The sequence below is a fragment of the Venturia canescens genome, chromosome 2, assembly GCF_019457755.1.
Source record: "Venturia canescens isolate UGA chromosome 2, ASM1945775v1, whole genome shotgun sequence".
Classification (NCBI taxonomy): Eukaryota; Metazoa; Arthropoda; class Insecta; order Hymenoptera; family Ichneumonidae; genus Venturia; species Venturia canescens.
Genome location: NC_057422.1, coordinates 11,350,643 through 11,483,415, shown reverse-complemented (window position 1 = coordinate 11,483,415; position 132,773 = coordinate 11,350,643). Strand labels below are relative to the sequence as shown.

Genomic DNA, 132,773 nt, shown 5'->3' with positions numbered 1-132,773 from the left:
GAGAGCGCAGAGGCAAAACGCAACAAGAAACGCATCAAGAAAAAACGTATTAACGAATAAACAGAAGGCTGTGACAGGAATGGCCCGAGCCAAGAAGAAAGGAAATGCCGAAATAAGCAAATGTGAGGTTACTAGTGCTCATTCTACCAATTTCGTTAAATCTTTAAGGTAACCTTTATTACTAGTAAGACAATCGTCTCGAATTTTTTCCCAGACCTTCGTGATATACTTCATTGTAATTGTGTACGTTTTTCATAAACTTCGTAATAAGCGTTCATTCGTTGTATGGAAAGATGAGCGATTTTTTAAGCACAGTCCTTGTGTATTTTTCTTCATATTTAAGCACATTTATCTCAATAACCAATAAGACGAGCCCTTTAAAATTTGATGTGCGTGTCAGTCGACTGCCCATTTGAACTCTGTAAATTTCAAGACTTTCTTAAGAGAATCATTTCGTGCATGAACTGCCTCAATGCATCGAGCGAGAATTTCCGTCTCGAATGATCAATTCCGTACATTCGAAGATAATTGGACTTCGATTTGCGTTGTTTACAAATATATTTTTGAGGTAGAAATATTTTAATTGTGACGTAATATTGGGAGAGCGCCGTGCATCAGGCGTGGTTATGGCGAACAGCGTGACGAGACACGTGGAAGAAAAAAAATAAAATAATGGGAAAGGTTAATTGAGAGAACGGAGAACTGGTTGAGCCGCTCGATTGGCCGGGAGAAGAAAGTCTCGGTGGGGATAACCGCTTGATTGGTAGACCGATTTACTACAACGTCGTGTTGCCCCGCAGGGTATATTCGCGATCTCTCGCAGGTATCGAGCAATGGCCAAAAAACCATACACTGACTTCGATCCAAAAGAAAAAGGCGCTTCGTTATTTGAAAAATTTTCTAAAATAATTCATTTTATTTTCAATATGAATTTCATTTTTAATGAGAAGAAAACAAATTCATAATGTTCCGAAAAGTATACGTAGTTGCGAATGAGATTTCAACGAATCGCTGATAAAACGACAAATGAAAACGAAACGATTCCATCGTAATTGATTGAAACGAACAATTTCGAAAGATTCGCGTCAGAAATTCTTGCAATTCGAACAATCGAATAATCGCTATCGTTACCGACCTCTGTACGAGAAAACTTGTTCGTTAATTCGTAGAAGCCATTATTTCAACGATAAAAATCACACATTCGTTACACTAATTAGGTCAATTACAGGGGCAAAGAAATATACGAAATGTAAAAATAACACATCGAGATTCGTATGCAGTGCGGAGAGAGGCGTAGTGATTTTACATTGGAGAATGTATTTTGTTATTTTTGACATATATCCGTTCGATAACGATTCTTTAATGCGCTTTCAAATGGCTCTCTTTTCGCCGTTTCCTTCGTCCACCAATTATCTTTGTAATATGAAAATAATTCGTATTTTTTTCCCTCCTGCATGCCCCTCGTGTCATGGCATATACACCAAAAATAGTATTTGGAAATTGAATATTTTAACAGAGAACCGTGGAAATATTCACTATTCCGAACGGTCGGCACACTTTTTTTTAATGTCGCTATTAAGTCGCGCCCGTAGGATCGTATTTTATGGGTGTCCAAATTAGGTCGATTTTTACTTCCTAATTCAAGCTGTTATCACTCCGATCTAAATTAATCAAAGTCACAGTAATTTATTCAAAATTGTAAATACATTTTTTCAACTTATCTTTTGGCGAATGAAACTACAGGCCATTAATTAATCTGAGATCCATCACTGACTCAACCCAAAAATTTCATTCGCCCTTACCTAAAATACTATGGTTTTTATGTTGAAAATCGGTTTAGAGAGCGCAGAGGGAAAACAGCACAACAAGAAATGCATCAAGAAAAAACGTATTAACGAATAAACAGAAGGCTGTGACAGGATGGCCCGAGCCAAGAAGAAAGAAAATGCCGAAATAAGCAAATGTGAGGTTACGAGTGCTCATTCTACCAATTTCGTTCAATCTTTAAGGTAATCTTTATTACTGGTAAGACAATCGTCTCGAATTTTTTCCCAGACCTTCGTAGTATAGTTCATTGTAATTGTGTACTTTTTCATAAACTTCGTAATAAGCGTTCATTCGTTGTATGGAAAGATGAGCGATTTTTTAAGGACAGTCCTTGTGTACTTTTCTTCATATTTAAACACGTTTATGTAAATAAACAATGAGACGAGCTCTTTAAAATTTGATGTGGGTGTCGATCGACTACCCATTTAAACTCTGCAAATTCAAGACTTTCTTAATAAAATTGTTTCGTGCATAAATTAGCTTAATTCTAGGGGATAATTAACAAAATTGTTGATCATTCGAGGCTGTTTATCGTGTGAATAAAACCAAGCGGAAACGGAGCTCGTAAACGATGAGACTGAAGCAGTTTCAACGCTCGAAAAAACATGCGACTTTTCTTTCCGTTTCATCAGATAAATACGCCAGTATTTTTTATCTTTTTACGAGACGCCGATTGATACGGAACGTTGTCTAGAGAAAAGCTTGCGAAATCAAATATTTCAGGCCACAAGACATAAGTGTATCGACGGATCTTGGTCGTACGTGTCAAACCTCAATCCGGACTATTTTTCTATACAACAGGTAGCCCCCTCCAGTCAGGTTCCTCAACAGAAATGCGATAATAACCGACGAGCGATGAGTTCGAGTAAAAATACGATTTGAGAAACGAATCTTTATTGACCGGCTCGAATGCACGCTCGAGAGCTGAACTTTCGGGATTACTTTTCATCCTCAAGCTCTTGTTCGAGACAAAAAAAGAGGGGAACTCAAGAAATTTTTCAATTTTAAATTCACACCGCGTTGAGATAACTCCTGTACTGCATGCTAGTCAAATGAGTGCTAAATTTTCAAAACGCTTTTAGACCAAGTTCAACGTACCGATTAAACTCATTGTCAGTAGATATGTATTCAAGCATATTTTATTAACGTGAAAAGATATTTAAAATGATAGTTTTGCAAAACTATCAACTGATAGATGCAAATTTCCATGATGACACATTTTTACAGTTATTTTTCAAAGAATCATCTGTATTTTTTGTACCAGGTCTCATTTTGTTCCTCAACTGATCCTCTACGAATTCACCATGTAGATTTTCCTTTAAACTCATTCCTTCAGAAATTGTGAGTGAGCAAGTTTTTTCACTCAATGAACAATTAGCCGCAACAGTGAAACGATCGAGTTAAAAAAACAACTACGTGGTGGATTCATAGAGGACCAGTTGACGAACAAAAAACGCAGATAATTCTTTGAAAGATACCAGTGAAAATGTGTCAGCGTGGAAATTTGTATTCATCAGTTGATGCTTTTGCAAAACTAGCGTTTTTTATATTTTTACACCATAATAAAATATGCTGTAATACAAATTCACTAACAATACATTTAATCGGTACGTTAAACCTGGTCTAAAAGCGTTTTGAAAATTTACCACTCGTTTGACTAGCATGCAGTACAGAAGTTACCTTAATCTGCAAAATCGAATCTGCCTCAATAAAAAATGTTTTTTCGAGTACTCAGTAAATGAACGCGAGCCCATTTTAATTAGAGATAAAAACAAAAACAAAAACAAATGTCTCTTTGCCATTTCTGATAACGTACTCCAGTAACAAGTGCACAAAATCAGATCTCGTTGAAAAATAAAGAACTTTGGGCACCCGATATTTTAACGGAAAGCGAAAAATCAAATATTTACATTTAAATACCGTATTGATAGGCTACCTTGAAACATTATCTATATTGAGCATCAATTAATACGTGCTATTTTGTAACGAGCTGAAAAATATGAGGTAAATTTTGACAAAATGTGAAAAAATGTGCTCTCTTTATTTGTTAAAGCGTACGTACCCCCCCCCCCCCCCCTCCCCTCCTCGCGCCCCTTCCCTTCCCTTCCCGATCGAGCTAGTCTCGCGATGGATTTACGTCAGTAAATACAAAACACATTTTTTTTATCTATTCGCGCGTTCAAACTTTAGTTCAAAATACCTTAGGAAAAACCTACAATAATGTAACTTATGTAAGAAGTTTGGGGAATTCATGGTCGTTTTTCGCGAGTCGATATCGTCACTATTTATACGATAAATAATGTACCTTCACATGTAATATTGACATTACAATACTCTGTTTACCCATTCGCAGACGTGCCAGAAATACAAGAAAATAAGGCATTTTTATGGGCTCATATTTATCGTTATTATGAAGTTTTACTTATTTTCGAAGAGTGAATTCCAACTTGGAATATTCATTTTTATAAGAAAAGTTTTCTTTTTCTATTATTCGTGTTATACAATTTCATTTAAAAAAAAAGATGTTATAAAAAAAAATCATTTTTATGAAAAAACTTGTTTTCCTATAAATCAAATGTTATCGTCGACGGGATAAATTTTCGAAAATTGAGAGTGACGCATTGGATTGCAATTTCGTTTGCACTTTTTCGTGGTTCTGCTTCGTCCGTTGTAACACGCCGCACGTATCGCAGTGCAGTACAGCTGACAAACATCGGCACGAGTCAAATTTGTTTTTGACGGGTCGCGAACAGAAAAACAAACAATACCGGACGAGAATTCTCCTCGAATCATTTTTGAACCAATTTGCTTAAGAGTATGGTTCAGTGGATAAGCTCACTTGAAATATTCGAAATCGAAATTCTTCGGCACAGTTTGACAGAGCCTTGAAACATTCGTCCTCATCCATCCTCTTAAAATTCGAGTAAGTAAAGGGCGAATAATAATCGTTTCTGCAAAAATTATTTCGTCAAATTCATTTAAGGTGCGTTCATCCACGAAACGATTTTCTTTAGAAAGTCTTGAAATTTACAGAGTTTAAATGCGTAGTCGACTTACACGAATATCAAATTTTAAAGGGCTCTCGTCTTATCGGTTATTGAGATAAACGTCCTTAAATATGAAGAAAAGTACACAATTACAATGAAGTATATCACGAAGGTCTGGGAAAAAATTCGAGACGATTGTCTTACCAGTAATAAAGGTTACCTTAAAGATTGAACGAAATTGGTAGAATGAGCACTCGTAACCTCACACTTGCTTATTTCGGCATTTTCTTTCTTCTTGGCTCGGGCCATTCCTGCCACAGCTTTCTGTTTATTCGTTAATACGTTTTTTCTTGATCCATTTCTTGTTGCGTTTTGCCTCTGCGCTCTCTGGAGCGATTTTTTTACATAAAAAACGATAACATTTTAGGTAAGGGCGAAAGAAATTTTTGGGTTGAGTCAGTGATGGATCCCAGATTAATAAATGGCTTGTAGTTTCATTCGCCAAAAGATAAGTTGAATAAATGTATTTACAACTTCGAATAAATAACTCTGACATTAATTTAGAGTGATAATATTTCGAATAAGGGAGTAAAAATCGTCATAACGCAGAGATTGAATTTTCTTCTCCGAAAAAACGTTGAGCACGAAGTGAGCGCTCTCAAAGAGCGCATTCGAGTCGCTCGCCATTGAATCGCTGCGTCTTTCTCCATTCCCGCAACTCGGTGTTAAGTCCGCGATCGTAGCAACGTAAAAGTGATGTTGTAACCATATTCGGGGACGCTGGAGAAGGCCACAGTTGCGTATCTCGCGATAGCGCTCGACGATCGCCTGTCTATGCAGTTTTAAAAAAGTAGGAAAAGAAGAAAAGAGAAGGAGGATCTGCGCACGTGTGATGCATGCGTGTGACAACGCGGAGAGTTTGTTCAGCATTCCACATGATCGAAGGGACCGGTTTGCGGGTTGGATCATTCGAAACTAGCGTTGCGGTTGTGTAGCCTGCGAGATAAGCCCACGCCCTTTCGTGTGAGCAGGGTTGCCGGTGTCGACGTTTCGCTTTTTTTTATTTTTTCTCTTCTATTCCACACTCGATTCCTCTCGCTTTTTTTCCCCTCGAGTTTCCCTCAGGCCCCCTCCACCCGCACTTTTCCCCTCTTTATTGCAACCGGTTCGCGCGCGCGGACAACGAAAAACCGCACCGCACGACGACGGGAAATTTTTCTCGACTCGCCGAACGTGCGTGCTGCGTTTCCCTCTTGCCCCGGCCTCCATCTGCTCGCTTCTATCTTTCGAAAACTCGCGTATGCATACGTTGCTAGGCCGAGGAACGAATTAGTCGCTGGAGCGTTTTTTAGGCCGCAATATTTCATCGATCGATCTTAGGCCTTAAAAATTTACTCGATTTTAATAACACTCTCGCGTTCTCAATTTTCCAACTGAAGATAATAAACGCCGCGGGCTTTTTCTCATCGAATCACGAACCGCCTGCGCTCCATTAATAAAAGAACGTTCAACAACGTCAAATTATTATAACCAATCCCGCCTGATAACGATATTTTATCGAGAATTCTTGCTTTTATTTTTTTATCGCGTGAATCACGCGACGCGAGAGTCGCGAATTATAAAATTCTTTCTCACGAATGCGGCTCGGATTAGTAAGAGCTTGGAGAGCATTTTTTGCTCGCATCGGAGCGCAGCGCACCGAGATTCTCCTCCGTTTTCAGCTTTTATCTTACAATATAAGATTTATTAAAAAACTTAGTGTGCACACCTTGACAGCGAGACATTTCGTGCACACGGGGTCACTTTGAGCCCAGGTCATTTTTCGCATCGAATATCTCGGCAACTATGCGCTTTTCGGAATAAAAGGTTTAGTCACTTTTTGCAGTGAATTGATCCAACTTTATCGCTGCGAAGTAGGATTTCCAAAAAATCTTTATTCATTGTTAAAAAACGTGCTCAAAGTCGATAGTCCGCGTAAAAAGCACTTTTCCGGTTAAATCTCTCGTTGAAAATTGAATTTTGAGCTTTGAAAAAAATCCTTACAGAGTTTTACAGACGAGGGTCCATGCTTTAAGGAAGTTGACGCGATATATATAGGACATGATACGAAAAATACATTAGATTTTATTATTCCAAAATAATGAATTGAAAATTTACGTGAATCTTCTTGAATAGCGCTTAATTATGTGTGAAAAATTTGAAGAGGTTTCACCGCCTAGTAATCGAGATATTCATTGTCGAAAATGACAAGGTTAAACATGGGCTCTTATGGAAGCTTTCAAAAAATTGCTAACTTCAACAATAAATATCTCAATTTCACGACAGTGAATCATCGGCATATCCCGCCAGAAGTTTAATACTGTCTTAAGCTTTCTGTTTAAAAAATTTTTATGTGCAAAGTTGAAAAATAGTTTTAACATACGATACGCTTCAACCTCCTTAAGGGAAAAATAGTCCACTTTGCAACCCTTCCAAAAAGTCTATTTATTTTGGAGCATGAAGTTGGCTACTTTCAGAGAGGGGATAACGATCTCTTAATATCGGGGATTTTACTTGTGAGATGCTCATCCGTAAACGCGATTAATGTGAGAAAAAAATTTTGGGGTCAACCTGACCCCAGACGCACCCCAAGGGTCAAGACTTTTTAGCCCAACACTTTTTATCTCCACACTTATAATTTACTCCTCTCAAAAAAGTCGTCAAGTCTTTTTTGCTCGTCTAATTAGAGTGGACCCCTTAAATGAGAGAGGGCCGCGGGAGCCAGAGAAAAGCCCCCCTTAAGGACGAAGAGAAAAAATAATGTTTCCCGGAGGCGACGCCCCGCAAGAATCCTTAATCGGGTCGACGCTCTCTTTCGCGACGCTCTCATCTCCCGATGCGCACCATCTATTTTCCGGATTACGCGCCTTTCCGTGTGCCCGGCCCGTCCAACGGAGCGAGCAATCTCTAAAAATGTAGTCGCGCATTATGCGACAGGATGCTCCGGACGACGGTGCACGGCACGGAGGGAGAAGCTCGACGGAGCGAAATGCAATGTATCGGCAGGTAGCCCCGAACGTCGATCAATCTAAATCCGTGCGCGAGTGTCTGCCTGCGTGTACGCGAAGGCGCACGGCTACGTAAAAATGATGTGTGAATAGAGTAGAAGAGAAGCGGAGCTGACACCGACCGGTCAATGGCCTTTGCGTGCAGTCAATTTCGGGCGAATGCTCCTTCGTTTTTCATTATATATCGCTCTCCCCATCTTTCTCTCATTCTCGTCTCATCTCTTTTCAGGCTCCGCAGTCCAAGTGCTTGCGTTATGCGCCCTCGAGAAGTAAGCGATCTTCCGAGCTCCGGGCCGCCCGGCGGGGGGGGGGGGGGGGGGGGGGGGAGAAATTTTGATGGTGGCGAGAAAATTTTCTTCGAGATCCTCTCTCTCTCTCTTTCACTCTCAGGAAGCCGAGACCGCGTCAGGGGGCCAACAAACGCCCTGAAACGGACCACGGTGCATCGCTCTTTCGAGCTGATTCGTAATCTTCTCTGATCAGTAGCGTCGAGCAAAGATTCGGTTATGCCGAAGAGCGCCTCGCCCAATCGAGGCCTGTGGATTTCCCTCTTGCTCTTTTTCCAGTTTTTTATCGCCCTCTTCGTCTCACTCCGGCTCAGAGCCCTTCACTGGAAATCCTCTCAGGGATTAGGAACCTGTTTTCCCCCTTTATCACAAGATTTCCTCTGCCTTGTGCGCCCGCGGTTTCGGGCACGGGCACCACAAACTCGCTCCTATCTCTCTCTCGATGACTTCGTGCACTCTTTGTATCGCGCGTTCCCGTCGCGGCCTCAAACAAATTTTATGAATATTTATTCGCCGAAGCGTTTAAAAATCGATGCGGAAATTCGTCCCACTTCTCTACCGATAAAAATAACTGTTTCAGCGGATTCCTCGTTACGATTAACAGACAAAAGTCCCATTGGCGATTTAGTCGTTGCGATAATAAATCGAACGCCTCGTCTCGTTTCATTTTCAATGTTTTTCTAGTTTTTTTTTTTTCTTTTTTTTCTCTTTTCGTTTTATCTCATCGAAGGGACGCTCGATCAGATTGCGAGATAGACGAGAAAACAGAGTTGAAAAATTGGCCGTCGAGATCAACGCTTTGGAAATTTTTTTTCCAAACTCCTGCGAAATTTCAGTTGAAATAAATTTTTTTTATGGAATAATTGCGGGGAGCTCAACTACGGAGACGAATGTTTTATGAGGGGCCGTTGCTCGTGGAAAAAATGTGCACGTAAATATTTTTCGAGATTAGAAGAGGCGCCGGATCGTCCGTGAAGCAGCGGCTGCAAAAGAGCCTATTCCGAAGGAGAGACTCGGCGATCTGTGACGAATCTACGTCGCTAAAACTGGCGTGTAAACTGGAAGAAAATTTGAAACGATACGATGAGAAATGAATTTGTTTTTGTATGTTTTATCTTCAAGGTTTATTTAGTCAATTGCAAATTCCTCAAAACAACCGATAAATTCCATTCCTCACTAATATGACGATACACTGGTGCCCAAAACCAATAAAAACGACGTAAAAATTGAGGGAAACTTGTCTATTATAACGCGATAAAATTCAAGGCCAGTCATGTATAAATGATTAAATGAATTTTCTTCGTGCGAAGATTATTATCGATACGCAAACAGGGCAACAAAGTTTCAACAAAACGACACAGTGGGAAGGAGCTCCCGTACACAAAACGCGTTTCAGTCATGTGAAAATTCGAGTTCAGTTTATTAATAAACCGAGGAAAAACGAGGCTCGGCAGCGATAATTTTCACGCCAATAATTTCCAGCCATCATTCGAGTATATGGTCGAACGCCTCGATACAGCACACCCGTATTTTGGTAATGGCGTCGACTCTCCTCGCGCAACAACAAAAACAGCACGGTGCGTGTGCGTGCAGCGAGAAAATCAACTCGCACGGTTCCCCATAGGCTCCCGTCGTCTCAACGTTGTTTCACGAGGCCGACGAACGCGTTACACAAACGCACACAACGCGGCCTAGAAAATGATGGCCTCTCTCCTTTTCTCTCTCTCTCTCTCTCTCTCTCTCTCTCTCTCTCTCTCTCTCTCTCTCTCTCTCTCTCTCTCCGCGACAACCAAACGCACGAATAATAATAATGATTGTCGTAGAAAATACTCGCTATCGGGTCTCAGTGCGCCTGTTATATCGGACGTTCGGCGATGAGCAAACACTTCCCATTATATGTACCATCCTCCATCGGCACTCGTTTAACACATAAAAGCGTATGAATTCGATGCTTTCCCACTTTTTATTCTCGCGACACGTTGCCGCGATATTTGCTGCCCGGAATTCGACACTCTCGTGCTTTTCTTCGCTTTTTATTTTTTCCACGTGCACGGGCACGCGTGTGTTGGTGTATAAACAAACGATAGTCGCGATGGCTGAGGAACCCGAGATAGTGCAGAACGTCGTCGCGCTGTTTACTCACAGCGAGACTGCGCGGGAGATATTTTTTAGGTGACTTTATGTGCGTACGATTGCATTCGTAAAGCCGAAGACGAGCAGGAAAAAATTGAGGGGACGTTCGCAGCTCTCGATCGAATTTAGGAGCCGATTCGGACGAGATACGAGAGCCTCATTTGCCTTGGATCTTTATCGAGGCTCGCGTTCGCCTCGACGATTTCTTTCCAGGTCTGGAAGAGCGGAGGAGACAAAAATACGAAGAATCGCGAGCTCTCGCGTTCTTGTCGTCATTACAATCGCCGAATAAGAAGAGAAATTATGCTGCTTTGTGACACGCAGAAAAACAAGGGTTTCGAACTTTCGAGCGCATTTTCACGTTGTCCCCGGCGTGGAAATATTGCAATCGAAATTCTCGAGGTTCGAGGATCCCCCGTCAGCAGAAAGGAGAATGGGAAAAATTCTTCTGCGAGTCATTAGAGAACATTGTTCCCGGCAACGCTCGAGCCTCGCATTTTCTCGAGCTAATTTTTTCCTCCCGCGCTAATCGTATTCACGAAAAATTCTACAAAATTTCAAGTCAACGGAACAAAAGCAGAAGAAAAAAAGTTTTCGAAGGCATTTATGCAAGCCGCACGAATTATCGCATCGCTCCGGAACGGAGGACGCGAGAATAGGAATGATTTTATTTTTTCCACTCGGTGGCGTTGACCCGACTCCGCGGGATGATTTATATATCGTGTATTTTCATTCGTTCCTTCCCATTGGATCTCCGTTGCGTTTGAAAAACATTTGTTTTTTTTTTTTCCTTTTTTTCCTTTCCATTCTTTTTTCATAGTGGGGCACACCAAAGTTTGGCTCCATGTGTCAAAAGTGTACACGTATAGACGCAGATGGATCAGGTGACTGCGAGTCGCGCGAGGGTGAAAAGAAAAAGATTCACCTTGTAGCATTACCTCGTCGCATTCCTACTGCGCCCGGCCGCCTCTCCCTTCCCGGTCTCCGCGCGACTAGTGTGCAGTCTATCGCCTCGCCTCTATCGCCCCACGAGGGATTCGTGCGGCGAAGGAGCGGGAGGAAACGACGGAGGGGAGGGCAGGGAAAGAGAGGGAACATTTTCTTCGGGCACTCGTACGTTCGGTGTGCCTCGCGTCGTGCACACGATGCCGAAAAACTTTTCTCGAAGGTATCGACTTCGGAAGAGCAGTCGCGGCGCAACGAAAAGCTGAAAAGACCTCGTCTTCGGCGCTGGAAAAATGCGTTTTCTCGTCTTTCCACAGACCGCGGAGAAATTGGAATGCGTCATCAGCGAGGGAGGAACATTCGAATGTTTGTAAAGCGATCGATAAAAAGTCACGGAATCAATGTTTTGGGAAATCCTCGCCGCTGCTGGGGTGGGAGCAAAATACATTCGCGACGAAAACAACGGATGTTCGGACGGCCACGAAGCTCCCTTCATTTTACTGTTGTTTTCAGAATTCTCTTCGCCACGGGGAGGTACGTAACGAGCAATAAATACGAAGCCCGAAAAGGCCTGCGAGGAGAAATGGAAAAATAATAGGAAAGGACGAAAAACAGGTGCGGGGTTCGGATTTCGTTCTCCGCGAGCTCCCTAACCGCGCCGAATTATTGCCCTCTCGGTTGCCCGGAAGCACTAATTGATTATTTTTTCCAGGCATCCTCTCGGCGGCTGCTTCGATGTATAAACGTGCTGCGCGAATGAGCGTAGGGCGAATGGAAGCTTTGGGGCGTCACTGGTTCGCACGCACATGCAACGAAACTTTAGCGCTGCTTTGGGCTCGGAAAACATCGAGGGAGAGGGGGGGGCAGGACGGAGCGAGAAAGAGCAGGAAGAAGACGGTGAATGCGCGCATCTCGGTGACGCGTATAGAGACTATGCCGTGGCGATTTTTCTAGGCGATAAGGAGTGCCTCGGGCAGACTTCGTACTACGCGAACGTACACACTACTACATTTATATACAGGGAGTCCGCTGAGTTGCGCGCCGCAGCGGATCGCCTGTCACTTTTTTCGTCGTTCAAACTGCCTTTTTGTTTCGAAGCTTGCCGGCGTCGCAGGTTCGAAGGGCGCGAAAAATTGAAGCGAAAGGTGCTTAAGGAAGTTGAGGCATTAGAATGAAAATGATGTCACCGCTTTTAAACCGATTGCATCTTATAAAGTGAAGTGTAAAAAAAAAATCAGTTAAATTTTCAGACAGTTTAGGAGCGTCGTTGCTGAGAAAAATCAATAACAATTTGGGCCAAATAACATGTAATCTTATGGAAGTCAAGACACATTCGGTGATATCTCCGTTAAAAGTGATGCTAAAAATATGAAATTTTTTGGGCAACATGAGCAAGGCTTGCCGAATAATGTCAATTTTTTTCAGATTTATTAGGAGATTTGCTGAGATTATATTAATAATAATCTGTTTTCCGTGCAGTTTTTTGAGGCTAGGATCGTCACCGTTCGTGTTTTCGACTGAGCTTTCACCAGTTTTTCGTCTTTTTTTCCCCAACTTTTCTTTAAAGTGTATGCAACATTGCCAAACTGTAAACTGGCCTAACTTTTGAAAGCTATAGGTCATCACTTTTGGGTAAAAAAAATGTCTGTACAGCCTCAACTTCCTTAAACGTGGCGGTTTGGAAAAACTGAGGAGCGTTTGCCAACTGTGCAAAGGTCGATAGGAACTTTTTGCTGAAAAATCGCAATCCTTGAAATCGTTGTACAGGGATTGTGGAACACGATTTCTGGGACGCCCTTTACATCACACATTTTTCTCCGTGTGTATGCTCCACTCCAGCAGCACGATAGAAAGATTTTCTTTCCTCCGCTCTTTTTTGCCGCCTCCTCTCACTCTTCCAGTCCGTCGGCGTTTTTTTTTTTTTTTTTTTTTCCCCTCGACCCTCGGAGATCAGACTAAATCCAGTAACTTTTCGCCCTCGTCCAAAGATCGACTCGCGACCGGCTTTCAACTCGAACAAAGCGAGCGTCTCATTAAGGGAGTCTCGGTCAACGATCGGTTAGCCAAGAATGTTTTGTAATCCTCCGCATTTATACGATTCTCGTTGAGGTTTTTAACCTACTTTTTTTTCCTACACTAGCTTCAGACACTTTTCTCGATCGGAGCGAAAAATCAGGATGCCGACGGTGTCCTTTCTCTCCCACACGGAAGCACATCCACTCCCATTTTTGTGGCATTCCGCCCGAATTTTTTAGCTCGATGATTTAAGCCCCGATTTTGAGTCTTTAGACATTTTTGGGAAATTTTTCTCTCCTTGGCAGGCGAACGAAGGACAATTGTAATTTCGTTCACATCCAACCGAACGAAATGCTCTTTTGCAAAAGTGAGAAAAACCAACGAGCCTCGGTTCGATGCAAAATTCTGAGTTCTAAAACTCATTGACTCACATCGATTCGAGCGAGCAGCTCCGAGCTCAGGACAAATAAACTCATCTTCGTCGGCGCGTGGGCAAAATCCACGCTCGTCGTCGCAACGTATACGCGAGTCCGTGCAGAAAATATAGTTCCCATGGGCGACAAAAGTGAAAATGGGCAACCTTGAGCGCTCCTTTATATCTGCGTCGTGCGAGCACGCACGACGCGAATATTTCCAACGGCGGAAAACACCTTTCATATCGCACGTGTGTACGAAAACACGAGGCGTTACCGCGCGTAGCTCTTCATTGGCTGGGTTCTCTCTGAATACAAAACGCGCATTTACGCGAATCTTACGCGTAAATACAAAGACGATGAAAGGGCCTGAGATTCGTCCGACAGGATAAAAAATATCTCGTTGAATAAACGGCAATGGCGACGGGATAACCCGTCGACGAGTTTTCGCTCGAAAATTGGGCGTCGAACGAAGAGGAAGTTTCCAAACGATTAAATGCTTTTGAATTATAGTTTTTCCAGAGTGCAGTGAACCCTCTGCAGGGAAAGAGAATCTTGAGACGTCAAATATTCCATTCCAAGCGAGCTCTCGAAGGGCTTTTCAGTTTTTAGGAAATTGGGCGTGCTGGGACCGACCTCGGTGGTGTGTTCCTCAGAGGACGAGACGCGGGGGCGCGCGGGGACTCGAAAGAGGGGCACAGGGCCAAGTGCAGCGAAGAGAGGAGACGAAATAAAAGGAAATTCGTTTGAGCGCTCGGAGCGACTCGGGGTGGGGCTCAATATGTCGAATAACCGAATTGCAGAGCGCTCGATATTTCGAAATTCTTAAACCTGTCATATCAGTTTGGAGAAAAATAAGTAATTCGAAATTCTTATTCCCTATCGACTATTCAGCAGATTGCGCGTTTTATCAAAAATTCCTTCTTTGGGCTGCTCGTATTTACCCGAAAATATGTACTTCAATAGTTTTCATTTCGAATGGAATTTTAACAGACCATCCGAATGTCAAAAGTTCATATTTCACAATTCAAAATTGAGAGTAATTGTTTTACAGACAGACCAGAATATAGAGTAGGAAAAAATCGAAAGTGAATTTTCCGAGCCTATAAAACTTGGATATGCGGAATAGCGATGGCTCGAAAAGGCGAAAGTCAAAATGGCGATGTTTAAAATTGGAGATCACCGGCCTGAGTAAGCGAGTGAGTGAGACGCGTGTGTTTGGAGCTCCGCTGCATTTGTTTGATTTGATCGATCGACTTTCTAGCGTTTCGCTATTTTGACTCTTCGACTCTTAGGTGTTTCAGTATTTCAACCTCATTTCCTCTTTCGTTATTATATTTTGAAAATTGTTAATTTTCACGCAGTATCGCTGACTGTAGTAATTTATGAATCGAAATCGTGATAGTCGAATTCTCGAAAAATCCCCATATTTTAGTAATCGTCCTGTGGGCGATTGTTACATTCCATTTTCGACGTAACCGTGCTTCGAACCTTGCACTTTGTGCTTTATTTATTTTCGGCATTCAAATAGCGCTCCAGTCGAATCCCAGGGTGTCTAATTTTGACCAGAACAGAAATTTCATGACTTTTAAGGCTTTTTAAGTCAAGGAACAGAAATTTTTCATGACTTTTCTTATGGTTCTGATACTTTTTATTCATCTTTTAATTTAAAAAAAATTCAATAAAAATAACAAATAAATGATATTTTATTTTGAAATAAAGAATCTTTTTTTTCTTACAAACTATTCATTCGATATTCGTTTTTATATCGATGATGAGTATTGACGAACCAGACATTGTCGCCGCCCCGCGAATTTTGAAATCATGTTGAAGAAAACCAAAAAATCGACAATGACAATGAGCGTTGCAGAGATCTTAAAAAATCAGGTTGTTTGGTAATTTTTCATGACATTTAATGATTTTTTCAGGTCCGAGTGTAATTTCATGGCATTTAAGAATTTTCATGACTTTTCAGGTCGTTAGACACCCTGAATCCACCTGTCTCCAATTATCACTCGAAGTTTATAAACTCGAGATTTTAGCTCTTCGAAATTTTAGTCATTCCAACATTTGACTCGTCTTGGCTTCTTTACGAAGTCGAAAGGCCGGTGTCTCACTGCGAGATCCTGCCCGCTCTCGCCCCGCTCATATTCCCCTCCCTTCGGGCCGAGTTTGCCTTTCCTCCGTTCGCTTTTCTCTCGGCGATGCGGCCCAGCATCCAGCGTTCCAGGCGACCCGGTCTCGTAGCGGGAGAGTCCGAATGCATGCGGGCGTGTGCGTGTGTAGGAAAAGGGAAAAGCGTCGGACGGTTCGTAGATTTAACGCGGACACACTCGCGCCACGAAGTCGTCGACTCGCGGGCCTCTTTCCTCGCTTCTCAAATTTTTGTTTCGAGCACTTTGCGCAGTCTTGAAGAGAAAAGCCTACGACAATTACACATATCTTTCGATCTGTGTCCCCGAGGCAAATTTTCTAGCGTTTCTTCACACTCTCGATCGAGACAGTGGCAAAATGCTCCCGTCATCGAAAGCGAAAATTCTGTGGTTATTTCCCCCCGACGAGTCGCGGGGGGAAGAAAAAAAAACAACAACAACAACAACAACAACTTTGGCCGCAGGAAACGAATCGAGTTTATGTTTCTCCCGAAAAATAACGCCGTCCTCGCGCTTTCGTGCTTCCTCCATCGCGCCAGTCGGCCATAACATTTGGGAGTTGGCGTAGCGTAACAACATGCATGCGTTTCAAAAGGGAAGGGGAGGGAGGGAGGGAGGGGGGGGGGGGGCCTGGGGAATATTGGCTAGAATTGACACGCAACGGGATTGGTCGTTCGAGCCGCGTAATTCCTTCTCCCCTGACGCGTGTATCTGTATTTCAATAAAATATGTACGAGCTTAGAGTTCCGAAGGGCGATGCGAGACGCAGCGGTGGTGCTGGTGAAAAAAGGCCATTAGCGGGACTGTGCGGCGAGTGTGTTCCAGCGGCGTTGCAGGGACTTGAAATTTCGTGTAATTTCGTCAGCGAAAGAAGAGAGAGAGAAGATAAAAGGCGAAAAGGCATTAGACCGGCGGGGGGGGAAGATGGAAAAAATTCGGAGGAATTGAGACTCTTCTGGAAAAGTTTTGGCTCCTTCCGTCTCTTTCTCGTCTTCCCTCGCTCTCGATTAGGCTCCACCCTCCGATTTTTTTCCTTCTACTTTGCCGAGTTGCTCTCTCTCTCTCGCTCGCCCATTTTTCGGCGAGTGCAAGCGGCCTCGCGAGCGCCCCCTACCACGGAGCGCTCGCTCCGCAGCACGCACTTTATGCACGGGCCGTAAGCCGTAAGCGAAAAAAAAAAGGAGAAGAGAAAAGGCCTGGAGGGGGCTGACGGACGAGGCAAGTTGGAGAGAGATCGCCGCGGAAGAGTGCATCGTCGAGGAGCCGTGCTGGTGCGTATTAAAACATCCTAGAAAACGAATATTCTTTTTCTATCGCGATCTCTTTCTCTCGAATGCTCGCGCTGTGTCTTGGTTTAGTCAGCGAGGGAGAAGTGGGAGGCGAGGAGGGGGGAGCTACGCGAGGAAGAGAATCAAGGCTCGGATAGGCGGAGAAAAAAAGTGGGGACGCGCTCCTCTTGTAACTTCTTTGAAAATTGGTGCGGGTGTTTTTTACGCGTAAACACGTGAATACACACGCACGGGAGCGCGCGCGTGTGCGCGCGCGCTTAGGCTTAGGCACAAAGAGGCTTGGACGTAGATGTGTGCAGGGCCCTAACTGACTGTGCGTGGAAAAAATGCGCGAGGGAACGTGCAAGCGAAAGCGAGAGCGCGAAAGGGGGAGCGAGGGAGAGGGAGAGGATACGCGTCGTGCGTAGCGCCGAAAACGAATCGGCATCCCCGAGAACCCCCGGAAAAGCGAAGCCCTCAGTCAGTCTTCTAAATGTGGCATTTAAGCGTTAGTCGCATTCGCGCTTCTCTTGGCTAAAGTGCGTATCGAGGAGCGGGAAAGAAAGAGAAAGAGGGGAGAGAGGAAGAGAAAAAATTGAAAGGGACGGAACGACCTCTCGCGAGGCTCGTGTGCGGCGAGCAAACATCGCGATCGACGGATTCGGACGGGCCCCGTCTCGGCAGTAGTACAGCCGCGCATTCGGGATGACAGTCGCCTCGTGAATTTAGTCCTTCCACTTGCGCCCGAACAGTGTTATTATTTGTGCGCGATCGTTCTTTGCCATCCCTCGCAGGCTGTTCCTTCGAATGCTAAACGTTAACAAACTAAAGAAATCAAGAGGTTTCAAGCTTCGTCCTCGCTCGACGCTCCTCACGCCGACACGTTGTTGTTGTTGTTGTTGTTTATCTCGCCTTCGTCGCTCGGTTTTCCCGCGCACGGACACAACTCCTCGCGCGCAACGCGCCCGGTCAAGAGGACAGTGCGTAAGACATTCCTGCTCTGAGAGAAGCGAGTTTTGCATTTTTTCACACGTAAGTCTTCAAGGTCATTATCGTTCCTCACTCTATTACTCTCCTCCTACTTTCCTCACGTTCACGCTTCTTCTTACCGCTCGATTCGGCAGAGCTGATAATTCTGAATTTTTATTTCACCTCCTCTCGCCCCTCGAACTAAAAAATCGTCGAAATTTGCGCTTACGTCGCGTCCAATCCGAGCAGTCTTCGCGCTCAATTTATTACGTATTTTCCTTGTTTTTCTTCGACCGATACGACCTCGCTCGTGCGGATATCACGCGAGTCTCTTCGCCACTTAACTACGCAGCTAACCGAGGTCGCACACGCGCAAAACTTTGCTCGTACACAAATATAGATGACGATTACGAATTCTGCTATGGTGGCGGCTTCTCCGCGCTTTTTTTTCGCTCCTCCTCTCCACTCGTGTTTACGAACTCGTCGCATGGCCCTGCGGATGACGTATTCGGCGCAAAAATTCAGTCATTATCTTCCCGTCGTCTGTTCGCTGTGTCTCTCCGCACCTATACATTCGTAGGCACGCGTGTACATTCCCGACAGATATTGTGTAAAAACGACGCGTGATCCGAATATTCAGAGGCTCATAATAACACGGAATATTTATTAAATTTACTAATTATTATTTCCGACGACAACAGCCATTTTGAACGAGAAAAAATCTACACGATTTTCTCATTTTTTATAAAACACTTTCGCCAAACAATGCGAAGAGAATAATCCGAAAGATTTGGCACCTCGAAGTGAAGCGCCATTTTATCGCCAGTTGGTAAAAGCGCCGTAACGACTGTGCTAGCGGAAAAAGATCGAAAGTTCGTATCTCCGTGCTCGTCGCGTCCACGAATGTGTGTATTTGTACAGCCGATTTCGTCGTGTCGTTTCGAATTTCGGAAGAAAGCCACGTGACGCCCAAGTGCAGTCGCTGCAAAGTATCTTTTCTAATCGCTAATGTTGGAACATCCGAGGCGGCGGCGGGGGTTGGAGGGGGAAGCGAGAGGGAGCCACGAAGCATCGAGGCGGCTCGTCCTTATCGCTCACGGCTTAGCTTTTCTGCTTCTTATTATATATTTCCCCATAGAGAAGAAGAAGAAGAAAAAGAGCGTCGCGAACAAACGAGTGCTCGCTATTTTTGGACGTTAGAACCGCGATAGGGGCCCGGAAATGAGTTCTTTCCCCGAAACCCCCAAAGTGCAACGTTCTCGTGATCCTAGCAGCGGGAAAGAGAGAGAGAGAGGAAAATGAAACCACGAGGAAACACGCGGACAATAAATGTTGGGGAGAAAACACGCGCGGCCTATTACTCATTAGCGATTATCGCCATTAGTGCTTCGTATAGAAAACGAAAATACATTTGGACGGTTACTCATGCGCGGGCTGTATCGCAGAAACTTATCATTTTAAGTGGCCAGTGACGAAACGAGATCGAAAATCACCAACATTTTCGCGCAGATCTCGCGGCAAGATCGTCTCAGTTTTATGGGTTTTATCTTGCGAGGAAACGGAAAAAAATAAGAAAAAGAGTTGGTTTCTCGTAAATATGCGCGAGAGGAAAGCAGAAGGCGGTCGCTTCTCGTAACGATCTTTCGGATTTGAAGAAAAGTGAAGTAATTAGTATATCGTGAATGGAATCGTTAGCGCTTCGATAATAAACGCATCGTATTTTAATGATTTTTTAACAATCCTCGTTGTTTTTAGCAAGAAAACGTTTCGTTGATCCGCATTTTACGATGTCCGAATAGACGAGTCAAAAATGACGTGATTATGTTCGATTTTCAGAGGGCGCTTTTGGAGGGAGCGGGTCGTAAAAAGGATCCTTGGAAAAATGAGCTTCGCACCGGATCAGCTGTTTTGCTTACGATGGAACAATCACCAGGCGAACATAGTCGAAGTGTTCGACAAATTGTTGGAGAACGAGACGTTTACGGACGTGACGTTGGCGGTCGACAACGGGGTGTTCGTGAAATGTCACAAAATGGTACTGGCAGCTTGTTCGACTTATTTTCAAAGTTTGTTCACCGAGCTGCCGTGCACACATCCGATCGTCGTTCTCAAGGACATAAAGTACGCGGAGATCAAAGAAATCCTCGAGTACATGTACACCGGGGAGGTCAAAGTCGCCAAGGAGCATCTGACCCAATTCGTGAGAATCGCCAACATCCTCCAGGTCAAAGGCCTCATGGCTGACAGCACGTCGCTGACCATCTCGGAGCTCGTAACCCGCAACGACGAGGTCATAAGCGCCAGCACTCTCAACAACGCTGCACAAATATTCGAGGGCAACGCTCCCAACGCCCCGCAATCTTCGCCCCCGCATTCCACCAGCTCGCCTTATTACGGATACAACGGATCGCCGACGCGACGAAATCAACGCTCGAATCTTCCCCTCCCGATGTGGCCGCTCGTCCCACCCGGACACAATTCCTCTCTCGACCTGGCGGCCGCCTTCCAATCCTCCCTCCCCATGAGACACTCGCTCTTCTCTTCCGACTACGAGAACACCCGGGAAGCCACGCCGTCGAGCTCGCGAAGGACAAAATCTTCCGGCGGTAGCAACGGCGGCCCCCCAAGGAATCACGACACGCCGATACTGCGCACCGTCCTCGGTCAAGGTCACGTCGACAGCTCGATATCGCACAGCAACTCCGATCCTCACGAGTACCGAAGCCACAGCAACGATTCAGCCAACAACGACAATGACGCCAGACGCACCAGTGCCGACGCACCCAATCGACCACCTTCTCACAGCCCGTACACGACCGATGCATCCATCATGGAAGACCCCGATCGACAGACCTCCCCTCCCTCGCGCTCCGATGACGGAAGAAACGGTAATTCATCCTCGCACATTATTTCTCTACGAATTACCGCTTGTACCGTTTATCGGGTCTTTATCAAACCTGATAAAGATCTTCGAGAAGCCGGTCGAACGGGCGCGCGAACCTCTCCGGGGAAAAATAGTCTCGGTTGCGCGCCACGTGCTCTGAGCCAATCCCATTTTTGCGTCGGGAGATTCGTAGATTTCACGGGAAACCATGAATTTTTTAAATATTATTACGACACGCTTGCGATTAATAGTTTCGAACGGTATATACAAAGTCTGTTTTGGAGATAAACTATTGTACGAGAAGGGACGCGATGGTCTGGTCGAAAATATGAATCGCTCGAATATTTCATTGATACTACGAATCTAGAGTGGCTGCGGCAGCGTTCTCGACTCTACACTCGATACGAATAATTAAATATTTGATAACGTATCGATCGATGCAGACGAGCAAATTTGAAAGGTCTTTCTTATAAATAAACGTCGGATAATTGAATCCAAAATAGCGCTTTTAGGAGGACAGTGAGAAGTAGAACAAATGAAACTATTTTCGGTTCACCCGCGGTTATATTTTGAGATTCGTCGATAAATTTGCTTCCGTTGATTATTAAAAAGTGATTCATTACCATGCTGAAATTCGTATCGCGAGCGGAGCCGGATTTGTACAATATTCGTTTTATTTTTGTTCACAAAATTTCATTGCCATCCGATTTGATACGATTTTAATTGGAAAATCCATTAGCGCGTGATTGAAGGAAATGATAAAGTTGAGCATTGTAACGTTGCAGCGTTGTCATAAATTCGAACATGTAAATGAAGCTTGAGGAGAAAATTGTTCGAAGGCTCCTTCGAACGGAGTCATTTGACAAATGATGTTTATTTTAATGAGAAAAATCTCATCGAGCCAACGAGACATTTCCGAGAGTCGAAAAGTCATTGATTTTATAAATTCAAAGAAAAAAATTCATGATCGTTTTGGAAAAAATAATAATTCGGATAATTGGGATTCGCATAGATGAAAAAAAATAAAAACAGTATTTACGATCATTTTCTAAGACATAAAACTTGTAACTCGCAGCAATATTTCATGCGGAATTGGCCCCTCCGGCGGCACCCTTAAAACGTTCGAATCTATAGCACGCTCGGTGGAAGGACGAGGGGGAATCTGCGTGGGTGCTATCCTCGACTGGAACCTTCGTACTTATTTCCATGAATGTAAAAAATATTAAAAAAAAGAGGGTTGTTTCCCAATGGGGATAGAACGACGCAGAATAATCTTCTAAATCGTCATGTGGCATAGAAAACCGTGTCTTGGAAATGAAACATTGTTGATTCATCGACCATCGAAAGCCCTTGATTTATTAATCTTGTAGCAAAAAATCGCTTCTTCTTTTTTCTCCTTTGATTTGCAAACTCTCAGAGTCCCCTTTATCGAGTTTTCACGAGCGACTCATTAATAATTAACTACTGAAAAAAAGTGATATCGATCGCCCTCCGATTGCAGTCTCCCTGCAAAGTTTTCTCATTCAAAGAATTGAGAAGGTCGTTTTCGATCACCCGTTGATTAGCATTAAATCGCTATAAAGTTATAAAAGCTCTTGAAAGTTTTGTTTATTTTGTTTTTTTCGATTATTCGTGGCAGGCATAGCGAACTACGTGGCAACGGCTCAGAGACCGGAATGGAAGCGTTACAAGCAGTACACGAGGGCCGACATATCCAACGCAATTGAGGCTGTAAGACATGGCATGAGCGCACTCCAGGCTGCCCGAAAGTTCGGCGTTCCCTCGAGGACCCTTTACGACAAAGTTAAGAAACTTGGTATAACGACGTCAAGACCCTTCAGACGCAGTTCAAACAGCAGTGGCGCTTGTTTCCCGTACGGCCTCGGTGGCAACGTTAACGGAAGTATTTACGGCACTGTTTCCGAGAGCGAGAACGACAACAGCAACGTATTGATGGACAATCCGGCTGCATTGCTCGAAACCGCTTTTGCCGAATCCCGCGAAGAATCGTCGAGAGATCGCGAATCGATGATGGAAGTGTCGCGAGCCAGTCCGAGTCCGCCGCGACCCCCGCCGCTCTATGCGCATCGACCAATGTCGACAGAAGATATCTCTCATCAAGAAACGAGCGACGAGGTCGAACCTCAAGTCGAAGACTTGTCAATCAATCGAAGATCCGACGTACGCGTCATAATGTCACCGAAAGTCACGGTCAAAGAGGAAAACTAGAGAGAGAGAGAGAGAGAGAGGGGCTTGTGAGCATGAGATTACGCGAAAAATAATGGCTCCCATAATTTTCACCATTTTTCTTCCAATATCGAAGAAATTACGAATTTTTTCATTTGAATAATTCAAAAAATGGCAGCACTTATTGTTCCCTCACGATCGAATTCAATGTAATTATTAACGAGACGAATGAACACGGTCCGTGCGTTTTTCCTTGGAAAAACGGCTTCGAAAGCTTTCGTATATAACGTGAATGAAACACAAAAATGGTGAAAATAGGTCGATTTTGAAGAAAAAAAAAAAAACACTGACGTATAAGCAGGTAGAAGAATTGTGATTCGACTCGAGAATGCAATTCGTACAGGCGCAATCGTACTTTATATAAATGAACAAAAGGTTTATGGATACGATAAAATCGAAAGTAAAAAGAAAAAAAAACAAATGTTTTTGAAAAGAATATTAAAAAAAGATACTCCAAGTGTCCTTCGCTAGAGCGTGAGTCGAATGTGCAAAAAAAAGGAAACGGAGAAAAGACGAAACTTCGTTTTTCCGGTAACACGTGGCGGCGCCCGTGAGAAAATATCGCGCCTCAAATAACTCTTCGACGAGAAAAAGAGATTAACATTATTGATTTGGCCTTACATAGATGTATAAAAATTATATGTTATATCAAAGTAAGTCTATATATATCTACATATATTCGTATAGGATACGATAAAAATAGGATATTTTATTAGATTAAATAAGAATTATTTGGCCTTATTCAATATCGAGTATCGATATATTCTCGTTGGAAAACTAGCTTAGAGAGAAAGCACACAAATGAAATCTGAATAATTAAAAATAATCTCGAAAAAAAAGGATGAAAATGAAAAATCGAGAATTACGGGTTGACAATCACGTGAGCGTTAGCAAAAAGAAAAATCACGAAAGCATGTACATTATTATTATTATTATTATTATTTACTATTATCAGACTCTTATATGGTTTATGGCATTTAAAATGCTGTATCACGAGAGAAAAGCGAAGGAAAAAAAAGAAAAATGACGAATTACGCGACGCTTGATTCTCAAAATTATAGTAGCATTATTATTATCGAATGAATGTTACGCGAAACGTTTCGAGGATGTTTTTTTTTTCTTTTTTTTTCGTCAACGACTGAGATATAGATGTTAATTTTTTTTTGTTCATTACTCGTAAACTATTCCGGGTTATATGTTGATTGATAACATTATATATAGAAGCGAGAAAAAAAAGCAAGATAAATTAAGCTGCAGAAAATTGGTGAAGAGAAAAAAAAGGGAATTTTAAAATTTGGCTCTGGGATACAGCTGCAATATTGCTCAAGTACATATCATTATTCATGGAGATATATGCTTTGGGACCAATTCTACCTCATCATAAATGTAAGACTGATCACATTACCCACCGGAAAAGTAAAACTACATTATTATTCATCGTACGTTTGACATCATTTAAACAACGAGTTTTATGTAATTAATCATCTGCAAACGACTGATCGGTGACTCCCAATTACATAAATTTACGTATAAATACATAGATGCATAAATATCGATATTTACGTACATAAAAATATATAGATGAATACACATATACGAATGTATATAGCCTTGCTATATACTATATATTATTGACATTATAAACGTTGGTATAAATGTTATACGCAAAAGGCTAAGAATTATCATTGTAATCGGTATTTCACACTTGCACATTTCATGTAAACATAAGTGCATGTTATCATAAGCTGAATTTTTCCTCGTGTCCTGCAAAAACAGGAGTTCCCTCCGAAGGAACAAACGACGCATTTCGAGTGTTTCCGTTCCGAAAAATTTGGCAGAACGATTGAATTAGAATTTCTATGTCGCTGAACTCTAGCGATTTTGAGTACACTCGTGTTTTGATTTATTATTGTTGGGATTTTTTTACGTACTGAGCAAAACAGATAAACATGGAGAAAAAGTTTGATCGTCGCGGTAATCGATTAGTCTTCTTGGGGATGCACGAATGGAAAAAAAATTCTTTCTCCCCACGCTGCACGGTGGTGGTCCGGTGAACCCGAGGTTTTGAACACGCTCGCATTATCATGCTCCACGAGACGAATAATTGTTTTAATGAAATAAGCGTTAAGTACGATGTGAAAGTAAACTGTTGTAGAAAAACTTGCACTGCGTGGTCTCGACCACAGCACTGTGGGAGGGACACTGTGCAAACATGTCACACGAGATGGTTACCAATTTGACAAATTTACTGAGACGCACTTTTGTAATAGTCTGTTAAAGTTACAAGTACCTGGATCACGATTTATGATCAATTGTTAACGAAACCGAATGTACAGCGACGAAAAGGCATTTTAATAGTGAAACTTAAGCTCGAAGAACAGAGAGGGACTCTTGCGAAAGCAACTCGTTTCAAACTCTCATGGCTTCAACATTTTCGGATGGAACTTTTTGTCGTTTATTTTTTATAAAAAATCATGCGAGGCGTAAAAGAGTGAAACCCCATGCTCGGAAAAATTTGTTTTCACTACGTATTCCGAGCACATTCAGCAGTTAAATACGACACGATGTTTTTATTATTCTCATAATACGATTATTACACTATTATCGATAAGTAAATCACGTTGCCTTAACAACTAAACGTTGTATTACAAGTAAGACTGATTTTTTTTACTACGCTACACATTTATAAATGACAGGAAACGCCATATTTTTCATTAGCAAGAGAAATAAACAAGGAACGCGCAAGTGTACAAAAATATGTAGAATCGATGGAGTAGTGGAGATTAGAAAACGTTTGCACTACGGCCGGTCGAAATATCGATGAATAGTGCGACGATTGGATACAGGAAACACGGTTCCGTTGGTCAATATGATTTTATAGAAAATCTCGTCAATTCCCCAGAACCCAAAGTACAAAAAATCAGAAATCTTTTCCTCAAAGGATTCGAACAACGCTAGAAATATTTTAAAAATATTATTTCATTATATTTTTCACTGTTTTTAAATATTATTATTTTTTTTTCATATTCAATTTAATGGTAAACAAATGATGTAGGAGTTAGAGAAGAATTGCAACATGCAAAAAATGCAATGTAGCATTATTTTACGTAACGTTAATGTGAAGTCGTTGAAGCACGTTCCTTCGACGTGTCCCGAACTCTCGATTCACCAACCTCAACATTGCCTACCTCATAATCATTGTAAGAAATTCATAAAATGTGATGTTTTATGCAAACCTCATTTACGAGTTGTTATTCCGACGAATCCTTACCCTTGCACACTTCAAGACCAAAATTTCCTCGGCAACAATAATTGATTAGTCACTTTTTCAGTCGACAACAATAATTAAATAATTCGAGTCTAAAAATATGAATGTTGAACATCAAATATTAAAATAGACGAAGAAACATATAAAACCTGGAATTCCAACTACTTTTTCTTCACGCTCAAATTTTTTACTTCATTACGAAAAACAGGATAAAACAGACGTACCTCCGCGGTCACGTCACGATCTTGGTTAAAACAAACGATAAATAAAAACGCGTTTTTGGTCTGGACAAAAATCATCGTTTTTTTGGCAACACAAATACAGTCGTATTTTATCCGTTAGTAAAAAATGGTGTCAGTATTTTTCAAAATTCATTACAAATCGTATTATCAGAAGAAAAGAACGAAATTGCGTCATTTTGACACGAGTGTGCGGGCTCTTCCATCGCAAAAACCGGTGTGATGTCACAATTTTATTAAAGACCCTCAAACCAAGCATTAAAACGTCTGAAGCAAGCAGCGATGCCCCAGAATGAAACAATAAATAATAAATCTCGTAATAATCGTTCCATTTAATACGGGAGCTTCTAATATTCATCAGTCAGCGAAAGATAACCTATAAATGGCGCGTCAATATACGTATTCACTGATCGATACTTTTAATTAATTCCGGTCGAATGTGCCAGTCCCTTTGTTTCGAATTCCTCCGGCATATGTGCGATTTCAATAGTTGAAGTAACGAGGTAAAGTTCCTTTCTCGAACTGCTGGCTCGCGCAGACAATTTCAGTGATTCGACCTGTCGCAATGGATCGCTATTCATTTCGTAACGAGCGGAATTCGGCACACGTCACAAGTATTTTAAGCCTATGGATTAACTCAATTTATAATACTAAATGAGTTTTCATTTAATTGACGAAATTGATTCTCTTTAAAATTAAATTTTTCGATGATCTTGATCGATTGAATAATCGGAGCCATAAATTTCTTAAATTCATTGCAAAATTTGTTTTCGATCGATTACCGATGTTCTCGAATTGTAGTGAAATTCCCTGTGGCAAACCGTGAAAATGAAAAAAGTTGAAAATTTTACGAGGGATGTCAACATCGATTTGTTTTATATTTGGGTATTCGGATAAAAGTAAGAAGCGAAGAGATGAAAAAATTGATGATAAAACTGAGAACTCGCATTCGCGAAAAAGATGCCCTAACCTAACTTATCTCTTCTTCATTTTCGTTCGGCTTGTCAGCGTCGCACTTAAAATGCTGGGTATTCATGGAATAACTTGGTAATGAAGTGAAGACCTCGAGCATTACGAAGGGTCTTTATTTGCGCTGTTTCACAAATAACCACAGCCAAATGAATATAATTCATTAAAGCTTCGAGGAGAAAAAAAAACGAAAAAAAGGGAAAGAGGGTTTTCGTGTCTGTGGACTCTCGTACGGCGGAGTTAACGAGTAGAACATATATTTTCGACGTTGCACATATAACAACGTTTCAAGAAGCTTCGTGTGCTGACTTTTGCTCAGCTTGTAACTCTCGGGGTAGAATCAGAGAGATTTTTACTACTACGTGTGGGAATTTCGAGCTCGGTCCTGTCTTTTCTGTACCGTGATCTTCTCTCCCGCGCGCGCGCGGTCTCCTTTTTTTCTGCTCGCACGTTCTGACGGGTCGTGTCGCATAGGGTGTACGTTGGGTGCCAACGGGATGTGGAAAATAGTAACGAGAAAGGTAGATGAACTACGTGGAGTCCTATCGAGGGTAGAGGTGAAGAGGAAAACAGCGAGAGAGCAAGCGAGAGGAAAATATTGCACGGAGACATCGGAGGATGCGTGGGAAATAAATCTATATAGTGAGCTTTTCATGTATCGGGTGTACAAAACGTGGCTGTCGTTAAATTTCAAATTGATTCCAACGACATTGGAATCGAACATGACGAGGCAGTCTGAGGCTAACGAAAACGGGAGGGATCGAAATGGTTTAGAGGTTAGTTTTTAAGAGGTTAAGTGCCACTCGGTATAAGAAATATTTGCGATGCTTTTTTGAACACTCATTTGCAGCTTACGAATCGCAGCGGCTCAATCATCAGGTTTTTTAGTGTAAACTTCCAAAATCGATGTTTCATGAATTCTTTTAATCAAATTTATTTCGAAATGCAAGCTACTAGCGTGCCAATAAGACTCGACAGTTTCAATGGTTGTCAGAAGTTCGTTGGGTTCGATTGATCGAAATCTCTTGAATGATACGCTCCAGTCAACGATCCCGATTACCTCAAAGGCTCCGAGGAACTTCTGAGGAAAACAGTCCCGAAGTATTTTCTCCTTCGATGCGTGGTTGATTGAGTGCGTCTGTAAGAAAACCGCTAAGTGGGGGGAGCGTACCAAAACCATTCGGCCGTGGTAAATTCTGCTCAACGCTGGCCTTTCTACTTTTCTTATCCGTTTACAGAAATCAATATAACTAATTGGGAACTTACAGAGCGAAAATAAAAGGGTACGCAAAGGAGTGAATTCAATTTCGTAAAAGCAATAAAATTCAATTTGGCAAAAGGAAATGAATTAAAATCAAAGATTTCACGTGTCGGGTGATTGAATTAATTTTTTTGCATTTTCTGGTCGTACTTGGAACACCATTGCTGCGTGCTGAAAATCCCAAAAAATTCTCGCCATCTTCGAGGTATTGGAAATCGAAGATTACATCATTTTTCACGTGTACTCATGGACGAGCGAGCAATAAAAAATTCGTATAAAGAAGTTACCCAACTCCATTTCAGATAGACGATAAAAGTATATTTACCCTTCGACGAGACACAGGTACGAATTTTCATCCACGAATACTGCAGACATTTTCCGGATATTGAGCAAACCTCAGCTTCGTTCTCTAACGATGAATGATCGTTCGAGGACATTCGAGCTTTCGAAATGTCCGTTTGTGAATTTCGACGATTCAATGAAGATTTAAACGTTTATAAATAAACGAAAATCGACGTCCTCCCGAAGGAGAAAATAACATTTATCCAAAAGTTCACGTATTCATAGAAATTTTAGCATCGTTTCTAGAAGTAGCGACTCGCGAAAGAGAGGTTAGGATTAGCGAGGTTGTCAATCTCACAAGTGGAATATAAAAAAGCGAGTATAAACCCGATGCTATAATCGGACAGTGACTATCCCAACTTGAAATTCACTCCCTGCAATCTACGAACGAGTCTCGATGCCCCGGAATAAGCTTTTATTAATATTTCATCGACTTTCCATCGCGCACAACAAAATATCCGAATGACGCGACAATAAGACGATTCGAGGATTGTCAACCGCGTTCGAAGTTTCGAAGCTCGACTCTTCGGACACCCTTTGTGCACGGAAGTGTGTGTCCATGTGGATTCATGGACGAGGAGGCGTATGTGCTGATATAGGAGACAGAGAGAGGGGAGAGAAAGGGAGGGAGAGGAGCGAGATTCGATACGCGATCCACCTTCCATCCGAGCTCGTCTCGCGTACGTGCCTCGGGAAAGCCCGGCAGTAAGCATAGAGGAGGTAGCGGACAAGCAAGTAAGCAAGCAAGCACGCGAGCAATACACACACGAGGAAGAAGAGCATGCACACCGGAGGAAGTGGAGGAGGCAATGTGCGGCGGTGGCACGCGAACAGGGAGAATAATTATGAGCTTGCGCACAAGCTTGCGCCCTCTATCTTTCTCTAGCTCGTTCGTTCGGATGTACGAGATGGTATAGCAAGCGGAGATAGGGATGGGAGGGCAGAGCAACGGGTAAGGGGGTAATAGAGCCGGGCCCGGGGTTGTATAGCAGCCGAATGGAAGGCGCAGTTGGAATCGTTCGTGGCCCGTTAAAATCGCACCGGAATATTCGCTCTTGGTCGTTCCGATCGCGCGTATCGCAGCAGTGTCCGAGGAGAGGAAAAAATAAGGTTGAGTGTTGGGCGAGGATCGAGCGGGTAAATAACTCGTGACGAATAACAATAAATATATACGAGGACAATTAATAAGGCGGGAAATATGAGACGATTATTGGCAAACGTATCGAAAAAAAGTTCGTAAAAAAAAGAATATTCGTAAGCCCGGAATAATCGAGTGCGTACAGTTGCTGCGAGGAGACGAAAAGAGCCGTGTTTCGTGGCACGAAAAAGGGTGCCGGATTACCGAGCCTGCTTCAGCCTCGGAGAAAATGTAAAGGAGAAACGTGACACGGACGGAATATTAAACTGTGAATTCCATCGTGTGCCTCCCTCCAACCTCAGTGTAACAACTTTCTTCCGACGTTTTTTTCTCTTTCGATACTCTCCTCAAACCCCCTTTTCTTTCACTGGATATCTTTGATCTCAAAAGCTCTTGGTTAAGTGCGGAGTGAGCGGCGTTAAACCGAGTGACACACTACCACAGAGAGAACCTCTCTCTCGATTCTCACACTCGCGAGGAAAAACAGAAGGAATAGCTGTCGACGCCTATCCGGATGCTGAGGCATGCGCCGTAAACATAACGAGATTGATGTATCGCGGAGCGCAGGTACGCCGAATATTCACCATACGCATTACTCTTCGTAATACATTCATAGATGCTTCTATTGACACTCTTGATATTCCATCGACGATACGCGGAGATTCCCCATTTTTTATGACATCACGCGCGCTAGCTCCCACAATCTTCCCATCCTCAGTGAATTCCTCATAAAAAATTCGCTCCTTTCGCATCTTCCTGCGTCTCGGAATTTTGCGTTTATCGTACCGAATCAGCAAAGTCCAAGTGGACTCGGAATAAATATTAGCTGAGTGGAACGATCGGCTTCGCCAAATCGCTCGAGCGGAATATTCGATTGTTTCAAGTATTTATTATTATGGATGAAACTTTTAATCGATATTGCAACGGATTTGAGAGTCGATTAAAATCTTATAATTGCCAAATGAACATTCATTAATTATGTATTTCGCAAGAAAAAGAATTTTCGATCCGTTGATACGAGAAACTATAATTTTCCGACGTTTTTATTGCCAACAGAAGTCGATCGTCGTCCATCTCGTTAATTATTACATTATTCCAGAAAACGACGAACGAATATCGCCAAATTTCAGAGCAATCCACCGCACTGGCCAGACGCAATTCTTGGCTGTTTTTATTAACGTCAAAATTACGATTGAGCCGATAATCGATCGATGAATAAATTAAAAAAAACAACATTTTCCCTTCCGTTTATTTCGATATCGCTTATAATCGTGGGAATTACGAATCGCACGTCGATCTTATTTTGCCAACAGATTTCGAGCATCTTCCTGTTGACATGCTTGACAGGGGTGAGCGTCTCGCTCACCTCCGGACAAGAGGCAAATTCCACTTCAGCTGAGAGCGTCATTCCATGCCCTGCACAATGCATTTGCCTTTCATCCAAACAGGTAAAAACCGTTCGGGATTAAAAAAAAAAAAAAAAAATGGAAGCAAAGTGAATCTTTTGCTCGATAATTTTATATTTGGCATTCTCGAAACGAGCACACGGATTAGAAGCGTTCATTCGATTCGAAAAAAAAGACTCTGTAAATCAATTTTAATCCAACATAAATCGGCAATTTTGAAAAACAGTATTTCAAATTGAGGAATTTGAACGTTCGGTAGTGATAGCAGAAAATGTTCACATCATGAATTTGGACACTGACTAAAAATTTAGTTCAACCGACTGACAGTCCGCTTCGTCAATAGTTACGACAGAAATCGTGAAAACGAAGGGAAATAATTATTGACGAGCTGAATACGAATTTTAATGAAAGAAAAAAATCACCAGTCGAACATGAATGTCGAAAGGAATGACATTCACCGTGCAACGCGATGTTTTTCATTTGGAAAAAAAACACCACGAATCGCTTTAAAGGCTCGAGGCGAGCCTCGAGCCAGCAGTCGAGAGAGCTGGCAATGTACTTGTGTCGCGAGACTACCGAGTCCCTTGATTTCGAGTGAGTTATACGCGTGGGGAATTAGAATGTGAAAATTAGCGACTATTATTTCCGGTAATATTCGAGGGAGTCACGAAACTGTTCTTCGCACTAGAAAAAAATGTCAAAGATTCAAGATCGCCTCGTTTTAAATGACTGTAACGGTAATTTTCACTGTTTAATTCTCTCGGTATGAAAAAAGTATTAAAATATTTATATAAAAAAAAAGCATTCTCACGATTTTTTTTTTAATTCAAAATAACGGTGAAATTGCTTGTCACGTTTTAGCGATTCGTGGTCACTTGACTTTAACTTCGTAAACCATGCCAAAAAACGAAAAAAAAAACAAAGTAACGTACGATTTTCAACTAACACAAACAATTTTCCGAACGATGTGGCGTCGAAAAAAATGACGGAAACTAGGCGCTCTGCAACACGGGAGGACTGCGAGAAATTCCAACGTCGCAATTCACATCGGCGGTGGAGGAATTGTCCCTGACGAAGAACAACATAACGATAATAAAATCGGACGCGTTCGTCGGTCTTCGTAATCTTCGTAAGTTGAGTTTGGACGGTAATAACATAACGATGATAAAGTCGTTTGCGTTCCGGGGTCTGAACAAGCTGACGGACATATCGATACAGAACACACCGTTGCGTTACGTGGGCCAGTATTCGTTCGCGACGTTGCAAAACGTGACGTCATTGTTGTTGGCGTACAATCGCATAAGTTACATCGAGTCGAGTTCGTTCGCGGGCACGAGTTACGTGAAGCTGATATTATTGTCGAATAATCCGTTAATAACGATCCACAGTAAAGCGTTTTCGGGTTTGACGAACGTGGAGCACCTTATATTTCCGTCGGGATTGCAAGTGATCGAACCGGACGCTTTCAACGGTTTGCAAAACGTAGGTCAAATAAAATTGACGTTTATGGACCTGAGCAGTCTGCAGCCCTTTACGTTTCGGGGCCTGAGTAACATAGCGCGGTTGAACATACAAGAGAGCGATTTGGGCGCGGTGCGAGTGGATGCGTTCACGGGCTTGAGTCACGTGGACAGTCTCAACATAATGAACAACAAAATAGACGTGATCGAAGAACTACGTTTGACCAATGAGAACGCGGTTGGAGTGTTTCGTTTCACCGGCAACCACGTACTGTCGGCGCCACGTGCCAAAGACACGAATTTCAATGTGAACACGATTCTCGCGGTGAACAACCACTTTCCGTGCGACTGTCAAATTCACGATGTTCTCGAGAGCGACCTCATTAACGCAAGCGTCGAAGAATTCCGTATGAAAAATTTTTGCATCTCTCCGATCGAGTACAACGGTCGATCTATGAGTCTCGTCGATTTCGACGGAATCGCCCGGTGTCACGATAAGGTTATGCAGGACAATCTTGGCTCGGGCGGCCAGCGACCCCCCCCTCGTTCCCTGCTCTTCGTTCCCTTTGTTCTCGTTTTTTCTTTCACGTCCTTCCAACCGTTCGATCATCTTTGAATCTTCGTTAAAAATTATCACGCGAGAATAACCGAACGCAGAAAAATTCGGGGCAATGTTGCCATATCAAAAAATACATACAAATATACACGCGACCCGAGAATTCGTTCGTTACGGATCGAATCGTCGACGAAATTTCATTTTATTACTTACATACCTCGGTAGTTTTCACTACTGCTGAATAAATCGATATACCCACATATCTATAAATATACATATATACGTATGTACTCGAAAATATGTGCGTATATACGTATATTTATTTATATAATAAAATAGCTACGAAGCGCTTGCAACTCTAAACTTTTTCCGACCTCGTCTCCGCCTAGCAGAACTGCCATATCCAGCGGAATTACGAGCGATCATATGGCTGTAAAAAAAAACGAGACGCGATTCTTTGTGAATAAACGTCTATTACCTCAAAGTACATCTCATTCGTATACGCTTCGCTGTTGTTGTCGAGGAACAACGAGAGAGGAGACAAAGCAAACAAAGAAAAGTACGTGGTAGAGGGGGCAAAAGCATGGACGACGTAAAGTTGCGAGAATAACCTCAAAAATTATTCACGAATATTGTATATCATGGAATCGTCGAGAGCGTATCGAGATAGGTTGATTCTACACGAGATGTTATGATATTTGCTGTGAAATCATGCGAACCAAAGCTTGGTAAACGATTTTCGAAGGGAGGAATGAAAAAAAAACAATAAAAATACGCAAACGAGTATTGAAAGATAAAAATTACGATGTAAAATCGAATATGCCTGCGTAACTTGTGCATCGATCGTCGATATATCATCGATAAATAATAATAATAATGTAATTATCGTTATATAGATTACTGACTCGGCCTTTGTGTCGACGATGAAGAAAAAAACAACCGAGGACCATACTTTTTACAAACGCCCACACACACATATGTAATCACAGAAACACGAAAACACGAAGAGGAATAAAAAACAATGATTATTTGAAAAAAATGACGCTCTCTCGTCATTGCGGACGATCGTTAGATCTGATTTATGTAAAATGTTGAAATACCAGTGGATATCATTGTGCGAACGCTCGAATATGTTGCGCGATCCATTTTATTGTTACATAGCTCGTTAATTAATGATGAGCAGCCGTGCAGTTAACACGGTGAATAAATTACACGAAATTTCACAACCTTGTGTAGTACGAACAACGGACGGAGAGGAGGGTGATTGTGATGCTTTTTTTGTGCACCAACTACTTTCGAATAAATTGATTCTGTTGATTTAATTCTACAAGAGTTTCGGGCTCACTGAACCTATCATTTTTCCGTTAATTTAAAACAACCATTCTGCTTTTCGTATATTGTCATTTTGGCTTTGTTAGGTTATGTAACAGTCACTTCTTCGCTGACGCTTTGAATCATTATTTTTTTCAACCACCCACCAGTGTTTTCCTCATTTTATTTGTAAACACTTCAAACACGTTCGAATAAAGTTACCATTTGCCGACTATACTTTTTTCTCGTCAGTATATATACGTGAAACACCAACATTATGTTTTCGTCAAAAAAGAAAAAAAATAATCGTTTTTACAACATTTAATTACCGGAACAATTAACGCGTTTGCCTACTGTAATTAATTCGGTTTGAAGTATAAATTGGTAATTAGTCAATTCGGTATATTATTTCGAATTTACCAGTTTGAATAATTACAGCGACGAGAAATGAGGCAGGAGCAGGTTAGTTCTTTCCGAAGCTTTGTATTAAGAGTCGACGTAATTAGAGAAAAAAAAACTAGAAAACCGTTTTTATTTTTCGCGGTGTGCAGTCATTATTTTATGGTTCTACTACAGCTGCACTTTAATGCGTGTCGAATTAGATCTGAATTCTGAATGTTCTGAAAATCTGCAAATTGCATTGGTAAAGGTCGTAGCCCTTCGTGAGAACTGACGAATGAGCCAAACTAAATGACAGTGTATCCAGACACCGCATCCTTCGGTCGGTAAATCAAATTTTCCGTTATTAAAAAACCCTCGAGATTGCTCCATTGACATGCTAAATCCGTAATTTCAAATTTCCTTCATCCCTCCTGCGAATGCCCTCTAAAAAACCACCTAGACGTCAAATAAAGAGAAACGGGAGACGACAAAAACGAATGCGGGCGGGCTAAATATTATTCCAATGCCCAGAGCAAAAGATGGCGATCTTGACTATTGTGGTTACTTAGGTCCTAATCTCTACCGGAAATACGGGAGAAGAAATAGAGAGGCCTTTTTAACACTAATTAATATTTATTTTATCTCTTGCAAAAACACACCAATTCGGCTTCACGCTCTCGCACCGACTAACTCCACAGCTGAGGCGGTAACCATCTACCCATTTCTCGTTCTCTTCTTTACCGGCTAATCTCGCTGCTTCTGTGCTCGAGAGGGCCTGTGCTGCCACACTATAGAGACGGGCGAGACATTTCAGATGGACGAGTTGCCATCAGCGGATGTGCATCCTCATGGTTTGGGAACCAACGGTCGGTAAAGTAAATATAAGCACCGAAAATAATTTGTAGCTCGGGAAATAGCAAGAGCCGCCGTAGATGAGCAGAGTTCATCTACGGCTTCTATTTTTTCCACTGTTGTACGTAGTCACAGGACGTGTTCCAATTAACCTATCACCAGTACTGCGAGTACATGTTTGGCGGCTTACAACGGTGGCAGCAGGTTTTGGAATACGAATTTATTACATGGGTAAGTTGGTAGTTTCGTAAAAGTAACGGAGTGGGGGTAATTGCGCTGCATTTATAGTGGGCACATGCGTACAGGTGTACTTGGCTCGGAACCATCGGAACAACTCCTCCGCGTGGGTTGTGGGTTGACAGATTACCAGATGAACGTAGATGGCAATAGATGATTGAGTCGGTAGTTAACTCAATTAAAGTTTGGAATTTTTAGCGCTGAATGTTTTTTAATTTTTTCATCATTGTCCAAATTTGAATGCCATCCTAATTCAATACGATAAAATTTTATTATCATTTTTATATTGCGATGGTAAGGGTATTTGATCGCTTCAAAAAGTGCCGGGTGGAAAGAACCACCGGAAAAAAATTGTCTTCGCAACACTCAGCTGTGGGGCTATGGCGGCAAAAAACAATCGGTGGCGTTGATCACAAACAATAATTTTGATGAAAACATTTCGCTCTGCGAAGTTGGTAGTACAATCGTCATATCGTCATATGTTGGTTTGCAGTTTCCGTTCCGTTTGTTTATATCGCTTGAAAAGAGAAAGAGAGCGTGAGGGAGGGCAAGAGAGAGAGAGAGTGAGACTGTTGCGTTGGCTGGCAATGATTGAGGCTATTTTTTGACAAGTTTGTTGGGAGATTGGTTACCGAAGTAGAATTGTGCGTTGTAAGAAAGCCGTATCTCTTTATGGCGGGGACTTTTACAATTTAATCGAAGTGTCCGAGGAAAGAGGATGGCGAAAGTGATGAAGATTTCGCAATGTAAGCGATCGACGAGAAGCATATAGAGATTAAATTCGAGAATAAACACAGTTTTGTTTTTTTTTTTTTTTATTGCAAAATCCATTTGTTGTGACCGTTATTTCACGATTGATATACCATCGTATATATTTAAGGTTAATGTTTCGATTTATTACGATAGCGGACTGAGAGCTCTGACAGATTGAAAAGTAGTAACTCGAGCAGGGGAAAGAAAACAAGTTTACAATTTAACGAGTTAATATGCCACATCCGGGTGTAGCGTTGATGGTTTTGGTCAGTCTTGGCCTTGGAGCATGTCTATATTATATGTTTGCTGATAGTAATACTCACCATGAACGTCAATATCAATACGGGGGTGGTGGATACCGTTCACGTCGGTCAGAATCTCCTGAACCCCTGTCCACCAATCAAGAAGAACGGTAAATAATACCTGGATGTTGAATTGATATAAAATTACCTCTCTCAACCAATGTTGAATTTTCTTCAAACAGATTCACAAGAAAGCGAGGATCTACGGCTAGCAATGGTCAATCGGACTGTACAATATGCCTTGGCCACATTGGTCAACGTGAATCCATAAGGCTGTTTCTTTGCAGACACGTATTCCACACAACGTGCATTACTAGATGGCGTGAAGAAGGTCCTTCGGTAAATATCACAATTATTGTAATGTTATGATCAGGGCCTGTCGCTGTTGATTATTTTGAATTTATTTTTTTGAATATTTCTCAATCTAAAATGGTTAGCGAATTAACAAAAACTGTGCTGATAGCTCGATATGGAATATTTGGAAAATTTACTAAAGTATGGCAAATAAAAATTTGGGAAAAAAAGAATTTCGTTAGTGCTGCTACACTCTTTCAAGCTCCTACAAATTGTGTTCCTAAATTCAACCATTGCCTTGATACTTGCGTTTTTATTTTGAGTAAAAAAACACAATATGCTGCATTTTCAATGCTTACCGTTCAGAAATTTTGATCAACGTTAAAAACCTTTTTAAATAGGAAATATTCAATACCACGAAATGTAATTTTGTCTTGAATGTGATTTTAATACAGTTTTATTGTAAGAATGGCAGCTCATGTGGTTATCAAAAGTAGAGATTTTTTAAATGATTTTAACGAATTGAGATTTTTCATTTGAAAAATAAAAACATGGATAATATTCATTTTTTTTATTTTCAGGAAACTCGAGACACGTGTCCCAATTGTCGCGCCAAACCAAAGGAGTGGTAGAATGACATCGAATTAGCTTTACAAAAACTCATAATAGAATAGAAAGCAGCGGAGACCTGAACAGCTTGACCCTTGTTCGACAAAAATGTTTTTTTATTAATGAGCGATGGTCAAGTTGATATGTAGGTTAACGTGAAAAAGTGCGAAGAAACGAATGTTCAGAAATTTCTTCAAATTGAAAAATCAACGATATAACGTTTGTAACGTTTTGGAAGATTTTTTTTTTCCGTTCGTACAGAAATAGTCTTTCAGAGGGCTAAGTAACAATCATCCGTTGGTTATTCTCTAACGATTAGAATTCAAATTTTACCAGTTCTTCCAATTATGGATTTGTTCTTACTATTATTGAAGTTTTCTGTTCAATTTGAATGATCAGTTATTGAATTGGCCAATATTCATTTGATTAACGAATGTTGCAAATAAATCGAATATCAATGATATTGTCGATAAGCTAAATATTGAAAATATTTAATTAGAGCTTTGTAATATTAATATTATTTTAAATACCTACCAAGCTGCTGAAGTACGAGAGAGATGACCATTCTCGCATTACCAAGTTTTCTCTCGAATGAAAAATATTTACAGGGGAAGAGAAAAGCCACTTTTCATTTAGTTGGGAAACAGAGTAGTTCTTGTTACTTCCTCAAAATATAATCTGTAGGTGGGAAAATTTGGATGCTTTATTTTTATCGACTGAACGTCTTTCACTCGGCGATATCAATCTCACGATTGGTATGAATCCTGCACGTTTTTTCTCAAAGAGAGGTTGAAGATTTCAAAAGAAAAAAAGAGCAAAGAGTACTGCGTTCAACTTTTTTTCTTTCTCAAAAAATCAAAGGTGTTCGTACTTTTAAGTTATCTCTCTCGTACTGACAGAAAACGACGGAGACTGTAATACCAAGTCGATTTGGTTTGAACTTGTGACGGCTTTAAAATCGATTTAGTTGCAAAACTGACAATTAGTAAGAATTACGAAAGGAGATTAAGAGTCAGTAGTTTTGTTGATCGTGAGAATTCTCATGGATTATTGATACAATTAATGCGACTAAAATTATTTATATAATTAACCTCTTAGTGATATTAGGATAAGGTTTTTTGGGTTATTTATTCTCTGGAATGTCAATATAGAATAACTTGTTCAACATTAATTTCATGAATTTTGTCGAATTGTAATAACATTTACAGATGGTCCATTGGCGACCGAGAGTTTGTGTTGACGAGTTCAAAACTCCTCAATGAAGAGAACATGAAATAATTTGTTGGTGAGAAAGCTCTTGCGGAGTATGAAACAAAATCAACTAAAAGAAGAGACTAAATTGATGTAAATTTTCTAGACCGAAGTGATATTTAAGGTTAACGTATGCGGAATCAGAAGTAAATGTTTTCTTTCGTCGACACCCCAATCGTTATGAATCTTTTGTTTAAATTTATAAAATTCCGAGATTTTTTTAATGACAAAAATTAATAATTGCAATTATTAGTTTTTGCAATTATTTGCAATTATTAGTTTTTGCAATTCTCATCAGTCTCAATTTGTGTGTACGGATCATGCAAGCAGATCCAAAGTTTTTGGGAATGGAATTATGTATTTGTAATGTTATTACGAATTCTCAATTGTTTTTCGGTATTTATTTTTGGCAATTATCTACTCTTTACAATTCATCAGATAAACTGTTTATCATGTGATAAGCGAATTATTATTTGTCATGGAAGACTAATGTCTCTATGAAATAAAGATTGACAAGTACGAATCATTTTTCCTAATACAAATTGTTTTTTTGTCTTTATTAAAACTCCAGTCCACAGAATTATTCTCACTTTAAGCATAATGACAATTTTTGGAAAAATCCGGCATGAAGAAAGTTGAGATTCCAGTTAAAAAACTGTCAAAATTCTTTTCGAAAATGAATTTTGACAAAATGGGATTTTCCTTAGAGAAAGTAGGATTGGAAACTTGTCTCAATTCTTTTTGAGAATTTCAATGACTTTTTTCCATCTTTAACATATAATTTGTTAAACTTTCGTTCACGAACGATGAAATTTCCGAGTTTATCGCAACTTGATCACGTGACTCGTAACGCTGTAGCCTCTTTAAGGACGCCGATCGCGTGCCGCTCGAAAGACCGGAAGTTCCGCAAAATACTTTCCTTTACACTTTCAGCTAATGGTGTAGTCCATTTTTGTTCTTGTTCATCGTATTTACCCAATGACACGTATCAACACTGCTCAAACGAAGGTGAGAATATCGTAAGTATGTCAATCTACACATTCATTAGAAAATACAGTTTCATTTAATCGTTCGGCCGGACGTTGACGTCTATAACGAGTTGACGCCATCTTTCGGTGCTTTAATTTCAACATTATACTGCGACTGTAAGACGCGCTAATTATTTTCAATGGGAAAGACAATTGTCGAGGAAAACTCTGTGAAAAACATCCAACTCAATGCTGGCAAAGTTTTATTTACAAAAATCATGACACACATTTAAATTTCGTAATGTGCGTTACTCACGGGACTGGATATAATGCTCTTGTCAAATCACTATTTTTTGTCCCAAAACGCGTGATCACTTTTCCCAATTTGTGAATTGTTGAATCATGAAGATACCCACTCAATGTGGCACAATTATAATATTAAATCTATTCAGGATCACATTCTCCAACACAGATGTTTGACCACGCGAATAATCCGTTACCGGCGTTACCGCAAACTCAAGATTACCGAGTCAAAGTGGTAACTACACAAAGTTGGTCAAACGCATTCTTGATGAACGATTTAATTATTCACGTTTGCGAATCTACTCACGCGGACGAGCTCGTTAGAAATCGAAACTGCACAAGGCTAAAATAAAAAAGCAAGATATTTCGGGTACCGAATTTTGCTTCCATTAGCAAATCAAGAAAAGATGTCGTTTTCGCTAACGAGGTTTGAATTTTTATTGTTGTTGGAAAAAGCGAGTTAAAAGGGATCAGAGATTCCTTCGGAATGCAGGTTTTATTCGAACGACTTGGAGGATCGAACTACTTCAGGCAAGAAAGTGCAAGCCACGTCCTGTTACAGGATGTCTCATAGAAGTGCTTAAATTCCTCGACTTTCATAATATTATTGAGAACGCTGATGAGCTGTGCGACGCGGAATTCTCGTCCGGAGCTAAATTTACGATACAGAACTTAAAAAAAAAATCGAAAAAAAATTGGAGATCAATTCTCACGATAAAATCACCGAATTGTTACGATTATCCAGCTTTTCGTCACCGGCGTAAACAGTTCCGCGTTAAAAAACCGATTTGTCTCGAAATGAGTTTCAGTTGGTAACTTTTTTGAATTAACCAATTTCTTGGGTAGTATGAGCGTATCGTTTCATCGTTTCAAGCGAATGCTACACTCGTGTCCGTTTTTGTGGCTGTGTGCTACACGTCGTACAGTTGTGTTCCTCTCGGATTGTGACTACCGCGACCTTAATGCGTGCGTGGTGAACGGCGCGGGAATGTTCGGAACACATACGAGATGTATACCGGTCAGTAACTCCGCGAACGTTCAACCTCGAGGCACCGAGACGTCCAACGAAAAATACATTCATTTTCCCCGCATATTTTGTTTCAAAAATCGAAAAATTCTATTTTTTCCGCGGAATTGCTGCTAAAACTGTGTTTTGTTTTGACAACTTTTGGTCACCGTGTTCTTTTTTTTCCCTCGATCGGTCAACGTGAACATTGAAAAAAAAAAAACAAGCACTAATAACCACGTGTCAACGGAAAGCCGACGAAACGATGTTAAAAATTTCGTGAAAGAGGGACATCCACGATGGATCATAATTTGAAATAATTCACGAGCCATTTCATCGGTTGGTGTCATTTCGCTGTCAAAATGTCTCTCATCAATAATGTTACGATTCGTACTCATGATTCTACTGTTGTCACTGCGCGGCACGAGTTCGAGAATCATCGTCGAAAAAAGAGGTGAATTATATGACTAATTTTTCTATTGGTTAAAGTATTTTTTAAGTCCGTTTTCCAATTTCGTTTGAAAGGGCCTTCGAATAACGGTTTTCATCGCCTCTTTCCGGTGGCAGTGGTTTTAGCGAGTAGTTAATAACGAAACGTTCGTTGTTCTTGTTTACGATCTAATTATCACGACATCCACGAGATGTGAATTACAACAATCGCGAGTGTTAAGTGTCCGTTGTTTACACCTAATTACCGAACCGTTACACGGTGTCACGGTGTTGACTATGAACTCGAAAAAGTTCACGGAATCTTCGGTTACGGTCATGTTTACAAGCTGTCGATGCGTTCACGATCAGGGTGAAGAACTGCGTGAGTTACGAAATTGTATCGTAAAGTCTCGAATAGAAAAAGTGGGGGGGAGGAGTGGAAGGCAGTAGCCAGTAGCGCGCCGCTATAACACGAATAGCACGCCTCGGGAATATTCGAATATTTTCAATTTTTTCTGAATTGAGTTTTGACGGTTGATTCGTAATATATACGACAAAACCTCGTCCTTTAACGGACGAAAACGAGAGTCAATTGTCACAAAACTTGAATCGTTTTTTATGCCTGAGGGTTGGTGTTGATAAATTTTTTGCAAACGAATTGTTACTCTCAGCGTAGTACGTGAATCGTGAAAGCTCATCAGCGACGTGAAAGAGAGTATAGAAACAAAGGGAGGCGAAATGGCGTGATTCTTCGAAAAAACAGTAAATATATACCTCGAGCTGAAAACTGTCGTTAGTCGTTGGTGAATCAGATGTAGAGATGCGAAGGAACACGCGATATTGTTGCGGGTTCTGTGATCAGGCTCGTTGGAACATTACGTAAAATCAAATATGATTCGTAATTGAAGAAAGCGAGGAAGTGTACGCAATCGTCGTTGTTCGTGCTTTTTGTGTGTATGCATGCTCTGGACCTTTCACGTATATGTACAGTACGTTACGGTTTTATATTTACGTACGGAAATACACGCGCTTTGTTTACACGTGAGCCCGTACCTCGGTCTCATAAAGTGCATGGAAACTTCCTAGTTATTTTCTCAATTACTCTCAGAGACGAGATTAGCTCGTAAATCTATTATTATGGTCATCAAATCCCAAGAGAATGATTTATCTTTACTTTACCTCTACTTTGCGTGTACATCGCTTTTTCCACTATTTTTCAGTGAGGGAATTGGTGCGGGCATGGGCACCTCTTGTTTGGCTCGCTCCAGGCGAGAAATTCTTGCCCCTCGGTGTGCCGGAGTTTCTCGATAACGTTAAAGCGGGAAATAATCATCTGCACACGCGTATTGACGTGGGTCAGTACATTTGAAAGCTAACCTCTATTTCTGTGGATTCAAGTGTGTTTATCGGATACGTAAAGTCTCGTAGTGCAATTGGACATTTCCATTCGACTTGGCTTGACCGAATTTTGATTTTTTGACAGTTTTTTGTACCTCTATTTATTTCAACGTTCGTAACTGTCTCTAAGGCGTTTTTTTTTATCGTTTAAGATTTTGATCGACTCAGTTAATCATTTTTATTAATTGATGCATTATTTTCAGAGCTGCTTTTACGAAATGAATCGTCGTTCATCTACGGCAAAGAGCCAGCGGAAAATGTACCAATTTACGCGTTAGTGAAGGACTGCACGACGGTGGATAAGATGAAAAAAGTGTCTCCGTCCTCGTTCGGTGGAACGAACGAGATTCTGGAACGCGAGGACGGCGGAAGGAGGCGACGGAGAATAATCAGAAGCAAAAGGATCATCGATCCGAGGCGGCCGGATCCACGGCGAAGATTCTTCGCCGTTGGACAGGATAAAAATAAATTAAGGTTGAACGATGACCTCGCGATCCTTCCCTATGAGAACACGGTGAGGAATGATCTTTCGGGAAACGAGGTCGTCACGATGAGAGCTGACACGATTCGGGACGGGAATTCGATCCCCGTCACGGATAACAGGTTCAGGAAACTGCACTTTCACGTGACCTATTGGATGTTCTATCCATTCAGCGAGGGAAAGGCGGTTTGCGTTCTGGATCTTGGATTTTTCGGTAGCTGGCCAATACCGAGGGTGGGGGGTGTTTGCTTCGGAAGTCTCAAGGAATACGGCAATCACGTGGGCGATTGGGAACACATGAGCCTTTACTTTCAGGTTGCGAAGCTTATCTTCTTCCTCTGCATTTCCGATCGATGCTGTTCGACCTCTGTCCTCGATCCCTTTTCTCCACGTTCTTCAATATTTTTTTTTCATTTTCATTTTACACATACAACTCGGCTCTCGTCAGCATTGACGTTTCATCGCGCTTTCGAAAATTTTAATTGGACTCGCTCTCCTTGAAACGTTACTTCGTACATTTTCTACCCTCGTGTTTTGATTCGAGTTAATTGTAAATTCGGTCGTTTGCGTAGAGCGATCGGTGCTTACGATTTTTCGATTCATTCCCGTTGAATTTTGACAGTTGTGTGAAAAAAAAAAACTTTGCAAAATTAATGTCGTTCTGAAATAAAAGCTCTGTGGCTCGGAAAATGATGCAAGACGAAAAAGGGCGCAAGGAAAATGCTGAATGGGTACAAACGCGAACATTGTTGACCATTGAAAGCTAATAAATAAGTTTTTCTTGTAGAATTACGAATAAAACTTTCGTAATTCGTTGAAAATGTTCGTTTGAAGGGGAACGACGTTAGGACGTGGGTTTGGCAAATCTTCGTTGTGAAATTGAGATTCCAACGAACTTTTAAATTGCCGTTGCACGGAGTAATGAATATTTGATGAATTTCAGGGTGACGATTATCCATCCTCGATGTACGTTTCCGCACACGACGCAGGCGCATTTTATCGTTACGAAAAGCGAAGCGGTACTTTCGTGTACGAGCGTCAAGAAACGAGGGAAGGAATATTCCAGAAGCCAATATTTCCAGAGCGAGTGTTCACGTCGATGGGGAAACATCCGGTTCTGTTCAGCGCTCGTGGATCCCACGGCTTATGGACAGCACCGGGAAAACACAAATTTGTACGACTGCCACGCTTGTACGACGAGAGTGGTTTTGGTATCGCTTGGCAAACTTGGAAGAGAATCGAACTGCTGCCAGCTGAGCTCGATGAAACGTCGCCAGGGTGGATGAGCTTTCGTGGCAAGTGGGGCAACCCGAGAAGCAATTGCCATCCTTTGGTCAAACTTGGCTTCAATATTTGTGAGTTTGTCGATGGCCCTACCGGAATTCCAACGAAAAAGGGACGATTTCAATGTTGACGTTGAAAATTTGTTCATTTTACGGTGCCTAAAATTCTCGCTTTTTTAAATCAATCCCAACGACTCTGTAGCAAAACTTATTCGACATTGAGATCTGCTTCATCCGCTTCTCGCTCGTTTTCTCATAGAGAAAAAACATGACGAATTTTCGAGAAACTGTTCTGCTTCGCGAAATGCTCGTTCGAAGGAATTTTAGTCAAATTATTGTCGCGATTGTTGAGCTGCGAGACGAATATCTCTTATCGTTATTTATGTAACAATAAAATTTCAAGGACCGAGTGATAAGACTCGGTCGAATATTTATGAGTAACAGAATCCAGTGTTTTTTCTCTTCTTCATAGTAAGTTTTGCACTTGCGTTAACGGAATGGCAAATGCAGAAATGTATCTGTGCTGATCGGTGTATCACAGGAAAGGTTCGCGACGAATGACAAAGCTTTTCAACTATCTCGTCGTCTTATAATATTAATGTTTTATTCAACGAGATTCAATAAAACGTTCTCACTGTGTTTTAATCACTGATACGTGACGATCCAGAGCCGCTCAACGTGAGCTTGCTTCAATGCACTTCGTTGTAGAAACAATATTAAAATATACGCTCTTAAGATATATCGATCGTTTTCAATGGGGCGTTCACAACGAACGAGATAAATCGTCTTAACTCTGTCGCAAAGCTCGCACGTGTCAAACACGCGTAGTGAGTGAAGGCAAAGAGGTTCTTTCGAGCGAAATATTGTAGGCTTTGCTTTCCTCTCTGTAAACTCTTTACAGTCGGAATTTTAACTAGGCAAAAATTATCTTCGTATCGACTGTTAACTTAAGGCGTTATTGCATGTTTTCTTGAGGCGAAGTTGACTTTCTGCCTGTTCTTAATTTCGTTTACTCCGAAGTATTACAAAATGTCTCGTTATTCCATTTGGTTGATTATTTTTATCTTGATTGGCTGATTTTTACGACTCTTAACGCTCGTGAGACATTTTTTCTCGCGATTCGTTAGACTAATTCCCGTGAAACTTCTTGTCACTGATTCACTTGGATTTCCGATTCAGTTCATCTCGAAATTTCACTGAGCAAACTATTAGAAATTTCTTTTCGTTAATTATAACAATTAGTTTCTTGTTAGCTCGTAAAAAATTGATTTTCTTCGCGAAATCTCTCACGATTCCGTGAATTCAGATAGAGCAATAAAAATGCGTTGTTCAGTGATGATAAAATCGTCGTTAATGTTCTTTTTGTTATTTCTCTCGGAGGTTCCTCCAAGTTCGATAGAAAGATTATTTTTTTCAAAATTCATCCGAGACCTCCTAAATGCAAATGGAGCTTTAAAAACGCTGCTTTGATTCGAGATCGTGGTGTCCCGTTAAAAAATGTTCTATTCAGAAACGTCGTCGTCGTCCTCGTCCTCGTCGTCCTCGTTGGCTACGATCGCAACGCTTTTTATCCCATTTCGCAATAATGGAGTCCCCTTGTCCTTTCCAAGGACACGAGCATGGATGAGGATGTTCAAAGGTGATCCTGACTTGCAGCACATGAGCTGAACTTCCTCTTTTATTATCTTTTCCTTGTAGGCCAAAAGATCGACTTTTAATCTGAAGGAAACAAAATAACAGTCGATCAGTGTTTTTGAATGTTCGAATTGTCAAATTTCATTCAAACGTCATTTTTACGATGTAGTCATTTAAAAATGACGAAATAAAATCTAAAAATTTTAATTTTACGATTATTTTTGCTTTTTATTCGATGCAAATTGTTTTTTATGCTGGAACTAACTTCTGATTTCTTACGTTTATCATCGGACGAACTAAAACAATTTCCAATTTCTCAATTGATTGGATTCTCTAATAAAATTTCATCATTCTACTGAGTCGGTCGAACTTAATCGTCCGGTTAATCGTCTCACTCACCTTAGACCGTCCTTGTCCTGAGCGAAATCAATTACAGAGCAATTGGGATTCGAGTTGCCTACGACCACAGCGGGAGCCATACTTTGACCTTCCCCGTGTATACACACGTTCCACGGCACCGAAAATTCGATGTGATATCTGGCATGAAATTGAACAAAAGAAATTCAAAATTCTGCAATTGTCAATTAAAAAATGAAGAAAAAATTTGCGTTCAGCGGTTTCGTCTCAAAGTTACATCAAATGGGTTGAAATTTCCAAGTTTTTCCCTCCAGAATTCACTGGAACTACGTTTGAATGAATTTTTTTTTATTTCAATTTCGAATGTACGCGAAACCGACCAATTTTTTCCTGTTAAAGTCCTAAGTTTTTTCTAGGTATTGAGAGTTGAACAAATCTAATTGATTTTTTTCTTTAAATTATAGGTAACAGCTTTCAGTGATTCGAAATAGCAAACATAAGTTTGTCGTTGTTTCCCAACAGAATGCAATTTGGCTCGATAATTTTTTTCATATTTTCACACGAAATGTTTTCCGCGCCCTCAAAGAAATGGTTTTATTGCATGTTACCCATAATAATCAATATCGATTCTTAAAGTACACTCGGAGGCGACGAAGTTCGGACTACTGCAGCGACTTCGAACTGCTGTCAACGCGAAAACGAGGCAGCAAGTTCGAGTTCAAAAACTTGAGTCAAAGACTCAAATATTTGTTTTTAGAAAAATACATTTGGACTCACGAGTAGTACAGAAATGATTGGTTTTTAGTTAAAAATCTAATTCTTCAATTTTCCTCGAGTATTCCGGAGAGCCTGAGTATACTCTGAGAATCAATTGCACGAAATGTGCATACTTATGAACGTCCAGGCATCTTCATCGACAGTGTACTCATCAAAATGCTCAAAACGTTAATTTGAGTTCGAGTCAGTTTATAAATTACGTTTGTCGAATTTTTTTTCAAGACTTTGAAATTCGCTGTCACAACTAAAGAATGGAAGATAAAAAAATATTTTAGGACGTTTTTTCGGCGAATTTGATGTTCCACAAAAATGAATTATTCAGCTTTCAGTTTTATTTCATCATTATTTTGTTCATTTTTATTTAACTATTTAATTATTTAATTTTGCTCCATTTATCTTTCATGATCGTTAATTAAGCGAATGGCTCAAGATTTTATCGAAAAGACCTTCTGACGCGATATTCGGTCTAGAGCCTGAGTTAGCGTCACCGAGTATGAGACCTGGGACACTCGGTATGCGCCACGTGAAACAAAATAATTATGTGCGCTTATATTCTAATCCCATAAATTAATTGCCTGTGATGAAGCTGCAGGAAACCGAGATGTGCATCAATGTGACCGTGACGTTGAGGTTGTATCATTATATTATTATCTTTGCCCATTCCACTACCGCCGCTGAAGTGCACGTGATGTTCTGTAATCCGAAATATTTTCACGAAATTAGAATGAGCAGTTAAAAATTCAATTTTACACAAAACATAAATTTTTTGACGAACTTCCAAATTTTCCATTGTTTTCTCGATAAAGTATGAATCCACTGTAATATACCGCCTGCTGGAGTTATTTTTTCATTGGATTTTTAGAAAATAAAATCGAATAAAGGGAAACGGAAAAAAATACGATTTTCGTTGCGCCATCTTCAGTGTTTTGTGACAATTTATTACGAGATGATGGAAAAATTGAAAAATACAAGTTATCGGTTCATGTTATATTAGTGTATGCGGAACTGCACTTGATCAAACTGATAATTGGTTAAAAAATCGACAAAATGTACTTTTTTTTCTACAAAGAAGTTTCAATTCATATTTGAATTAACAATAAGTATTTGCAAAGTCAAGAGTATTCCGATTCAGTCGAACAGATGCGTGTGAATTTCATTGTTTATCGGCAGTTCGATCGATCGAAAGAGTTTGTCAAAGAAATTTTCTTCCGCGACGGTTAAGCAGTGATGCAAAAGCACGAATAGAATTGTAGGAAGTCGCGAAAAAATTCTGATGAACGCTTTACGTGACAGTGAAAACTGAATATCATTCGAACGGAGCATAATGAAATATTTGACTTCAAATTATTTTTCAGTATTTTTTAGCCTTTTCAAACGGTTACCGATGCGTTGAATTGAAAAAAAAAAAATAGAAACAGCCACACAGTTAAAAATGGAAATCGAAGCTTCGCGAGGAAAATTCTTCCAGTGATTTTCGTGTTATCGAAATATTTCTATAAATACGTCAGCATAGAATCGAATTAAAATTGTTGTAGCCAAGTTTGTTTTATGTTCCCCTGGAATTTCAATTTAAGTTACTAGAGCACCCCTACACTTCCGGTAGAAGGGGGTGAAAAGACTGAAAACACGTGAGGTTTGTAGGTCACGTTCGTATTTGGAACGTGTCGCATTGTGTACGTTAAGCTCGCGTCTGCACGTATCGACTTGGTTCGTAAAATATATTATGGTTTTACGTCATATATATATTTTGCTTATGCAAGTTTGATATTAATAATGTGTGTTTTAAGAAAATTAACAAATTAAACTTACCTTTGTCCCCCATATCGCGCCAATATTTTGTATTTTTTTTTCAAAACAAACTTCTTGATCTACGTTACGAATTACAGTGTACACCCTTACAGTGCTTTGATTCTATGCACCGATGCACCATGCTGCAAGCTGCAACGAGCATTGGTTACTGCTTACTGTTTTGAGAATTGAGAAACAACAAACCCTGAGATGGGTTAGATTTTCGATGACAAGAAGGTGTCCGGTGGTTGGTCGGTCCTTAGCGTGGCGCTTTTACATAGCGGTCAATATTCGAAGTAAGCAAATTGCTTCTTCACCGTGCTCAGTCAATCTTGCAGGTATCAAGGAATATCGTTGCATCACCGCAAACTTTTCATTCGATTGCCAATTATTTCGAATCACGTGAAATAGAATTTTAGATTATATAAAGCTGTTGTTCGACTCATTATTTATTAGACAGTACCAAAAACATGTTCATCGTCAAAAGGCTCTCATTTGTATGTGACCGAAAAACTAGAAAAAATACACCGCCGTGAACTTGGCCGACTAATGTTGGGTTTCTGTTTTTTTTTTTTTCGTGCAAATCGTAAAAAGTACTTGGAAAAGAAATAAAATGAATTTTTTTTTAATGATTCATATTGAGGGGTAGAATTCTATGGCTATGACGTATGTGAAATAGAATTTGTCGAAGCGAGCTACGATATAGCGTAGATAAGAACTTGTAGTTCGATAATCACAAAAGATTGAGTGGAAAAGTAATGGAAAAAAGTTCATTGAATTTGGCACGATTTCCTGATATAATTAAAATAAAACTTTTAAAAGCAATCCGAATTAGTTGGCCGAGTTCTCGAAAGCGAAAATACAAATCTATCAGTAGCGCCTCTATCTGAGATTCATACAACTTTTTACTGGTCCACGAAATCTCGTAATCTAGGATCTAGATACTCGTGGCATGGCCGCGCATGGCTCGTACTCGACTGTTGTCATAAACATGCTTTCGCGTATTTAAAGTTTTTCAATTATGGATACGAATAAGTCGAAAAATAATAAAAAAGGCGAAAGCCATGAAGCCAGGAATAACAAAAATAACTCAACAGCTCAAAAAAAACCTTTCGACAAGAAAAAATATAGATTACAAAAATATAGTAACAAGTACAAAGGTAATCATTCTTTTCGTTTTTAGGTTAAAGTGGTGAATGTGTCAGTTTCGTGAGAGAAAATAATTGTTTTTTCTTATTAGTTGATCAGTGGGAGGATCGACGGAAAAAAGCTGTTTTACGTAATTTTTACAAGGATCTCCGGAAAGAACAGGGCACCATACCTGACACATTGAAACTTCTGAAAAAGCCAGAGGATGGTTCAGTTGAAAACAGGTGATGAGTAAACATGAAAAAAACAAGAACAACAAACATTTAAAGACATGTTTTCATGTCTTATTGTTAATACTTCATCGATGGGTAACAGTATTCTAATTTCGATTTCATCGTATATTTTATTTCACCTTTTCCCACAGAAGCAGCGTCAAGAAAAAGAGTCCGTTTTTTGCTGCGAAAGAAGAATTTAGAAAGAAGAAAGCCGAAAAACAGGCAAAGAAAGAACTTTTGCTCAAGTCAAAAGAAGAACGAGCTGAAGCATTGAATAAATATAAGGAAAAAAAAAAGGAAACCTACAAAAAATTATCAAAAAAAACAAAAAAAGGTCAGCCTGTAATGAAGGACAGATTAGAAATGTTGCTGGAAAAAATTAAACAATCGACCAGCACAGAATGATGAGGTTTTATTAAACATTGTGTACAGTTTGTTCAGTTACAAAAAAAAGAAAAGAGCAATAAAACATAAGACTTTATTTGCACATTTATAAGAGTTTTTGGTCCATTTCCGCTGAAACTTCACTCGATAATTTGAAACTGCAGAAGCCATTTTTGCTATCGTCAAATTAATTCATCGCATTGTGAAATACTATTGAATATTTTGACATTAAGATATTTTCATTCTTTGTAGTATCAAATTGTACTCACGATTTTTCAAAACTGAAAGTGTTTGAAAAAAATTTATGTGAATTGTTAAACTTTATACCTACTTCTGAGAATTCGCTGGTACATTTGGAAGTATGCTGTCAATGGCACGTCAATCATTTTTACAGTCCAACTGTCGTTTACAGTAATTTTTAATTTATTATTATTATTGAAAAGTTTTCATTATTCCAATAAAAATCGAAATTAAATTTTAAGCTAGACGCGCGATTGCTAACGAAGCAATTCGGCGCATGCGTGTGTCGTGAAAAATGCATGAGTGGAGGCGCGCGAGAAAATCGTCGCGCGGCATCGACGCAAAGACGGTGCTGCCGCACAATCATCGTTTCTCTCGTCTCGCGTGTTTTGTAGCAAGGACTGAAAGGCGGAAGAGGAGGGAGGCAGTAAAGCCGATTATACGTGCGTGTGGGGTGGATATCTAGCCGTCATTGAGAGACACAGCTAGTCAGCGGTTGCAAATGGCGACAGCCACGAAATCTGTGGCACCGAGTCGCGAATAAAAAGTTTACGTCTCCTCGTAGATTCGGTGATCGAGTTGTATCGCGATATAGAGCGTTACTTATCCCTCTTTCTCTTTCTCTCTCTCTTTTTTCTCTAAAATTCCCTCTCTCCGTCTCAGAACGGTACGTAACAAATGTTTGTCGTAAATAACGCATTATTATCCCAATTACTCTTTTCTGTTAATCATTTGAAAAAACGGTTCGTCGTGATGAAAAGAGGGAGAATTACGGTGAATTATCACAGAACAGTGATTTGAATAATACACTTGTAGATTCACCAGTAATCAAATGACATGACTGACAAAAATTTATTTCTTTTTTCCTTCGATCGAACGTGTTAATACATTCTGAGTGCTCTTCACTAAAATATTCTCTAAAAATTATCGATAATTTTACATGTTAATCGTAGAAATTTCAAACGAAATTGTATATGTGAACTGTAATTCGGAATACATTTAAAGTTTCATGTGTCCGTACAGCATATTCGTGCTCAATGATTTTCTCGTGAAAGAAAATCCTCTGCGTCTGATACGTGACGATACCGTCAAATTCCGATCCGTCAAATTACCATAGATTGTATGATTTTTCATTTTTTTCTTTTTTGTGAAATCATACTCGGAAATGTTTGGATGAAGTGTTTAGTTCAAGTACAGATAATTTCATACTTGTAATAAATACGAGACACGGTTACAGAACGATTGTTCGGTATAGCTGCTTTAGTATTCCTAAATCGGTAATATTATCAACTTTTCGACAAAAGTTCATCACAGTTGATGATGAGAAATGAAAATTGGATTTTTGAAGTCTGGTTCAACGGTGCGACTGTTTGATCGAACTACTTGCACAATACTTCGTTACTGTCAAAACACCTCCTAATTTTTAAATGTCACCTCCATACTTCACATTGCTGCAAGAACAATTTTAAAAATGGCGGGAAACAATATGGTCTTTTTAGGATTTTTCAAACTTTCAGGATCTCTAAGTTATTGTAAAATATTTTGATTTCACACGGATAATTTTGAGGGGCGTTACCGGCCTATGTGATGAGAAACTCAATAAACAATGTGCTGATTCTCTGAGATCATGATTCAAATATGTAGAGCCAGAAAGTATAATTGCCTGTCTAGGCAAAAATAATTATTTGCGAAATTGTAATAAAAAATCAAACTTCGATCGAAAATTTTACATTCAAAATAACAGCTTTTGAAAACTAACCTCCAAACTCATTCTGTTAATCAAAAGATTACGGGATGCCTTTTGATCGAAAATCCAATTCTTTGTGACACAAACCGATTGAAATGATTGTTTTTCTAAGTGTTATAATGGTTTCTTGAGTACAGTAAAATAAAAAGCCATTTTAGATAATAACGTCAGTGATAATCGTTACGGTAAAATAACCGAAAAATGACCGACACATCTCCACTCGCCTTTCCCTCGATCTTTGACTTTTGACGGTGTCGTCTCGTTATACGTTGGGACGAGTATTGCCTGTGTGAGTGTATATGTGTGTGTGTGCGCGCGCGCGAGGCGGCGACAATCACAGGCGGCTGCTGTCAAAATCGGTTCTTCGTTATCAAAATTGGGTCGAGAAATCCCGACGTCTCACTTTAAGACCCGGCGATCGTGTTTAGTCTCGCCGCCAATTAATTGTTTCTTTATTCTTCACAATTCACGTACGGATTATTATTTTTTTATTCCTTATTCTTCGTTATACAATCTCAATCGAAAGTATAACCGCAAGGGACGTTTTATCCGTTCTGAAGCAAGGTGGTCGAATTTATTTGCAGAAGTGTATATAATTTGTGCTTGAACTAACAAAACTCTTGCATTTATGAACGTATTTAGCACATATTTTTAAAAAAATATATGGTTTCTTATCTTAGCTTCGAAACTGATCGTGAATTAATTTGCCTGAAAAAATCCTTCTCTTTATATCTGTTTGTCTGGTTAATCATTGTGGAATTGCACAGTTTGTACATATGGATATATCTCAATTCCAGGTTGTTGTAAACCAATTGGAGCAACATGCCGGCTGTACGAGGGGATGGCATGCGAGGATTAGCCGTATTCATTTCGGACATAAGGAACTGTGAGTTTTCAGTGGTTTCGAATGTGTTGTATTGTAGTTTCAAAACAGGACTTTATTCCCAGGGAATCTGAGTATGAGATCAGAAAAACAAATTTTAAGGGGCAAATGGTTATTTTGTTATTGAAAATTATACTTGGGCAAATAGAAGTTTTAACTCTATAAAATTCCTATGAGGTTTTCTCATAGCAGGAAAGATACTGAGAAAATAAAAGATTTCTTACAACTAGACTTTCGAAGACATAGAAATTGAGAAAAATAAGAAAAAATAATGGATGGAGAGTTAAAGACGAAAATAGCTTGACAATCTTTGCTTAACTGCAATGCTATAGAAACTTTTTTATCAGCTTTAAACATCGAGGATTGAATTCTTGTTACAAAAGAAAGGAATAAAGTTTAATAAAAGGCTATGCATTCAATTGACTCTATTGATCGATTATATATCTCTTTATTTCAAACGCCAATTCGTTTACTACTGTTTGATGATTGCTCCATGAATAGCCAGAGATAAATGACTATTGAAGGCGTGGGGAGAGACACGGTAAGCGAGGACCTTGGGGGGCGGAACTGTGATATGGACCTATCTTTTACTCTCTGTCTCGCTTACTCCTTCATGCGAGCAGCCATTGCTGTACTTGTGTCTAATACACGTGATTTTCTTTCAAATTTATTTATCTCTCGGTATTCAGAAAATTCAGTGGGACGTTCCGTTATCCAAAGTATTTATGGTCATGGTCGGAATTAATTGAACATCGGCTGAAATTGCACTTTTTCTACCAACTTCTGTACTGAGATTTTTTGAATGATAAAGTCGGACGTCTCAACCAATTGTTTTGAATGAGGCAATGGCAAAATTTTTTTTTCTAGGAAATGTAAAGCACAATTATGATTCCGCTGTTTTTTAAATAAATTTGATACGCAGTTCGATCAGGGATTCCAATTGATTTTTCAAGCAAAGACCCGTACATAGTGTAGTAAATAAATAAATCAATACATGTGGTAGGAGTCATGTGGCCAGGTGGCATTTTGCCATATTAGACTCCCTGCGATTGCACAATTCTCAAATGTCCTTGGTGCCATGATTATGATGATTTACAAAAAAACACTACTGCATATCCCTATTGAATTTTGAAATGTAGTGACTGGGAAGAGTTTCATAATTGATTTAATAAGAGAAGACTTGTAGGACAATATGCGCGTGGATGTTCCTGAATTTTACTTTTTTAATTATCAGGTAAAAGCAAGGAAGCAGAAATCAAGAGGATAAACAAAGAATTGGCAAATATCCGAAGCAAATTCAAAGGTGACAAAACCCTCGATGGATATCAGAAGAAGAAGTACGTGTGCAAACTTCTTTTCATTTTTCTTCTTGGCCATGACATTGACTTTGGGCATATGGAGGCTGTGAATCTTCTGTCGTCGAACAAATACTCGGAAAAACAAATCGTACGTATTGTATCGTAGATACTTGTAATGCAAAGAATTAATAAAGTCATGGAGGTTTAAAGTTGAAAGAAATGATGAAATGTATCACTCTCTAATTTTTTGTTTCAGGGATATCTCTTCATATCAGTCTTAGTTAACACGAACAGTGATCTTATAAAACTCATTATACAAAGTATCAAGAATGACCTTGGTTCTCGCAATCCGATTCATGTTAATCTTGCTCTTCAATGTATTGCAAACATCGGCAGCAAAGAAATGGCCGAAGCTTTTGGCAACGAGATACCAAAATTGCTTGTATCAGGGTAAGTAAAATCGAACCAAAATCAAATTATAGACAACATGAAAGAAAAATCGACTATACATTCGTACTATCACTCTGTACACAATCACTTTACACTTACGCTCATTGATTACATCTGTGCTCTTCATTTACTCATCACTTATTGGATCTAGGCGGCTGGATATTAGGTAAATTTTTCAGCAATTGCTGAATTTTCAATGCTTCACAACATTTTATGAATATTTCACTGGGTCCAGGGTACACGAACATCGTTAAATACTCATACACTTAGCAATAAAATACGGTAGTTATTGATAAATGTTCAAAAGAGAGGGAAAATCGCCTAATTTCGGGTACTGTTAAGCTGCACGTTATGCCTTGGCCGTTTAAAAATTATCTTGTTAATACTTCACGTCAAGAAGCTGTGTTTACATATGATATTGAAGTTTGGATCTCTGGAATGCATGAAAAGTCCTTTTCCATATTCTTATTTGTTTTTCAATAGTTGTCTTTTTATTGGAAAAAATGTTCACCCTGCAATAACTCGCTGCAGCCATAAAGAGAATTAACCAATTTCCCGGATCATTTGGAAAAAAGAAATTTCTGTGCATTCCAACGATCCAAAAAACAGTCTCCCCTGTTATTTATTTACTTGGTGTACAATTTTCACAGGGATACCATGGACGTAGTGAAACAAAGTGCTGCTTTATGTCTACTGAGATTATTGCGTACAGCTCCTGACGTCGTTCCCGGTGGAGAGTGGACTTCTCGTATAGTTCATCTTCTTAACGACCAACACCTCGGCGTTGTAACAGCAGCTGCGTCCTTGATCGACGCCCTTGTCAAAAGAAATCCCGATGAATACAAGGGATGTGTTAGCCTAGCAGTGTCACGACTGAGTCGAGTGAGTTTTTGATTACTTTTTTCGTCGTGGCAAGTTCACTTAAAAAAGTGAATAAAATGTAGAGGCAAGCAGGAATATTAAAATCATATTAATTGGCCAGCTCAATAGAAACTTTACTGCTAAAAAAACTTGAAAGAGTTTACATTAGAGAATTTCTTGTATATCGTTTCTTTTCTTTTAAGATTGTTACTTCAAGTTACACGGATCTCCAGGATTACACTTATTATTTCGTCCCAGCCCCATGGTTGTCCGTAAAATTACTTCGGCTGCTCCAAAATTACACGCCTCCAGGTATGCCGAATTATTTGAAATTTCAGAGCTCCCGGCCCTCCTCGAAAACGAGTAATAATGTTTGAATTTTCACATTTTTTCAATGCAGCCGAAGATCCAGGTGTACGTGGAAGATTGAACGAGTGTCTCGAGACAATATTGAATAAAGCGCAAGAACCACCAAAGTCGAAAAAAGTTCAACACTCGAACGCGAAAAACGCGGTGTTATTCGAAGCGATAAGTCTCATAATACACAACGACAGCGAACCAAATTTATTGGTACGAGCGTGCAATCAACTCGGCCAGTTCCTCTCGAATCGTGAAACGAATTTGCGCTATTTGGCACTTGAGTCGATGTGTCATCTCGCTACATCGGAATTTTCTCACGAGGCTGTTAAAAAGCATCAGGAAGTTGTAATACTCTCGATGAAAATGGAAAAAGATGTTTCAGTCAGACAGCAAGCGGTTGACTTGCTTTATGCTATGTGTGACAAGAGCAACGCCGAAGAAATCGTTCAAGAAATGTTGAATTATCTTGAAACTGCTGATTATTCGATCCGGGAAGAAATGGTTTTGAAAGTTGCTATTCTTGCGGAAAAATATGCTACGGACTACACTTGGTACGTCGACGTTATATTGAATCTTATAAGGATAGCTGGTGATTACGTTTCCGAAGAAGTTTGGTACAGGGTCATTCAAATAGTCATCAATCGTGATGACGTGCAAGGTTATGCAGCGAAAACAGTCTTTGAGGTAAGGTATTACGATTCTAAAAGAAATTAATCAAATATTTCGCTGCTTTTTTTGTGCAGAATCAACTAAACAATCGTGATATTTTTATCTTTAAGGCGTTGCAAGCACCTGCGTGCCACGAAAATATGGTCAAAGTCGGTGGATACATTCTCGGTGAATTTGGCAATCTCATCGCAGGTGATCAGCGATCTTCGCCTTCCGTGCAGTTCCAATTATTACATTCCAAAGTGAGTTCTAAAAGAGCTGGAAACTGTCCACTGCTTTTCTGCCGCTTTGTAACCTATTTGTGCACATTTTTCTTTACAGTATCACTTGTGCTCTCCCATGACACGAGCGCTATTGCTCTCAACGTACATCAAATTCGTGAATCTCTTTCCGGAAATACGGGGTCAGATTCAAGACGTTTTCAGGCAACACAGCAATCTTCGTAGTGCTGATGCTGAATTGCAACAGAGAGCATCGGAATATCTTCAACTTAGCATAATCGCGTCTACCGATGTTTTGGTATGTTTTTCAATTAACTTTTGTCTTATCTAAATTAAAGCACTGCTACTATTGATTCAATGAAAAAAATCGATTGCTAATTTTTCTGTTTTCATTCGAAAAATAACTAATTCGACAAATGCTTTACTTTTGATTCCTCTCTACGATTATAATATTTTGAAGTCAATTCTTGCAATACGATTAGCAAAAGACTTCCGCGATCATGTGAACCAGAATTTTTAGTAGATCAATATTCTACCAAGATTATTAGTATCGATTCGAACGATTTGCATTGGACATTGAAATTATTTTGACAGGCTACGGTTTTGGAAGAAATGCCAGCTTTCCCGGAAAGAGAATCATCTATTTTGGCTGTTCTGAAGAAAAAGAAGCCTGGTCGCGTGCCTGAAAATGAAATACGAGAGAGCAAAAGCCCAGCCCCGAACACGAATCACCACTCTGAAGCTCCCTCGGCCGTTACTATAGCAGCAATAAACAATTCGTCTGCAGATTTACTCGGTCTATCGACACCACCTTCCTCGCAGCCTACGAGCAATACCGGCGTGTTACTCGATGTTCTCGGTGATATTTACAATACACCAAACAAAGTCGGTGCTACGAACGGTGCTCAAAATACCTACAATCCTAAGAAGTAAGAAATCATAACATAAACTGCTTGCTGTACGATTCATGAATGTGATGAGCCTAAGATAAGAGTGTACGTTGTTGTGGCTCATACATTTTTAACGAACATTTTTTTATGCAAAAGAAAAATTGGTTCAGACATTATTGACAAGTATAAAGCCGGATTATTTATTTGAACGAATCAAACTTTACAGATTTGTGTGCAAAAACAACGGTGTTCTGTTTGAAAACGACCTCATCCAGATCGGTGTAAAATCGGAATTTCGACAGAATCTCGGTCGCATAGGTCTGTTCTACGGTAACAAGACACAATACGCTTTGCACGGTTTTCAACCCCAGTTGTCCTGGTCGGAAGAAAATCAAGCGAAGTTGGCGGTCCAGGTGAAATCTGTGGATCCGGTTTTAGAAGCTGGTGCACAAATACAGCAGATGATTAATGCGGAATGCATCGATGACTACAACGGTTAGCCAAGTCTTTATTTTTATGCTACCAGTCGTTGACTACTCATTATTCATTGTTGTTTTGACGAACCCTTGCAGATACGCCTAGTATGGTAATTTCATTTATATACAACAACGTACCGCAAAAAATAACCATGAAACTTCCATTGACGATTAACAAGTTCTTCGAGCCAACGGAAATGAATGGCGAGTCCTTCTTTGCTAGATGGAAAAATCTTGGCGGGTGAGCATTTTGTTTACACATTTTTATCAGTTTTACAATCAATTATTTGATACAGTTTACTGTTTTTGGAAACATTATTGAATAGATTCTACCAATTCTTTCTTCCCCCTTGAAATGTCGTATGGTTTCTGTAATTTTTTCATGCTCGAATTTTCACGAATTTCATAGATTTTTATCGTCATTCCCGTATTAAGCTTTACCAGTTAGGAATTATCATTAGGTATTGTTAATTCGACCTCTATTTCTCGAATCGGTTTTGGATTTCAGAGCTAATCAGCAACGTTCTCAAAAGATCTTTAAAGCCCAAGCACCGATGGATCTGGTACAGGTTCGCACAAAGTTGCAAGGCTTCGGAATGCAGCTTCTTGACGGCATCGATCCGAATCCCGATAATTTCGTTTGCGCTGGAATTGTACACATGAGAGCTCAGCAAGTTGGATGTTTGTTACGTCTTGAACCCAACAAACAAGCACAGGTGAGCATAATTTCGTGCCGCTTCATAACGACAATTTTTGATAAAATTATTCATTTAATAAATTATAAATTATTCAACTCTCCATTTTTTATTACTTTCCTAAACGATTCGATTTTCTTAATTTATGCGACGAAGAATAATTGTATTTTCCGATTTCACAGATGTTCCGGTTAACAGTACGTTCGAGTAAAGAATCTATGTCTATCGAAGTTTGCGATCTTCTGGTAGATCAGTTTTAAGGAGTTTTTAGATTCTGAGTAATCTATATTTATCATCGTTTCATCGTCGTGTCGTTTTACTTCGGGAGAAAAACATATTGTTGGACGAAACGCGTGACGTCGATTCACAATGTTGAATGCCGACAATGCTAATGATGCGTTGACGAACCGAGCCTGTTGTATCCAAGCTGCTACTCGAGAAGAACCGACCAACAAATCGGCCATCTCATCGAAATGGAGGAAGAGAATGAGAAAGAGTCAGAATGTAGAGAATAGAGTGACCCTGTCAAGATAATAGGGCATTGAGCGGGATTTCCAATTTAAATATCGAAAGCTGCGAATGCGAGTCAGTTGAAACAAAATTCTAGAGATTATATCTTCATCGGTTAAAAATATACGCAGTACTTTTAGAATGCACAATCCATTTGAAATGAGAAGAAAAACAAAATCTGTTCATTTTAAAGCGAACAAAAGTCTTTTTTTGTTTGTTTTAAATGAATTCGCTATGATACTAGCTTTTTATTATGATTTCGTAAAGTAGCGGATCGAGCCAACATTGTTTTCCTTTTATTTTTATCATTCGTCACGAGCACCACCTCAATCATGTAAACATTTGTGACTCGAGCCGCACTGGACTAAGAAATGCTAAAAAGCAATTGATAGGATGAAAGGAAAAGCAAAGTTTACTCTCGAGAATATGACAGTTGGCGTACGATAATTAATGTCAGCGTATGCCTACGAAAATTGCTCGTAACCAAAAGAATTTTCCCCGATCATCGCGCTCCACGAATAAGTTGATGGATAATTGTATTACGTTCATTCATTATTTCGGCACGCATCTCATTTTGTGTTTCGACGGGACAGAAAAAGAGATTAGTTAGCTCGGATGAAACGGCCCGATATTGTAGCTGTATGATATTAATTATTAATTATTTACATTAGAAGAGAAAAAAAATCCTCGTATTTAAAGAAGCTCAAATATAAACGACATGAATAACAACAACAGAAGGATCATTTTCTGAAATATTGTAGATTCCGCTTAGAATTTTTTTGATGCATCGTCTGTTATTTATTTGGTTTTCAAAAAAATTCTTTTAACTCGAGTTAACCGATCGATCCATGACTGGTTGCGACTGTCTCTATACATTATATAAAAATGTTTAAACGATACAAAAATAATGGAAATGATATTTAAAAATTTCACGTTGAAACGATTTTCGAAACTATTCGTTCAAACAGAAGCTCGTACTCGTACGTAATTTGTCTGAGAATTGTATAATCCTGTCTTTTCGCATGTTTCGCTTCTTATTTTGTTCTTCTAAGTTAAAAATACCGAATAGATCAGCTTACAAATTGTAAACATGTTGAAATGTAAATAAGCGAGCTTCAACGATTGTAGGGCTAAATCATAAAAATTGCAATCTTTGAAGCTTTCGTTTCCTTTCTTTTTAATCAGTATATTTCTTATGCTACGGAATCTCGATTCCATGTGGATTTTTTTTTCTCATTCATTCGTTTTTCTCGAGATGCACATTTTTTTCTTTCCGACATCTTTTTCATGATGTTTATAGTATGTAATGATTTATCCCGCATGTGATCGACGTATTTGGCTTTACCTCTCGTGGATGGATGAATTTAATCGATTGGAAACGAACATTTAAGCATTAAAATAGCGGATAATATAATTGTAAAGTATATTTTTTGTCTTCTGACCGTTTGGATGCTGTCTCGAGAGTTTTAAGATTATTGGGATCGATTGTGAGACATAAAAGGGAAAGCCAACCATGAATTAACTTTGCACACCTCCTCTTTCCTCAATTAGACTAGCGTCATTCGAATCTCACTGTGTGTTGTTGAAAATAGCACGTTATTAATGTCGCGATTAATTGAAAGATGAAAAATCATATTTTCGAATGTAAAATCATATTTTTTTCTCCAAATATCAAATTTTTATGTCCTTACGAAGTATGCATCACAAAACCAAAGGAGGTCGTAACCAGTCACGGATACAAAGCGAATCGATCGTGCGCGAAGACTTCTGTCTGTCCCCTAAATAATCCAGAAATCATTTAGGTGATCCGTGCGTTGTAAAAAAAAAAAAACAAAAAACAAAAAACAAAAAACAAATGTAGCCAGTCTTAAAACATTTGGACCCGCGAATGCAGAAATCCACGTAAATATATACGAGATATTTCACACCAATCCAGCGAACTTTTTTACCTGAACCTTGCCAATTCGTTCATTTTTTTCTTATAATTGCATCACCTCTGAGAGAAACCCTGAAATTTTTACAGATTTCTTACAGTCTTTATCGAAATATACTGCCTGTTTGCCGAAATCTCAAAATATTTCAGAGCGTTCTTCAGAGTATTAAATCATATTTGAAAAGTGGATCAACATGGCAAGGGTCAGGGAACAAGCCTCGGAGGATTGACGTGAAGTGCCTAGTATGTGTCTATGAATCTACGAAGAAAAATATATGATCTTATATATAAATGGTATAATTATTAAAATTCGTATAGATATATATATATTATATATATATGAATATATACACATCCCAGAATATTACGAGCGTGAATGCAGCACGATTGTTATGGGTCATATTGGAGATAAAATAAGAAGAAAAGAGAGAGAGAGAGAGAGAGAGAAAACAAATGGAAATCGATTATTAATATATGTGAAAAGCTGTAGTGCGTTTACCGCGATTGCCATAGAGTTTATTTCCAAAGCACTTTATAGCTCTTCGAGGATGTTTGCGCCCAAGTCTCATTATTTCGCCCCTCCCCCTCGATGTATACGTCATTATTATATATGTATATCTGCCCCTTATATTCTCATTCCCTCTCACGTTTCCCCTGCCTGATTGAGTTTATTACTTGAAACAATAATTTAAAAAAAGGAATAATGTCTCGTTTAATGAAAAAATGCAAGTTCGAGGACTACCACTTTTTGTTTTATATACTTTTTTCCTCCCTGTAATAATCAATTGTTTTGTATCGTTGAGCCCTCTATGTACATGTATGTTTGTAAGATCATTATTGATTTATATTATTAAACGATATAATATCTCTCGTACAAACCCCACGTCTTTGCAGTGTTCACCATTATTTTACGTCTCTTTTCATTTTTGTCCTTTCCAATCATCGTAGAAAATCCACCTCAGGGATGAATGACGAAGCAACGTTTGGCCTTTTTTTCTTGTTATTTTTCGAACGTATTTATCAGAGCTTGTGATCACCACGCATCGACGAAAAATTATTCGTTGATTCGAAGCTTTATTGTAAGACGATCGTACAACTCGAAAGTGAAACAAGACTGCCAGTCGTGTAAATCATTCAGCATCGCTCTCGTTTACACACGTATTCGCATGCATGTACAGACCGATCATAATGTCGAGTTTAGAAATAGAATGATGGTTTTCAATGTTTTTTTTTGTTCGAACTGTTTTCTGATGGATCCGAAAAGCGAATTGGAGTTCGGTCAATCATTCGACAGGTTTTGAAAAAATACTTGAATCGCTTACAAAGTTTGAGTAAAATCATGTCCCTGGCATTCCATGGTCGCGTTCTTTTGGTCGAGATTGATTTTTCTGATCGTGTTAAAAGCACAGAAATTAAACGGAGGGGAACGCAGGAAAAAATTCTTGATGAGAGAATTTGCTCAACCGTGCTCATTCGCATTTATCGTGCAAATCAATTTCACATTTTCCTTTGCCACCTGCCAATCGTCTCTTGTGCCATATCATCGAATGCCATCGACTCATACGGGAAGATCTCGAGGCGTGCGTTTTTCGCGTACCTCCTCGCATGTACAAAACACACATTTACACGACGAAAAAAACTGTGCGAATGTATCGAAACGTCGAGTCTGAGCGTATACGTAAAAGGGCTTGAATCCGCGAGTGTGTCGAGTGGAAATCATGCTTTATTTTTCTCTCATGTTTCACATAATATTTAGTTTAGGTTGCAACTGTACAATGAACCCGTTGTCTCCGGGACTGAACCAAAATCATCGTACCTACGAGTTAATCGTAAACTTCTTTAACAATATTTAAAATATACACGATAACACGTAATCTTAAAATGATAAATAAATTACAGAATAAGTGTTGCTGGGACGAGTGTGTCTCTCGATGAGCGTCAATAATCCCAAGCTTGAGTATAACTACGAAGAAAAAATATTCACGCTCCCTATCAAGTCCAAAAGAGATCGAACGAATGCTACGATTTGGCGTTCCCGCAATTCGATAAATAATCGCCAACTTTTCAAGTCTCATTCTTCCTCCCCAAAAATTCAAAGGTTTCCCGAAACAAATATTTCCCCTCCATTTTCCTCAGTGTGAAATTCCCCTCGTGAACGAAGCACATGCTCCTCGTAGAATAATCCTCTTGACAGGAAGTTAAAGCCAAGTTCAAACTTCATACTTTTCCGCCTCTTTATTCCCCAATATGCGAGGATCCTCGTTGGCACAAAAACCGTCGTCTTAAGTGAAAATGGCTCGAGGAACAATAAATAAACATCTCGATTTCTCAATCCCCTTGAAAATACCTTAAAGCCATACAAATTCAACGTTTCAACGACTGTTTTCCAATCCCTGAAACTTTGACAAATAATATTCGATAAAAACGATGACGTGATTGTACGAGCTTTACAAGAGTCAAGGAGTAGGTGCCCGAAACACACGCGATCGTTTGCACTCGTTAATCGCTACACGCAAGACGAAACTGCTTTATTGTTATCATAGGATATAACGACGATTTGCGTTTATATAGTCGGATCGAGAAACCCTCGCAATATCACTATCGCGAAAGCATTTTCCCTGAAGAATAGACATTCGAATGTTCCTCGTCTCGAAAAATATCTTCATTGTAACATTACACTACGAATAGTAGTACATACAGTAGGTACACAGAAATCTATTCGAGGATGAGTAAAGATCTTTGGTTGTATACAAAAAAAAAAAAAAGAAAAAAAAAACCGTTGTATATGTCATCGATTATATTTACATAGTCCAAAAGAGAGACGAATGCTAACATTGATAATAAAGTGGATAATAATATTAATATTCAAATGAATAGTTTATAATTATCGATATAATATATAATGATAAACGAGAGTGCGAAGCTGATCGTTTCTGTACACGTTGTTCGCTGAATAGATGAATTATTATATAAATAGTGTAGGAATAATAACCAACGACGACTAACTATATATAGTGATGAAATAATGGGGAAACTCGATCGGGAGGATACGCGACGACCTCAAGATCCAAACATTTTGTTCGCTGATGTTGGATTTACGAGGTTGGAGAATCAATGATTATAGTTACGAAGCTGTGTAATTCCCGATCGATGTTGAAAATAAATACAATATGTACACTGCTGTTTTAATTGTTTTTACGACGTGGTTTGCTCTTCTCTTTTATTCCTTGTAGAATTTGGGCATCGTGCAACGCCACGTCGAGCTTTTGACTAGGCTTGTTGACGATCAACCACTGCGAATCGTCTTCGCTTGATTTTTTCGCACGTGGATCGTCGTCAGGATGAAAATATTGGTGGAAATGGGTGCACCGGTTTGGTTAAAGGTGGAGATTTTCTGGGTGTTTTACGAAAAACGGGTTTTGGGGTGTTCGCTATTCTGATTTTGCGGAGGGGTCGATTAGATGGATTTTTTAGTTTGGTTGTGAGATATTTTCAGGCGAATTCAGAGCTGCTGCTGCATTGAGTTTTTGGAGGAATCGAATAACTGGGATTCGGCGTCTTCCTCGAGAACGTGCTCCCGCTGCGCTTCGTTCATGCCGGAAAACTCGGGCTCGTTGACCAGCGGGCTTTCCTCCCCTGTGTTACTCGCGTCCTCCGGCGCCAGGAAAACTTCCTTCGCGTAATCTTTGCATTTTCTTCGATAATCAGGGTTCTCCGGAGCCGAACGGTGACAAGAGTCGCAAACGGTGTCCGTGTGCCCGCTCGAGCAAGGCTCAGCCTCGTACAATCCTGGCCCACACCGCGAACATATCCAGCACGGCTGGATGTTGTGGTGCGGACTGTACGTGCCTCGAGGACATTTGCCACATTTGGTGTCACGCTCACTCGTACAACGATTGATCACCCCCCAACCAGGAGCGCATCTGCTGCAGCTCGAATCATCCCGATGATGCCGCATCCGTGGCCTTGACTCTGTCACCTGAAACGAAGAGAGAAATACTCAAGTACTCCGCGAAAGAAATTCCTTGGGATCGCTCCCCAATTCGACGCACGGCTCATTACTTTTTCGTCAACTCAACCTTCGACGGGAATAATTGAGAACTGAGAATAATAAAATTTAGTTGAAACACTCGAAAAATGTTCAATTTTACTCAAATATTTAATCGATATAATATTTATTATATTCCACTAAATACTTTGTTTATCATTCAAATTGATAGCCATTTGGATTAACGAAATTGAGGGTTACGTGACGATGTTACTCTAATTTCATATTTCGTTAGTTAGTGCATCCGAAAACTAGAAATACATACAAACAAAGTTTTTCGTGCCAACAATTGAAATAAAAAGAAAATCAACTATTTGATCAGGCGGAAATTTAGTTGGTTAGTTGAAGAAATAAGCAAACCAGTTTAACTAAATTATACATAAAAATAGTTAAGATTTATAAAATAGATAAAATTTAGTTAAGCTGCATGAAGAATAAATCTATCAAAATTATTTGTTACTTTTCACAAATCGTGTTTTCACAAATTTTGCGTTATGTTGAATTGACCAGTATGATTCGATTTACAAACCATTTATCATTCTCGGCAAAACCGTTTAGATACTTCAGTACTTGATATTCGAATAAATACATGATAAAAGTGTAAGTGAATTAAGTAGAAATGAACAAATGTTTCGAGTCCTTCGAACCAAAGATTTGGTTTCACTCGTTTGGTTAATTCACACAAACAAAAACATGTTAGTTAGGTAAAGCAACAAAAATATCGACTAGAGGCATTTAGTTGTAACAGCGATTTTTTTCTGTGTGAAAAAAAAGAGGATTCCCATGCAGCTCTCGAAAAATGTGTTTATTGGTAAACAGTCGCAGACGATCACTCGAGATGAATAAATGCACGCGAGCGGATCTCGGGCGAAAAGGATTTTCGACTTTTGTGTCCCCCAGATTTCTCGAGACGGATAGTCTTCCGCAGATTTATTGAAAAATTGAAGTCCCGCGGAGATTGAAAAATCAGAAATTCTCCACACCGCAATTAGCGGATGATATTCACGAAAAAATAAAGGAGCAATGGAAGGTTTCGAGGAAGAAGATGGAAAAGGGTTGTTCTTCGTAACTTTGTTCTCATGATTTCTATTCAGCGGGTATATAGAGTATTGTGCTGCGCGCTGTGCTGTATAATGATCAGAGCTCTTTGGATCGCCGTTGGCGAACAGGTGCACGTGAAAGACGGGGGCCAGCTGACTTTGAAAACACCTTGCGCCCGCCCGGTCCCAAGTCGTTTCACCTGAGCTACAGCGGTGCGACTGCAATATCACTATAAGTTGAGCCTGCTCCTTTATTTCGCTGGCACTCGCCCACCCTCGGGGGAGGGATAGACTCGATAAGAATCCTCTTCTTGCTTCGGGAAGAAGTACGCGCGCGGTAAGCCAGCGGCTTTTGCTCTCGTCGCGTCCAAGTTTTTTATCCTTTATAGAAACTGTGCCAAAGGTCGATTTGAAAAGTCAAAGAAGTATAAAATGACTCTGAAGTCGAACGAAGCTCGTTCGTCAGCGCGTGTATTTGGATTTTTCCGAAAACTGCGCTTCGCACCGTTCGTTTTCGAGCAACTTTTCGCAGCGAGCGCACCTGACCTGGCGATGATTGCCGGGGGCGTAATTACTGGGATTTTTTTGACGTTTCCGTGACGCAGTCCCAATTAACAAAACCGAACAAAACATTCTTGCGTTGCGCAGAGTCGGATTTGAACGGCGGGCGGGCACAGTCGTTTTGAGGAGCCGGGGAAGGTTGAGCGCGGCTTTTGGGCCCATCTGTACGCACATGAATCTTCAATCGTGCAAAAATTTCTATTCGCATCGTGAAAAAAAAGGCGTCTCGTTAAGGCCCAGAAGGGCTTTCGAAGCCCATCTGCCACTATCGCGTATTATGATTCTCACGGTACGACCATCGCGAGTCCTCTCTCTCGAGCAGGCTCTCGGAGGATAAATATCGCCTCTCGTAATGAATTATTACAAGCCCGGAGCACCGCGTCTCAATGTCCTGTTCCGTTTCCTGATGCGAAAGAATCTCCTCGTACCTTCCCTTTTTTTTCGTTTTTTTTTCGGTCTCCGCGCTTTGTTTCTCACAACGAGAAACGCTCCATTTCAACTTGAACCTCTTCCAAACTAATATGAAGCGGAGAGTATCCCCTCGAGGGTCTCCTCTCGAGCCTCTGCCCGTCGATGAACTTTAGTTGCGGGCGGACGCAAATCGCTCGACAGGAAAATCGTTTAACAGCCTGCCGGTATCGAGTTGTGAGGAAAGTTCTTACAACACTGCGAATATCCCATTAATGGGCAAAACGACGGTTTTGGATACGCAATTTCAAGTCCACCGAATCTGGCGTTCACTTTGTTAAATTCAATGAAATTCTTCATTATTTTTACGGTTTGAGTTAGAAGTCAAGAATTTTTGACGTTTCTCTTTTCTTTCAAATCGATTTTCGTATCGTTGCTGCACTTGAATAACTATATTATCGCCAATAAAGGTGTCCTCAATGTCTCAGCTTTCCAGAACACTGGCTATGAGCTCTTTTTTCCCTCTCAGTTTTTCCAAGATGGCGGTTTTTGCAAAACAGCATGATGAAAATTTTCATGATTTTTTACCTCAAAAAGTATCAAATCGACAAAAGAAATGTATAGAACGGAAAGTGTTTAGAATCATTCAAAAAGCACGTGTGATTTTTAAAAAAAATTTCTAGCTATTTTCGAATTTTTCAATTTTGACGATTTGAAAAATTTCATAAATTGTGAAAAAAATCACACCTACTTTTCGGAGGATTCTAAACACTTTTTCTTTCATACATTTTTTCTTAAAGTTGAGACTTTTCGTCGCGTTAATTATGCGGGCCAAATGAAAATGTCGATATTATTGAATCCAGACAAATTTTTTGTCTCTCGTTATAAATAACGAAATGAGAATATCCCGTTTCAAATTTAGTCAGTGGGTGCAAATAAATTTGAATTTAATTTCAACATTTTTTCCATCCGCATGAAAAAGGCTGAGAATTTATCCGAAAAATCTTGAGGCATTTGACGGCGAGTAAATATTTTCCAGAAGGATTGATGAATGGAATGACGATGGAATAAAAATATCTTAGCGAGTCGATGGGGAGTGAAGAGAGTTCGTAAGGACACAGCTGTGTGGCGATTTTATGGAGCAGCTGCGTCGCAAGATCGGCACGCGTCAGCGGTCTCCAAAATTTCGAAGGCGAATCGTGCAAGCACCCGGCCCTCCCGCTGGCTTGTAAAAAATTGTTATTTCCTTCTGCCGCGATGAATATTGAGTTTTATCGAGGCGAGGAAAAAAATACAGCGCCGTTTGGTCGCACGAGTGCTGGGGACCCGAACCTCCTTCGACACATTCAATCGTCCTACTTTTACTTTGCCACCGATATTCTGACACTCTGCGCATCTCGATGTGCAACGAGGTGACACTATTTTAGGCTGATCTCACTCCTCTGTGCCGTTAATTTCTCAAGTGCTTATGAATCCAAAATTTATTCAAATCAACGCCGGACGGTCGGGGAAGTTGGCGCAGGGCAGAAAAACGTGACGCGTGCTTGCGGGGGGACGAAAAAATGGAAGAAGTAGCTCGAACAGAGGAAAAATGCAGAATTTATTGATGCAAGTATTTCCATTAAAAATTCAACGTGAAAAATCGAGCGTGAGGCTTTTTCTCTGGTAAATGGAGCGAAAAGTATTTCAGCGTGCAATAAAATGAGAGCGTTTTAACCATTTTTATAATATGCAGGCATCAGAGACGCGAGCTCTGTACCGCTGGGCCGAAATTTTCTGAATTTTATCCAGGAGCTGAATGCAGAGCAATAGAAGAATATTTTTGTGGGTCAAATTGAAGAGTTTTCCATAAAAAATCGTCCCATAATTATTTTTTTTGAATACTTTGCAAATAAATTCCCGTTATTCATACTGAACATAATTTTTAAGTGCACAGCAATCTACGTACATTTATGGGCGCTCATTTCGCCTCATTTTTCTGAAGAAGCTACCGTGGATTTTGTGTGAAGGGGTTGAGACTCGACGCGCTCGCTCTAATTGGACAGGTCATACGTGTGTAGCACGCACTTTTTAATTCAAGTACTTTGCACACGTATATACGTGTGCACGCGAAAGGGGACGTTTTCAGGGTTGAAGGGTGCCGCGGAGACACTTCCGATAGACCTCTTCACTTTTTTACTGCTTCACAGAGCAAGGGCTCGAACCTTCGACCTTCGAAATCGAGGCGCTTTGGCTACGCGTAGCGAAAGCAATTAGCGAATAATTCACGTTCCAGTGCAAATTTCATCGAAACAGAATCGAGGGGATTTTATCCGTTTTCCGTACAACTCAAAGCGCTCCGGAAATTCCACATGAGTTTTGAGGTCTCGATAAAATTTCATGATAAAAAATGTATCACTGACCGCAGTGGTGAAAACTAAAAAATTGTATTCCTCGTTACGAAAGAGAAAACTTCGCGTTCGAAAGAGTGACGAAAAGCAACTTCCGTTTTCCTCTGGCTTGCAGCAGCCATAAATTACCACGTGCCTCTCGTTGGCAAAAGAGGGTGGCCAAGTACGATTGTTATGCTCTGACAAAAGCAGCAGGTACGCGAGTGGGTGCCCGGAGACGCTTCCGGTGTAGCGCTAACAATCAGTAGCGAAAAATAGTATAAAGTGGGCCAAGCAGAATTTTGTTGTAGTGGCTGGGCGATGCGGTTGTGCTGGAAAAGTCTGGATTTTATTGCTCCAGATATTCTGCTATCCTACGCTCTTTTTTCCCCCGCACACTGTGGAGCTTGCAAGAAAATTTAGAAAATCGAGTTCGTCCCTGTAAAAAAGCGACGAACGCAGGCAACACACGTGCGAGTTTTTAATATTCCTCGCAATCCCGGTCACGGTCGAAGAATACAGGAAAACGCAGGGTGCACTCCCGAGCCACCTTGTACAAGACAAATTCTGCGCAAGAACCACGTGAAAAAGGGGACTGACTTTTTCCTGTTTGCTCCTCGCGAAGACTGCTGTAGGCTCAGAAGCACAGCGGTGCATGGGTAGTACAATGGGATCATGCAACCTGGGACAGGGGGCCCACTTGTTAGCGCACGTGTAACGTCTCAAGGGGTGCATTAATTTCGGAGAATTCTTAAGGGTGTCTGCCACTACATAAAGGTAAAAAGAACGATGGAAATTTCACGAGCTCTAAGTTCGTAAATGAATGTTCACAAGTTTCTTCAGCAGGGATGTTTTCAGAAATTCGGTTTAAGCGAATCGTAGTCTCCGGGGAAATGCGTAAGCTCTATAAATTATTTATCATCCTCATACGCGAATACGTTATTTTGTGTATATACGCGGAGCTCCGTGTGTATTTAGGAAAAAAGAAATGTCAGGGTCGGCGGTGCCTCGATGAAAATTTGAGAAAAAACAACGCTCTCGAGCCTTCTACATACGGAAGTACCAATCGAAAATGATTTTAAAGTAGTCCGGCCGTTCGATAAAGTACAATGGTCTACTTTTTTGCGGTAAACGATAATTTAAGGTCCCCTCATACGATAAGCACAGTCCCGGGGCCTCTTACGTGGCTAAATTTGGAATTATTTCATTTACAATTTTGAGTTTTTAACACGGTTTCTTATGGCAGCAATTGCAATAGTATTAATCGTGAAAAAATTTTACGGTGTTGGAGCTTCGGAAAAGTTTATATCGTGAAGAAAATTTATCACAGATTCCGTTTGTTTTAAAAAAAAAGAATATTATCTTACGGGGCTTTTGAGAAAGAAAAGTCGAAAAATTCGAGAATCACGGAAATTTCCATCAAATTTATTTTTGAGGCTGACTCACGTGTTTTCATTCGTCTAGCAGCTTCGCTCTTTTCAAATGAATTGACCATTCCTTTTTCTCGGTGCCATTACACCGATATAAACTTTCTATTGCGCAGTAAAAATGTTCCCAAGGTTGTGTGTATTTCAGATGTCAGACCCGATAATTAACTAGTCAAATTGAATTATAAATTTTATCTTTCATGCTAATTTTAAAGCGTTTTATTACATTCTCATGATAAAAATATTCTCAATGTAAGTGTTTGATAATTTTATTAATAACTCAGACTTCAAATTAGTCAAGACGAAGTAGTTGCAAATTTGACTAGTCATAGAACGGCCGAACTACTCTAATCAGAGATCCCCTCAGAACCGTATCGCTTGCCCAGGCAAATTTCGAGGCTCTTTCGACTCGATCGAGTCTCAAATGTTTCGTTGATCGAATTCGATTTTTTTGACAGCATTTTCCCGACGATCGTGCAAGAATGGAGTGAAAACACTTGGTACCTCAACAAGAGGATACACAAACTTAGCTCGTGCAAAAGTCAGTTTCGTCGTTGTACAGCTGCGGAAAGTTCCATTTATTCATCGGAAACATCTGCACATTTGCATTGCCAAGAGTTATTCGCAACGTTCCGAAATATACATATGTAAGAATTGCTGTGTGCATTTGTACCCGGACATAAATATACGACAGGAGCAGGGGACTTTACATGGACGTCTAGTCGCAAGTGTCCCAAGTAACTTTACGGGGCGTCAGAGCCAATTACGTCTCGGTCTCACGGAAGGTGCTCTGCGAGGACGAAGAAAAGTTGCTAACCGGGAAAGTGTCGTGTCAATGTGTATATATGCATGAGTAATATGTATAAGCAAACATTGGTGCACACGAGGGAAATACGTGACTCGAACTGGATGACTTTCTTTTGCTGCTGCGTTTCCACAATTCTTACGATTATTTTAATCTTTCATTTGTATCCAAGGTGCATATTCATGGATGCTAAATTTCAAGAGTACACTCAATTAGGCCAGTTTACCGACAGCGAAATAGCGCGGTATTAAATGCGCGTTATGGAAAAGCTAACGACCGATGGGGGTCTGATCTCACCTGGCTTTTTTGGCTCAGAAATAACGGATGACGACAGTCCATGAATCTTTCTAATGGAATTTCGTTATTTTGTTGTTGTTTTTTTCGTAAAATCACTAGAATTGGGAAACCTTTTGAGTAAGCTCGAGTGGCAAAGAGCTCGGTTCATGGCAGGTATCGCGTGAGATCAGAATCTGTTACTGGATAAAATATAGTTTAATCGACGAATAGACTACAATAGGAGGAGCCGTGGAAGCGTGATCATCGCGGAGATAAAGAAGCGCTGTACGAAACTGATGGACTCGTCCATTTTGTAGTTGAACAGACGACAAGTTTATGGGGCAAAAAAGAACACTTGTGGAAAGCTGGACATCGTACAGTTTTTTCCTGGCTAAAGGGGGTGAAGGGCAGTCAAGAGTGGGGGAGATCGTCCGTCGGCGGACGTGAGGTCGGTTATTCGTTCACGGAGTCCGGAAGGAGTACATTTCCGTGGTCTCTGGACGACTGTAGGTCACGCCACAACGACGTTTACATCCGGTTTTTCGTGTACGTACAACTCGTGAATTTTCAACGTCGACTAAACGCCCAAGCGCACACATTCCCTCAGTTTTTTCCGACTGATGACAAACCTAGAAAATTCGTGGCAACATTCCGTTCGTGAATAAATAAATTTGACTTTGCGCTATGAACGCCCGCGAGGGAAGCCAGCACGCTCGGATGCAGGCGCTCGACGTTTCAACATCCTTCGACGAAACATCGACGGAGAATTCACCTCCCTCGGGCCATTTCCATGTGCAATAATTTCGTTAGGTACGCCTCGTAGCTGTTGCGGGGCAGCTCACGAAAGCGTGAAAAGTCGGGGGCAACAAGGGGACCGGAGCCGCACAGTGTCTTTAATTTTTAATTGCGTACATCGAGACCGGAATTTGTCGTTCTCCTTGAAAAACGATTTACGGACGAGGCTTCTCGCGCGTCGCGGCGTTTTCTGCACGCGGAGCGACGCTTCCCTGCCATTTTCAAGAGCTCCACTTTCCGTTGATTCCCATCCGGGGACGTTGAAATGAAGAAATTTATGCGCGGATTTATTTGACAGCGGAATTTTCGTTAGCGCACTTTTACAGCTCCCTGTCGACGTTTTTTTGCACACGATTCTCTTCTCAATACACTTATTTTGCAGAATATCAAGCTTGAAGGCACCGCCGCGGAAAGTGAAAATCACGAGTCTCGCAGGATCCTCGTGGGAGGCACTTTTTTCAAACAAAAGTTCCTGCTCAATTGTTTTCCTACTGAATCGGAAACGCTATTCCAGCCTGTAATGTATGCACGTGCGTGCAGCAGAAGCTTTTGCTCGAGTTAGCACACACTGTGAATGCCCTCCGGGGGCGCGCGCTACGTTCCCATGCCATACTAATGAGAAAATCGTGGCAAAGTACGACATTTCGCAATAAACTCTCCAGTTATTTCCGACTTGGAATCGCTGCAGCCGATTCGACAATTATTCGTTTCGCGGGGCGCGGGAACAGTTTCACGAATTTCTCTAAACACGAACGCAAAGAGCATTTTGCAATGGTCCAAAGTTCAGAGAGACTATGAATAACTCAATTTTCCAAATTTCGATTGAAGTTCTGCAATTTCGTTATTCGTTACACCGCTAATGAGGCATTAGCCGAGCGATGTCCGCGGGCTTTTGGTGCCCGGGAAAAAATTGACGTCCTCGTCACGTATTTTCACAGCGAGCCGAACACACTCGGCCTCGCGCAGATGCCGATTTCTCGCTGCTTCCCTTCCATCGCTGATGTTTTCAATTGACTTTTTTTCAAAACAGCACAGCACTGGGAATCAATCGAGAGCGAGACAAAAATGTAATTTGTTCGCAGCTCTTAACGAGCACGAACAATTTAACAACAAAAAGACTTTTTCTCTCCCATGAATACGTGCCACGGGGCGAGTTACATTTTTTCAACACGCACCCGATCGCTATCAGTATGGTAATTCCATCAGCGCCAACCTCATGCAATGCGATGGAAAGAGAATGCTCGCGGAGTGATTAAAACGCGCTCTGATTTCCTAGTTTCGGTGCAAACGGACTCAAGTTACGGGGCTGTTACTGTGTCACCGCCTTTTTCCTGTTGGCGCACAAGATTGGCTGTCGTCGAAGAATTAAATCCCGATATCAACGATCGAATGGAAATGAATTTACAAAAAAACCAAATACGCTTATCCCCGAGTGCCGAACAACGGGCTACTCGAAATACTTGAGAAGGAAACTTGCACTTGTATCGAAGACTGATAATTGCACGGATGGAAAATCCCATTCAGAAGTATTGCTGGACCGGTTATTTTGGCCGAATAAAAAGTTTTTTTCTCGCTCATTCATTCCCGTAGATCGCTGGCCGGAGCTTTTGAGACGGTCTGTACAGTGATTACATTGCGCTCTCACTTCGATTATTTACGACGTTCAGACGACCGCAAGTGACACTTGAAAGTAGCGGTTGCACGTACAGAGAGTCTATGTGTTATGACGGTGGTTGCAGAAGCAGTATGCAAGCAGTTGAAAAACCTCAGTGGCCTTGACCCGAGCACCGAGGCCACCGATATACGAGCAATAAGATTTGCAGGCACAGCCAGCCCGAGCGCGACGCGTTTCCGTTTTGTCTCTCCCCCATCAATTGTTTTATCTTTTATCCTGCCCATTTAATCGACGCTAATAACACATGCTCGCGGTATTAGATTTGCGATAAAATGAGCCTTGTCACTGCATTCGTGGCGTCCATGATAACCTACGAGCGAGCGATCCTGCGCGTATATCATCGCAGAACCGATGATAAGCTCCGGAAATTATACGCTTTGGATTATCCTTGTCGTACGTTCCTGCGGGAGCAGATAAAATGTCGAAGACCGAGTATATGTTTCGGGCATTCCGGACCAAATCGACGACTTTTGAACCCGAGCATCTTTTTTGAAATTTCTTCTCACGACTCTCGAGTAGTTATGAATCTTTTTAAAAAGTGGAGTTATTCTTGTTCAAAGTGACGCAACGCTTTGGAAAATTGACTTATTGGGAGGTTTCCATTGTTAAGTATTGTCTTCGAATGTACTTTTCAGAAAAAAATATCAAAATGTCATACGGATCCATGTTCAACGTTTTTTTTTGAGAATTTAGATAAATAACGAAAATTTTGGGATTATCGACATTTTTTATTTGTTTTTTCATTCCTCCATAAGAAACTTTGGCATTCTTTACAAGTTCTCTGAAATTTTCAAAGTCGGCTCTTTTCGTTTTTTATTCTTTTTTTTTTCCACGAGGAAAAAAGTTTTTTTTTCTTCAATTCAGCTTATTTCTGATGACACACCACTTCGGAAAATCTTCTAAGATGTACCGAGAATCTTAAAAGTTGAAAAACAATGATAATTGTAAAAATTAAAATCGTAATTATTGGAAAAATATCAATTTATTCCGAGGCAATCGGAAAAAGTTAAAGACAGCTCTGAATATTTTTTGATTATTTTTATTTTATAAAAAAAAAAATTTTTTTAATTCTGAAAAACTTCTTCGGTACGGTAGAAAAAGTTGAAAAAGTTTCCGCCAAATCGAAAACAGTCGGATTCAAAAGTCGTCGATTTGGCCTGGAATGCCCGCAATTTACATTTGAATCGAGACAGAAAAACAGGAAAAGAAGATGATGAAACGCAGCAGCGATAATACATCAGTATTATGATATCAGGAATGAACGAAATAATTGAAATTCGGTAAAAAGTACCTAAAAGAGAAATTTGATGCAATTAGAAATATTCAAATCCGCGTATCATTGTCAAACGGCTCGACGAAGATGATACACGAGTTACGAAGTTGGATCGAATGCCACGCGAAACGTGAATTTCGCTATATATCTATTCATTCGAGAAGTGAACTATGCATGCGCGTACTTTATTATGCAACGGGGAATAATGAAGGGAATAACAAAGGCAGAGAGAATTGTCTTGAGACTCTCGCTCCCACGGGATCTACCACAAAAGAGAGCCCTTGCTTGAGACTTTTAACAAGTCCTGGTACTCCGAGTTAGCCCTCTCAAACCATAATTCTTCGCGAGCTTCTCGATGTACATTTACGTAAAAGGTTTAGCGCGTTGAAAAAAGACGTAAGTTGGGATATCGAGGATGCGAAAATTCGTGAGTTGAGCCCTTCCAGATGGCGATGTATATTTAATGCAGGTCGTAAGGCGATGGGATCGGCTCCCTTGTATGTGAACCGATCTTATCGTTCGTCTATAGCTATAGTTATCTATTTATACACGTTTATGTTGCGAGGCTTTTTATGCAGCGCTGTGAGATCGCGCTCGATCTAAACTGCAGCTTCCTGCGTCTGCTTCAGCTGCGCATGCATTTTTTCGTTTTTCGTATCTTCGCATATAAAACAGCATCGCTTGAAATTTTACTCTTTTGGGGGCGCTTAATTCATTGATAACTTTATAAAATATTCGAGTCTGTTTTTAGAGACGAATTTATTTAAAAAAAAGCTCCTCTCGTAAAAGAGTTGATGGGGAAAAATATCGTTCTTCGTATCATGAGCGAATGTCGCGTGCATTAGAACTAAATTACGTCCCAAGCGTGTGCTACAGCAAAATCTAATTTCTCTAATGACTCTCTCCCTCTGCGGAGCGCAACATACGAAACATTCTAATTAAAAGCACGTTGCTCATTTTCCAGATACAGCCGTAATTTGAGACGAAAATTTACTCAAAGATTCCTATTTTCAGAGGATTATGCGATCCGATGGTGGAATCAAATGAGCAACACACCGATTCTGATTGTATTTTCATTCAGTTATCTCCTTCGCTCCGCAATCCTTCTGATTGCGTTAATCCCTCCAATCCAAATGCCTCGCGGATAAGAATACTCGAAACTCTAAATTACTATTTCCGCGGTATTCTATAAAAATGCAGAGATTCCATTGAACAGAGTAGAATCAAAAGCAATGGAACGGGATTAGAAAATTCTATTAAGGTCACTTCCTAATTCAAGATACTATCATCCTAAATTAATGTCAGAGTTATTAATTCAAAATTGTAAATACATTTTATCAACTTATCTTTTTGGCGAATTAAATTACAAGCCCTCAATTAGTCTGGAATCCATCACTGACTGAACCCAAAATTTCATTCATCCCTGGCTAAAATACCATACTTTTCTGTGTAGAAAATCGCTTTAGAGAGCGCCAAGGGAAATGGATCAAGAAAAAAGTGTTAATAAAAAGACCGAAGGCTATGCCAGGAATGGCCCGAGCCAAGAAGAAACAAAATTCCGAAATAAGCAAATGTGAGGTTGTACGAGTGCTCATTTTACCAATTTCGTTCAATCTTTAACGCAATATACAACCTTTATTACTGGTAAGACAAATCGTTTCGATTTTTTCCCAGACCTTCATTATATACTTCATTGTTATTGCGTACGTCTTCCATAAGCTTCGTAAGAAGCGTTCATTCGTTGTATGGAAAGATAAACGACTTTTTAAGCACAGTCCCCTGTGTATTTTTCCTCATATTTAAATACCTTTATCTAAATAACCAATAAGACGAAGCCTTTAAAATTTGATATGCGTGTCAGTCGACTAGCCATAAACTCTGTCCAAATTTCAAGACTTTCTTAAGAAAATCGTTTCGTGCATGAACTACCTTAAAACTGGCATCCCTTTCTCATTACTCCGTCATACGATTGCTCCCGTCTTCACGAATCTTTGACAGCCTTTTCAACAAGAATTTCATTAATTTATAAAAATTGATGTTTCTTCCGCGCCACCGATGAAACAGTAATTTTTTCATACTCCATATCGCAGGCAGAACTTTGTTTTTATCGCGCAGACAGCAACGTTTCGGATGAATAATCGCGACGCCGGAAGAGACGATCCAGGCTTTGTCCAACGGTTTGTTTACCCAGGGCGTTTCGTTCGATTTCATCGAACAATCGAGGAATCTCGAGCGTGCGAACGGAACCGAGAAAAGAGCTTTTTCATCTTTCCCCTCCCCAGTATCCTCCGCCCCTCCATTCTCCGTTGTACATTCATTTGTACACGATCATTATCACGGACGGAAATGGTGTCGCGCGCGATGAGACTCCCCGAAGCCAACAATTTCCGTCTACTTTTCAGTCCCCCATGCATACCCAAACGTATATGTGCGTGCGCACATATATTCATATGCACTCGCTCGAATGGATAATAAATATATACGAGCGCGGCTATAACGCATTATATGAATTTCTATCACACATACGACATATCGCTCCGGCAGGAGAGACAACTTGTTTACGCTGGACTAGCGAAGCGCATCGACATTGACCGGTCGAGAGTAAAATGTCCAATTAAGGCACAGTCACTTTTCAGCATTCGATTGCAATTAGTAGTTCGATAATATTCCCTTTTTTTCTCATTTACGTTTCATACCGCGATCGAGGAATACGACGAAGCTTGCATTATTGGGGACTGCAAACTGCTCATATAACTATTTCTGTCTTCATTATTTCCTGAGATCGCTCTGTAGACATTGGAATTGTATTTTCTATTCGTAACGCGAGCAGCAATGTTCCGTGTCCTCCCGGGACCCTTGAAACTCATTTTTTATACAGGCGGACATCCGGTTCAATGATAACACTCAGTTTTCACTAGGTTACGATGAACATTCAAATTTTGGGTAAATGGGTCAAGGAATTTAGAAAAAAATGCTGGCTGGCGGTCGCGGTTACTTGGAACTTGGATTGGGGAATTTTTTGTATGTTGAAAATTCGTTTACACTGAGAAGGGAATTCAATTTTGTTGAACATTGGATTTCGTTGAAACTCGATTAAGCCAGCGAATGCTGAATGGGAAGTTTTGTTTGTTTAACAATCATCAGATCGTAGTAGCTCGAATTCGTTTCGGTATGTTGGTGAAATATAATTTTAAAAATAGTGTTTTATGCGAGTGATAATGCCGATAAAACTCACCTGGATAAAAGCGACGACGATTGAGATTGCAAGTAAAATCGTCGATAATTTTTTCTCGGTAAACATGTCGCCGTTCGATTCACGATTTTCCCGCGAATCCTCAATTTCTTGAGATGAGCACTGACCACTCGTGAGATTAAATCGACGATGGATATGAAGCTCCGTTAAGTTTATAGACCCGTTAAGATATTGGTCGAATCTTCGGTTAAATCCGATGTTTTTTTAAATGTCGAAACGAATACTCGGAGAAATGTGTAACGATGTTACTTCGTGCCCGGTCCTGTGCGGAATGAAGCGAACGAGAGAGTTGCACGAAGCAGCTGCTCCGCCACAGACGCCGGACACGCGGTCTCTCTTCTGCTCTCGCCACCTTTTACCTTCCTGCGCTCGTTACTCTATAATATTCCGAATCCCCACCCCACCGGTGCACCCAAAACGTCCTCATCATTGTCAGCTCGTATTCGCATCGGGTCATTAATATTGCACACTTTTTAATTACCTAATTAACACTTCGACACGATTATTTCGCCTCGTACACAGAAACTTGGATTTTCAACAAAAATTATCGAGATTTCGTAGCGCCCTTGCAAAAATCGTGATCATTTGAGGGCTGAACGTCGTAATGAGACCTCCGTGCAAAATATCTTCACTGTGTCACTGATCTATCAATTTGCATAAATCTCTAAACACGAGATTCTGTTTTCCACCACTTTTCCTCGAGTGAGACGAACAATAATGTTCCTTGGTTGTTGCGGGACCTTGGATACGTTCCCCAACATTTTCGTTGCAGATATTCGATAGAAAGTTTATTTTTAGATGGTCATACAAATATGATTGGGTTAAGAAATATGGAAAACGGAACCTTTGTAGGTTTGCTCGTTAAGGAGAGGGCGATAGAGTCGGAGCGTATCGTTATCACAATTTGGTGATGTTAAATAAAAATAACTACGATATCTAATAAAACCTGCAGTTACAAGTGATTCCTGGGGTCGAACTTTTGTTATTGTTAACCCGATTGGAATTTGATATTCATTAAAAATCCTGCACATATACATCGTATTCCAAATAATGAAAACGCTCATTTTACGGGTTCGCGAATGTTATCGACAAAAATGTGGATACTTGTAATCGCCGGCTTGATTCGTTGGGCTACATTAGCATCGGGTAATGAGTAATTTCCAATAGCACGATATCACGTTGTATAATTGGTCATTGGTAAAATTAAAAAGTTCCAGGGCTTTTCCGATGAATATTAAAGCAAGATTGTTAAGGAAGAGCACGCGAGCGCAATGGAAATGGAAAATAGCAATTTTAAGAGTTGAAATTTGGAAATATGCTAGAAATATAGAGCGTGCATATCCATTTCCGGAATTATTGTAGGATCTACCGTCTAGTTGTCGAGTAAGCAATTGACGAAAGCCGCATTTTTTGAAGGTTTGTACACAGGCTCTTGTGGCTTCATTAGAATCCTCCCAACTTAAAAAGCCAAAGACGACGATAAGAAAATATAATGTTTTGGAATGGAAGAAGAAAAACACTTGTTCGAGGTTGACGAGTACTGACGACATAAACGGTGGAAGGTTCGACAACACCACGAGCCAGTAAAAAATGGCTGTTGTCACATTTAGCTTGACGATTTATCTACGAAAGTATTTTATCCGCTGTCATTACATTAAAAATGTATCAATCTCAACAAACAAGTTACACCTAATTTTAACAATTGCGAGAATAAATTTGAATCGTTTCTTTCATCATGAAAAGAGCAAAACGTTCAGTTGTTTTTTTGAATCACAAGCGCAACGCGTGTTCTGCCTGTCTAAATGTGTCGAGGCAAATGAGTGATACGAAAAAGTAAATTTCTCAAAATGAATGTGTTTTGAGTAAAGTACCCCAGTAACTGTTTCCTTTTCTTTTTCGTTTCGTTTTTTCTTTTTGAAATTTGAGCAGGCCTCGGCCTCTCGGGATCTTTTATACGCACGCACGTCATTTTCCCCTTCAGCTGCGCCAGCAGCTGACAGACCCACGAGCTCTCGGACTCCTCGGCCTTATGTTACCTTCGGGGTCCGACTTGTTCGCGTTAGGTATACCTTTCGATCACTATACACACTCTGCGAGGAGAGTAAGAGACAGGTGTATTCGCGGCACGCGACAGCCGGCACTCGCGCTTTGTACTACCTGTGGGCACGTAACGAGTCAACTGCTCCCCTCCGCCCCTTTGCTCGTCCCTGCCGGCTTCGTATGTTCTACTTTTATTCATCGTTCGAATCAGAAATTCGTTTAAATAGTGACAAGAATTTCAATGACGAACTCATTAACGGTACTGAATTGCACGAAATTTAACGTCGTTTCTTCTGATTATCGGAGGAATGCGGATAATCGTAATGTTTCAATTGCGTTCAAACAGTCTCGAGTGGCTAATTATTGGGGATTTTATCGTCGGTTGATTCGAGACGATAAACGTGCGATCGTTGCCGAATCACTTTAAAAAAAAGTATCGGGACGCGCGCCATTTGCGCCCAGAGCTTTATCGAAATATCTTTGCTTTCAGGGGCGTTTTCTTTTCAATTTTTCTACCCTCGCGAGCGAGCAGGAACGTTTGATTGCCCGGGACGCATTTCCACGCGCTCAATAACTCGGACAAAATCTTGCGATGGGGGATAAAAAAAAAATGCATGAAAACTTCGGTTTTACTAAGTTTTTGATGGGTGTATTTTTCCTCTGGACACAAAGTGAACCTTTTTTTTTAGTATCGAATTGCTTTTTCCAGTGAATTTCGTCGAATTGAATAACTGCGAGCCTTCGCTGTTTTGTATTTCGATGATTTTCAAAGATATTTTTTCACTCGATCGTTTTTCGTGAATCCCCTCATGTTGTCTTTTAATCTTCAAGGCAAATCTCCGGAGTCACACGAAACGTCAGTAAAAATTGGAGTCCCTGACGATTGCGCCTGACACGATCAGTCTGCGAACGATGAAGCTTCAATCCTCAAACTCATGCAGCCTCCAACTTTGTCTTGTTAGTAATGCTATTATTTTTAATATCCATTTTGTATTAATAGACGAACTACGTGAAGGTATTTGCAGAGTGACGTGTGCGAAGCCCCATCGAAGGAGCAGTGGCCGCAGGGTGCCAATGCCTTCCCTCGTCCGGGGTCGCAATTAACCCGCCGGCCACCGAGCATGAATTAAGACCACCAGTCCCCGCGGTCCTCTCGCTCTCTCTCTCGCTTCGAAGCATCATCAGAATGCTGATTTATGCGCACACTGCTCACGGAACCATGAGCAAACCGCCGAAAGGGTCTCGACCCCGGGGCACTCACTTCCGTTCTCCGAAACTCTCCCGTACACCGCACCTACGCCCTTCTCTTCACGTGCATTATTTCGATCCTACTTTTCGTATATTGCTTATTATTTCTCCGCGGCGCATCATAATTTTCAGTCTCTTTAAGGCATTCCTCTGGCATGAGCGTATTTTTTGCTGGCGCTAATTGGGGCGCTCGAAATTTGGACTGGGCCTTAGCCTTTGAGAAGTCGCGGTTATATAGGAAAGCTTCTCATTCTGCCATTCCAACTTCTGTTTATTTAGTAAATGAATTATTCAATAGAAAGTTGACGATTTTTCAAGTTTTTATTCTTTATTAAATGTTCGATGGCCTGACCTGAAATTTCGCCGATCTATTCGCAACGACACTGAAGTTTCCAACGTTGGAGTCCAACGAAATGAACGAAAAAAACGTTTGAAATTCACCAATTTTTTATTTCACGAATCGTTGGTGCAGCTTGAAAAACAACGAATCGCAAATTTGGCAGGGAACAAAATAAGAGAATTACTGGAATTATTGGAGAGTTTTTTTCAATTATTTCGTTGGACTCCAACGTTGGAAACTTCAGCATCATCTATTCGCATGCACTTTTACTTTACTGTTATTTAAAATCATGCAGTTTTCTGTTGAATATTCGGGCTCGCGAATTAAGCTCGAGACATGAACGGAGACGGAACATTGCGGCTTATTTTTTGCAGCTTTAGTCATGCAGACCGGAATAATTCGAGTGGTGAAAATCTCCTTTTGAATTTTACTACCAAATGCTAATAACGAATCGCCTGGCGTAGAAAAATTCGCTGGAGAGATCAGCGGGATTCGGGTTTGATTGCTGGGGAATCCGAGTCAAGAAACCAATCAACGTTTCGGACGGAATCGGAATATTCGAATTAGAGTCACATTTTCTGGAATGACGAGCACTTCCGACGAAAACAATCAACGAAACAACCAAAGCGAAATCGCTTCCATATGCAATTTCAAAGAATCGAGAGATCGTTTTATAGCATGAATTTTATTACTGGATGTCGGTAAAAAACCGCGCTCGCTTGAGTTGATAAGGGCGAATACTTCCTTGCCATAAAATTCTTCCACTATAACCAGGCAACAAACACAAAGATATTTTACGTAGTCATAAAAATGTTGATTGTTTGTGAAGTAAATTTTTTTTTTTTTTTAAATGTCAACGTTCTCTTTACCTTCCTGGCATTTTGCATTGACCGGATTCTGGTAAATTTCGGCCTGAAATATATTGATGACAATCGCATTCGAATAATTTGACTTTATTTTCCGTTGGAATTTAATTTCAACTAATTGCGATGCTCCGCGGCGAGTCTCGTGCGATAACTCGAAGGAAACGAATTTCAGATCAGCTGACTCTAATTTTAGCGAGTGTGCGGCGCATGCCTGATGCATTGCACGAGTGTACGAGACTCGATCGATGCCAGTTGCGAGCAACGACATCGTCAGTGTAAAAATTTTGGATTTTCCACGTTTACAGTTGCCTCGGGAGGCCCAAAACATAATTATTCAAACGTCACAAATGCGTGCTATTGTATTGAAGACTTGATTATCTCCCATTCGAAGCCATTCGACTGATCTTCAGTCCGGCAATCTCGGTGCGGATTAATGTTCCATTTTTCATTGAATTAAATATTGGGCTTCGCGGATCCGACGTCCCTTTGTTTCAGGAATAATGTGAGTGACGTTTGGTACGAAAACTTAATTTCATTAATTCGCATTGGCCGTTGTCATCCGCCTAAAAAGTGTTGAAACGAAAAAGACTTGGTGACGAACAAAAGTGAGGAACCGGTCGACCTTCGAGAAAAGAGTTTTAGAATTTCAGCTCTTAAGCACTTCCATCGTCATGATTGTTATGAATCGTTTGGAAATGATTTATTTTTCGTCCCGACGTTCTTGGTACAGAATAAATTGGTGACTAACAATGGCGATCATATTGCGGCTCGGAGAGCGGAAAAATGAGGTCGAGAAGCAACTCGATTTCCAGGGTTTATTCACAACTGAAAGAACTCGAAAATACGGAAATTTTATAAATCTTTCGAGTCAGCCGAGCACTGCCAGACGGACAAAAAATGAAGCCTTAAAAAGCATAAACGTCTGCTCCTCGTTTTTTATAGTTGAGTGACATCAAGACTATTTTGCGGGTTTGCAATAGCGCGCGTTTCAAATGTGACGAGACGAATAAAAATGATTACAGTGTGGAAGGATTGACAATCTCCCGGCGTGGGAACCGCATTAGGATTGTGGTCCGAGAATATAATGGAGTTTCTCACGGTTCACCAAAGCTCTGAGGCTTTTCAGAGTCTGCCTTCCTCTGGCCACTCGAATTATATCGCATTCTAAGTCTGCGACAGCCTTGATAAGCCTGACCTGGGATAAGTTCGCTCTCGTAGGTCAAGGTGAGCATGCTCCACTGCTTACACCACGCGAGTGGCGGAACTCTGACTTCCCATGCGCACACGCGTTGTATGCTTTTTCCTTGTGTTTCTATACATGCGATTATATATAGTTATATCGACTCGGAATATTCGATGAAGAATTCCTCTCGATAAAACTGGTTTTTCTTGGATGGGATGAAATATCCGCAAAGTTGATCGACGCTACGATTAGGACGAGCGACGATGTATTTCCCAAGGAAACGTTGGATCGGTGTACGCAGATCGTAATCCGGAATTAAGGACGTTCACTTTGGATTTAATGAAATAGAATCATCCCAACTTTGAAGAACCAAAAACGAGAATAAGAAATAATATAATGTTTTTGCATATCAATGACGTCTCGAGAGAGCCTTGTTACAGGTAAAAATCACTTGGGAATGGAAAAAGAAAAACACTTGTTTGAGGTTAACGAGTAATAACGACACAAACAGTGGAAGCTTTGAAAACACTATGAGCCAGCTGATTCGAAACGAAGATATATGCATACGCATGTAAATAAATAATGGCTGTTGTCACATTTTGCTTGACGATTTAACTACGAAAGTATTTTAACCGCTGTCATAATATTAAAAATGTATCGATCTCAACAAACAAGTTAAACATAATTTTAATAATTGCGAGAATAAATTTGAATCGTTTCTTTCATCGTGAAAAGAGCAAAGAGGTTCAGTTGCTTTTTTCAATCGCAAGCAACGCATGTCCTTCCTTAAGGTAGTTCATGCACGAAACGATTTTCTTAAGAAAGTCTTGAAATTTAGACAGAGTTTAAATGGCTAGTCGACTGACGCGCATATCAAATTTTAAAGGACTCGTCTTATTGGCTATTCAGATAAACGTGTTTAAATATAAATATAAACGTGTAAAAAAAAGAAAAACGGGGGTAAAGGGACTGTGCGTTAAAAATCATTTATCTTTCCAAATAACGAATTAACGCTTCTTACGAAGTTTATGAAAAAGTACACAATTAGAATGAAAGTTTGGGAAAAAAATCGAGACGATTGTCTTACCAGTAATAAAGATAAATTACGTTAAAGATTGAAGAAAACTGGTCTCGTAACCTCGTATTTGCTTATTTGGGCATTTTGTTTCTTCTTGGCTTGGCCCATTCTCGTCATAGCCTTCTGTCTTTTTATTAACACCTTTTTCTTCATCCACTTCCCTTTGCGCTCTCTAGAGCGATTTTTTACATAAAAAACTATGGTATTTTAGCCAGGGATGAATGAAATTTTGGGTTCGGTCAGTGATGGATCCCCGTTCGATTAATGACTTGTAATTTCATTCGCCAAAAGATAAGTTGAAAAAATGTGTTTATAATTTTGAATTAATAACTCTGACATTAATTTAGACACCCATAAAATACGACCCACATTCATGATCTACCTTAATCGGATATTTGATAAAACAAAAAAACATTTTTTCCATCTTCTCTATTTCGAATGTTAATTTTCTATGAAATTTTTAGGCAGATTAAAAAATCCAGATTCCAGCTCGAATGAGACGCTCGTAGAAATTCGAAAGAGAAATATAATGCAGCTTGAGAGATTGAGTAAAAATCTGCACCCAGCGATTCTGCGAAATGTTTTTTTTTCCTAACTCCGCTCCGTCTCTAAGTGATGTGTGCTGAGTAAAAACGTAAGAGCTTTTTCGGTATTTAATGCATCCAATTTTGATAATGGCTAATGGCAAGGGAACGAAAATCCTGTTAAAAGCTTGTCGATATAATGCACCTTGTGAGTTACGTTGGAGTAGTTTATTAATGCGTGCGGACGACTTCCGCAACATTGCGCAAGTAGCAATTTGAATGTATTCGCAATGTTAACAAATACGCGGAGGTTGCACAGGAGCATTTTTTGCTCGGGCTTCGGAGAAAAAATGGGATTTGCAAGTATATACCTGCTTCGGAGCTCGAACGCGAACGTAAATATATTTTCATAAGCATGAAAATACTAAAATTGGCATAATTTTGAATGAAATAACAGTAATAAAAGTGGCAGCGTTCGCGGCTCTCTCTGCTGTTCCTTGCAGACTGCACAATCCTATTTCGTATTACGTAGCGAAGCAAAGTGCGACTACGAGCGTTAGTTGCGTTGGAAGTAGGATTCGAAAAAAAGCGAATTTCACTAAAACTCTGCTGCAATTCGACGACGTCAAACGGGAGCAAAACAAATAATGATTTCTGAAGGGCTCACAACAGTTTTCCTGGCCCCCACTGCGAGCCTGAACTCCTCCGCATTGTTTGGCCTCACGCACGAGACGGTTTTACTTTCAGAATCTTCAAGGTCTAAACCGGTTCTGCTTCGGTTGATAAAAAAGCGCTTCGGTAGGCTCCCGGATTAGAGCTCGTCATAGATCGCACATGCGGATTCAATGAAATCAAATGGTTTGTTCTCGTGGCCGAAAAAAATAGGGATCTCATTGATCACTTTTGGGGTCGATTTTAGTGTTAAAATAAAATTTGCTGAAAATTTTTAACCACGACGCTGAAGTTTCCAACGTTGGAGTCCAACGAAATGAACGAAAAAAACGTTTGTAATTCACCAATTTTTTATTTCACGAATCGTTGGTGCAGCTTGAAAAACTACGAATCGCAAATTTGGCAGGGAACAAAATAGGAGAATTACTGGAATTATTGGAGAGTTTTTTTCCATCATTTCGTTGGACTTCAACGTTGGAAACTTCAGCGTCATTTCTAACCGCCTTCAGCTCGGTTTTCGCTCGACAGATTTTTCATGCTAAACCAACTGAATTGGGCATCGATCGAAAGACGATTTTTGAGCAGGAAATGTTTCGGTTTTCATGAAACCTTCGGGCCAAGTTTACTTTTTCGGTAATTAAAAATTCGTCGATCCTCCTCATCGTGGAATCGAGTTTATCACTTTTGCTCGAAGTGACTCATTCGTCACGTTCGCAATGATGAGGACTCTCTTGTTATTTCCTCAGTGGAAGGGAGATGTCAATATTCTTGTGGTCTACGGTAGTCGTACTTTAAACCCGAGTACATAACACTCGAGCCGCGAGTGAGTCCCCCGACAGTCAAGCGATACATCTGAAATCGTAGTTCGAGTTCGCGCTTCTCGAGAACAACATCGCTCGCTAGCTCACGCTTCCGTCGTCGATAGTGCGCGTTGTGCGGAGTTGTTGTTGTTATTTCAAATGTTTCAAATTCTTCTCGAATTCTCCTCGCTTCATCCAGCCTGTTTGTACCGCGTTCAACTATTTTCGCTTCGAATACCTCGCTGAAAACTCGACAAACTTGTCACGTTTGCGAAGCTTATCGCTTTTAATTAGGTCTGTATTCGCTCATTCCGTGGATACGAATACTTCTCGTTTTTCATATTTTTTCGCTGTCCTGGAATCAACGCGCTCTACATTTTCGTGCTCCGACAAAAAATTCCGTGGCTATTTCAATCAGCCGGAATTTCCAAATGTTTTCCTTTGTTTGAAGCTTCCGCGCTGGGTTCGCTTTCATTCGACTTTGTCAAAGTCTCTCAGTTTTTTTCCTCCTGCGATTACATGCGTTCGCATCTTAAAGATTTCATGATTTTTTCGTTATTTCATTTGAAATTGCAATAATTGACTCTCGGCAAGGAAGATAAAAGGGGTCTACCCTAATTGAACGGGCAAACAAAAGACTAGTTTCTCGCATTTTTTTGACCGGCATAAATCACAAATACGGATAAAAAAGTAACATTTTTTGAAATTCATTTTACTCAGTTTTCGCGCAGGAAAATGGAAGAGATAACAAGTCCAAAAAAACGAGTGTGGCTGTTGATAAGATCTCTGGAATCGATGATCGGAGAGAGAAAATAAAAATGGTTTGAGATTCAATAGGTAAATGGTTGCAGCGCAAATCACAGGATTTATGATTTTTTCAAAAATTGCAAAACGCCGGCCTTGGTCTTTCCAAAAACTGTGAAAAAGTTTTTTTCCTTGTTTACTTGGAGAAAAATTAGTTACGCTGAAAAATTTCAAAATTCGTACGATGTCCGCTATAACTACAGTCATAAAGGACACGTGGCAAAGTTTTGGTAAGGATCGGTTGAATAGTTTCGGAGATTTTATCAACTTTCGAAAAATGCAAGAAAAACATCGATATTTGAAAACTCTGATTAAGGTAGGAACGCGTTTGCTGTCACGAATATCCGAGTGCTACTGAATCACGCGAGTCAAATCCTCCGTTCCAATGCGCTCGGAAACGTTGCAAGAGAAATTTGAATAGTTCCAATGACAAGAATCGATAATTTCTGTGTCGGATAATCTACAATTTAAGCATTTTTGAATAGCAGGAGTGAAAACTGAGCGACGCTTTTCGGATGCTTCGGAGCAGTTGCAGCAAAGCTTTGTTCTCATCTTCGAACGATCGTGTCTATGCGCGGGGTTTCATTTGAGACAATCGCGGAGCATGACGAGGGGTTCGACGCTCGGAGGGACGAGGAGGATCGGCGTAGCGGAAACCGGAAGTGAGTCGCGGAGCGAGTCAACGGCAAAAGTCCCGGGGAGATCGGATTCGAGCAGGAAAATGAGCAATCGAGCGGAGGATCGATTGAACGATGTGGTAGCCGACGAGAATTTTCGGCGAAGGGTCGAAATAATATTCGACGGTTTGGCGGAGATGCCGAAGGACTGGGACGTCTGGACGGTTCGCGAGCAACGGGATTGGATGTACGCCCAGTGCGGGAATCTGTACAAAAATTTACCAAAGAGTTTGACTTTCCTGTGCGTCGGAAGTGCGCTTATCGATGATTGTGAGCGCCCCGAATGCGAGGCGAGGCCCGAGTGGTTGGACCACGAAAAATTTCTACGCGGTCAGCGCTTCGCGATGGATAACATGGCGGGTATTTTCTTCGCTCAATTGCTTTCCCTCTACGCGCTATTTTCCTTCGAGAACGGGCTCAAGCCTCTGGTCCTCACGGGCAAATCGAGCGACCCGTTCACCGCTTTTCAGCGCTACTTGTCAACCGGCGTAAAAGTTAAAAATTGGTACAGTTCTGACGTTTGGTCGAAAGACACCGTCGGCTATAGGGATCTCCAAACTGTGCGAAAGATGCACGCGGTCGTACGTCAAAGGCTGTTCGACTCGAGCCTCGAAGACATCGACGAAGCGTCCAAAATTCACGACTCGTGGAGCCCTGCACGAGCCACTTTGCTCCAAGACATTCGCAATTCCTGTCCGGCTCCGTTATCCGGACAGTGTCCGTTCGCTTACACCGAAAATGATAAATTCAAGAGACCGAAAGGCATGAACCAGGGCGAAATGTCCGCCACCCAATGCGGCTTTGTCGGCTTGGTCATCCTCTATCCCGAACGATTTGGCATTCACCGATCGACCGATGACGATCTTGATGCCTTTTGCCATTTGTGGAGAAGCCTCGGATACCTTCTGGGCATCGAAGACGAGTAAGTTCCATTCTCAAGTACCCATCCAATTTAACTGCTTTCGTATACGAAACCTTCTTCACTGACTTTGATGCATGCATGACTTGAAACTCTCACTGACACGTCTAACTAAAAAATTATTGTGGAACGTATTGGAAGATGAAGAGTAGCATGAAATTTTCCATAGTTACCATTTTTCTACTCTTGATCTTAATTCCAATTTTATTCAAGGAGTTTCGGTACAGAAGTCTAAATATTAAGAAAGTGATAAATTTGCTGATAACGTTCTTCAACGTCAAGTGCGAAAAGACAAATTTTTTACAAATTTTCTTCTACACAGTTATCGAGTAATTGATCACTGCGTAGAAGAAAAATCTTTATAAAAGTGTATTGTCAAATTTGCCACTAAAGAATATGCGTTCACCAAATTTTACAAAATTCGAAACTTTTTGAAATTTTTTATGTTTTTAGCATGGTTTAGCATGGCGACATTGTATCGCCTGTACCGAAACTCCTTAAGGAGGGTGGCAACGTTCGTCAAATTGATAAGAAATTCATCAAATTTGGTGATAATGTTCTTCAACATCAAGTGCGAAGATACAATTTTTTTCAAAATTTTCTTCTGCTTAGTTATCGAGTAATTACGCATTAAAGCAGATTTCTTATGCCCGGAATGTATACCTATATATATGGAAACGCTATGCTTATACACGCGTGAACTTTGGTGATCAATTACTCGATAACTGTACAGAAGAAAAATCTTAAAAAATTTGTATTGTCAAATTTAACTCTAAAGAATATGTTCACCAAATTTTATTAAATTCTTATCATTTTGAAATTTTTAATGTATTTTACATGGTTTAGCATGGCAACATTGTATCGTCCCTAGCCACCCTCCTTAATACGAAATAAGCTCACTCGAGAGTCTGGTCAGAAGAGAATCATCGGAGCCAAATACTTTTCTCAATGCTTCAATGAAATATTTGTTTAAGGAGGGTGGATCGCGACGATACAATGTTGCCATGCTAAACCGTGTTAAAAATATAAATAATTTCAAAATGATAAGAATTTAATCAAATTTGGTAAATGTATTCTTTAAAATATATAAGACAATATCATTTTTTTTCGATTTTTCTACCACATAGCTCTCGAGTAATTGAACACTAAAATTCCAGTGTATAAGTATAGAGTTTACACGGTTATACATCTCGTGCGTGAGAACTTGGATTCAACGCTCAATTATTCGATAACCATGGGGTAAAAAAATTTGAAAAAAATTGTATTTGCATACTTGATGCCAAAGAATGTTAACACCAAATTTTATCAAATTCTGATTATTCTAATTTCGTGATCCACCCTCCTTAACTCCCAAATCGAACGAACTGAATGAAAATTGTCAGTTTAAATGGATTAAAAGGTCAATAAATCTATTGTTTTCGGGAATGTTTTTAGGATGTTTTGAGGATATTCCAAGAGTAAAAAACATTTTTTTTAATGTGAGAAATACTAATTTGTACATGACTTGTGCGCAAAGTCCGATTGTCGAAGTTTCTCAGCTGCGAACAAAAATTTCAAATCTTTTTTTCATTTTCATATATTTTTTTTCCATACGAACTTACAAAAACCCGAAAAAATTGTGAGAATTCTATATTTACAGCACGTCGAAGTGATATTCTTCTTCTTTAGAAACGTTTATTTTTTTTCAAACTCACTAAAAACATAGAATTTCGCAATTTTTTCGGGTTCTTGCGCATAAACCATGTACAAATTAGTATTCCTCACTTTCTTTGATTTTTGACTTACTGAAGTACTTCCAATTATTCCATTTTCCAATTATCTACAGTCGTTTCCAGAAACGTTTGTTGCCTGCACCGCAATTAATTAATTGGTTGACAGAAACTTATAAAAATCAAATTAAGGAGTTTCGGTACAGGCGATACAATGTTGCCATGCTAAACCATGCTAAAAACATAAAAAATTTCAAAAAGTTTCGAATTTTGTAAAATTTGGTGAACGCATATTCTTTAGTGCCAAATTTGACAATACAAATTTTTTAAGATTTTTCTTCTACACAGTTATCGAGTAATTGATCACTAAAGTTTACGTGTATAAGCATAGCGTTTCCATATATATAGGTATACATTCCGGGCATAAGAAATCTGCTTTAATGCGTAATTACTCGATAACTAAGTAGAAGAAAATTTTGAAAAAATTTGTGTTTTCGCACTTGATGTTGAAGAACATTATCACCAAATTTGATCAATTTCTTAATATTTTGACTTTTGTACCGAAACTCCTTAAAAAGTCATTAAAATGTAATGCGTCGTAACGGGTCGTGCTCGATCGTGGACGTCGTTCACACAAGCGTGCACCTTAAATAATAAGTTTTATAGAAACGAGGATCGATAACGCGTATCGCAGGCTATATACGATTTTGGTTATTCGTCATCGCGTTTGATGTCTTTTAAATGTGATTTCAGATTCAATTTTTGTTCCGGAAGTCTCGAAGAGGTGAAGGAACGTTCGAGAGATTTTCTCGAGTATTGGGTCAAGCCAAATTTGAGGGAAATAACGCCGGAGTGGGAACACATGCTTCGGTGCGTTACGGAGGGCATTCAGTACTATTTTCCCTCAGCGTCTTACGAGCATGGGCTGCTTTATCTGTCAGAGCTGCTCGAAATGCCGATGCCGAAACTCCGGTCATCGATGAGCTATTTTTCGTGGATTCGATATCTTTTAATGAAGTAAGAAATTCTCAAAATTTCAGAATTTTTCGAGTTGTTTGGGAGAATTTTCCCAACGCTTGCAATTTATTTACGAGTTCGTTTAATTTACTAGCATTCGTGGATTGAAAAAAATTTTATTATCATTTTTCTTCCTACAGGAAAACATTCAATTGGACGGCAAAGTTCGACGGCGTCCCGGCGCTGATGAATCGACGCTTAATCAAATCGATCGATCGAGCTGTCAATTTTACCGAGGAGCAACTCAAGGTTTTGCGGGACAAGTCAAATGAAACTCTTTCCAAGGGCATCGCTGAGACAAACGCGGCTCGTTCGTCGAACGATTTAGTGACCTCGACCTACTGGCACAAAGTGCCATTTCTCGTTTTTTTATCGACTTGCTTTTTGTTCAAATGTCCTGCTATTCTCAAGGAATTAGTTAAGAAATTTTTTCGCATCGATAAGAGCTTGAATTATTGAGTTTCGTCAAGGGTAAACTCACCGAAGGTGCTATTATCCTCGTTTTTATCTTGCCATTGCTTGTGATAAAGTACACTGTTATTCGTGTAGGTTTTATTTTTCATGTAACACGTATGACGAAACAAAGCGTTGAATCGATCACTTTTCGCACAGCACTGTTTTTCAGATTTTTCTAAATTGTTTAGAATTTTTAAGTTTTTCGATACAGTTTTGTGAAAATATTTAGTTTCTGTTGTTGGTGCCATTTTGTATAGACTCGCACATAAAAAGGTTTTTTTTATGGATTATAGATGTAAATACGAAGGTAGGGAAATAAAAAATGATTGAGTATTTGAAATAGTTTGTGAACGTTGAAAGGTGGTGGAGTATGAAATGAGCCTCGTGACACTTGTTAACCTCACTTTTATAGAACAGAATAAATCCGGTGCTGTTTTAAAAATTACTAGCATCTTTTAAGAACCCGTCGAAATCTTGATTTTATGATGAATTCAGATTCGAAATTTGCTGAGACTGCAGTTTCCGATGGATTCAACTATCGACAATGTGAGATGTTTGCTCATCTGTTGAGTCGACGGAAAACTGTTTAGTTCGACCGTCGACCGCACGACGCACTGTCACAGTGCTTAGCGCGCGAAACGCCATCGCTGTTGCGCTTGTCGCTTTCAATGTGCATCAACAAGTCAACAAGCAACGACGCACGCCGCCGTGTGCGTTCACATCGTACATTGGGTACATTGTATCATCAGTTTGAAACTTATCATAACGGCTTTCAACAGTGAGAAAATTACTTGCAAACGGAATTGTTCGAGAAGTGAAAAATCGAATTGTATTTAAGGATTAACTGATACTATGACTGTAAGAGCGAAAATTATTCTGAATGCATGTTTTTGGTTATACCGGCGAATGTTTGTAATTAAAGGAAACAAGTGTGGAGAAAACTAGTTTTTTTTGTTGATGGTACGAATCATCGTTTTCGATAGTGTCGAAAAATGTTTGGATTGTTCTGTAAAAATTTTGTTTTCGAAGTTTTTTGAATATCCTTCAAATATTGTTGTTGGATTTGCCACTTTAATGTAACAGTTTCTTTATTATTTATATATTTACAGTGTCCGAGTTTTTCTATATCACGTTTTTAGAAAAATAAAAAATAAAAACATCTATAAATAATACTTCAGGTTGTATGGAAAACTTATTTTTCAGCCCTCCGATGCGAAATCGTTGTCATTTAGTTTTTCCTCCATTGATAATAATGATCACTTGGAATTTGAAATATGAAATATGAAGTTGCATTGAAATACATTGAAATTTGCATGATTTTCTTCAAGTTTAAAAATGTTGATTATTCTGTCCTTGGTCACAGTTTATGGGTGATATGGTCTTTGAAATCATGGATATGAGTCTGAACGACTTGCCACTGATGAATCCTACTTTCTTACAGACACATGGAAATTTGTCATCTTGATTTTGAACGATTGGAGGAGAAAATCATAAATGGAGTTGGAAGCAACAATTTTAGAGCGTTATCAAGAGTTGTTGAAATGGCAAGTCGAGCAGGAAGAACGCCTTCTCAAGCAGCAGCAAGAGCAAAGAGATTTATTGAATTTTGAGCAAGCTCGAAAGTTCGAAGCCCTGGGCTTCTCAAGTCAGAATATTTTACAAAATTCGCTCGCTGCAAAGGAAGAAAACTCGCCGGTTGACGATAGGTGTACTAGAAATGAGGATCAACAAAGCTCCATGTCCGAACTAAGTCCTCGCAAAAATTGTCTTCATCTCAATGGCTTGGAAGATCCAGGAGTTTTTCAGAATAAAGTTGGCACAAAATCCATGGAAAATCAGCCAGCAGTACAGTTAAGCGTGCCTCCTTTACAATTGACATCTAACCGATATTTGAATTATAGATCACCCATTGAAGGATTTAGTCCACGTTCAGAAATCCCGGCAGATCGTGAATATACCAATGAAAGAACTCCAGAAAAAATGCAGCAAGAAATCAAAAACCTTGTTATGGAGGGTGTTGAACCGTTACCAATGGAAAAGCCCTCAAAACTGGTTATACCATTGGATGATCTACCAGTGCCTTCACCAAAGAAAGATTTTGTGACTTTGTTGGAAGAGAGATTACGCGAGGAGACCGAGGATGAGGCAAACAGTGAAAAAAATCCAAAGACTCGGGTGAAACGTCCATTTTTGAAGAAGGGCCAAGGCTTGGCCAGATTCAAACCTAACCCTAATAGCAATTCAACCCAAAGAACAGCGAAAACACGGAGGGCTTCACTCTCGGCGAACATGCGTTTGTCACCAACTCCCGTGACGAAAAATAACCCACCAAAATTGAAAGAAACTCCAAGAAGCTCGAGAGCCTGTAGCTCTTACGGCAAGGGTATTTCAGCGACCGCTCAAGCCAAATTGAATCTGAAAAATGTGCCTTTAGCGAAGACGAAAACTCGCAGTAAATCTGCGTGCATCGACCCGAAGATTAAATCTTGTCCAGCGATCAAACCCCGGGCGAAACCACCGATTGATATGAACGTGTCTTCTGATATTGAGACAAAAAGTCGTCGCGAATTAGAGGAAATGCGGATATTTGAGTTGCTTGAAGAGAAAGCTGAAAATTCAAGTTTTTGCTCTAATTCCAGTACCGTATTAGCTCTTCTGCGACAATCAACGCCCATAAAAAATCAAAATACGAGGGTCGACAATCCTCGGGGAAAAATGCAATCCGGAAAGGTTGATGCCTTGGCAAAAAACCATACCAGCGATTCGAATCTCGAGGAAATTGTTCGATCAACAAAATCCAACAAAATGCCGGGTTCGCCAGTTACGAAAATTCGGGAAACCGTTATTCAAAAAGATTACGTTATTTCACAATGGGACACAGGCTCCCAGAATGAAAGTATCAACTCCTCCAATACCAACAGAGTTTCGAATCGAGCTATCGCAGCTGGGTCTTACAAATCCACGAAGCACACGACTATACAGTTCAATAATAATAATAATAACAGCAATGATAATTACAGAGCGTTGATTGATTCTGCGGGAACTGATCATTCGAACTGTGACAAACACGAGGTTCAGCACGATACCATGGACAAAAGAACAACAGAGAATTCAGAGCCGGAAAAAGAATCTGCCAACGTCAGTTTTCACGTGAGATTTTCCGAGTACAACGAATATAAAACTATTGATTTAACTGATACGTCGATTATGTCAAACGATGTGAATAATTCGAGAGATTACAGAGAAGACCAAGCTTGGAGCGATCGTTCGACGAGCCCCGATTCCTCGGACATCGAAGTCTTGTTCTCCAAAGTCGGCAAGAGTAACGTTTCAAAATCATCGGATTGTCGTACTAAAGGATTGGCCGATGCCTCGCGAGAAAATGGACAAAATTCTTGTGATGACGAAACAACTGATCAAACGACCGACCATGAGGATGAGGATTATACCTCGGTTGGCTCAAACGAAGAATCTTGCGATGAGGAAAACACGACTGTAACGGAAATTAAAGAAGAGGAAGAACCAACGAGATCTTTGAATAGCTTCGATAAGCAAGGAAGGAGTGATCTCGAATCCGGAAATTGTAACGGTTCGTCGAGTACGATTGGACAAGGGAACGATGAAATAACGAGTAAAATTGATTTGACAGCTGCTAACGACACGATATTCAAGTCGGAACTCTTGAAAACTCGTCTCGCCGAATTGGAACGAGAGATTGAAATATTCCGCAAAGAAAATGCAGCGGTTGTGGCACAGCGTAAAAAATTGCAGGACGAGACACGACAGTTGCACAAGGAGTACAAAATGAAGGAGGAATCTTTGGAGAAAGAGAAAAAAGTAAATGAGGAACTTTTTCAGGAAGAGAGAAAACGTTTGTCGCGAGAAAAAGCTGCTTTGGAAAACCGGCTGAAAGACGCGAGAGAGAAATCTTTGCTGAACAAACAAGAGCGCCAAGAGACACAATTACTGCGTGATCAAATTGACGAATTAAAGGAAGAGATGAATCAGAAAGAAAACAGATGGCAAGCTGCCCAAGCCAGACAAAAAAGCCAAATACGAGTTTTGCAGACTGAAAATTCGCGACTCAAACAAGAACTGGAGAAACTTAAAGCATCGAAAACCAACAATTCCCGTAATCGTAAGCCTATAACTTCATCCAACACTAGATCGATACATTTAATAAATAAACATCTTGACAGCAAGAAGAATATTCGTACGAGGCAAGATTCATCAACGGACGAAGAAGAAACAGCGGAGATTGTCTATGGAAAAACCGAGGTCAACGAGCCTTTGGTTGAAAATGAAGATTTAATTCCCAATGAAAATAGCGAGAGCAATAAAGGCATCACTCACAATTTTATGTCTCGACAAACTTCGGTTAAGGACGACGAAGAGTTGCGAAAGAAGCGGAGTCTTTACACGAATCTTCTAAGCGAAGCGACTGAAGGTTTGCGAGGGAATGAGCAAATTGTTTTAGGCAAGCATGACAAATCACGAGAACAATTGCAACAGGAGATGGAAAAAGCAGAAGCAAATCGAAAATGGGATGAAGCTGCGAAAGTGTGCTATGATAAACCGACGAGAACGAGCTCCAGTCCAGCTTCGAAAAATGTGGAAAATACCGCGGAAAATGACCATTCTCGAAGTCCGATTGAGAAAAATAATTATTCGTCAGAGCCTAGACGTTGGTCGGATGTTCCAATTTGTCAAAACGATCGAATAAAAAGTTCGACCATCAAGCAGCAAGATATTCGAGAAGTTCAGTGCCCCGATGGCCATCTCGAGTATTGGTATCCCAATGGAAACGTTAAAAAAATATATCCTGATCGTAACATCATTAAAATGATTTACTACAATGGCGATGTACGCGAAAGTCGGGGAGATGGCACTGTCAAATATTTTTACGCGTCCACGAGAACTTGGCACACTACTTTGCCCGACGGTTTGGAAATTTTGGAGTTTCCAGAGTAAGTTCATATTCCAACGTTTAGTTTGTGCTCAGTAGAATTTTTTAACCTCAACTAAATGCTTAATCTTATCAATTAACGTCTCAATCGTTATTTTTTACTTTTGATCGATTCTAGTGGTCAGGTTGAAAGGAGATCGAAGGACGGCACTAACGAGGTTTCCTTCCCGGACGGCGCGCTTCGACTTTTGCAAGCAGATGGAGTAGAAAAGTGGGTTTTACCAGATGGCACCGTTGCCGAGACCTTCCCCGACGGGAATAAAATACTGTCTTTCCCCAACGGTCAGCGTGAAGTGCACACGGCTGAACACAAGGTAAGATTTCTTGCTGCGAATAAATTCAAAGAATTTTTAAACCTCGTGACCGAAAAAAGTTGCCAATATTTCGCTATATTATTCTGTCGCAAAGCAGAAAAAAAATGTTCGACAATTTTACGAATGTATGCCTGTGAAATAAAACTTCATTTTTTAATGAATTTTCTAGCGACGTGAATATCCCGATGGAACTGTGAAGCTCGTGTATCCTGACGGTACTCAAGAAACAAGATATTCGACTGGACGAATTCGTGTTAAGGACAAAGACGGAAAATTACTCATGGACGTGCACCATCGACAATGACCACGAAATCGAAACTCTGACCTTTTCATAACGACATAATGGATATATTTTGGCTCGTTTCAAAATGACACAAAAAAAGTAACGTAGCAAATTCGTGTTCTAACGAGTCAAGGTTTATCTCTAAGGGCATATTAGTACATATCTAAGGGTAATTGTATTGAGAAGACTAATTCTTTTCCATACTAAAATAGATGTATATTTTATATAATTACATAATTTTTATAAGGATCGTTACCTAAAGCATATCGAGTAAAATCGTTCTCATTCTAAAACGAGTCACATTTGAGGAAGATTTTTTCAAAATTTTATCATCTACAAAAATTTCCAAAAATTCTTTTGAAATATCGATCTAAATGCAATTCGTCGTAAAATATGTGGAAGCCAACGTACTTGAGCATTTTAAGGTTTATGTACAAATAGATTTACAGCCAATAGTTTCATACGTTTTTAACGCCTAACTTGCACAGTAATTTCATAAAAACTGTATTGAACTATTTTCAAGTCTCTAACAGTTTCAACTCGCATGAATTTGTAGGTTCCTCTAAACCTCTTTCCATTTTTTGATTTTTCGTTTTTAATCAATTTTACAATATTTTCGTAAACGAATTTCGCATCATACTTAAAGAATTTGTTTAAATAATATTACAGATTTTTGGAAAATTTTTCTACGTTATAAAGTTTGAGGACTTATGAATGAAAACCAATCTTCGTGGCACATTCCGTTGCAATATTTCAAAATACTTTCATTAAGTTATACTTATAATTACCAGAATCTCGTTGCATCGTAACTTATGGCTGTGGATGCTTGTGGTTAATATGCCCGACAAGGACTGATTTGGAATGATCACTTTCAAGAAATTTTGACCGAAAGTGGCGTTTGAAAGATAATTTGCAAGGATGTAGCCATTTTTTAATCTCTTTTTCACACGTGGACATAAAATAGAGTTCCTCGTAGGCATTGCAATGTAAGAGTATTGAAAAATATAAAAATATAGATGCATATTTCAAAATGGCAAAAAGAAATGATAATTTATTACGTCGTGTCATAACTGCGCGTGCATTCACCAAGCATATCGGCGAGTTGGCGAACTTGCTGATCGAGTGGCGTAGTCTCGTTGTCAGAATTGTTGAGGACGTCGAGGGCTTCGCTGATGGGTAATTCGTTTTTAACTTTACAACTTCTTGCAGGCAACCGCTTGACATTAATCTCCTGTAAGGCACAAATGGCGGCTTTAAAAGTTACGATTGTATAAGAAAGGCCATCGTGGGGAGAAACGGACCACAAGAAGTTCTGTATATAGTGCAAATCGGTGATTAATCGTCGTGGACGCGATTTGACAATTACGTAAATGAGAAGAGGTATAAGATCGTCGGTGGGTACAACGAGGATCGATTTTCTTGCGCCTATCATATCGTTATCGTGAGGGAAGTCCATTCTCGTTTCGACTGCGGCGAGAGCACCTTTTATTTCGGCGATCGTGAGATCGAGGGTGGTTTTTAAGCAGGAAAGTTTTTCCTGCGGACCTTCGCGAGCATCCAACGTTGCCAATTCAACAATTGCTGACGGTAACGATATCGCGAGTGACTCTTTCGCTCCCAGCTGGTCGGCCGTAACTCCAATGTCGATAAGTTGATCAATTTTTTTTTTAATGCACAAATCATCCTGATCAAGAGCGTTGCTCAACAACGAGTATATTGGATCGTGTAAATGATGCATTATAAATATTTCTAGCGAGACACTTAACAATTTTTGAAACCGAACGTCACGCTGCACGTCTAGTGTATGACGTCGCATTGTTCTCGCCCAATGACGACGCACCATATCTTGAATGGACCCCCTTAATTCATCCGCCGAGTTGTATCGATCCATGTCCATTGATTGCAATTCCGCTCGAAGATCCCCCAGTGAACAATGCTCCTGAGATGATAGTTCGTGCAGAAAGTTCACCGCCCTGTTATCAAACGTTCAGGCCATAAAATTACTCACCGGACTCAACTCAATTACAGTACGAAACTCGTTCGTTAAGATCATGCTGTTGTCTAAAAAGCATTTTCAATTTTCTCTGAGCTCTGAGCAAATTTTGAACTTTGACATTTCATGTTTTTCATTTTTTACTTCTGTCTCTAAAAACGTGTACAACACAAGAGAAAGAAAACTGCCAACAGTTTGGAATTCATTCTGTAATGAAAATAATCTATGAAAAAAAGGATCCTAGACAGAAATTTATTTTATAACTTTTTTTTAAATCAGACATTCATGAGAATGTTAGAGTTATTGACTAATTTTGATATGCATAAATATCTTGTTAGATAAATAGAAAATTCTTTTTTTATTATTTTTTCGTTTCTAGTAATTTTGCTAGTAATTAATACAATCAAGGCACAGTTTATTTCAAAGGATTTTTGATTCACATTGCAGAAAATGTTTAGGGGTTCCGGAATTTGTTTTCAGAGTCTAAGACCGTCTTGAATATATGTTTTAATATTTCTTCATGGATTTGTTACAGAAACATTTTTTTAATCCAGCATTAAACTGCAACTTTCAATCCGAATAATACTATAAAAATGCCTGGGTCAATTGACATACTCAACTATCATAGCTATGGAAATCATACTCAAAGCATCGTAGTATAAGCAAACTTTTGCCTCTTGCTCTTTTGTTTCATTACAAACGATATCAAGATATACTATTGCTAACTCACTCTTTGTAGCAATCGATGGTACGATTGAGTTTCATTTTGGCACTGGGAAGAGAACGGGTGGCGCAGTATTTTAGGTCCATAGGTTTCTCGACAATAACGATATTGTAAGAATGAAACTCTTTGTTGTAACCACGCTCGATATTAATGATTTTGACTTTATATCCGTCGCTCTCGCTTCCATCTTTATGGTATAGAACCAGTTTAATAAAAGTCCCTTCAATTTTGTAAGTTCGACTATGATTGGTATCCGTTGAGACAAAATAGCACGGTTTGTTATAAACTGGTTGGAGTATATGGTCATCTATAAAATTAACAAATTGTTATTTTCAATCGACCCAATAATTAGCAGTTACAGAAGATTTCATTTTTTTCACGTTTACCAACAAAATTTTCCGTTATTGTTAAGCCTTTCAAGGAATCGCTGCACGGCACACAAATTGTCCAACATTTCGATAACGCAAATTCATACTTGCGTCTAAATTTTTCCTGCCAATACAATACACCTTTTATTTATTCAACTCTCAATTGTGAAATTACATAGCCGCATCTACTTATATCAACTGACCCTTAAAAGAAGGTAAAATGAATTGTATGTCAATTCATCAACTTCCATAGCCAAGGACCTTGACAAGCTTTTCACTAAAAAGAAATAAATCATATAAATTGTATTTACATTATGTTGTCTTTTTCTAAATATATTCTGATATTTCTGGTCACAGGTCAAATACAAAAAACCTATGCAGATCATTGATGCAAAAGCATTATAATTTTTTTTTAAATGCCATATCTACCATATAATTCACTAACAAAGCGACACTGCTTGACGACATTATTGAAACACTTATTTTTCAATGTTATCACTATTTGACCTGTTCTCAGTTATATATGCGCATATAATATATTGTAGAATGACAGATCGATTATGAATTGTGACAAAATATTACATATTGAAGTTTGCTCACACGTCAAGAAGAATTACGTATTTTGAGTAGATTCTGCGACTTTGTTATCGCACGACGATTCGAACATTATTTATGTTCCACATCGACGACCACTTGTTTGCTCTCGAATAGAGACGTAACGTTCTCATTGTCGGAGAATGGGAAAAAATCATATGTGCCCGCTAGTAACATATGTTTTTCCATTCTTTTTTTTTATCTTTTCACAATGTCGTATCCAAAAGACTTTCCTCAGAGGCAAAAAAAACGTAACAAGGTCCTATGGCGAGACGTACAACAAATGATTTATCCAAACTGAGGAGTTTTAAATGCGGCGATTGGTCCTCACGATTCTACCTACCAATCGCCGCGTTTCAAAAGTCATGGTAAAAGGAAATTTATCATTGCGGAATGATACGCAGGTGATTTAACGTACAGAGGCTTGATTTGATACGTATGAACGTGAGAAAATAAAAAATAGCATTGGAATGTTCATATCGCGCGTACCGGTCTGTCACGTGCGTAACTAATGACCGTGAAGGCGCGTGCGTGCTTGCGCGTCGGTCGCGCGCGTTTGCGTTCTTGAAATTGCCGGCAGAGCCATCTTTGAATGAATTGAAAAACCGCGTGTCGGGAGCGAAAAGTTGTTATGAGTTTTGTGGTGTAACTGCACGTTTTCATAGAGGGTCGGACGTTTATCGACTGGGGAAGCGAGGAATTTTCGGATAATGAAAACATTCGATAAGGACCAACGTTTCATCGGCTGAATCTGCAGTGTGGAAAAGGAGAGGGCGTGATATATTGCTAAAATGGGTTTAAGCACCTCTTAGCATGTATTTGTTTGCATACAATTTATTACGGAAATAGGTAGACACATCACAAATATTCCATGAATTCTAAAGTCAACAAAAAATGAAAGAATTATGGGCTCGTGTGTACATTTGTTTTGTTTCTCCGTACGTATCTTTGATATCATATCCTTTCGATAACGTCGTTATTATTTCAATCGCGTATAAAAATCTGTACGCTTTGAACTCGACAGCATTTTTCACGTGTGAATAAATGAATACCCGATTAGATGCGAGCTTGTATGTGTCTCGAATTCAGGAATTTGCTCTGAACTTTAAACGTTATCGTTGGTGGGGCGAGTTGAACATTTGGTTGGGAGATGTATACGTCTATAGGCGTGCACGTGAATTCGAAAGTTGTCGCTTGTACCAATGTTAAACACATCACAAAGTGCGCTCGTCGTAGGCGGATCGCCGTCATTTTAATCCATACGCGCGCGTTCGACGCTAGAATAGTGTTTCGTTGAAACTTCATACAATTAATAAATTAAAAAGACTTACGAATGCTTTCGATTAACCAAAAAAAAATTGTATTTTATTCGTGGGATATCATATTGTGTTTATGGACTTTTCGCTAGAATATTCAACGTGCTTGCTCAGGAAATACAAATTTAATCTCGTGTTCAGAGTTCTTCCAGCGAATGAACATCGCCCTCTCATTATTGAAACTGAAATTTCGCTGCAATTTTGTGAAAGAAGTCGAACAGTGTAATTAATTGAATAATTATTGAAAATAATTGATTTATTGCTGTTATGAGCGCTCATAATTCTATATTTATTAATTCGCTGCGGTTGCACATCTCTGCAAATTTCACGAGTGTCTTTTATTCGGTGTATTTACCACTGCGAACGCGGAAGGGGTCAAAAGTGCCGGTCGGACGGCTCGTTATACACGAGGCTGACCAAAGTTACCTTTTGCCCTCCAGTCCGTTCCTTATCGAATTCTAGGCCCTCGCTATTTCTCCTCACAATTCCACGTTATCAATTCTGCTCTAATTTCATTAGCTGAAATTGTTTAATGAACACTGAGAAGTCCAGTGATGCGAAATTTTTAAGCTACCGATGAGTCCTTGTCGAAGTGTTGCAACATTTTTTTTCCATTCTGAGATAAGTCAGCGGTCAGTATCGTCAGAGAAGAAAAATTGGCACTACAAATATTTGCGAATCCACTCAACGCCGTTCTCATAATTTTCCACAATTTAACACAATTCTCTAACAGAATTTTTTTCCATGACTTCATTTCGTTTATATTTTTGCCCAAATATTTACCAAAAAAAAAAACATTTTTTGTCTCGCTAATTATTATTTCCTCTTTGAAAAGTGCCTTGCTAAAAATTACTCAATTGACAAATTTCAGAACCTTTTTCATCATGTATAATTTCAACCTCAATAAATAATTTTACCGAATATTCGTACTTCAATTTGAAATTACACAAAATATTGTAATTATTGATTTTTGAAGCTTTTGGATGACCAAACCGGAATCAACAGCATTGATAAATTCTGTTCTCAGCAATTTATTTCATAATTTATGATTTTAACCACCAAAAAATCTTCGTCCAATCAAATTCATTTTAAAATTACATAAAAAATCAGTAATTTTGTTTCATGAATGACCACGCCCAAACTAATTAGAAAAATCGTTTCCCACATGAATGCAGTGCATTTAATGGAATTGAGTATTTTGATTATTAATAAAGACTCATATTGAGAAGAGTTGAAAAAATGATGTTAGATCCCATCAGGATTTTGAATTATTTAAATTCCTTTGATCAAATTCAATGAGCTTCTTCATACTTTGGCTAATTGACACATTTCTGGCCAATCTTTAAATCGTTTGCATTCACTTTGTTTTATTAAATTAATTCCTTTAATTAAATTATTTAAATTCTATTATTTCATTAAATTATTTAAATGATTTAATTTAATTATTTAAATTCCTTTGATCAAATTCAATGAGCTTCTTCATACTTGGCTAATTGTCATATTTCTGGCAAATCTTTAAATCGTTTACATTCACTTCGTTACTTTTGTTTTCAATGTTTTAAGTGGAAAGAAAATGTGTGTCGCCTTATGTAAAAATATATTGACTTTTACTAAATTCAAGTCAATTGGTCAATTTACACGAACAAATTGTGGATACTTGATGCTGGTTGACCCAAGATGAACTTGATCAGTCAATTGTGAGATGAGGAGAAAAGTCTCTTTCGTCACTACATTCAAGAATTTCGTGCGTGAATTTAGCAACGAAACTGCAGACAAATTCGCTTCCCTTTTCTTCACGATCATCGGCTTTCACATTGCCTTGCATCGCAGTAAAAATGCGGAAAATGTGAACCACGAGAATGAGAATGAGAGTGACGCGAGATTTTGAGAGCGAAAGTTCTCGCGATAAAAGCCTGATTCGTTTGCAATTTGGACGCTTAAGGCGACGGCTCGTCTGCTCCATCGCCTTAAACTTTTTTTTTTTAATTACAGAAAAATCGTTGGGGGCAGCTGCGAATTTTTGCTTATTCAAATAAAAATATTTAAATAAATAAAAATTTTTAAATAATAAAATAAAATATTTAAATTGAAAAAAAATGTTCTTTCGAAATCTCCAAACGATGAAATCGTCGACTACGTTCAATTTTTTTTCCTTTTCTCTCATAATGAGAGATACAGAGACTCGGTGAAACCGTAATTTTTTCTAAATTTCTTCTATTTCGGGCTCAAATACCTCAAGTCACCGCAGCCCATTTTCTTGTACATTCAGCTGAAAATCATGATAAACGTAGATAACGAAATAACGTCGAGTCAGGCGTCCAAAAACGTGCATTCTAATGTGTATCGTAGAAAAATTGAAAATACGAATTAGGCGTGCTCATGAATGATGAAATTCTTTAAATTTTGAAACAAATTCTTCCAGTCAGGAAGCATGTAATTCGACAAAAAATGCACTTTCATCAAGAGAATTGAAAAAAGTGATAGCACAAGCTTCGTTAACTTTGGGACGTTAATCGATAATTATGAAAATTGGGTTAAAGTTTTGAAGCCTTAATAAAATGTGTCAGCATGGGAGGATATTTTGTTTTGTTGATTTATCGAGACCTAGTGAGATAAAATTCCGATTGTGAGATCGAGCGGCTGCCGATTTATTGGATTGATATCGATCAAGCCGTATTAAGGTAATTATCGAGAAACGAGTCAAACTTTCTGGTTGCAGCTTCGTCTTATCTTCTTTCAAAGTTAGCCGGGTCGATGAATCTTCGTAAACGATCAATTTGGCTAGTAATTGAGTTTCTTTTCTGCCTCCCTTGCAAACAGTTAATTCGATTTATTACAATTCTTTCCCCAATTCAAGTCGATTGTCTCGATTGCAAATTTATTTGGAAAAGTTCATAATTGGCGTTTATTTTTCCTGTTGAATTCTTGATCCGAAACCGTGCTTCAGGCGGTCCGAATATCGATTGACATTTGTAATGTGAAAACGCTACCGTATTTTCAAGCGAAGCACGCTTTTCATTCGAACAACGCTCCACGTTTTGTTCAATTTAAATGTTTCGCGCTCCATCGTCAATTCAGGTTGATTGGTCAATTTACACGAATGAATGCCGAACACTTGATACATCGTGACCTTAGAGACGATCCAATTTCATCAGTAATTCTCTTCACTAATATTTTTGCTTCGTTATTTTTTATGAGTCATTCGTGTTTCGACTCAGAGTGGAAGAATTAACGAAAATGTCGCTTTATAATGGAAGTTGTCTACGGTACGTTCTTTAAAAGCGTTTTTTATGAGTCTCACATTTTTTACGTGGTGAAAATATTCGATTCAAAGAAGTTATGGATAAGAGGATCTCGTTTGTCTTCTTCATGTTTTCGCGAGACTCTGAACGAGCATCCGTTGAATTATGCCCATTGACGACTTAATGAATTGCTCGATAATTCGCATCATAAAAATCCATTGATCACGGGAAAAGTTTATATATTTTCCCTGCTAATCTGCTAATTGGGGAAGTGGTTGGTTATACAATCAAACGTTAATCGATTATTCGTAAATTGAGTATTCAGTAATTCGGTATTTATATGAAAATGGAAAATCTCTCATTGTAGAATATTCAATTGCCTCAGATTTCAAGGGTTTGGCACAACCTTCGCTTTCGTTTGGTGCGACGAAAAATTCATTTGCTTTCAGCATAAACGAATTACACCGATCAAATAATCCTTTTCAGAATATGGAGGAAATAGAGTCGAGAATAATGGAGAGGGGCGGGGAGGCGAAAAGAGGAGAACGTTAAAGCCTTTCGTGATGGGTTACTTCAAACGAGAAGACCGTGCGTTACTTGTGATTAAAAAAAGCAACTGAACTATTTTGCTCTTTTCATGACCAAAGACCCGATTAAAATGTATTCTCCTAATTATTAAAATTGTGTGTAACTTTGTTTCTTGAGATTGATACATTTTTTAATGTAACGATAGCGGTTTAAATGCTTTCGTAGTTAAATCGTCAAGCAAAATGTGACGACAGTCATTTCCTATTTACACATGTTTCAAACCAGCTGGCTCATGGTGTTGTCAAACCTTGCACCGTTTGCGTCGTTATTACTCGTTAGCCTCAAACAAGTGTTTTTCTTTTTCCATTCCCAAGTGATTTTCACCGATTTTTTAAGCATATTTCCAAATTTAAACTCTTAAAGTTGGAATTTTCGATTGCCGTTAGATTCGCGTGAACTTCCTTAATCATCGCCTTGATAAATGGATTAACGGATGATTGTCGAAATTCTTAATCCGTTGCTGTCACTTCCACTTCCGCGTACCGAGCACATGTCGATGACGAGACTCCAGAATTCACTTGAAATCTTTCCAGCATTTCAATCGATCATTGATCGCAGAGCAGGAGCAAAATCCTGCCTTTTTCACGACGATTTTCGTGCTTTGACACTGTAAAATGATCTATACGGTTCCGCTAAGTGAATCAGTTGATGTTTGACAGTTCAATTGACAGCTTCACGACGATTGTAAAGCTGAAATACCTCAATACAGTATCGACAGCAAGCCATCCGACATTTCTCATTTATGATAAGAAACAAGCAAATTAACTACTTCGAATAATCTTAATGAAAGTGATAATGAATTTGAGTTGAATTATTAGCGATGATTAATTCCCCCGAGCAATCTCACGAATGTGCACATATTCGTAACGCAAATTTAATGTCAGAATAAAACATCGCGATACCAGGATTAAAAAGATTCACTTTTCGCTCCAAGTCATTGGTACTTCGACCAAAAGAAAAAGCATAAAATATAATAAGTGTTTACATTAATCGTTGAACAAACACAACGGCGTTCGATGCATCGGATAACCAAAGTCTTGTCTCACTGGGTCAGAGTGAATCAGCGCTATCGCATTTTCTCTCGTTTACATTTTATCATCGTTCTTTCATATATACCAACGAGAAAGTTGTGTCTGGTCAATTGACTTGGAGTGTTTCTCCCTGCTCGTTGTCTATTAAATACCCATTAAATACACATTCACTTTTGATTAGCGCGTATTAACATATTACCGAAGAACACCGTGAACTTCAATAAACTCTCAATTGAGTAGTTTCGTATGACTTGGTGAGAGGAATGTGAAGCTAAATTAGAAAAAACGAAACTACATTAAAACGTGCATTGAACCGAAAGCCAAGGATTCACTGTTATCTCTAGAATAGTTCAGGGTGATTGACTAGATTACAAGAAATTTATTGGATTATCAGAATTCGAATTTCGTCTTTACCAGTAGTATCTGCAGTTCGATAAGGCAATGAATCCAAGTCGATTAAGAGTCTGCCGCGAATGCAGCGTTTCTAATTGTCAGTGCCAATACCGTGGCATCGCGTGTGTTTTGTTTGTGATAATCAAACGACCAAAAGGATCGGGATTCGGTGAATTTTTTGGGTGAAGAAATAACGAATGAGTTTGTTGACGAGGCAGTTTAGCTGGGAAAAGCTGGATAAAGGCTGCGTGGTGACTCAGTGCGGTGATTGACCTTCCAAGCGCAATCGGACGGACGTTAATGCTTTAAACCGCAATCTCATTCGGCCGTGATTCTACTCTGTACGTTCTTTCTGTTTCCAGAGGCTCTTTGCGCAAACAAAAGCTGTCGATGATTTGCCAAAAAACATGAATTGTCGAATTTATCGTTATTTTTTGTCAAATTTTGACGATCCACTTGGAGAAAAAGACGCTCTCGATCCGTCCCGTACTTTTCTTGAGGCTGAGGCATAATTTTTCATCGCGATCACCGCGATCAGTCCCACGTTCATTGTCAAGATCTGACGCTGTTATTCTCCTTATCGTTGATGAGTAAAGCTCCGAAAATGAGCTGCTCGCGTCCTTGAAACTCGAATCGAGGAGTGACGACAAAAAAGTGAAAAAAAATCGGTCAAGCAGAAACTAATCGACGAAATTTGTTGATTCAAAAAAAGGTTCGTTGGATCGACGTTTCTTGGGGATCAAAATTAAGTTCGTTTACTCGAACAAAAATTCGGTTGATTCGAATCTTGATTCGTTGATTCAGATAAATATTTCTCACCACGACCCAATTGAATTGGGGATTCGCGAACCGGAGGGTGAAAAACTGCGAGAATTTTGTTTTCCCACGATCCGACGAATGAGCAATGGGCAAATTCGTAAGAAATTATTTTATTCGTGTGTGTGTGAGAGTCTGGGGTAAAATACGGTGACAAAAATGACGAAATGCTTGTGAAATGTCGAAGGATCAGGTCGCTCAATTGGCTAGGAGACTGTTTTGATGTCGATAGATCGAAGAGACTGTCGAGAGCGTTATCGAAGCTGCGAGTTATCTCGTGACGATTTAATCACAGCAAATATCTTCGGGATAATGATCAATCGAAGGCAATCAACCGAGCGTTGACCTATATTTGTTGCGCTACAATCCGCGAGCGAATTTCTTAGTATATTCAAAATTGAAATAATTATTGAGCGACCCGTAGCTCTGGAAAGCATCGAGCATCAAATTTATTAAGCTTTCTACGAACTTTCAGATTCTTCAGGGCTTTTTACTTTCTTTCGAGGCTTTGGCGAAGATCTCTATTCCACTCTTCGCTTAGATAAACCGAAGGAAAATGACTCGCGCCTCCTTAAAGCCCGAGGACCAATGCTTGCAAGGTAAATACGCACACGGTAGAAAGCAACGTCGATAAAAAAACGATTTTAATCTTAGTGAAATAATGAAAATTGAAATTTTCGTATCAGATGAAGAAACGCGACAACAGGCCATACGAGAGATCGACGCAATAGGACTGTATCAAGTCACCATGTACTTCATTATTGGTATTCCACTCATCTTATCGGCAGCTTACAGTATGGGCTACACTTTTACTGCGGGCGAAGTCGACTACAGGTATTTATCAGAAAAATAATGACGTTCGCGTCTTCCTTTTTTCCTACCTAATTATCGTCTAAAAACCATTCGAGATTTTCGAGAACGACCAATTAGCAAAAAGAATTGATGTTCACTGAAAAAAATGCGCGAGCTTGTCTGAGCTCTCGAATATTATCGAGAGAAACCACGTTTTAAGGGGTCGGCATCAAGATCTGCATGTAAAATCGTTAGGAATCGAGGGCTCGGGAAATTTATTGACGGTTGAAACCGACCATCTTTCGAGCAACGTCAACTACTACATTTTCAAGCAGATTTATTGAATAGAAGATAGAATTAGCGGAAATGGGAAGAGCAGAAAAGGAGGAAGATCATTTTCGAGACTTGATGCTCAGGTTTCGATATATGCGTTTACTGTGGTAAGATAATGGCGGCTGTGAGAGCTTGGTGAACACATATGTCGATGGCTCGTAGAAGCAATTGCTTCTCCTAATTACTCCCGAAACACGAACTAACGTGCAGTTTCCTCCTCCTTCCCGAATTCGAATTAACGTCAAATATAGCTCGAGCTTACGAAACTCCTCATACACCTACGTCATCAATTATCCGATCTCTTATTCAAGACAATCTCTGGCTTAGCGATTGTTCCTAGCTAAAGCTCGATCGCGGGGGAGAGCAGTTCGTAAATCCTCTTTGCTCCTATTTTCCCTATAATCATACTCCGTCTTGTATTATCAGATCGTGTTAGCTGCAAGTATTTTGCTATTATTGGAATCCAACGAATATTTCCTCCTTAACTACGCCAATGGAGTGCTATCGATCCTGAAATAATGTCCGAATTGGAAGAGCTTTTCGATTAAAACATTCACGAAAGTCTGCATTCGAGATTTGGTAAATTAGCGAATCTCATTTTGTCTTTGCCCCAACAATGATTCTTGGAATTTGTAAAAGAAGAGCTGACGGGGTCTGTTGATACGAATTGTTGAAATTGTAAGGGACAAATGGAATCTACTAAATCGAATCGAAGCAGTTGATCGTTTATTGAAACGAATGCACCAATTTCCCACGACTTTAAGGTATTCCTTTCACGAACCCGAATATTCTACAAACAACTGATTTCAAATAGCAGTAAAGTAAAAGTACGTGCCAACAGACTGGCGAAGTTTCAGGTTATCGAACGTTTAATAAAGAATAAAAACTTCAAAAATCGTAAAATTTATTCGGGAGCTCACGAAGATTCGATCATCGCCACATTTCTGTTCAATAACTCATGCACTAAATGATTCTAAATTCCTGATACAGAATGTCTCACAGATAGAAAAAAATGTAAGGATCCATGGCGACGATAAAAATAAAGGGTCACCGAATGCTTAAAATTAGCGACCGAAGTTGGAATGGCTTTCCTATATAACCGCGACTTTTAAAAGGTTAGAAATCAGTTCAAATTTCGAGCGCCCCAATTAGTGCCAGCAAAAAATACGCTGCTCATGCGAAAGGAATACCTTGAAGGGAGCTTGTGAATTTTTCGAAATCCGAAAGCTTTCCAGTGACTAATCGACCATTTTTTTAGATGCTTCGTGCCAGAGTGCGAAAATTCAACGCATTCGGAGTTGTATCCGGAGTGGATCGATGACGCGATACCGAAAACCAATAGGAAATTTGAGTCCTGTACGAGATACGCAGTACGCGATAGTACCAATGGTTCGAGTACGTGCTCGGCCTCGTCCTTCACAATGGAGAAACAAAGATGCGACGCTTGGGTCTACGATCCGAGTGAAAGAACGATATTGAACGAGGTCATTCGCACTAATCAATTATTCGTTGTTTGTAAGCCTCGAACGATTCGTGACGTAACAATACTGACGCTGCTTAATGAACTTTCCTCTTTGCTTCTTACGTATACAGTGGGACATTACGTGCGACGAAAATAGATGGAAACTGGCCATGGTCGGAACAGCGAACAACATTGGACAGCTCATAGGCATGATTTTCGCTGGATATATTTCCGACAGGTTATTCATCCAATTGTATTAATTACAAGGCTTTTTCGCTGAGGTTTCGAACACGTATTTATGAGCTGGAACAACTTTTTGTCGTTGGAGGGAGAAAAAAAGTTTGAGGGGAGGAAACTAATGATAAAAGTTTCGATTTTCCCTCGAAAAATATTTACCATGATAATTGACGTCAATAATTATCTAACAGATTCGGTAGGAGAACGGTTTTAACAATCTTGACGACGATCAGTGGTGTTCTTGGAATAATACAATCGTTCTCCGTCAACTATTGGATGTTTCTATCTTTCGAATTTCTGCAAGCCTGTGCATCGTCGGGGATGTACAGTTCAGGATACATTCTTGGTACGCTTATTATAATTTATGACGAAAAATGTCGACCAAGTTAATCGCTCGATTGACGTGTGTACGAAATTTAGAATTTGAGGAAAGCTGCGATACTTTTCGAAGCTATCGAACGTAGAATTCGAAAGGGTTTTGAAAAATACGTCTGCTCGTCACTTTTCATGCTCGTTTAATCCAGCATTTTTCGTCATCTGAGAATTTTTTTCATAGCACGTGCCTCTCCGAATGACATTGTACACGAAAATTTGCATTCGATCACAAAGGGTGTACGATCAAAAATCCTGAGACAAAATATCCCGCGCCAATTAATCAAGGAAATCATTGTTATCATTATCAACGAAACTATTTGAAACCATGTTTCAATGTGTGAATGTTCCTTGTTTGTTTGGACACGCGCGCACGCGCGTGTGTGAGTGTTCTATCAGCCTGCCTGGCACAAATAAATAAAAACAACAAAAAAAGCAAATAATCATTAAACAAAATTATAGAGGATATTGTGTCTCAGGATATTTCATTCCGGGGATATTTCGTCCAGGGACCTTTTGTCACGTAGCCATCACAAAGTAGTCAGAAAAACGTTGAGAATACCCTGTAAAAAGGTTTTGATGTGCCCACTGTTTGGAAGCTGCTCATAAGCTCGAGCATCCTCCCCAAAAAATCGATCATCTCAAAACCCTTTACGCGTAGCAGCAAATTCTTCGAGTTGGCAGATGAAATTCAAGCCTCGTTGTTCCAGGTGTGGAAATGGTAGGTGAGAAGCGGCGCGTGCTCGGTGGTGCAGTAATATCAAGTTGGTTCGGGATGGGTGGGGTAATTCTCGGAGCAGCCACCATGTGGTTGAGATCCTGGCAATCCCAGCTTCGATTATTCTACATAACTGGGGTACTCGTTATTTTTCTACCAACGCTTGTTCCGGAATCCAAGAGGTAAAGCTCGCAAATATTTCAACGAATGAAACCCCATACGATCAATCAATTGAACAATCAGTGGATTTTACCACGTTTTCTATGGTCTCTGTTGAAAATTTGAGCTAAAATTGTAAAACGGAGAATATTCGATAGTCGAAAATACTGCTTAAAATGAAAATGATAAAAAACATTTGGATCGATGTTTTTTGGATTTATGTGGAAATGGATTTGCGTTAAAAAAATTCGATTTATGTAAAAGTGGAAAAAATGGTGTTTTCGATTTATCTCAAAAAAGTCAACATCCGATAATTGCAGGTGGCTTGTAGCCAATGGTAGGATGGCCGACGTCGAAAAGATCCACAAAAAAATGGCAAAAATGAATGGATTCAAGGTAGATCAGGCGAAGCTCGATATATACAAAGAGCTGAGTTACAGTAGCGTGCGCAAGGTAAGAACCAGAATAATTTTTCACAATGACAAGCTCCAGGAGATTACCAAAATAAAATATAAAAACGAGCCATCAAATACAAAAATGATGACGCAAAAGCAGGAAGAGAATATTAAATAGAAATGATCACCAGGAAACGAGGAAAGTGCAGTCCGTCGAAGGCGTGTTGACCTTGAAAGCCTTGCAAAGACCAGTGCTGGTGGTAAGGTTGCTCGCATGTTGTCTCTGTTGGTTGACGAACACGTTCGTTTACTACGGGCTATCACTGAATTCTGTTGCAATAGCCGGCGACAAATACACAAATTTTATGTTAGCAACTATAATTGATACGCCAGCCAATTTTCTGGGCTGTTATTTGCTGAATCGGCTTGGACGGAAACCCACGCTTTCTGCAGCATTTCTCTGCAGTGGAACTTTCTGCCTCCTCATTCAATTCGTGCCAGCTGGTAATTGGATAATCAACTTTTGTCTTTGTTTTTATCTTTTTGATTCGATGACGTTCCGGAATTTGAGACCTCGTAATCGGGCACGTTTTCTTCAGGTACCAGTTACGTCATCCCGTTGTTGCTCTTCCTCGGAGGAAAAGGCTGCATCTCCATGGCCTTCTCTTCCAGCTACGTTTACACTTCGGAAATGTTTCCAACGACGGCGAGGCACTCGCTTCTCGCTATATGCAGCATGACCGGACGCATTGGCTCGATTTTGGCACCCCAGACGATCCTTCTGGTACGCTCATTCGTAATTCGCATTTTCCGTGCCCCCTCTCATGCCGAGTTACGAGATTCGATTTCGGGGACTCAAAAATCGTCAGAATTCCCCATTGACAAATTTGACGATTTTCTGCTGACGGTTCAATGCTGTAGAAATTCGATCCTGGACTTTCGATAACTTTAAAAATTGCCCGAAAATATTTGTTTCGTTTGTCCAAACGCATTATTTAGAACTGAAAAACAGAATATTGCGGTGAAAAAAACCATCCGCGTGCTCAAAGTCCGGCACGGAAATTTGCTCTAAAGTATTATTTTTTATTTCCTCTTTTTCCATATCCATGTCAATGGGTTAAATTCATCTTTTTATTTCTTCTCGAAGTCTTCGGTGATGGAGTCACTGCCGTTGATACTTTTCGGTAGCATGGGCATATTGGCGGGTACGGCATCGCTTCTTTTCCCCGAGACTCTGGGATGTAAACTTCCGGACACGATCGCGGAGGCAGAAAATATTGGAAAACCGCTTCCGACGAAACAATCGCCGAACATTGTGGCGTAGGATTTTATTGGAGCTTTAAAATATGAAAGAAGCAGGTTCGTAGTTTGCCAGTATTTGATCGTCTTTGATCTCCTTTCGTTGGAGCATTTTTATCGACTGGGATCGATCGGTCGTTGCTGCCCTTCGAACCTCATCGCAGTTCGTCCTCGTTTTTCAGGAATTCTCGATATTCGATACGAAATAAGCATATTGAAAGTTGACGAAGGATAGAATCTTGAATGACGACCTACAGCTGCCGTGAATACAAATACATTAACGGGCCGCATCGTTCCCCGTTGTTCTCCCTCGAGGATACTGAAGTGCGATAAATATTCAGCCAAATAAAGAGCTCGAATGAGCTGGACAAAAATGAATTTACTCCAATGAAAATCATCGTCATCGTTGATTCTGATCACGGGTACAATATTCATGGAACACAATGTCGAAGTGGTTTACTCGTTGGACAAATGGACTACGAATTCCGTACACGTGTCAACGACCATCAAGCTTCATCTGCATAAACGTCGTTCCCATTGTCGAACATGTGACGTATCGCACTACCAGAAAACTAGTATTAGCATCGATTGACGAGGGATAACATAAAAAACGAAGAGAAAAAAAATGCATCGACACTCGCCACTGCAATCGATCCTCATCGAAGCATTCCTCAAGTCCATTCTACTCGACGAGCATTCATAGCCGCTATATTGACGCCAGAGATTGTTTTTTTTTTTTTTTTTTTTTCTTTTCCATCCACATGTGTGTCATTGATTGCCACTTCACGTACTTTTTCGTATTTTATTTATATAGAAGCGATAAAAAAAAACACTCTGAATAATACGCAGGCTTTGCGAAAAAAATATCGTTCAAGATCGAACCATTGGACGTTTCGAAAAGTCGTTAAAATTTATCTGTAACAAACTCAATACTGCGATCATGAAAAAAATATGATTTTCTCGGTTGATAGTTGAGGCACGAAATAATGTTATTTAGTGCTGAAGATTTTGTTTTTGACCAAATGCGATTAGAAGGAATCGTTGTAGAGTTCATTCGAAATTTATTGCACAACGAATATTTGTTTTTTTCATGTTAATTAGAGGTAATTAAGTTGCTAGAAATTAGTGTTTTACATATTTTTTCTTTGTTAAGCATTGAATTCTTGTTCGAGCCCATTTCATCCCTCGAATCCTGCTTCACTGATTTCCCTTTTCTTGCGAGACCTCCAGTGAGCATCGATTCTACGAAAAGGCTGAGGAAAATTGTGGACAGTAAAGGAAAAATTGTCGGTCCAACTGAATCCGACTTTGTTGGAGGAAATGCGGCAGATCTCAATTTTATTGGCGCGAATGACGAATAACTGACCTGCGCTCATTCAGACCTGAATGACAAAGTTCTTTGATGGATGCTTCAACTGGATGATCGGAGCTGATGTTTAAATTGCAATGTCGAAATTAATGAAGCTTCACGAATTGCTGGTTCAAGCAGTCCCAAATAATTTCATCTTATTCGTAAAATAACTCGTATTTCTTCAATTGAATAAACGGATTCGAAGAATCGAAAATCGTCGACAAACATTTTGTCCTGAATGCAGAAAGTCTGCTTGCTGCTCGTCCAGCGACCGATGCAGGTCACCCAATCGAGTATTGACCCCGCCGGAGGCTGCTTCATCCGCGAGTTGGTCGGAGTCACATATCAACCGCCCATCGAAAGCCGTCGGTTAACTACGAACCGAGTATTAGTCAGAAAAATACGGAAAAATGTGTTTTTTAAAAAATTTCAACCCTCTTTAATGAAAGTTCCTCAATAATTGATCCGACAATCTTGAGTTTCGAAATCTTAGCGATTTTCATCTAGTCCGAAACTTCGTACACCGAAGCAGACGATAGAACGGGGGAGGAATATTGAAATGCCTGAGACAATGAATTCTGAAATGGATGACACGTAGAAAATTAAAGAAACAGCAATAGATATCACAGTTTCAGATAAAACGGTTGGATAATCTTGGAAGGCGTTTGAACGGGGTGTACGAGCAGGGTTTTCGCTTTCCTCGTGTCATTCTCAAAGTTTCCTTTGATGCTCTTCTATATATACGGAGAGTCACTCGGGTGTTCGTTCATCCGTCACAGCCCGCAGCGATATCTTTCTCTCTCGGTCTGGCTCTGCTCCCTCCAGTCCCCTTGCTTTCTGCATGTATGTGCGATATTTCTACGATTGCTGAATCAGTTGTAAGGGAGGAAATTTTCTTCTCCTTGAATTCGCTAGGAGGAGAGGCGGAGAGGAATGTCTGCTTGATCGTCGCTCCTTCGTATCGTCTTTTGCGATACGCCTCGTCGCTTTTCCGTCCATCGTCCTGCTTCGTGCGCTATATATACGGACAAAAGTTTTACCCAACCCGAGTGAAATCGGTGCTGCACGCTCGTCCAAACGTCCGGACACCCTTCCTCATGATTTTCCTCAATTTTTCTCGTTTTTGTGCTTTCTCCCTTGTTTCCTTATTTCCCCTTTCTCTGTTTCCGGCTCTCTTTCATTCTCGCTCTAACTCTTCCTCTCTTTTGTCTCCTTCTTTATTTTTTCTCTCGGGCTGTGCGTTCCTTTCTCGTTCTCCTCATCCGCGGCGCTTTCGCCTTCTCTCTTCTCCTCCAACTTCTTCATTTCTTTTTGATCCCCGTTGAGTCCTTTCTATTGTCGGCTTCTCTGCTTTCTCTTCTTTTCCATCTGCGTCGCTGGGACTATTTTCCGCTGCTTTCTCTAGCCTCATACGTGTCCGGGTTTCCTTCGCGGTCATAAACTTCTCTCTCGTTTCTCTCGACTCCCCCGCCCCCCCCCCCCCCCCCCCGCCCACTTGCATTATTTTTCACGGTTTCTCTTTCCTCTTTCTCTCTCTCTCGCCCTTCCCTTATTTTTTCATTATTTATTTACTATTTCGTGTCTCATTCAGGCTTAAACTCATTTCCTCGTTTCTCTTTTCGTTTACTCCTCCTTTCGCTTTTCCTTTCACAGATTCTTGACAATCACGAGCGCTCTCCCTTTCTATCTCCAACTTCCAATTAACTACCCGGAGCCCGGCGGCTGCGGCTGACCGAAAAGGGCGAGAGAACCCCAACGATCGCGCGGTAGGCGCGCGCGAAGGGTTTACACGGTTTAGCTGAATTGTCGATCCGAGACTCGTTCATCTCATCCGACGTAGATTAGTTTTGGCCTCTCTCACGAAATTAGAGCCCGCAATTACTTTTATTAATTTTCCTTTGCCTTGACTTCTCCTTATTCTGTTTGTCTCTTTGAGGATCTACGACGGAGTGAGATTGCATGATTATTTTCATGTCTGACGATTTATCTTCCGAGTTCACACATTTCACATCGAATTTCCATTCTCAATGATTAGGCTGCAACATGTTTTTTGCATTGATACTCACATTTCAGTCGAGAGTATGCGAATAAATTTCTGAGGAAATCCGCCCGAGGCTTCTCCGCAGCTCGAAATAAACGGAAACGCGAAAAAATATGGTGAAATATCATCGTTTACTCCCATCGGCAATTCGTTTTTGTGTGTAATGCACTTTTATTGTAATTGATGAGTCAAACGCTTATTGGGGTGGATTAACTTTGACGTATATCGAAATTCGAGGGTGCTGCAATGACTTTGATTAATTTTCCTTTCTGCCGAAACTGTCCTGACGAATTCGCTCTAATCTGCTGCGACGAATGTAATTTATATAAGAGGGAAAGTTCTTGCGAAAGACATTAGAGTGCTCAATCATCTTATTAATTTTCGTTCTTAATCCCATTTATACTGAGCTCTTCCAACCAACAAAAGTCCCTCGTTTGCTAAGGTTTCGGGGACGAAACAACCGAAGGGAACCAGTTAATTTTTGCACGCAGCAGTGAATGTATACGAAACATTTTTCCTTTAACCTTTTGAAATTTTCCATTTCGAAATAATTTTCGAAATCAATGGATTTTTATGGTGGTCGAGTCGTACGAGGCGAACTTTTATCCTGTTTAATTTACCGAGACTCGGTAAGCTCGTGGAAAGGGTTAAAAGTAGTGCTGCTTGGTGAATCTGTATCCGGTAAAGTCGTCGCTGCATAGCAGCGGTTGTTTCGCGGCTGGTAAAGTCGCAGTTGCTCCGATCGCGTCTCTTTCGTTACACTCCAAGCCCATAAATACTATTCAACAAATCGTATTTATGAGCAGGGAGGTTAAAAGGTTTTGAGCATCAGTTTGCTTTTACGAGCGTGTGCATGCGAACATAAAATAGGGGTTGCCCCTTTAATAGGGGGAAGCGCATCGCATCATTAAAAAAAACCTGTAAAACTATCGGAGCGGAAAAGATCAACGTTTTTTGAAGTCAACATTTTTGCAGTGCTGTGTCTTTGGGTTAAAGCTCTTTCACGAAGCACTCTACAACAAATGGAAAAAAAAATTTAATGAGCTTTCAGCAGAACATCAAAAAGCCGCCCATAATCCTGGATCTGACGATGGAATTGTTAACCAAAAACTGGAACGCTGCGCGAGCGAAAAAAATTTTGAATGTCTCTACGCCAACACATTGTGATCGAGAGACAAAAGGAATTTACTTCCGTTCATTCAACCTTTTATGAAATTCAATTTTCTTCGAAACATAAAAAACGGAGAAACAAAATCCCATCCAGATTGTCCATTAGGATTCATACGAAATCAATTAATTCATTAAAAAAAAAACGCTCCTCGACAGGGTTACGATAAGCTTTTGTTTTTATACGTGGAGAGAATTAAATTTGAAAAATTACCGCGAGTATCGATAGTGCAGTGATGAGCTGCAACAATTATTGTTCCAAGTAGGAACTTTTACCGGAGTATTTAGTAAATTTTGACGTCCCATCTGCAATAATTACTCTCATAAAACTGAAAATTCCACAAAATCTTTGAAATTTTACAGTGCGTTACAGGAATAAATACTTTTCGTTAACTTGTCTCTGCAGTCAAATACACGGAGAAAACGAGGCCAAAAATTCTAGAGGAAATTGCAGCATTAATTCAAAGTGCAGTAATAAGAATTGTTCTAACCACCATAGTAAAAAGACCAATTCCCATACGCACCTTTTATTCAAAAGACTCAAGTCTGTTCTTCTCTATAAGCGTAGTAAAAAATGTTTTCAGTCACTTCAGATGTTTAAATTGTAAAGTATGCTCGGGCAGCCATGAGAAAAAACTACATGTCAAAATGTCACACGTATTCGGTGCGTATTTGTGTATCTATCATAGAATTTACTATGCTGACAGTGAAAATTTGTGATTTACAATACATTTCCACTTATCAGTAAGTACTTGCGTTTGACATGATGAATAACACTCGAAAACAAAACGAAAGATAGTTCTCACGTGCATCACACTTTTTGCTATCCGCATAAAGTTGTTTAGAATCGAAGGAACGAAAATTCGAAAAATTCAAAAAATACTGTGCTGTTTGTAATCGGTGGCTAAATACTTTGAAAATTCTTGAAAAATAATATACTCCTCACTTCGTTTTCTCCGTCTATATAACGGTAAATTTTACAGCGAATTTCACCCTAAATATTCCCGTTTAATTCTCTCCGTGTACACTTTTTGCCAAGTTTATTTTGAATGATGGATTCGATCGTACGGATCTTGTATATATGAAGGGCTACGGCGACGGCGATACCGCAGATACCGTCACGATGCAGAGTACACTCGTTACATACAAATCTATATTTCCTCCGTGTTAGTACATACGTACATAGATATAAATGTGGACTTGTTAACGCTGAGTTCGTTAGTCGGTGTGGCCAGCATTATTGGAATCCATAGGACAGATACGCAGAGGTTGGGGGGTTGCGATAGCCCGGGTTGTTACGTGTCGTCGTGCTTAACGCTGTGTTGATTATGATTTGCGACAGGGAAATCCGCAGAGATGCCAAATCCCGTAAACGTTAATTTATATTGCGCATATAGATATTAGAGTCCCCGATTACCGTTAATGTCAGGCATCCGTAGGCTGCGATGATCGTTAACCAGTTTTCAGTCTCTGTGCGTATTCGCGTGCGTGTCCCCTCCTCACGTTCTTCGTATAACCTTCGTACAAATTGTTCGTGTTGTCTTTTTGCTTTTTTGTTGCCTTAAATTCTGCATCATTTCTGGAGGTTGTGGCTCTTGGTGGTGCAAAATTTGACGGTTTTTCACCAGTTTTCGTTTACTTTTCCAGCTCGAGAATTAAGTGAGTATTTTGAGAGGGGCGCTTTCACGCTGAATTCAGAATTGGTTCGTTGCCGGTTGGACCCCGTTGCGAAACAAACACTCAGTGTCTCCGCCGTCATCGTCTACGTCGATGGATTCCGCAGGGAGCTTTCGACTTGGACCTGTGGCTTTGGACTTGTCTGTCTTACCAATGTTTATTCTTCCTTTTGATTGACTCTGTCCTATTATTCTGGAACGTCTCGATGGGTCGACGGCATCGGCGGACATTGGGGGAAGAGAATTTGTTGTGTTTTCGCTAAAAAAATGTCAGTGAACTCCTCAATTAGGTGTTAAAAGTACGAGCAACGGTTATAAAAACCAATCAAAGTCCGTTGCTCGATCCTGATATGGCTACGGTGTATTTGGAGCACGCTGCGCCCTCGTCGTTCTCCAACGTGATTACGGTTTCATATTTCACAGGCAGGTTGGAAGCCACGCTTGAATTATTTCAACAGCCTCTAAACGTGGCTTCAATGTACTATTTGTTCAGTAATGGTACAAATAATGATAATGACAAATGCAAATGCCTCGTTCCCCAGTAAAAGTGAATTATCGACGAGCAATGGACTTGTTAATTACAACGTTGATTTTCCGCACAGTCTTGTAATTGGGATTCTGATTTTTCGGTAATAATAATGAGCTCTGTTATTCATCTGTGCTTCGTATTATTATATTCGTCAATGTAAATATTTCATTTAAAACGAAGCAATTAAAATTAGCCAGAATCACAGAGCATCAAAGGTCCAATCAGCTCTGCTTTCAGTTACGTTTTTTATGATTTTTCGTCTGTTTGTTTTTCTTTTTTTTTCTTTTTTTTCATATCAAAGGACTCTATGAACAGGCAGAGTGCTAAGTGAGGATTATGAGATTCCATTCCCGTCAGGAATGAGAGAAGAAATGAAAAAAGGCATGCAAGAAAAAAGCTGATAAAAATAGCTCTCGAATCCGAAACTCTGTAGTATCAAGGGAAAAAAGGAGTTCTCGAGCATCTTTCGAGGTCTGAGGATATGTTTGTTCGATAATTAAATTGGAGCAGCTGAACTCGGTGGGATGACGGCTAGCAAAGAGAGATCCTCGCGGTGAAAATGTTCGGAAAGTTGGGTGCGGAGTGAATATTGCAGAATGGTATTCTTGGTATGAGTTTATACAGAAACCTTTCTGTCTGATAGCGCTAGCTGTGGGCATATTATCTTTGAGTAGATGGAGATTCTCTCGCCCCTCGAGCCCTTCGCCTGCCCGAAAAGGTAGCCTCTTTTCTTGCTGAAGAAATGCGCTCGCTGCTGGTAGCTCCGCAACCAAGACAGGAGAGGAAAACAGGAGTGGAGCTGGCAAAATCCAAGCTTCTGATTGACATACCTAGGAAAGAATAACCTCTCTCGAATGCCGGGGAAAACTTCTTGCCCGGTGAAATTCATGAATATGGAATAATGCAAATTACATAACGGGAGACTGGCTCCTCTTTCTCCTTCTTTCGCGTGCTACTCCACCGAAAGAACTCCAACTAAACGTAATCTCATTTGACAGGGATCCCAGAGCCCAAACAGCCCCCTCCCCTCTCGCGAACGGGCTTCTGGCAAATTTTCCTGGTCAGATGTTTTGTTTCCAATTCTTGTGCAGTACACATCGCGCTCGGCCTTTTTCGCGATGTGAAGTTTCAATGTTTGCTCCTTTGAATATATACGCGTGCAACTCCTCTATATATGTTTTCATATAATCGGTATACAGAGGAAAACTTCTCGGCGAGTTTGCCTCACCAGGACCACGAAGCAAACGACGCGTGAAGTTTTCCAAGCTTCGTACTTAACTTCATTCTTTGTTGGTCTGCTCTTGAGAATATTGGAAAATTCCTTTTTTCAGTTGGCATCGAAGCGAGCGAGCTCTCTTCGAAAAAATGAAAAGACACGGGACTGTTTAGTTTTCGCAAGCCAGAGCCTGTGAAACAACGCAACAGTTCCCTTCTTCTGCGAGCCTTCTTTTTCAATCGTCATTCAAAGATTCGCGGAGAGCGAATGGTGTCTGTCATTCGTGCGATTTTAATCCACGAGATATAGTGCACCTTCCTTTCTCTTCGCATCAGACTTTAGTGCGACCTGCGCATTTATTTATGGTCAAACTCTATTTTTACCCGTTGCCAGCTCCTTTTTATTTTCTCTCTCGACGTGCGTCCTTGCTGGTCACCCGGCGCTGTGCGATCTCGCTTCACTGTGGCAGTTGGCACGATAATTTTATATCCAAGGTGTCCCGAAAGTCAAGCTCGCATCGGAGTGGGAGGGCCGTACAATTTTCATCCGGAAATTCCTTTGGCACCGATCAATTAACGGTAGCGATTGCGGCGTGCAAGCGAGACATTTTCGCCAGCAGGAAGAGTGGAAAGCGAGCTTCTCCCGCGCTCGACGCCCACTTCCGTCGCTACGGATTGGCCGCGCGCTCTTTGATTAATTCATATTTCATGACTTCGTCAACGGCGTACAGATAGCGCAGAGAAAAATCTCGAGGAACTTTTCTCATCAGGATTCCTTAATCCCAGAGTTTTCAAACACCCTGTGTATAGTGAAGTAGTGACACTCGCTCGTGACGCTCGTTTGACAGACACTCTCGCACGAAACTAGAAAGAAAAGGAGGAGCCAAGAATAAAGGAAGAAAAGAGAGAGAGAGAGCGAGAGAAACTTGTCAACCCCTCGTGAGTCTTCCGAACACAACCGCAAACCTAAGCCATAAATCGGTCAACACACGCACACACACACACACACACACACGCAGGATTTACGCACTGTATTTCTCTTTTTATTTCGTAACAATAAAACATGCTATTCATCATTTTGAGCTATGCGTTAACATCCGCGCTTCTTTCTTACTCCCCTTCGCTCTTTGGACAGGTAGAATTCGTTTATATATTACGTACTATCACGTACGGTACATAAATGTATTAATAAATAACGTTAGGTCCGAGATATATAAATGTAGTATTTACCAAATTGTCTGAGACGTTGAATTGAATAATGCAATTGGGGGATCGTGAAGGGAAACGATTCGTGAGCTTTTATACTCGCCACAGAAGTTTTATGAGATTTTTTCTTCTATTTTACTGTCATTTTTCCACATCAATTATTCCCTGTCGTAGTACCATTATTTTTGTTTCTTTGGGACTTGATGTGTTTATCGACTGCTTATAATGATTCTCGTGCTGTTGAGACTTCGATCGTTAATATGCCCACGAGACCGGGTGCGAGGTGAATACAGTGTCGAGTGTCCGCTTAGCCATGCGAGGGCTTCCGCATCAATTGCTAAGCGGTAAGCAGTATTTCTAGGTTTCCGATGCTGTGGGTCCGTTGAAGTCCCTCGTATCAGTTAGATTTCCCGCAGTTTCCGATCGCACCGATGCGATGCAGATGTTCGCTACAAGAACGTGTGTGGCAGGGAGCAAAACTGTTGGGGAGTTCTTCACGTTTGTAAAGGCCACAAAAAACATCGAAGGTCGATTGGCGGGGTATTTTTCTATTTTGTAATTATCGAGAAGACTCCAATGACGTCAGCGACTCCAGTGAAGATAACATTTTTGGGAATCACATTTACAGAGGTTTCAGCAACGACGTAGACTGCACTTGCGAAGTGAGATTCCACAGAATTGATGAGCCACGCGAACACACGGAAAACCACGCACGAACACGTGGACGGGCGCGGAGACAAAGGAAAAATAGACTGGACGTTTAAAAAATTGATGAGAGCCTTGGTTACGTGTGGTCATCGCGTGCAAATTGATATATATCGCGTGTTTATGTACTCGTGTATACGTGGCCACTCCGGACGATTTGGTCTCCGTGGAGCTAAAAACGTTAGGAGGCAACCGGAGAGTGTCCCCTTCGAGGTTGGCTGTGAATTCTGGTCTTTTGCTCGGATAGTGAGAGAAGAAAAGGACGCTGAACTCGGCGCTGCACTCGCTTGGATGACCCTCCGGGGATATATAAAGGTGACATATATACCCTTCGTCGTAACTGCGTTTCTCTCTATATAGTCAATGGGTCATCAATCTTACAGCTCACGATCTTGGGTGTGCAGCGTTGAGCCCGCACTCTCACGGGGGATTCTCTCCTCCCTCCTCGCTCACCTCCTTCATATGTCTCTCGTTCACGTGCAATATTTATCGCACGAGAATCCTCCGGTCACCATATTTTTTCTACGCTTATGTAAGATCTGCGCATTTTTCGCATTGTATGGCTATACGTGATCGCACAGGAGAAACAATAATGCCTCGAAAATATCATATTTTCGATAGACTTGTCAGTGCCCGGGGGCTCACAAAATTTTGTAAAATAAAGAAGCTTGTTGCTTTGACAATCGGATCGTTCTTTGAATTAAGTATCATTTTTATCGATTGACGCTGGCGCAGTGGAGACAGTCACACTGTCTTTTACTAGTTCATGGAGATATATTGATTTAAAGGAAAAGGAACAAACGACGTGAAGAAGTTTGTTTACTTGGGGACAGTTGTTATTCAACGACCGGCAAAAAAGGACGTAAAAGTCGTCGGAATGTTCGATCAATTCATCTTATCTCGATGGTTTCAGTTCCACAGTGCTATCTCATCAATCGGTTCTCAAATTCTCAATTTTGACCAAGACACAGTGCATCATCGTCTCACACGAGTTTCGTGAAGATTCTCTTCTCGTGTGAGCTTAGTCTATTCTAATAAAACTTTTATTATTTCATTTCAGAAGTCAAAATCGGAACAACGGAGCCACCTTCCGCCACAATTTTCCTCCAAATCATTTAATAGCGACGGTTTTTTACCCAACAAAAAACTATTCTCGTTCGTCGACACAGCGAACGCAGTTACACAATAAAGTGGAAAATTTTTAACTACTCTCGACCCGGTTCGCTCCTGCTCATTATTGCACAAGCTTCGTTCGTTCGAAGTTTGCTTCCCATGCTGCAGGTCAACCTCCATATCAATAAATCAGAAATCATTAATTTCTCATTACCTGTCCTTAATTTGCAGACTGTGTCAACTTTGAGTCCGAAAGAATCTGGGGATACGAATGCGAAGTTCGAGTCACTGAAAGCCCTTTAAGAATGAAGGGTGTTTAAAGACAGAGCAACGAAGTTTTATCTTGTTTCTGTAGCCGAAGGTTTCTCCACTGTAAAAACCCAATGAAGGATTTTCTTTTTGGGATCTGAGTACCGAATCGCTAAAAACATGGTTAGATTGCTCAATTCTAGTTCCTCACGAGGAAGCCGAACGATATAAATATTTAACCTTCCACATGGTTAATCTCTCAGGAGATAAACGGCGTAAAGTTTAATGCCATAATGTCACGAGTCGAGACTCTCGCAGTAGCGAACAGAAAAATAAATGTTCGGGCTTTCAAGTTCCCAGGACCCTTTATCGAGAGATATTCAAAATATTTTACCGTCAGCAAAAAGTGGAAAGAAAAAAAGTAAAAGTGGCGAGAAAAACATAGCGTCCCACGAGCCCCTGACGAAGAGACACTCTCGGAACAGATAACTGAAAAATGTCGAGCACTTCACCAGAAGAAGAATGATAGGATACTGGCCGAGGCTAATGTAGCATTTTGTCGGTGAAAGTTACTGAACTTTTCCAATTTTCTCCTCGATTTACAGATTGGATTCTGGACGCAAAGCACACGAATATAACCATCGTTTGACGTTTTGCGTTCTTATCCCCTTTACCATTCAATATATCTGTATAAATTCGCGTGTATATATAAAACATTGACAGTCTGCTTAGGCAGGGAAACTTTGACACACGTACAAGTCGCAAGGAGAACGAAACTACGGGGGAAGGAAAGAAAAATGGTCGAGGCAAAAGCTGTCTCTTCGAACACTCGAATAACCGTTCGGCGAGTCATATTCGTAAAACTTTTTCATTACTCACATGTATGTATTACTGGATCTATGTGGATGCTGATATGCATGTATATCATGGTATCATCGCCCTCCAAAATACCATTTAGGCTGCAAAGCTTCGCAAACTACCATCTTCGTTTCTCTCTTTTTTATCGATTACATACAAACGGTTTTTTTACTTTCTTTTTTTTATAGCTCCTGGGACAAATACACGGAGAAAATGAGGCCGAAAATTCTGGAGTAAAGCACTAGGAATATGCCTACCTTTTATTCGAAAGACTCAAGTCTGTTTTTCTCTATAAACATAGTAAAAAATGCTTTTAGTCACTTCAAATGTTTATATTGTAAAGCATGCTCGGGCAACCATGAAAAAAAAACTATATGGTAAAATGTCACGCGTATTCGATGTGTATACGTGTATTTATCATAGAATTTACTATGCTGACAGTGAAGATTTGTGATATACAATACATTTCCACTTATCAGTAAAAGTACTTGTTTGACATGATCAATAACACTCGAAAACAAAACGAAAGATAGTTCTCACGTGCATCACTTTTTGCTGTCCACATAAAGTTGTTTAGAATTGAAGGGACGAAAAATGGGAAAATTCAAAAAATACTGTGCTGTTTGCAATTGGTGTTTAAATACTTTGAAAATTCTTAAAAAATAATATACTCCTCACTATACGAAACGAATCCGTTTTCTCCGTATATATTTTAAGAGAAAATGGGAAAAATTACTGCATCGATATTTATGCAGTCTGTGAATCAAGCCGGCCGGAAACACTGCTCGAAGTCTTTTATTTTCATTCTACGTACGGCATGAAAACAACATTTTCGCGAAGTCTTCTCAGGGTACAACGTAAATGAATTGGAATCATGTGAATGCGATTTGCAGGGATGCGATCGCATGAGCTCGATTCTTCGGTATAAACTCAACAAATTTTGTAAAACGAACTCGTAGTTTTGCTCGAGTTTGCTTGAAATTGAGATCCAATAAAATTTTTCCGATTTTATCCACGAAATAATGTATTTGCGACAAGCTACGGTCTTTTTCATAAAAATACAACTCTGTTTATTGAGCACACATCGAAAAAAAGATCGAAGCTTTTTTAAACAGTCCAAGAATCACGAATAGCAAAACATCCCTAGAAAACATCCACAATTGGCGCAACATCGGCCAAGTGAGGCTGAGAGTTGGCCAGTGTTGAGCCGATTGTCAATGTTTTCTAGGGATGTTTTCATCTTGGTCGACCGGCCACTGAAAAATAGTTATCGAAGCACATTATTTTTTACCAACTTTTCGTTTTTGCTGTGAAATACCATGCATAATCGACGAAGATAGGAGCAATTAGATGATTTCCTGTACGTTCTAGATGCTCCACGAAGCAGCATTAATAACGTGGTTATTAAATTACAAATGGAAACTCTAATGAACTGAAGTATTTCCTGATGACGAACGACACACGAAAATATGTGGCAAGTTTATCGCCAACGGGCTGTCTCCGTTCGAGTGAATTTTAATAGCTGTCTTCAATAAAGCGTCATGTACATTTTCAAGATATTTCATCGTTTCGAATTAACGGAGCTGCTTTATATTAACACTTTCTTCGGTGGCAAATATTCAACGGAAAACTCTCAGGTCAAAATTATCCTCCTTCCAAACCCTTTGATCATGTTTCTTCAGCAAAATTTTCCCAAACGAAAAGAAAAGTAATTGTAGTGTTTGAGAAACGAAAATTTGTCTTGAGATTCCAAAAAATTCGTCATAACGAGGAATCGATGGGAGTTTGCAGAATAAACCTGAAGAGTCTTTTTGTCATTAGCTCAGCTTCGATGGCTCGACAAAAATCACTTGATTCTTCGACACTTTTTCACACCCGTAACTTACTTTTGGATGAGCTAGTGATGGATGCTGCAGTAAAACGTAAAAAAAGTAAAAAATTTGCAAATTTTTTAAATTAAATTCAATTAAATGAAATATAATTTAAATTAAACTTAAATAATTCAAATATTTTGAATAAATCATTTGATTCGAATTCGAAATTCAAATAAATAATTGAACATTTTTTAATTTCATCACAGTAGCGTTTCTCCTTGATATTCTCGACATTATGGATATCTGACATGAAGTGTCTCGAATTCTCGTGAGTAGTACGAAGTCTTTGAGAGTGAGAAGTGGTGTGACGCCTTGGAGATTCGTATCCAATTGAAATGTACATTAGATTATAAGCCATCGAGCTAGATAACAATAGTCTCAACGTATAAACCACTTCGTTGAATTGTAAATTCGTCATTATCAAATCGTTGGTTAAGGGGGAAGGCTGAGTGAGAATTAGACTGAGGGGTTAGCGAAGAGAGTTCTCATTGTTGCGATAGGGTTGATCCACAATACGGGGAAAAATGAGAAGATGAATTCTACGCTGTGGAGAGTGTTGTAACTTTGAAGAGCACGTTGCGTGGACAATTACTCGGCGTAGACTCAACTCCATATATTTATTCATGAAACTATGTATACCAGCGCTTATATTTTAGCAGAGGTATCCAATGGCCTTTGCTATCAATATTGAGGCTGACGAACAAACCGCAGCCTCTCATTCTCCTTGTCCGATGGTTGCAATAAGTTCTTGCCCAGCGTACGTCCAGCGATAATTCAGTCAAGTCTTCTGCTCCCTCGATTTCGTTGGCTCTGCGCGCTCTTATTACGATCTGTTCTCCCGCAGTGAAATCGATAGCACCTGGCACTCTGTCAGTACAATGTTACGGTACGTGGAGGAAGACGAGGCAGAGCGTTCCTCG

The 132,773-nt window shown here is 40.0% G+C and overlaps 12 protein-coding genes and 1 long non-coding RNA gene across 34 annotated transcripts; 9 read left to right on the top strand and 4 right to left on the bottom strand.

The window, feature by feature from the left end:
- Positions 1 to 17,008: 17,008 nt before the first annotated feature.
- LOC122407355 (transcriptional regulator Kaiso-like) lies at positions 17,009 to 23,547 on the top strand. Of its 2 annotated transcripts, XM_043413514.1 has the most exons (3): positions 17,009 to 17,079; positions 19,882 to 20,933; positions 22,569 to 23,547. In XM_043413514.1, the coding sequence occupies exons 2-3, from the start codon at positions 19,928 to 19,930 to the stop codon at positions 23,156 to 23,158; spliced, it is 1,596 nt and encodes a 531-aa protein (XP_043269449.1). In that variant the 5' UTR covers positions 17,009 to 17,079; positions 19,882 to 19,927; the 3' UTR covers positions 23,159 to 23,547. The 2 variants fall into 2 exon arrangements, with proteins under 2 accessions (XP_043269449.1, XP_043269450.1); XM_043413515.1 differs by lacking the exon at positions 17,009 to 17,079 and having other exon boundaries at positions 19,872 to 20,933.
- A 2,179-nt stretch (positions 23,548 to 25,726) lies between these two features.
- On the bottom strand, positions 25,727 to 30,087 carry LOC122407361 (uncharacterized). Its single transcript, XR_006260187.1, has 2 exons — positions 29,239 to 30,087; positions 25,727 to 28,790 (listed from the first exon to the last, which is right to left on the bottom strand). It is a non-coding gene; the product is annotated as an uncharacterized lncRNA (long non-coding RNA).
- A 197-nt stretch (positions 30,088 to 30,284) lies between these two features.
- Positions 30,285 to 35,137, top strand: LOC122407357 (nyctalopin-like). The gene is made up of 3 exons (XM_043413520.1): positions 30,285 to 30,960; positions 31,707 to 31,841; positions 32,796 to 35,137. Exons 1-3 carry the CDS (start codon positions 30,943 to 30,945, stop codon positions 33,873 to 33,875), a joined length of 1,233 nt encoding a protein of 410 aa, XP_043269455.1. The 5' UTR covers positions 30,285 to 30,942; the 3' UTR covers positions 33,876 to 35,137.
- A 1,921-nt stretch (positions 35,138 to 37,058) lies between these two features.
- Positions 37,059 to 40,347, top strand: LOC122407360 (RING-H2 finger protein ATL56-like). Its single transcript, XM_043413524.1, has 4 exons — positions 37,059 to 37,342; positions 37,503 to 37,761; positions 37,834 to 37,990; positions 38,527 to 40,347. Exons 2-4 carry the CDS (start codon positions 37,583 to 37,585, stop codon positions 38,575 to 38,577), a joined length of 387 nt encoding a protein of 128 aa, XP_043269459.1. The 5' UTR covers positions 37,059 to 37,342; positions 37,503 to 37,582; the 3' UTR covers positions 38,578 to 40,347.
- A 1,771-nt stretch (positions 40,348 to 42,118) lies between these two features.
- On the top strand, positions 42,119 to 46,119 carry LOC122407356 (uncharacterized). Of its 3 annotated transcripts, none has more exons than XM_043413516.1 (4): positions 42,119 to 42,536; positions 43,732 to 43,866; positions 44,113 to 44,705; positions 45,334 to 46,119. In XM_043413516.1, the coding sequence occupies exons 1-4, from the start codon at positions 42,461 to 42,463 to the stop codon at positions 45,802 to 45,804; spliced, it is 1,275 nt and encodes a 424-aa protein (XP_043269451.1). In that variant the 5' UTR covers positions 42,119 to 42,460; the 3' UTR covers positions 45,805 to 46,119. The 3 variants fall into 3 exon arrangements, with proteins under 3 accessions (XP_043269451.1, XP_043269454.1, XP_043269453.1); XM_043413519.1 differs by lacking the exon at positions 42,119 to 42,536 and adding an exon at positions 42,975 to 43,273; XM_043413518.1 differs by lacking the exon at positions 42,119 to 42,536 and adding an exon at positions 43,339 to 43,500.
- Positions 46,120 to 46,255: 136 nt separating this feature from the next.
- LOC122407359 (uncharacterized) lies at positions 46,256 to 50,420 on the bottom strand. Its single transcript, XM_043413523.1, has 4 exons — positions 50,252 to 50,420; positions 49,018 to 49,135; positions 47,708 to 47,845; positions 46,256 to 47,392 (listed from the first exon to the last, which is right to left on the bottom strand). The coding sequence occupies exons 1-4, from the start codon at positions 50,262 to 50,264 to the stop codon at positions 47,176 to 47,178; spliced, it is 486 nt and encodes a 161-aa protein (XP_043269458.1). The 5' UTR covers positions 50,265 to 50,420; the 3' UTR covers positions 46,256 to 47,175.
- A 728-nt stretch (positions 50,421 to 51,148) lies between these two features.
- On the top strand, positions 51,149 to 52,083 carry LOC122407358 (rRNA-processing protein FYV7). Of its 2 annotated transcripts, none has more exons than XM_043413521.1 (3): positions 51,149 to 51,390; positions 51,471 to 51,603; positions 51,744 to 52,083. In XM_043413521.1, the coding sequence occupies exons 1-3, from the start codon at positions 51,252 to 51,254 to the stop codon at positions 51,997 to 51,999; spliced, it is 528 nt and encodes a 175-aa protein (XP_043269456.1). In that variant the 5' UTR covers positions 51,149 to 51,251; the 3' UTR covers positions 52,000 to 52,083. The 2 variants fall into 2 exon arrangements, with proteins under 2 accessions (XP_043269456.1, XP_043269457.1); XM_043413522.1 differs by having other exon boundaries at positions 51,165 to 51,390; positions 51,747 to 52,083.
- A 565-nt stretch (positions 52,084 to 52,648) lies between these two features.
- Positions 52,649 to 66,400, top strand: AP-2alpha (adaptor protein complex 2, subunit alpha). 3 transcript variants are annotated; one of them, XM_043410945.1, is made up of 14 exons: positions 52,649 to 52,885; positions 54,763 to 54,851; positions 56,083 to 56,294; positions 56,403 to 56,596; positions 57,247 to 57,478; positions 57,661 to 57,769; positions 57,858 to 58,501; positions 58,597 to 58,728; positions 58,808 to 59,005; positions 59,302 to 59,636; positions 59,824 to 60,092; positions 60,170 to 60,314; positions 60,582 to 60,789; positions 60,951 to 66,400. In XM_043410945.1, the coding sequence occupies exons 2-14, from the start codon at positions 54,788 to 54,790 to the stop codon at positions 61,026 to 61,028; spliced, it is 2,820 nt and encodes a 939-aa protein (XP_043266880.1). In that variant the 5' UTR covers positions 52,649 to 52,885; positions 54,763 to 54,787; the 3' UTR covers positions 61,029 to 66,400. The 3 variants fall into 3 exon arrangements, with proteins under 3 accessions (XP_043266880.1, XP_043266881.1, XP_043266882.1); XM_043410946.1 differs by lacking the exon at positions 52,649 to 52,885 and adding an exon at positions 54,160 to 54,435; XM_043410947.1 differs by lacking the exon at positions 52,649 to 52,885 and adding an exon at positions 54,508 to 54,529.
- On the bottom strand, positions 64,917 to 81,473 carry LOC122405890 (tumor necrosis factor receptor superfamily member 14-like). The gene is made up of 2 exons (XM_043410948.1): positions 81,124 to 81,473; positions 64,917 to 67,190 (listed from the first exon to the last, which is right to left on the bottom strand). The coding sequence occupies exons 1-2, from the start codon at positions 81,187 to 81,189 to the stop codon at positions 66,714 to 66,716; spliced, it is 543 nt and encodes a 180-aa protein (XP_043266883.1). The 5' UTR covers positions 81,190 to 81,473; the 3' UTR covers positions 64,917 to 66,713.
- Positions 81,474 to 85,879: 4,406 nt separating this feature from the next.
- Positions 85,880 to 95,916, top strand: LOC122405871 (uncharacterized). Of its 7 annotated transcripts, none has more exons than XM_043410922.1 (4): positions 85,880 to 86,137; positions 91,185 to 92,295; positions 94,755 to 95,018; positions 95,159 to 95,916. In XM_043410922.1, the coding sequence occupies exons 2-4, from the start codon at positions 91,301 to 91,303 to the stop codon at positions 95,475 to 95,477; spliced, it is 1,578 nt and encodes a 525-aa protein (XP_043266857.1). In that variant the 5' UTR covers positions 85,880 to 86,137; positions 91,185 to 91,300; the 3' UTR covers positions 95,478 to 95,916. The 7 variants fall into 7 exon arrangements, with proteins under 7 accessions (XP_043266857.1, XP_043266853.1, XP_043266855.1 ...); XM_043410918.1 differs by lacking the exon at positions 85,880 to 86,137 and adding an exon at positions 86,161 to 86,859; XM_043410920.1 differs by lacking the exon at positions 85,880 to 86,137 and adding an exon at positions 86,161 to 86,859 and having other exon boundaries at positions 91,182 to 92,295.
- Positions 95,917 to 96,069: 153 nt separating this feature from the next.
- On the top strand, positions 96,070 to 102,077 carry Sas-4 (spindle assembly abnormal 4). 2 transcript variants are annotated; one of them, XM_043410913.1, is made up of 4 exons: positions 96,070 to 96,332; positions 96,916 to 100,441; positions 100,559 to 100,754; positions 100,924 to 102,077. In XM_043410913.1, exons 2-4 carry the CDS (start codon positions 96,969 to 96,971, stop codon positions 101,056 to 101,058), a joined length of 3,804 nt encoding a protein of 1,267 aa, XP_043266848.1. In that variant the 5' UTR covers positions 96,070 to 96,332; positions 96,916 to 96,968; the 3' UTR covers positions 101,059 to 102,077. The 2 variants fall into 2 exon arrangements, with proteins under 2 accessions (XP_043266848.1, XP_043266849.1); XM_043410914.1 differs by lacking the exon at positions 96,070 to 96,332 and having other exon boundaries at positions 97,120 to 97,286; positions 97,376 to 100,441.
- LOC122405872 (ankyrin repeat domain-containing protein 27-like) lies at positions 101,232 to 105,210 on the bottom strand. 4 transcript variants are annotated; one of them, XM_043410923.1, is made up of 5 exons: positions 104,723 to 105,210; positions 104,326 to 104,399; positions 104,141 to 104,246; positions 103,761 to 104,061; positions 101,232 to 103,010 (listed from the first exon to the last, which is right to left on the bottom strand). In XM_043410923.1, the coding sequence occupies exons 2-5, from the start codon at positions 104,371 to 104,373 to the stop codon at positions 102,092 to 102,094; spliced, it is 1,374 nt and encodes a 457-aa protein (XP_043266858.1). In that variant the 5' UTR covers positions 104,374 to 104,399; positions 104,723 to 105,210; the 3' UTR covers positions 101,232 to 102,091. The 4 variants fall into 4 exon arrangements, with proteins under 4 accessions (XP_043266858.1, XP_043266860.1, XP_043266859.1 ...); XM_043410925.1 differs by having other exon boundaries at positions 104,145 to 104,246; XM_043410924.1 differs by lacking the exon at positions 104,723 to 105,210 and adding an exon at positions 104,552 to 104,662.
- Positions 105,211 to 105,541: 331 nt separating this feature from the next.
- Positions 105,542 to 119,434, top strand: LOC122406462 (solute carrier family 22 member 5-like). 6 transcript variants are annotated; one of them, XM_043411926.1, is made up of 12 exons: positions 105,542 to 105,654; positions 112,578 to 112,701; positions 112,789 to 112,936; positions 114,486 to 114,711; positions 114,821 to 114,927; positions 115,118 to 115,272; positions 116,009 to 116,198; positions 116,496 to 116,628; positions 116,762 to 117,074; positions 117,170 to 117,354; positions 117,718 to 117,929; positions 118,052 to 119,434. In XM_043411926.1, exons 2-11 carry the CDS (start codon positions 112,659 to 112,661, stop codon positions 117,892 to 117,894), a joined length of 1,677 nt encoding a protein of 558 aa, XP_043267861.1. In that variant the 5' UTR covers positions 105,542 to 105,654; positions 112,578 to 112,658; the 3' UTR covers positions 117,895 to 117,929; positions 118,052 to 119,434. The 6 variants fall into 6 exon arrangements, with proteins under 6 accessions (XP_043267861.1, XP_043267864.1, XP_043267865.1 ...); XM_043411929.1 differs by having other exon boundaries at positions 105,547 to 105,565; XM_043411930.1 differs by lacking the exon at positions 105,542 to 105,654 and adding an exon at positions 105,927 to 106,254 and having other exon boundaries at positions 118,034 to 119,434.
- Positions 119,435 to 132,773: the final 13,339 nt, after the last annotated feature.

What these genes read in the sequence shown, in the direction of transcription:
- Sas-4 (XM_043410913.1), top strand. Translation starts at nt 96,969, where the DNA reads ATGGAGTTGGAAGCAACAATTTTAGAGCGTTATCAAGAGTTGTTGAAA. An exon ending in GAAATTTTGGAGTTTCCAGA is followed by an intron (nt 100,442 to 100,558) that starts GTAAGTTCATAT and finishes GATCGATTCTAG; the next exon opens with TGGTCAGGTTGAAAGGAGAT. An exon ending in TGCACACGGCTGAACACAAG is followed by an intron (nt 100,755 to 100,923) that starts GTAAGATTTCTT and finishes TGAATTTTCTAG; the next exon opens with CGACGTGAATATCCCGATGG.
- LOC122407359 (XM_043413523.1), bottom strand. An exon ending in TTCCTGCAGCTTCATCACAG is followed by an intron (nt 47,846 to 49,017) that starts GCAATTAATTTA and finishes ATTTCATGCCAG; the next exon opens with ATATCACATCGAATTTTCGG. An exon ending in CAGGACAAGGACGGTCTAAG is followed by an intron (nt 47,393 to 47,707) that starts GTGAGTGAGACG and finishes TGTTTCCTTCAG; the next exon opens with ATTAAAAGTCGATCTTTTGG.
- LOC122405871 (XM_043410915.1), top strand. Translation starts at nt 87,231, where the DNA reads ATGACGTCTCGAGAGAGCCTTGTTACAG. An exon ending in CTTCTGGGCATCGAAGACGA is followed by an intron (nt 92,296 to 94,754) that starts GTAAGTTCCATT and finishes ATGTGATTTCAG; the next exon opens with ATTCAATTTTTGTTCCGGAA. An exon ending in ATTCGATATCTTTTAATGAA is followed by an intron (nt 95,019 to 95,158) that starts GTAAGAAATTCT and finishes TTCTTCCTACAG; the next exon opens with GAAAACATTCAATTGGACGG.
- LOC122405890 (XM_043410948.1), bottom strand. Translation starts at nt 81,189, where the DNA reads ATGTTTACCGAGAAAAAATTATCGACGATTTTACTTGCAATCTCAATC. An exon ending in TCGTCGTCGCTTTTATCCAG is followed by an intron (nt 67,191 to 81,123) that starts GTGAGTTTTATC and finishes TCTTCGTTTCAG; the next exon opens with GTGACAGAGTCAAGGCCACG.
- LOC122407360 (XM_043413524.1), top strand. Translation starts at nt 37,583, where the DNA reads ATGCCACATCCGGGTGTAGCGTTGATGGTTTTGGTCAGTCTTGGCCTT. An exon ending in TCCACCAATCAAGAAGAACG is followed by an intron (nt 37,762 to 37,833) that starts GTAAATAATACC and finishes TTCTTCAAACAG; the next exon opens with ATTCACAAGAAAGCGAGGAT. An exon ending in GGCGTGAAGAAGGTCCTTCG is followed by an intron (nt 37,991 to 38,526) that starts GTAAATATCACA and finishes TTTTATTTTCAG; the next exon opens with GAAACTCGAGACACGTGTCC.
- AP-2alpha (XM_043410945.1), top strand. Translation starts at nt 54,788, where the DNA reads ATGCCGGCTGTACGAGGGGATGGCATGCGAGGATTAGCCGTATTCATT. An exon ending in CCAAAATTACACGCCTCCAG is followed by an intron (nt 57,770 to 57,857) that starts GTATGCCGAATT and finishes TTTTCAATGCAG; the next exon opens with CCGAAGATCCAGGTGTACGT. An exon ending in TCGCGTCTACCGATGTTTTG is followed by an intron (nt 59,006 to 59,301) that starts GTATGTTTTTCA and finishes TTATTTTGACAG; the next exon opens with GCTACGGTTTTGGAAGAAAT.
- LOC122407355 (XM_043413514.1), top strand. Translation starts at nt 19,928, where the DNA reads ATGAGCTTCGCACCGGATCAGCTGTTTTGCTTACGATGGAACAATCAC. An exon ending in CTCCGATGACGGAAGAAACG is followed by an intron (nt 20,934 to 22,568) that starts GTAATTCATCCT and finishes TATTCGTGGCAG; the next exon opens with GCATAGCGAACTACGTGGCA.
- LOC122407356 (XM_043413516.1), top strand. Translation starts at nt 42,461, where the DNA reads ATGTTACGATTCGTACTCATGATTCTACTGTTGTCACTGCGCGGCACG. An exon ending in GCACACGCGTATTGACGTGG is followed by an intron (nt 43,867 to 44,112) that starts GTCAGTACATTT and finishes CATTATTTTCAG; the next exon opens with AGCTGCTTTTACGAAATGAA. An exon ending in ACATGAGCCTTTACTTTCAG is followed by an intron (nt 44,706 to 45,333) that starts GTTGCGAAGCTT and finishes GATGAATTTCAG; the next exon opens with GGTGACGATTATCCATCCTC.
- LOC122406462 (XM_043411926.1), top strand. Translation starts at nt 112,659, where the DNA reads ATGACTCGCGCCTCCTTAAAGCCCGAGGACCAATGCTTGCAAG. An exon ending in GCGGGCGAAGTCGACTACAG is followed by an intron (nt 112,937 to 114,485) that starts GTATTTATCAGA and finishes CCATTTTTTTAG; the next exon opens with ATGCTTCGTGCCAGAGTGCG. An exon ending in GCTGGATATATTTCCGACAG is followed by an intron (nt 114,928 to 115,117) that starts GTTATTCATCCA and finishes ATTATCTAACAG; the next exon opens with ATTCGGTAGGAGAACGGTTT.
- LOC122407358 (XM_043413521.1), top strand. Translation starts at nt 51,252, where the DNA reads ATGGATACGAATAAGTCGAAAAATAATAAAAAAGGCGAAAGCCATGAA. An exon ending in ATATAGTAACAAGTACAAAG is followed by an intron (nt 51,391 to 51,470) that starts GTAATCATTCTT and finishes TTTTCTTATTAG; the next exon opens with TTGATCAGTGGGAGGATCGA. An exon ending in GATGGTTCAGTTGAAAACAG is followed by an intron (nt 51,604 to 51,743) that starts GTGATGAGTAAA and finishes CTTTTCCCACAG; the next exon opens with AAGCAGCGTCAAGAAAAAGA.
- LOC122407357 (XM_043413520.1), top strand. An exon ending in TTTGCCTTTCATCCAAACAG is followed by an intron (nt 31,842 to 32,795) that starts GTAAAAACCGTT and finishes GACGGAAACTAG; the next exon opens with GCGCTCTGCAACACGGGAGG.
- LOC122405872 (XM_043410923.1), bottom strand. Translation starts at nt 104,373, where the DNA reads ATGGAAGTTGATGAATTGACATACAATTCATTTTACCTTCTTTTAAGG. An exon ending in CATTTTACCTTCTTTTAAGG is followed by an intron (nt 104,247 to 104,325) that starts GTCAGTTGATAT and finishes TTGTATTGGCAG; the next exon opens with GAAAAATTTAGACGCAAGTA. An exon ending in ACCATCGATTGCTACAAAGA is followed by an intron (nt 103,011 to 103,760) that starts GTGAGTTAGCAA and finishes GTTTGATAACAG; the next exon opens with GGCGGTGAACTTTCTGCACG.